The sequence below is a fragment of the Electrophorus electricus genome, chromosome 16 (genome assembly GCF_041902795.1).
Source record: "Electrophorus electricus isolate QZ-2024a chromosome 16, ASM4190279v1, whole genome shotgun sequence".
In the NCBI taxonomy this organism is placed as follows: domain Eukaryota; kingdom Metazoa; phylum Chordata; class Actinopteri; order Gymnotiformes; family Gymnotidae; genus Electrophorus; species Electrophorus electricus.
This window is the reverse complement of record NC_137512.1, coordinates 16,735,744-16,865,000: the sequence shown is the minus strand read 5'-3', so window position 1 is coordinate 16,865,000 and position 129,257 is coordinate 16,735,744. Positions and strand designations below refer to the sequence as shown.

Below are 129,257 nucleotides of genomic sequence, written 5' to 3'. Positions count from 1 at the left end.
TTTCTCTCTCTCTCTCTCTCTCTCTCTCTCTCTCTCTCTCTCTCTCTCTCTCTCTCTCATGCCTCATTTGCAATGATTATGTTATCAGGGCAGCCAGGCAAAAGGGTGGAGCAACCATAATTTCAGTGCTGGATTAGGCTGAAATAACGAGGTCACCAAGTTACTGTTGCCTTGGCAACGGCACATCCAAGAACACAGGATGCCATTGCAAATCCAGGACCTGGGAAAATCTTTTTTTTTTTTTCTCCATTTCTTTTTTTTTTGGTGCTGAGGAGAATGTCACAGTCTCCTACACTACCCAAATCTTTGTCTTTTTTACACTGTCTTTGTCTCAAAAATGAATTATAAATTGTTAGTTGTATAAATACTTTATGTCTCATGTTGTTTTTGTTTAGGGAGCCAGACCTGCATAATAACACATAAATCACACTTGAAATGACTCGGAATGCAGATTTGCATATCTTAATAAATAAGACATTTAAGACCATTTTACAATTAAAAGTTTTTCATCACAGATTAAAGCAAGATAAAAGGAAAATTGTTTAAAAGCAGTTGTACTATTGTTCAACAGGTAAAGTGACAATTAAATAAAAGAATAATTGATTCCCCTGTCTTTGAATGAACTGAAGCCAGTTTATTTCTCTGTGGTCCAGTATGAAAAGAAAATTAAGACTGGAGTGTGTCTCTCCTATATATGACCTATGGCAAGCATTCATCAGTCCTACCAGCATTCACACTGGGAAAGAGAACTGGATGAAGAAATCTGATCTTAGTGCATTCAGTTAACCATCTTTTCCCAATAAACCCTTTATTTAGAATCCACTTTGTTTAAGGAAGCTGCTTCTCCACTCTGCCTCATTGCTTTATAAAATAAGATGCAAAATTATTATGAAATTGGAACGTAGGTGTGTATTTGTAGTGTTTGTCCTACTTATTTTATCATAGAATTGGCTATGTCTCTGAGATTTCATTATGAACTGTTTCGCCAGGCAGCTAAGGCAACAATCTAAAAAAAAAAGTCTGTCTGTCTCTCTCTCTCTCTCTCTCTCTCTCTCTCTCCTTGTTGATTTCAGCTCCCTGATATTTCCTCTCTCTCTCTTTCCTTTTCATCTCTTCATAGTTCCAGAGTTTCCATCTTCAGCAGACATCATCGTTGCCATGAGACGGCAGTGAGTCTCGCCGCTGTGGGGAGACATACCGGAACATTCTGCCCCTCAGGCTTTTCATGAGCATGCCATTCAGGGGGGTGCATATTAAACTTCATATTCATGATCATATTCGATTAGCATTATCAAGTCCTTTGTTCCTAGAATGATTACCATGATGTTTGTTAATAAGGCTTACAAAAAACATGGTGATGTACAGAACTATTAGGTCTCACTTCTGTTTATTTTTGTTTTCTGCTACATTGTAGTCACTGTGGAAGTAGGGGGTTTATCTGAGTCTCTCAAGGTCCTCATTCTGTTTAAAAATTTCAGACCTCTGATTGGGCAAGATAAGTTCTGATTGGCTTGCTGCCGGTTTACCAGCAGGCTCACATCCCCTGCTGTGTAAATGCCCTTAAAATGACCCCTGCCAGTTTGCTGAGGGCATTGTGCCAATTTGGGCCAAGCACAACAGGGCAGGGGAACAGTTCAGGAGAACAGCACAGAAGAACAGTGCAGGAGAACAGTATGGAAGAAAAGTGCAGGAGAACAGTGGAGGAGATCAGTGTGGGAGAACAGTGCAGGAGAACAGTGCAGGAGAATCTGCTGCTTGTATGCTTGGCACAAACAGTAAACCTTTCTCAGTGAATAATATCAGAGGCATGTGGTGTGGAGTGACCGAGAGAGAGACAGAGAGAAGGTATGAGAGAGATCAGAGAGTGTGACCATCAATGAGTGTCAAGTAAAAAACTTTGTTATTGAAAAAAATGTTTTTTAATTTATTTTCTCTTGGATTCATTGTGATTTTCAGTATTATATTCTTGGATATAGTAGCTTTTTAGTGCAAAACTGGCCCTGATGGAAAGTATCTCGAAAAAATATTTTAATTAAAGCTATAACGTTTCAGACACATGATGCTTAAAGTGTGTTTATTTGGACATTGGTTTTATTAAACAGGGACACACATGCAAGTCAAAACAAATGATGACCAGACAGTCAGTGACAGCAGTCAACTGACATGATCGCAGTAACCTAAAGCAATACCAATGTGCTTGATTCTGATATTCCTGATGTTCTGATTCTGATATTTCCAGCACTTAGGGGACAACATACTTACATAACAGGCAATGTTGAGAACTTGCCAAAGATTGAAATACTTTTTAAAATTTGAGACGATCTACCCCAACTTTAAGTGTCTGTCTAACACTGGCAAACTGTCCATCCTATTGGATGAAAAGAAAGAAAGTAGTGCTTTAGCTGAGAAATACATATCTGCCTGCCACAAGATGAGTAACCCACCGAAACAAACACACACACACACACACACGCGCACACACACACACACACACACACTCAGACTATATTAACCAGTTTATAAAAGTTATCTGTTTATTATTTACCATCCTTATTATTTATTTATTTTATTTTATTTTCACTTTCCCTTTCACTTCTTCCAATTATTATTATTTCAGACCAATTACAGTTCTCTTCAAGTTCTATATTATAACAGAATTCTTAATTTCCATAATTGCAAAGGTTGTAATGTTGTGTAATGTTCATGTTGTAATGCTGATTTGGCAATACTATAGTTGTATTTGGTCATGCCAGTAAAGCTTACTGAACTGAACTAAACTGAACTGAACTGAAATAAGAGCTGAAAGAATGAGATATAAGAACTTCCTTTGTGGACAGTGATGGAAAGAGACATATATATATATATATATATATATATATATATATATATATATATATATATATATATATATATATATATATATATATATATATATATATATGAGAGAGAGAGAGAGAGAGAGAGAGATGGACAGTGACAGAGAGAGACAGACAGATACAAAGAGAGAGAAAGTCAGAAGAGAGAGAAGAAGACAGACAGAAGCTGAGAGCTACTGATGCTACTGTGAGGGAGCAGTATTACTATGTCTGCAGAGAAAGTCCCCAAAGGAATTTTCTGAAATCTTAAATCAAGCAGAGGTAGCCTGCTTAAACCAGTGTAGGTGATCTGTTTTAACCAGTGCAGGTAGTCTGTTTAAACCACTGCAGATAGTCTTATTTTCCAGTGCAGGTGGATTGGTTTAACCAGTGCATGTAGTCAGTTTTAATAGGTACACTGCTGGTAGGCTGTTTAAACCAGTGAAGGCATCCTCTTTAGACTAATGCAGGTAGACTAGTGCAGGTAAACTGGTTTAACAAGGTAGACCAGTTTTAATCAGTGCAAGAAGACTGGTTTAACGAGTATAGGTAACCAGAAAGTAGTCAATTTAACCACTGCAGGTAGACTGGTTTAACTGGTGCAGATAGCCTGGTTTAACCAGTATAAGTAGATTTGTTTAACCAGTGCAGGTAGCCTGGTTTAACTGCGGCAGGTAGACTGGTTTAACTGTTAAATAGAAGTGGTTACTGTAACTTAATCCTTACAGCCATTTTCAGCATTTCTAATACATTCTGTTAATCTATACATTCTGCTGTCATCTAATTCACAATCACAAGTCTCATAATATCTCATCCATATATTTCATCCATATACGTCCATGGCAACAGATAACAGAGTCCAGTTTCCCTATGTATGTCCTGTGCAGGTAAGCGTGCTCCAAGATGCAGGGTGTAGTGGAGAGAGTTATTCTGACAGTCTGTCTGCAGTACAGTGGAGGGATGCCATGCTATCTAACAACAACATGAGTTTACAATCTGCGTGAGTAGTAATCTCATGAGGCTTCAAGGGTAATCTCCAGATGTGTGTATGCGTCTGTCTGTCAGTGTCTTCATGTGTGCGTGTGCAGGTGTGTATATGTGTCTGGCTGTGTGTGTGTGTGTGTGTATCTCTGTCTGTGTGTAATCTACTGATAGAGGGTTTTGCTCCTCTCTCTGAGGCTGTAGCCAAACCCTGTGCCTGTAGTCTGTACAACATTCGAGTGAGGCCTGTTCTGTTTGTGTGAATTACATGAATATGCATATGGCAAAAACTACTCAGATATCCATATGCCCATTGCAGCTATACAGTATTACATTATTATTACATACATATTTAGTGCATATGCTCTTGTTTTATGCTAATTTACTTCTGAAGAAGACTTTATATTGATGAATTAACTTCCTCTCCAGAATAAAACCAACTTCCATATAAACTGCTTTTGAACAGCATGATATGTGACCCCCACCCCCCACCAGTGATGAATGTATAGCACATGTGCAGACATGAGTGGCATAACACTTTTCATCCCTGCACAATTGAACGCAGTAGAACGTGCAGCCACCCCTGAAGTTTCGTTGGAGCCGCTGCAGTAGCATCCACCGAGCAAGAGGAAGGGAACGCTCCCTCTTCTCCGGGGTGAAACTCGTATTCACTCTTCAGAAGTGACTCTGAAAGCCCAGGGCTGTGAACTCGCATCAGGATGTCTCCGTCAGAGGCTGTTGTTTGGTAAAGAGCAGCATCCACAAACTAAGCCCGCATGAGGAGATAAGACGGAGAGATCGAGACAGAGAGAGTGAGGGGGAGATGAAAAGAGAGAGGGAGAAAAAGAGAGAATGAGGGAGGGAGAGCGGAAGAGGTAGGTAGAGAGAAAGGGAGAAAGGGAATGCATAAGCAGACGAGAAAGAGAGATGCCATTTATGTGTGAGGAGTGTGTGGGTGTGAGCGTGCGTGTGTGTGAGGGGATGTGGGTTTGTACACATGTGCTTGCGTACGTATGCACGTGTACAGACAGAAAGAGAGCGAAGGAAAGCAAGCAAAAAGAGAGTAAGTGAGAGAAGAGAGAGAGAGAGAGAGAGAGAGAAACAGAGAGCAAGGAGGCTAAGAGCAAATGAGAGACAGAAAAAAAGAGTCTTCAGTGTGTGCGTGTGTGTGTGTGTGTGTGTGTGTGTGTGTGTGTGTGTGTGTGTGTGTGTGTGTGTGTGTGTGTGTCCAGTCTCCTACTGAGGAGGAGTGTGGGTAAAATTCCACTGCCTCGTACCGGCAGTGCTCTGCACCAGCCTGCTCCCCAGAGACTGGACTGTGTGTGCCCTAGACGCAGAGGCTCATACACACATACACAAACCAACACACACACACACACAGTCACACTCACACACACATATACACATCCAAAACCATAAACAAATACACACAGTTACAGAGTGATCATAAATTAACAATGTCTGTATGAGTTTGTCCGTGCTTCTTGGATCTGTTTGTTTTCATGTGTATGGATTTTTCTATTGTCTGTGTGTGCCTATGTGCACATGTGTGTGTGTGTGTGTGTGTGTGTGTGTGTGTGTGTGTGTGTGTGTGTGTGTGTGTATGTGTGTGCGTGTGTGTGTGTGTATCCAACAGAGGTTCAGGCAAGGCTCCTCGCTTATTAACTGACCTGCGGGGGGATGGGAGCTAGCTTGAAGAGTGGAGAGATGGGGGTAGGGGAGCGGTGTGTGTGTGTGTGTGTGTGTGTGCACGTGTGTGTGCGTGTGTGTGTGTGTGTGTGTGTGTGTGTGTGTGTGTGTGTGTGTGTGCGCGCACTTCCACACTCACTTCAGTGTGTTGCTGGTTTTATGGATGTGTGGACTGTATTCGACTCTCTCAGTCCCCATCCCTACCGCTCTACCGCTCCCTTTTCCTCCATCAATAAAACAGTGGGTGTTTCCCCACTACAAAATTATGAAATCAGAGCACATAAGACAGGGATGCTGCCATTCATCATGCCCAGTAAATGTGTTTGTAAAGATTAGCTGGTGCTTTATATTGGGCCAGAATTGAATGGTCAGTGGTCAGAGCGGGAGAGCTGGTCTGCCTGGTTAGTTGATATGGAAGTAAAGGGCCTCAGCCCTATGACTAAAGTGTAAACAGATGTTGAAGAATAGTAGTCAGAGAGAGAGCGAGAGAGAGAGAGAGAGAGAGAGAGAGAGAGAGAGAGAGAGAGAGAAAGACAAAATAGAGAAAGACAACAAGAAAGAAAGAAAGAAAAAGAAAGAGAAAAATCTGCAATGGTTGGAATGACAAATTTTGACTTGGACAGAGCTAATCAGCCTGTACAACTGAAGAATTCAGATTTGTTTGTATTTAAAGTTGTTTAATTCTGCAGTTCAGGTTTAGCGGTAGAGTGCTGCATCCAGTCTCACCTGAACCCCTGAATCTCTTCTCGCTGGGTGTGCCATCACTGCACAGCCTTTCTGTTGCCCTTTTCTCTGATGGTTAGCCCTCATGTTGTTTAAAGCTCGTGGCCTCTTTTGGGGTTATGACCTAATGAGGCAGCAATCAATAATTTGTCATTCTAATATTTTTGTTTAATATTTCTTCATTTAAACTAAATATTGTTGTGTTATAAAGAAATGGATGTTTCTCCACAAATGCTCAACAAGTTCTACTTGTCTCTATTATAAGAAGGGAGAAGTAATTGAAAGGCACCTTTCAATTAGAATTTGTTTAACTTAAATAATGAAATAAAATATTGTGCTTCAAAGTTTTTGCTTTTCTTTTTTCCCCTCTCTCTCTCTCTCCCACTTGCTCGCTCACTCTCTTCTATCCAGTGGAGAAAAAAATTCACTCTTGGCAATATGCAAATGAGGCTGCAAGCTATTACGATGCTAATGAGATTCCCCAGCAAAACGAGCAGTTCCCGTCCACGCGCAAGGGTGGATTTCATCCATATTCACAAAACATTAGTGTGTGTGTGTGTGTGTGTGTGTGTGTGTGTGTGTGTGTGTGTGTGTGTGTGTGTGTGTGTGTGTGTGTGTGAAAGAGAGAGAGAGAGAGAGAGCGAGTACATGTATGACTGTGACTTTGAATGTGAATGAATGTTAATGTATATTAGGCCCTATATAACCATTCTTGATACCAGCTCCATTGCTACTCCAGCATCTATGCCTACACTCAGCAGGTCAGTGTGACGCATCACTCACCCTTCTCAGACCGAAGCTTTTGGAACATGCCAACATTGTGCAACGTGTCTCTCAACATGAAGAAGAGAAAGAGTAGCTGGCCTTGGCTCAGCTGTAGCCAACATCTCTGTTGACCTGTTTGCCTTATCTGGTAATTTACTAGTCTCCAGTGGGCCCTGGCTCATTACTCTGGCCTCTAGTGGCTTTGGTTCATTACACTGGTTTCCAGTGGTACTGGGTCATTATGTTGGTCTCCAGTGGGAACTGGGTCATTACACTGTTCTCCAGTAGGCACTGTCTTTATGCTGGTCTCCAATAGGTCCTGGATTATTAATCTGGGCTCAAGTGGCATTGGGTCATTACACTGGTTTCCAGTGGGTACTGGGTGATTGCACTGGTCACCAGTACATGTTGAAGGCTTTGAAATTCACTGAGTAGTTTGCGATGTAGACCTGCAAGAAGACCTTTGTTTGTAAACAAATGATTCCTAATTAAGCAGAAATTGAATTAATCAGTTAATTATGTCAGAAATTGTAAAATGGCCTTCTCTGTCCATTGTACTGATATGGAGGATAACAAAAATTATTTCCACTAAAGATGAAGATAGCAAATATACAGTCCCTCCAGTGCATAAGAACCTAGGCTAAAAGAAACTTCAGATGCATTACAGAAACAAAGCTAGGGCAGCCTGATACAATATAATTGATACAGAACTATTATCATGGGGGGTAAACTTAAACAGATGTGATTTCCAAAATAATGCATTATGTCTCTGAATAAACTAAGATTCCTGAGGACAAATGTCTATGCAAATGTGTGCGATTGTGCATGTGTGTGCACACGCGTGTTTGGGTTCAAACCTGCCGTGGAGCCGCCATGCACTGCGCACCATAGTAGGTTACCATAGTAACAGCGGGGAGCCTGGCAGAGAAGTGTCTATATGTGTCCTGACCCATTTCGATTTTCCCCTCTCGCACCTCAGTATGCCTATCTCCCCCGCGCGCGCACACACACGCACGCACAAACAATCCCAATTAAAACCCAGGCTAGACCCAGACTCTCGCTCCCTTTCTCCTTACTAGTAACCACTCGGTCTCAGTTGTAGAAAAGTCACATAGTGAGATTTTTTTCCCAGCTGAGCCACTCGTGTAGTGATCATTTCCGAACAAAATGCACACATGGTCACAGACCACCGAAACTCGCTTTTGGCAAACATGCCGGCCCTTCTGGAAATGCCAATTGGAAAGGTCTTGAGATATTAAATAATGTAATTTTTAATTAAGGATTTATTAATAGATTTTTTTCCTTCACTAACTTTCATAATTACCTATTTCTTTGCCTGAGGCATTTGCAGTCGAACTTTCATTTATCTGAGTTGGTTAAACCTTTCATCTCTGATATCCAACAAAACACAAATCTCATCACGCTTAATTAAAATGCTGAAGTTGCGCGAAAGGGTTCGACGTGGGCTCAGTACGGACGCGAAAACGACCGTTAAAACCCCTAGAGATGGATGAGCCATCGACACACTCACCTTTAGCCCAGGACAGTTTCCAAAAGCGCTCGGGGGGTGGGAGTAGCGCTCTGAACACGCTCGCGACTGGCTGAGGCTCACGACGCCACGAGGCATTCGACAGCAAAGATACGGCCCGGGTCACTGGTCTCTAACTTCGCTGCTAATCTATCACACTTCCAGGTTCTCACCACCATGACAGAAACCCGTACTTAAGTTTGTTCCTCAGTAGTGATTTCCATGTTTATTAGGTTTCATACTACTTAACTTTCCATATGCAAATCGTCTGAAAAGGAACCAAGAGGTACCTACACAGGCCTGTGTTACTTTATAGGGGCCGGGCAGTGGCACGGCGTTTATGGATGCACAATGTTGCTCCTGAACTATTGGCTTCAGTAACCCCATGCAATACAATAGAGAGCTATTTTTAATTTTTCCTTGAAACCTATGGGATGTAGCAAGCATCACACATTGATAACAGACACGCATGTGTGTTTGATGAAGAGTGATGATGATTTCAAGGCAAGGCAGCTTTGATTCGCCTCAGGTATCCATCCACTGACATATCTGCTGAGGCAGAGTTATTAAGTTGTCTTTAGTTTTTACCAAAGTTATTTTACTTGAACACTATTAAGAGCATCCAAGTCGTATACGTTTAAAGCATTCTAACGCTGGGTATGCTTATCTAGCTTGCCTTCAACAATGTTCCCGTGCAACCTGCAGCTATCCAATGAGAGCGCGCGCCTCCTCCCTTCTCCCTCTCCTCGCCTCTCCCGCCTCCCCCGGACGCTCGCAGCTATTCGGTACAACGTGCAGGGAGCGGGAGAGAGTGCGCGTGGCGATCTCACTTGCAGTGTTTGGAAGCCTTCCATGTGCGCTGCATGGATGGTGAATTCTTACTGTACATCCTGTAAACGCGGCAAGGAATCAACATGTCCAACCCTCCCCACGACCCGTTCTACTCGTCCCCGTTCGGACCGTTCTACCGGAGACATTCGCCGTATATGGTGCAACCTGAGTACCGAATCTATGAGATGAACAAACGCCTACAGTCCCGGACGGAGGTGAGTTTTCATCCGTATAGATTCGCAGTCACGACAGACTTGTTTTTGGTGAAAGTTCTTTCTGAAAGAACACCACAGTAAGACCTGTTTCTCTTTCTGGGTTGGCACATTTTTTCACAAACGCACAGAAAGCAGATCATTTTGTATTACAGTTTCAACTAGACAGTTTTAAAGTAGCAGTGCATATTCAGGTATAGGTACTGTCGGTGTTACTTTCAGTAATTGTCCTTTGTTATTCACTTGTTTGCATATTCGGGCCACTTAGTTGGTGATTCGAAATTCCACCGCAACTCGGGTGAAAGGTTTGGGATTCCATAAAACGTGCAGTTGTAAAATCTGAAATCGTTTGTGTGTCTGTGTATTTGTTAAATTTTCGCTGAGCGTATATATTAACCCAATATAGCATATTTTACTATGAATATTAACTTTACAAGATATACAGTGAAGTATGAATCTTTGGATAATTTGATTACCAATTAAAACCACGTGGAACATCGCTCAAAAAGTACCCAGACATGACTTTACCAACTCTACGCAGCATAGATCGTCATATTAATCATATGCAGATTTTCTGGAGAGTTTTCTGGCGAGCTACACAGATCCAAAAATTATGTTTTTAATAACAAAAGCAAAATTAGATGAAAATTGCTATCTGACGCTGAATTATGATGTGGAATTTTAGCTCAGAAGCGTATACATTTTAAAAAGGTTCCACCTTACACTTTTTCTCAAAAAGGGAGCGCACTTCACACACACACACACACACACACACACACACACACAGAGAGAGAGAGAGAGTCCTCTGTCAAATATTTAAGCAAAAAAATATTTTAGCACTGTTATATACACTTCAGTTTCTGACATCAGAACCCTTTTTTCCTGTGTCCACTACACCCTTTGTGCTTTTGAACAGTGGGTTTTATTAACAAATTCCTATTTCTCCCAAACTGCTGCTGAAACATAGAAAAGAGTCTTATATTTTCAGGTATTTCTAATTTGCATTACTGTAATGCTATTTGTACATTAGCCCCCCCCCCTCCCCCCACATACACACCTTTCCTCTTTCTCCCCCCCCTCTCTCTCTCTCTCTCTCTCTCTCTCTCTCTCTCTCTGTGTGTGTCTCTCTCTCTCTCTCTCTCTCTCTCTCTCTCTCTCTCTCTCTCACACATACACACACACACACACACACACACACACACACACAGTCTTGTTTTACTACCCTTATAGGTACCTTCCATTGGCATAATGATTACTAGAGCTCATAAATGCCACACCTACAACTAACCTTAACCTGACCTCAGTAACCAAAAGAAAATCTTTTGGTTCTTTTAGTCTCTCCAATGAATCTCCAAACTTTTGTTTTGTTTTGTTAGCTTGTGGGGATATCTGGTCCCCACAGAGTTATATAAACATATATACACACACGCATGCATGCACACATGCAGGCACACAGATGCACATACTCACACACACACATACACACACACACACACACACACACACACACACACACACACACACACACACACACACATAATTACTTAAATCTCTCCACAAATGCAAAGGTCACGTACTTTTTTAAAATACAGACTATAATACACATTTTCCTTCTTGATTTAGAAAACCTCTGGATATGATTATAGACAAGTGTATAATGCCATAACCCAAACAGAATAGCCTGAGATCTTCACTTCTTTTCCTGATGAAATTCTCAATGACATTAGCTATTTAAATTGGTTATACGATATCATATCCATCTTGTTTTTCCAAAAATATGTCAAAGGTTTTTAATACTTTCTCATTTCTTTTTTCACAGTTAAATCAAAGTTTAAGGTTTTTTGATAACTGCTTTCACTGCTGTTACAGTGTATCAGAGATGGAGAATGATCCAATACTGTATATTTGATAAATCTGATGTATCACTCCACACGGATGAAATGTTAAAGTCTCTGTACCCTTAAACAAACAAAACTGCACAGTGTCAGTCGGGTGGCTCACAGAGACAATGTAACTTTAAGGAGATGTGGACCATGTTGCTGGGTTGCAGTGCCACAACATCATGCATAATTCATGAGTGTTGGCCTAAGCCCCAGAAGACTTCCACTCTGAAACGGCACTCACTGAGAAGGCTAACATAAACACAGACTCAATATGTCATTCCAACTGCCTCCACCGCACTTTCTTATTGTAACAGCTTTCTTTTAGATTAAATCTTTTTTGTGTGCTAGATCGTGATAAGGTGTTTCACTGATGGGTGATTAGCCTATGAATCTGTTTGATAAGTGCAGTAGTGTTCCCTTACACAGATACATAACTATCACTTTAGGAAGCATCAGTTTAAAGATTTCAGGGTGAACAAAGAACATAAGCCCAGCGAGTGCCAACAGAAATAAATTAAGTTGCTGAGGTGTTTATGCAAAGCAAATGCCTGGTTCCCGCTCATTGACCATGAGACATCAATGCAACTTCCCTCTCTTCTGAAAAGCAGACCATGCAAGTTTGTATTGTATCAGCAATAATGGACACATCTACAAAGAATGATTTTGAAAGATTCTGGCACTTAGAATGGATTTCTTTTAAAGGTCTGTTGTTTCAAATCGTGGGCACTTTTTGCCAGAAAGCTCCCATCCTGTCACAGAAGACTAGTCAAGTTGTGATAATGCTGAAATTGTGCCAGCAATCCTTGTGATGTTTATTAGTTTAGTGGTGTAGCGTTTGCTAATGTATTGCTGCGACACCTTCACTATGGTCATTCATCACCTCAAATTATATACCTCATGTGATAAACCCAAGTAGACTGTGTCAGGTCTAGCATGGCAAATTATAAGATGCATAATCAATAGGCCTACTACCAATGACTTCCCATATCCACCATTATCCCATTATGGTGACCATCCACAGGTGGTTAATGGATTACCACAGGAGCACCAACAACATACAGCAGACAGCTGAAGTGAAAGAAGAACTGGGCAGAAATGAGACTCAAGGAATCCCTGATAGTGTCTTGACTCTTGACTCAAGAGTGCTCAGACCCATGGCCTGAGGAAGCATTATGAATTGTGTTGTCTGGAGGTTTCCAGCACTCCATTTAGTGCCATTTACCACCTGGAAACTAACAGGGCAGAGCAGCCTCCTCTTAGAGTCAACAAGGAGCACTTCCTGTGGGTCCCTTCAAGACAATAGCATGGTGAATCCCAAATTCTGTTTGTTGTCTTTAGAAACCAATTTTTTGTGAGGCTACTTTTTTGTCTCACAGTGGAAATACCTTTTCAGTTTTTTGCTGATAATGGTATGTCATACAAATGTTAAAATGAAAGAAAATACTTTGACCATTTACCCAGCCTGGATGTAACCCCTCTTATTGCTGGGAGTGACTGCCTTCCATGAGAGTCACCCTTCAAATACATACCTTAACCTAGCCTACAGTTATTCTGTTGATCTGAAACCAGCCTTTAAATTTCACTATAGCATCTCAGCTGTCTTGTTGTACAACAACAGAATCAAACATCTCACCTTTGTATTAATGTTTTCCTTTGAGGGTGGAAGAACACAAAGCCAGTGTTTAACAGTCATGCGGCTTTGTTCTAGTCCATGGTCTATGCAAAACATCTAAGATGACTGCTTCCCACTTTCCCACATTCTTTGTCTAGAAAACCAACCTATCTTTGTAATGAAAACCTGACCTTTTACTACACACCTCTGTATTCATCTCTGACATGTAAACAACCAGTGAGTGTTTAGCTCAGTCATGGTAGACCATTTTCTGCAAAATATACCTCTTTGCTCAATAAGTGTACATCTCTGTGATCAATACTGCTGTCTAATGAACACAAGTAGAGATTTGTAATACTTTGTAGTTTTGTGAAATGTTTTGGTACAGTCTGACAGGTTCAGTCAGTAACTTGCCACACAAGAGTATGCAAATGTGAGAGCCAGTTAACATTCAAAGGAGGAGCCTCATCAACCCCAAGCTAGTGTAAGCTCATTAGCATAGAGCTCCTTAATATTTGCAGGGAGAGATAGAGAAAGAGAGGTAGTGTGTGTGTGTGTGTGTGTGAGAGAGAGAGAGAGAGAGAGAGAGAAACAGAGACTGAGAAAATGAAAGAGGGGGACATAGGTAGTGGATGGCAGAGAGAGAGAGAGAGACCATACAATCCATAAGAGGTCAGGAGGATGAAAACAAATGGAAGTGCAGCTTTATGAATCTCTGCCTAATGGTTGTGGAATGGGATGCGTTTATGTAAAAGAGCAGCGAAGGTTCGCACTGATGCTCTATCCCAATCTGAAGCCAATCGATAATGCATTTTGCTGAGGAGAAACTCCCTCCTAGACTCTCTGAGAGATAAATCAATCAATGCAATTCCTCTATAGTCCTATTATAGCCACTGTTGACTCTGAATGGTAAGCCAGTCGACAGATCATTATCATTTGTAACACCTGATGTTTAATTGATTTTGCAAATGATAGGTAATGGGTAGATTATTTTGAAGTGAAACATGTACATGCCATTAACCAACTCACATTGCCACTTGCTGTGCATAAAGACCATCGCTTGAACTTAGTTAAAATGGTAGTCTAAGGGGCCCAGAATGGGTCATACTCTGTCCCTATAGCGATGGAGTAAACCCTTACAGGATATCAGTACATCTGTTAAGAGCATTTCATATCCACGAGACTGGACTGTACAACTCAGGCATCCAGTTGATTCCATGGGCTGAATGTTGCACAAGGACACATTGACTTCATCCTCGTTATTGCCTAACGGACCATTTACTATTGTATTACTAATAGCAGGTGGTTATTTGGTATGTTTTTAAATCCGCTGCCAAAGCCTGACAAAGGACTGACCTGCTAGGTAACTTGTACCTGATGGAGTGTATATCAAGAGGTGCCATGATAGCAGTTGGAAAAAATAGTATGACAGCATTACAACTGATATTGCATCTTGGATGTCTGTTGTTATGTCATGTTATGTTATGTTATGTTATGTCAAGCACACTGTCATGTTAAAACTACATTGTACAAATGAAAAAAAAAAGTCTTGCAGTACATTTTGCAGTATGAACATAACAGTTTTGTCTTGTCAATAGATTCCTTGATTATTGCACAAAGAGGGGCTACAGAGGCACTGCCTGCTTTGTTATAAATTACACTGAAAGCACAACAGCATTAAAGAAAAATGGAAGTTTTGAAACAATAAGGTGGCGGAGAAGCTGGCAGGATGCTTAGACAATAGTCCCACCTTTTTCCTGCGACTTTCCTTCCAGGCCGCAGTGCTGGACTGATAACAGATAAAGAGGGATCGCCCATTTTCACCAACTTCCTGTTTTCGGTTGTGCTTTTCTCCCACTCACAAGCTCACAATCATATTTTTGATTAGAGCTGGACAGTGTTGAATGTTGTGAGCTTCGATAAGGCTGCAGTGAGAATGAGAGTTTTTGAGGCATTGTTGGATTTGCAGGATGGAGTGTGAATCTTGATTAACAGTGAAAATGTAAAAGCTTATATTTAATTATTATAATACCTATTATTGTTAATATTATGATTATTATTGTTGTTGTTATTTTTGAAATAGCTAATATAATTCATAATAGACTTACATGATTAATCACATATTAATTAAAATCATGACGTTGGTCTCTGTAATTAGCATGTTTTGAAAGGCAGCAATTAATGCATTTCTTCAGTAGTGTGCCCACTGCATCATAATCAAGCATTTAGTGGCTCCAGACAGCACAGCTCACCAAACAAATATGGAAACAAATCCTGTGAATTTTTGCAGCCGTGTCCAGGTCACTAATCTTGCGTATTTCGCTGGAGCACACTATCAGTGCTCTGCCAGGGCGTGGTATGACATGTGCTGAGACGTAACCTGCTGAATGTTGTTAAAAACAGTTATTAACTGCAGTCACGGTAGTGATCAGAATAATCATAATTTGCAGGCATTGAGAATGCAGGTTGTCATACATACTGCACTGTATGTGCATGCTGGTTTGAGGAGGTGGCTTGAGTTTGTGAATGTTGGCACACTTGTTTCAGAAAGTCACGTTCATGTCTGTTTGCAAAATGAGCATCCCAAATACTCTGGATGGATATACTGTATAAATTGGCAGGTAGACCCACATATGCCTCACTTTGACTGCTGTGGGTTTGTATTTGTGTTTGATGTGCATCAAGTGTAGACAATGGCTTCATTTGCAGAGTAAGAGAGCACATAGAGGTTGTGAGAAGAGAGGTGGAGCAGCCTAACTCGGCCTCAGAGAACTTCCTGAAGGACACTCCCTTTCTCCGTTGTCCAGAATTTGCATAATGTCCATTATGGACGCTCAGCCTTCTAACTCACTCGGAACCCATAGACGGTTGCCAAGGCCGCCGAACGAGAGCAGTACGCGGGCGAGCTTGAGTGGAGCGGGTGCTGAAGAGCCACTCCCGGGACTTAAATATTTTTATGCTTTCATTCTGCACAGTGGAATATGGCCTTGCTGCTGCTCTGCTGTAGTCTTTGAGTTCAGTTTCAGGCTTAGAATGCAACAGAGACCTTGGGGAAATTTCAGGAGCCTGCCGCGTAGCGCTGCTCTGAGCTAGCATTGCTTGGTTTGTTTCAGATGATGCGCTTCTAAACGGAATCCACTAATTACATTCTCCAATAGCATACAGAATAAAGATTAGGGTCTGATTTATAGTTTAATTTTGATGCAGTTACATGTATGTGTACGTGTTATGATGATTTAGGTTTGAGAAATGTGCGTGTCTATTTGTTTGATTTTGTTTGTGTGTGTATTTGTGCATGTGTTGTAAAAAAAACAGTGTTATTTACCGAGGATACAGGACGCTGTTGTCTCTCTAAGCCCCCGGATTTCCCACAAATCCCGGCTGCTTGGCCCTAGCAGTGTGGTGACTGGGTCGAGAGGCGCCATTGGCGTGCTGATGATTCCCCCTGGACGGCCCAATCAATACGGCTTTATCTTTGGGCAACCCACGCAGACGCCCGTGTTGGTTCACCTGGGGTCCTGCAGGAGTGATCGCCGCGCCGTACATCAAAGCTCGCTATCAGGCTCGCCTGGGCAGACAGGCGCAATCAGAAGCAGAGGCGTGATCCACTCATCTCTTGCGGCAGCTAAAGACTCGTGATCTATAGCCCACGCGCCACACCGCGCAGCTCTGGAATATGTCATCCTTATCAGCGCTGATCTGTGTTCCCAGAGTTGTAACATCCTGAGCCTTTTTTCACCTGTCAGTCAGGACACAAAGGCTGTAGATGCTGATGTTTATGATACATTACGTTGGAGACGTAAAATACACTCTTGGAGGGCTTCTTAGAGGGTTCTTTATGGAGTTGTGGAATATAAACATTTAAGCCTAAAAGTCCTCTTGTTTTGACTCTAGAATGATGAGTACCCCATACCTCATAAAGTCTAAATGGACAAGAAGGGCTCATTTACTCAAAGTCAACGCAATTCAGTTATTTAATAATAATTGAATAATTTAAACACATATACAGTTGTTTAAGTCAAAAAAGCCCACTGTTACAGTTTTTAGTGTGTATTGGAATTCTAGAAGGTTGTGTAGGAATTCTACTTGTACTGGGGTTGTGGGGTGACTCTCGGGGTTATGCCATTAAACATTAGAGTTCTGAACTCTGTAATGCTCTTGTAATTCAACTGCACTCTGTTACCAAGTACAAAATGGCCCAGAGTTATGATATAAAGATGATCCAACCTGAATGTCCTCACTTGTGAGTTAGATTTTAGAAAAGCCTTTCACATCAAGTAGAGCAAGGCCCTGATGGTAGTTTACAGTGAAAGGGTTCCTACTGACAGCAAAAAGGGGTTCCACTAAAATACCTTTATCTGGAACCCTTTTTTTTTAGGTGTGAGTGCTATTGTTCATACTTTTTATGAGCATAAACCACAGTACAAAGCAGTAGCTTTTAAACAGAAATTGACACTTTTTATACTTTTTTGCAACCTTAAATGTTTTTAATATTAAGAAGTAGTTGCTAATTAGATGACAAAAATAAAGCCAAAATGACTTAATTTGAGTGTTTTAAATGCTGCCCCTGGGAAGTCTGTGTAGAAAGGTATTGATATTGTTTGCAAGGGGCAGTTGAACCATTAAATAGTGTTAACTGGGGCAGATGCCTGATCAGATTGGCCATTGATTGTGACAGTGTAAATTATCTCCAAGATAAATGGAATCCTTTAATTCAGGGCTTCAGCCAGATACTGATCATGCTGTCTGAGGCCATTACAATCCTGCATAGATGAAGTTATAGCAGACTAATTAGCACCAAGACAGAGTAATGTAATTAACATTTGTGCTAACTTTAGGCCTGCAATTATCTCTGTAATAGTTGATTAGAGATAATTATTAAACACATGCACAGACAATTTTCTGTTATTTGTGTTCCATATGGAAAACATATAATATGCTTGCATCCTGAACACTGCAAAATGGCATTGGAGCAGTGCTACTGTTCACCATTAAGGATGGAATGTGTAAAATCTACTGTCACGAATACAGCAACTCACTAAAGATCTGCCTCATCCAGACAAATTGAGAGCAGCACAATCTCCAAGTTTCCCATCAGAGAAATGTTTCTGGAACTTGCTATTAAAATCAGCAAATGTTTGGGAAATGTGACCTGTGTCTCCGCTCAAGGCAGAGAATCATTAGCATATTGAAATCAGAGTATAGACAAAGAGTTGTATTCGTGTATATGTGCATGGGTGTATTCTGCATTTGTGTGTTAACACGTATGTGTGTGCATGTGTACACATGCTTGTGTGGGTGCATACGCTTGTGTGTGTGTGTATGTATGGCCATGTGTGCATGTGTGTGTGTGTGCATGTTGACCCCAGCATTGAGTTGTCTGTTTCGAGGAGATCAATGAGCTCTCCGAGCGTATTCTCTCCACCTGCTGACACTAGCGCTTGGCTGGAGTGCCTCGGCTCAAGTGTTCACGTCAATGGAGCTCGACAGCGATATTGAGCTGTAAAGGCACGACGAAGCACACCACTTCACACAGCAGTGCTGGAGGTGTAGACAGAGCAGGAATTTACTTTTTGCTGGTTAAGGAAGTGTTTGCAAATACATTCTGTGGATGTTTCGCAAAGGGGGCTTTTAATGGTATCATTGTGATGTCATCTGTAAGGACTCCCAAAACAGCAACAGAATTTGGTGATTTGATGGTTTGGACAAGTAAGTGCAGCCTCTGGCTTTACTGTGACATTATTCAGGTATGTAGAATTAGCCAATGGCGGTTTACGTGGGCTAGGATGCAAGATGTGGACAAAAAATGCTACATTGTGATTTTGTTACTACACACTGCGATTGTAATATGCTTTACTGTAAAGTGAAACATACTGGTATGCCTTTGATGTGAAGTGGTTTAGGACTGGACTCTGTTATTCCCATCAAGATGATTTCAGTTTGTGGTATCATGTTGACGCCATGATTCATCAAAACACCCACAAAGCACTCACACTGGAATGTCTGAGATTGGTCAGAATGCACACAGCACAGAAAGCAAATGCTGAACTGTTGGAGGGCTCAATTGCATATTGCAGTCTTTTGTGTTAGTGTGTTAGCAGAATTGCAAAAGCCAATATTGCTATAACAACTAACAAATTATATATTGTGCAGCTTCAATGTGGACACTAGAAAGCCTCTGAGTTACATGCTAAAAACAAGCCAACAACCTCATTATCAAAGTATAACCATATTAACCTTGACAAATGGGGAAGACTGAAAGTCAAGCATGGTCAGAGCAGAGGTGCTAGAAAATAAGCTGAGCGTGCATATATTAAAGTGCTTAGCGTAATCTGGTGGGCTGCAGATGGCGATTTAAAAGCGGAGCTTCAGACAACGTCATGTGTGGGCAGGACTGCCCGACAGGCTACAAGATGAACATCGAGAAAATCATCCAGTAAACAGAGAGACAGAGACCGAGGGAGACAGCCAGAGAGAGAAGGAGGAGTAGAAAGTTGTTGCTGACCCTGAAGCTTTGTCCATCCTCAAGAGGCCATGAGAGAAAGGGGGAGAGGAGGAGAGAGGAAGAGGAAGAGGGATAATCTGATGAGGTCGTATATCCTGCTGAGTCTGACTGTAATATTTAATAATGAACACACACTCGCTCTCGCACATAAACATTACAGATTTCCCATGCATTAGTAACACACACTCTCTCACAGCCTCAAAACATAATGACAATACACACACTGACAGATACAGATGCATGTGTTTGTGTGTATGTGTATGAAGAAATTAAACCACTCACACTCAGATGCTTGGTCCTTGTATTCACATTTGGGGTTATCCAGATGTGGCTGTGTGTTTTTCATATTTGTATGTGTGCATGGTTTTGTGTATATGTGTCTGTGTGTGCATATGCATACTTGTGTTTGTGTGTGTGTGTGTGTGTGTGTGTGTGTTGTCAGTGGTTATCTGATGCTAAGAGCCAGCTGTGTTGACTAGTAACACTCATGTAAAGAGACTGTTGGCCCTGTGACCTCTGCTCCTGCAGGGAGTCATTCACCCCAGTGTGCACAGGACAGGACGTGGCTACCACCTCATAAAACAGCCATGTATCCCAGCATAACTGAAACATCAACATGGAAACTAGTATCAGGCCAGCCGAAGCCACCTTACCCACCTCTTACAGAATCCATTTACTCCCTAAAGTGGCAGCAGATGGGCCAGTTTCCTTGCATGTCCAAAACCAGAGGCTCAGGGGTCCGGAGGCCCCGGGGGTCTCAGGCCCTGGGGGGATGGGGGTCGCCCCTCACGTTACATGGAGCTGACAGCACTAATTGCGGACATCTGTGAGGGCTCGCAATCCGTTGGTGGCGGCGCCAATGAGAGGCCGACAGCCATCAAAACAACGTCAGCTGGAATCAGACTCCTGTCAGTCAGGGTGGGGGTCGTACAACTGTGGCGGGGGGGATGATTATCATCAGAGTGTCAGAACAGCGATTCAGCACATGAGGTTAATCTGCCTGCCTGTGTTAGGGAGGCACTGAATTAATACAGCCACTGGCCGGCAGTCCCTGATATATCTGCGATCTTTTGGTGTTAGTGCTATGAGCCTGAATTTACAGTCGATTAGTACAATGTTATCTCTGAGGCGCTCCCGAGGACACGAGAGCAGCAGCGTTCGGCTCGGACATGCTGCGTCAGATGGGTTTTATGGGCAAAGGCAATGGTCTCTGACTCCATTCCCTCGTAGTCACTGCTCAGTAAAAGTCCTAACAGACCTGGGGTTATGGTGCAACAGGAATGATATAACTGTACTCCACCACCAGCCTCTCAGGTGTGTTTTCATACTCACTGTCATAATCACAGCAATGCTGAACAAGGAAGAACTGCTGCAGCCACAGAAGCTCCAGTGTGCTGTTATGCCCAAGAAAATGTTTCCAATTGCTATTACAAATTAGACTGTAAAGTGGGTTTTGTCTGTAAGTGATTTACCTCTTACTGTCGGGGACGGCTCCCTTAATCCACAGCAGTGACTAATTAGGTCATTCAACCGACCCACAAGCTTCCGCAAAACATTTTAAATTCTGTCTGCTCTTTTTTCACCCTTTTCCTTTTCATTTTTTTAAGCATTTGTTGTTGAAGAGCAGGTCATAATGGGGCTAATTAGCTCTCGTTAATTAACCCTTTTTCCCCTCCCAGGAGAGTGATAATCTGTGGTGGGACGCCTTCGCTACTGAGTTCTTCGAAGAGGATGCCACGTTGACCCTGTCCTTCTGCCTGGAGGATGGACCAAAGAGATACAGTAAGGCGGCGACAGCTTATCGCGTGGAACAGCGCCACCTGCTCTGAAGGACCAAATCACTAAGACACACGCTTTGGCAAAGAGTGTATTCAAAAGGCCCTGTACGATAAGCAGACACTTTGAAATACCTAAATTAAAATACCTAATTTGAACCTACATACACTGGTCAGTTTATTTATGCATACACACTTCTAATTCTACTTTAGACCAATTGTTGGCACGTGAGATTTATCAGTCGCCCTGGTCCCCCACTCATCACTAGTCAGTTTCTGACCATATGCCCACTGCCAGTGTTATTTGTGTGGAAGATAGCTATAACACTCACATTGTCCACTTTGCACAAAAACAGCATGGAGACACATTTAGCTTTTTTTTTATCAGAGTTTAACACAGTTCCCCAAACTCTTTGAAAGACATTTGAGAAAAGTACCAAGGAAACATCCTAATTCGGCTTTTGTAATTCTACCTTGTCCTTTTCCCCATTGTAAAGGCCATTTTCTGGGCATTGATTTCATATGCTAATGACCACACCTCTCATTGGCTAATGCAGTGGAAGATGAGATTGTGTAGTTGTAGAGAGCCTTGCAGTGAATTGAAATGATTCACAGACTAGTTCAAGTGGGATGATATGTATGCTCAAGGTTTGCTCCAAATGAATCACGTTAACCCATAAAAAGGAAAATACACCACAACAGCGGACACTTTACCTTTCACAATTTCTCGCCCAGTAGATGCGACGACAAGTCGTGTTTGTGTGGACTGACAAGAAAAATGCGGGTTAGTTAACTTTCACCTCTCATAGTACTGTGTTATTGGTATGGTTGTAGGATGATATGGTACAAGCATATCAAGCAGTGCTACTGAAGTGTTAACACATGTCAAATCACTGTTGGCCTGGTTGAGAATGAATGGCAGAATATGTAGCCGTCAGCAGTCCTGTGCTCAGACCCTGACCACTGATAAAAAATTAGAGGATGACTAACACCAATTCTGCCATGCAGTATACAAGCTATTGACACTAAGTGCACACCTTCAGGGCAGTTATAAAAAACATTCTAATAAAGTGGCTGCTGAGTGTATATTAGCCTAAGGCTAGCTGCACACTATTCAAATTAACACGCTTGGATAGTTGGCTGCCTCATCCTGAAATACTGCAACCTTGCGTGTTGTAGTTCTAAGCAGTTTCAAGCAGAGCATGTCTATAACAGTGAGCGTATGTCTCCATCCACTGTAGAGATTAGATTCCCTGTTTATATGAGCAAAGAGGCCAGTTGATATAAAAGTCCTTTGGCGACTCACAAGTGGCTTAAGTAACTTTGGTGCCGGTCTGACGTTGCGGTTTCAGGCTGGTCAACCCAAGGTGTGTTCAGTGTTGATAAACGAAGACTCGGATCATTTTGTCCCATTGCCAGGTGGCACCTTTGCAGATCCCCTACAGTGAAATGCAGCATGGGCTTGATGAAGACCAGGTTTTTATTGTTTTTCTGCTTTCTCTCACTTTTATTGTTTTTGGTCTCTCTCTCTCTCTCTCTCTCTCTCTCTCTCTCTCTCTCTCTCTCTCTCTCTCTCTCTCTCTCTCTCCCTCCCTCTCTCTCTCTCTCTCTCTCCCTCTCTCCCTCACTCTCCCTCTCTCTCCCTCACTCTCCCTCTCTCTCCCTCACTCTCCCTCTCTCCCTCTCTCTCCCTCTCCCTCTCTCTCCCCCTCTCTCTCTCTCTCTCTATCTGTCTATCTCCGCACTCTGTTTCCTTCCCTCCCCACCTCTCTGCTGATTTGAGCAGTGTTGTCTCTCCGCTCTGAGTCCTGTGCTTTGCTTAGTCATGCAGATCGGGCTGCTTGTCATGGTAGCGAGAGTGTGACTCAACCCGGTGCTCCTGCTCAAACTCTCTCCCGTCCCTCCCTTTGCTTTTTAGAGTGCTGATGTATCCAGAAATACAGACTTTTATCATGCAAAGTGAAGAAGCCACTTGACTTCCTCAGCTTGCCTTAAAAACTCCCAGAGTGTTAATTGTTTGTTTGAGGATGGACCTGCAGGTTTTGTGAGGAGTAGCAAATATCAGTGCATCACTGCCAAGAAATACAGCAAGTGTTGTTTTATGGGCCATGAATTGGTATGCTTGTTAAGGGTTTACGCTTACACATACCTTGACATTCCTATTTAGCTGCATTCCAACACACTTGTGTATTGTTTTCTCTGACAGAGGACACAGAAGCTGTGTGTTGGTGTGTAATGTGTAGATATTGTGTATGAGCAGATTGATGGGCTTGGCTGTACTCTGTGGTTCAGATCACTCAGTCGAGCTCTGCTATGACTCATCTTTAGTCAAGCTAAACACATTCCTATTAAACTAAACCTTACCTGTAGCATATGCTTTCTCTCTCTCTCTCTCTCTCTCTCTCTCTCTCTCTCTCTCTCTCTCTCTCTCTCTCACTTACACACATAAGCGCATATGCACACAGATGCATACACAAATACATACATATACACACACCCACATATACATTTCTTGCAGTTTTTCTGTTTCATTTGTTATATTCTTCAGAAATATAATTAATTAAAGTTCCACTATTAGTACATTTGTGCAGCTGTTGTTTCCCATTTAGTCCAGCAGTCATTTCAGTCCGTATTATTAAAAAAGGAGCAGCCAAGAAATGTGCATTACCTGTTTATGAAGCATTTATTACTAATACACAACAGCTCATTATATAAACCTGTTACATGCTCATCACACAGTGTGATGTCCTTTCTCTTCCCTGTCTGCTCGCTGGTGTCTCTCTATATTTCTCTCTCTCTCCTCTTCTAAGAGCCCTTTCATCAAGCATATCCCACTTTCCATCCTTTTCCTCCCTAAAATATCACTTACACATGTAGACCAAAAGTGCATATAACATTGAAAAGGCAGCAGGTTCGTGCTCGCCGTATTTGCAGACCTACGGCCTGTCGGTCACTGTGTGGAATTTGATATCTCCCCACCAATGCCGTGTTTTTCCTTTGGAAATGGAAGGGTCATTGCTGGCCTCATCCAACTGAAATTACTTTTCCTACTCTCCCTCCCTCCCTCCCTCCCTCTCTCCGTCACTCTAGCGCTCTCCCTTTTCTCTGTTTTACCCACCCCTTTATTTTCTCTCTTCTGCGCTCTGCTCATTTTGCTCTTAGAGACCCATCCCCCATTGTTTTTGTCCTCCTTTGCTATCCTTACTTTCTCTCTCTCTCTCTCTCTCTGCCTCTGGTCATTTTCCTTTCCTTTGCTCTACTCTGTCTGTTATGCATATACACAATAAATAGCGCAATTACACATTTTTCTTACTTTGCCAAAGTAAGAAGCCTGTTTTGAATACATTAGACCCACATGCCACACATCAGTTCACACTAAGAATTTCAAGGACGTTTCAGTTCATATGTAATAAAATATCACCTCTCACTCTTTAAAGACTGTACCATGCAACATGTTAATTGGTGTCTTTGTGTGTGCGCGCGCGCGTGTGTGTGTGTGCATGCGTGTGTGTGTGTGTCGGTGTGAGTGAGTTTGTGTGTGTGTTTGTATGCGTCTTTTGTAGTGTGTGTAGGGTGTGTGTGTGTGTTCGCCCTTGAAATGAGCTTATTATTTTCAGCATGACTCATATCGCATCTAAAGAGCTTGCCTTGTTTTGGGGGGATAATGTGATGAAAGTTCTTTTTTCGCATGATGCAACGTCCCGGCAACAGTGGCACAGGCCTGAACCATGGGCTACTAACAGCAGAACCATGGGCTACTAACCGCAGAGATCAACATGAAATGGGAAGGCCACTGATCACAGCCACATACTCCTACCAAAATGACCACGCTTATTTCATATACACTCTCAGACCCGTTCACCCACTCCCGATGTAGATCATATCGGCCTTTTTGGTGGCTGTGTCTTTCAAATACATTCAAGGTCGGATCAGTGATAAATTTCAGGCAATAATAATCACTTTTTATCGGTCATGAACATGGTTTAGAGCACATCACAGATGGGTGTAGGGAGTTTATTTGAAGGAGATTACAAGAGAAAGAGGCAGAGAGAGGGAGAGAGAGGGAAAGGAATAACAGAATGTAGAGAGGAGGCAAAGTAGAGAGAGAGTAAAAAGGGTGCGAGACGGAGAGAGTGAGGGATAGAGGAAGAGAGCGAGAAATGCGTAATGAGAAAGGAAGCATGTTAGAGAGGTGATTGGCAGCGTGAGGTAACTCTACAGTGAGTCAGTTCAGCAGTGTGGTGGGTGGGTGTGTATATATAAAAATCTATGCATTTGCTGTCTTTCTGCTGCTATAGTGACATTTAATGGGTTTTACAGATAGTCTAAAATTATGAGTGAGTTTGATGTCCATCCTGTTGATGTTTGTGTGTGTGAGAGAGAAAGAAGAAGAGCAGCTGTGGAAAGATGGGAATGGACCTGTCTCCTCTTTTTTCTCTCATTGTCTTTGAGCACAATAACCAAGCCTGCATCCCTTTTCAGTACCAGCACCATATCAGCTCTAAATGACTTCCTCTGCTAATCACTTTTGTATGTAACAGTGCATATGTGTGTGAGAGTCTCTATGCAAGTCTGTGTCTATATTTACATTTATGGCATTTAGCTGATGCTTTGGATAAACACAGCTTACAATTATGACCTATCCTCAGGGGCCTAACAATGGCAACTTGGCAGTGGTGGGGCTTGAACCAGCAACCTTCCAAATTACAAGTTAAGCACCTTAACCACTGAGCTACCACTGCCCTATCTCTGTACCGGTGCGCATACACAATGCATAGCCTACATAATGCATACACAATTCATAGCATGTCATTCTGCATTTTTTTCACTTTCTAAGCACATGTCAGCATGTATTTCTCATACAGTGAACTTTGCTTGATCTCCAGCATTCGAGCTCATTTGGATTTGGCTGAGCTGTAAAGCATCTGGGCTGTGTGCTTTCCACAAGGTCCTGTATCCTCCCAGAAGGTGCTCTGCGCACCTTGGCAGTTCTCACTCACACTTTAGCCAGGAACATGGCTGTCCAGATTTAGTAAATATGAAGTCTTTAAAAAAGCGGAGCTATGAAGGGCAGTGTGCACTCTGGAGCTGAGAACCTTCCGGAAAGTCAACATTCTCCATGCGTCCGCATTCATACATAATGAAAGAGACACACTTGTGGATTGACTGGAAAAGAGACATGTACACATACACAGATATAGCGTTCTGCGCTTCACCTATGCACAGACACAAACACACACACACCCCTCTGATGGGGGATTAGCTTTGATAACTGACAGAAATGTGTTATATTGGGAACATTAGATGGAAGTGTTGGAGCCATGGTGTGTGCGTGTGTGTGTGTGTTTCCCTGTATTAAAAGTCGATGTCTCTTGTCCCAGTGTATCTCATGTCTGTTGTGATTTGGTGGGTGTGCAGTTCGACTTCACAATTCCACCCATCTCTCCTCTCTGTCCCTGTGGTTTGCTAAATTCATGATCTCTCCCTCCCTCTCTCTGTCTCGCTCTCTCTCTCTCACTCACTCTTTCTCTTTCACTCCCCATGGCAAGGTACTGTCCCCATAGGCCCTGTGTTAGGTGCATGCGGGCCTTGTGAGTGTGAGGTTATCTAAACACACCCAGCAGGAACCCTCCTCTCTGCAGCCCTAATTCACTCAGGAGGAATAAAGGAGGCGCGCCGTGCGGCCCTCTCAATTGATCACGGCACAAAAGGGAGGAATTACCTGGGCGTGTGAGATTTCATGCGCTCCCTCTATCAGTGCCGGGACTGGGGGGGCGGCATATCAATAAACATCATCTAACACCCCGCTGTGAAGTCCCGGCGACTCAAACACCCGACAGCATCATAACGGCAGGTGGCGGGTTGGGGGGGTTGGTGGCACGTCCCTAAAGCTCTTGGAGCAGCACCACCACTCGGAGTTAATGTTCCAGACATGATCTGATTGCATCCACAGACACAGGCAGGGAGTGGGGTTCACGTGGCGAGTGTGTGCAGGGCCTTTGACAGTGGCTGGGGGGTTGTTATGAATGGAAGTGTGGGATCAAAGCTCCTGTGTTCCACAGCGTCAGCCGCACCAGGGCTGCACGACACGGGCAGAAAATGTGCCGTGGTTGTACTGCTACATATTGCATTTGCGATATGCCTCGCAGTTTATGAAAACAGGCTGGTGAAGGCATGGTAGGGGCATGGTTAAAGGGCAGCCTGCGCTATTTTTGTCCAAATGATTTATGTTCGTTGGATCATGCGAATGGCATGGCATGATCAAAACCCACGTAGGACTCTCATGGGGAATGTCTGAGATCGCTTAGGGTGTTGACCAATTATTCCTTTAGAGGGCTCATTTATTTACACGTCCAGTAGTTTGGTCCAGTAGTTTGCTACACGCGACAACGATCAACAAGGGATGTTGTGATGTCATAACCACTGGGTTTGGATGGGAGGTTGCCACTTGTTGTTTGAGTGCGGGGCAGCCTCAGTTTAATGCGGGTTTGGAATAGCTGTGTAAATTAGATGTACTGTATGTTCTGGGTGGGTGGATGTTAAGCTGGGTGGTGCTGAGGTGGATGGTCGTTGTGGCATCAACTTAGTGGCCCAGGGCTGATGCGTCCCCCCATGGGCATAGCTGGAAGAGAGAACGGGTGAGGGCAGCCGCTTCTGAATTATGGATGACGGTGAAGGAGGTGACTGGAGGGGGGCTGTAAAAAACCTGCACACACACACACACACACACACACACACACACACACACACACACACACATACATACATACATACACACACACACACACACAAACATACACACACACACACACACACACACACACATACACACACACACACACATACACACACGCACACACACACACATACATACATACACGCACACACACACACACACACACACATACATACACACACACACACACACACACACATACATATACACGCATGCACGCACACACACACATACACAAATGTACACACACACATACACACACACATACACACACACACACATACACACACACACACACACGCACATACATACACACACACACACACACGCACATACATACACACACACACACACACACACACATACATACACACACACACACACACACGCACACACATACATACTACACATATACACGCGCACACACACACACGCACACACACATACACACATATACACACACACACACACACACATACACACACACACACGCACACACATACACACACACACACACACACGCACACACACACAGAGTTTGAAAGCTCCACAGAAGCTTACACACAAAGTAGCTTTCATATTCAGAGCCCTAAAGAAAATCACCAGAAGGTATTAGTGAATAGACAAAAACGCCATGCTGCCCCCACCACCATAGCACACCCAGCGAGAGGCGCTGGTGTGTGGTCGGGTGTGTCCTGAGGGCGGTTGCAGGTGAGTGAGGCTGCCCGGCTGCGTCTCTCACTGGCTCGGGCTGTCTTCAGGGATTACTGCTGGAGAGAGAGAAGCCTCAAATCTATCAGACAAGCAACTACTCTTTCTCTCTCTCTCTCTCTCTCTCTCTATCTCTCTCTCTTTATTTCTTTCTCACATGCACACATACACTGACTCACACGCTCTTTCACTCTCTGTTGCTTGCTGATTTTTGGTCTCTCTCTCTCTCTCTCTCTCTCTCATCGTTTTCCTTTTCTCTTTTTCTCACATCCTGTAAACACTCAATTAAATTAAATTATGTCCAGTTCAGTTTACTTCAGTCCAAATGAGTTCAGTTCAGTTCAGTTCAGTTCAAATCAGTTAAATTCAGTTCAGTTTGAATAAATTCTATTCAATTCAACTCGGTTAAGTTCAGTTTAGTGCTTAGTGGTTGTGGTTGTATAATTCAGACAGTCTCGTTTCACTACTGTAGTTTTGCTATTGGAGTGTTTATAACTTAGTTGACTTTGATTGATTGGATTTCAGACAGGGTCAGAGGCAGAACCATGTTCGTAGCTGTGTGTCGATTCTTTTTCTGATTTGCAGGTCAGTGTTTTTACATTTTATAGCGCTTTTCTGAATTTTGAACAAATGGCCTAATTCATCTTCATCTCGTTGTCATTTTCCTGTGCGCCCCATATAAAACACTAGTTTGCAAAATGGCATAATTTCAGCTGGGTATTTCTTCCATTCCATGTCTTCCAAATGTGACACTTTCTACACCTCTCTACTGCAGAGGAGAATTGATGGAGTAACCAGTTCAAATAATCTTAGCTAAATTCAAATTGGTATTTGAATGGTAACAATATTGGCATTTGAATGTGAAACAGTAACAGTTTGAACACTGCATGCTCTTCCTTTATTTTTACAATATTCTACATATTAGAATAATTGCCAAGGCATCAAAATGATAAAATAACCCTTGGAATGGGTGTAACCAAAGACGATTCAAGCTATCTTCTATTTTAGATTCTTCAAAGTAGCACCAGGAACTAGCCTTTACTACAACAGCAGCTTTCCGGTCTCTGTGCATCCTCTCACCTGGCATTATGCTGTAGCTGGGATATTTTCTCAAAAGCGCTGAAAAGCCTCCAACATATGCTGAGCATTTGCTAGCTAAGGGGAAAACTTGTAAAATAAATTTTGGATTTAAAATGTTTGTTTTTGGAAATAAATCCATATATAGGCAACATCTTTAAGACTTACTCCCCTGAAACTCATTCCAGTTGACTTTCATTACTGCGCAAAATGTGTTCTACTACTCTGAAACTCTCTCTTTATCAATCAGCTTTCTGAGGAGTAAGGAAACACCAGTGATACTTTTGAAAATCATCTCAGCCTTCACCTTATAACGTCGTTGTTAGTTGGCTGGCATAAATGAATTCTCCTTCATTTCATTTGCTATATGTTGTTCTCGTTATTGCCATGTTTTCTTCTATTAAATATATGTTTATGTGTATATGTATATGTTATATATGTTTCTATTATACATGTTTACTGGCAGAATTCGGATATGGGTTCTCGAAGGGAACAGTCCGTCTATAGAAGCACCACTAAGCCCATCTGACAACACTGATGTCATCATTTTTATCTTGCCACCCCTAGCAATTATTTTTATTTTACGTGGAATATTTTGACTTCATAGATCAGGCTGCTTTGACAAAAGTTTGAGAGGCAAAGAGGGAAAGAGAAAGAGATGGGGAGAGGTACGTGGGGTGATGGAAAGAAAGAAAGAGAGATTGAATTAAAGTTTTATGACTGATGAATATTTCATATTCTGGGTACTGAATTCCACATTCTGGCTACGGGTGTGAGTGTGTTCGTGTGCATATTTTGTTGTTCTAGTTATTTCTGATATGAGGCTATACCTTATAAAAACTTCATATGAAAATAAGCAACAAGTATGGCATATTTAATAATACTGCTACAGCACCACATCTGACACCACAATGTGAAAGTGTGTGTGTTGAGGCCTTCATCTGGTATCAGGCCAGGATTTTACTACATCAGCAGAGAGCACCACCTTTTCACCCATCTCCAAACATACTTAATGCATTTAAATATATTTTAGTGGTCCTGTTAGCGCCTCCATCCCTGTCCTGGTCTAGCTATGACACTGACTTACTGTGTCTTAACTTTAAGAAGGCTTCCTTTACTGGGTGGTGAGATGCCTTAACACGGGTTTCCTGACTTCCATCAGCGACTAATCAACCAATCATCATATTCTTTGTATTTTTTATTTTTCGTTCTTTTTCAACGAAAAGGAAAATGGAATTAAAAACATGAAAGCAGAGAAGACTCTAAAAATTGTTTACATTGGCCACATACGTGAATTCCAGTCTCATGTATTGACATCAAGAGGAACTCTGTGATTCCCTCTGTCATGTCTCTCACCAGTCCACCATTTTTTGTTTGTTTTTTTACATGAACAGAATCATACATTATGTCACCGGATTCCAAGATGGTATTGAATTGGCATTTCTCTTCTATTGTTATTATTAATTGCAGACCAACTGCACATACTCTATATAATCAATGCCTTACATTTCTCCAAACACAATTTAAAAAATCACGTGTGTCTTCTTTGACACCTGGTGAAGCTGATCTTAATTCATTGTTCTTTGTAGTTACTAACCACAGGACTCGACATCATTACCATACTGGACTGGCTACTCAGAGATGCAGTTTTCCTACATTCACTTCCCTGTTTGAAGTGATAGATAATCATCATCATCTGTTTAAAATTCAGTGTTTACCCCTGACCACAGTCCTGCTGGAGGGAGAGTCTAGTCACGGAAGAAGCACTCATCTGCCTTCACGTTTATGGGTCTGTGCGAGATTGTGGGTGTGTGTGCGTGAGTGCATGTGTTACAGTCCCTGGAGAGTTAATTACTGATGAGGAAGAGCAGAGCGCTCTTCTCTGTCTTGTGCTCATGCCTCCGTCTCTCTCTCCTCCTCGTCTGAACTGTGTAAACTTCTGTGCGAATGGAAACAAGACTGCTGCCTCTTGCAGGCCTTCACCATGGTGAAGGAGGTGAGGCTGCACTCCTCAAAGGCTGGGGTCTCCTCCACGCCAGGAACATTGCGGTTGTGGGCCGAGACAGTACAGGGCAGACACAAACACTCGTTTCTGTCTCTCTATGTAACACAGCTGTTGGACAGCCATTAGCAAACCTCACACCTCTCTATGTGAGATCATAAAACTTTTTCTCAACAGCTGGAAGTTTCTTAAATGGAAATACGAGTTACGGAGAGCAACTCCGTGAACTACTCTATTGTACATTTTTAAAATCATGTGATGTTTTCACCATTATTAATAAACTGATGTTTATGAGGCTGCTGTAACGGTGAATTTAGCACAGCCTATACTCACTCACTCCACCACCTCCTCATCACCCACCCACCCTACACGACTCTCCCAGCATGCACTGCGCTACAGAATACTGCATCGACTGCATAATCACACCAAAGTATCGCCAGCTTCTACAGTATTCTCCCCTCCCCCGCTCCTCTTTCTTGCTCAAACACACACGCGTGTGCGTGCGCCTGTTTCTTTTCTATGTGCTTATGTGTACACTCATTACCACCAAGAGTTTTGCTACTGTTATGATACTTCATACTTTTGCTTCCACACACAGGCATTTTGGGTTTTAACGGAACTCCCTCAGTAACTTGGACCAAATACAGTGGAAAGATGTTCCATTCATTCAGATTTTCATTCTTTGTCTTTACTTCTCCTCATTGCTCCTTTTCCTCTCACCTCTCTCCATTTCTCTAATTCTGCTCTCCCCCACCCTGCCTCTCTCTGCCCCTCTCCACACTCTCATCCTCACCACTTCAAGCTGAATTCCTCCCATTCGTCGTTTTGGCTGTGAGTGCTGGCATCCTTCCTGGGGCCCCCGCGCGCCGCCTGAATTAATGTGCCTAATTAACGCCACGTTAATTATTTGTAAATGCCGTGTTTGGGTACACATTACTTGAGAGGCATATGTTGCGCCGCGTGTTTGCCGAAACGAGCCACCGCATAATCCGATCTCCGGAGTACCAGGCTCTGACGCTGGGCCAATCCGCCTGGAAGTGCCTCGGAACGCACGGAAGAGACTTGGAATTCCATGCCGAATGAAACTGCTGTCCTGTGCAGCTGCACTATTGACTGAATGTGCCCCACACAACTGGATTGGAGAGAAGTTTAGACTGCAAGGTGCCCCCTATGGAGAGGGGGGGGAAGTTGCATTAACCACGGCTGTAGCTGCTGTCTTTTTAAGTCTACAGTCCTCAGGCATCACATGTGGAAAGAAACCCTGAAGGACTAAGGAAAGGCTGTTTAATTGAGAGCCTAGTGTCTACAAATATTTGAGCAAACCCTGCAGGGAAGTACCTGATTTGGCTAATTAAGATCTGTTCATGGCTAAAGAGGTGTTTATTGGTGAAAGAGGCAGAGTTCAACTCATTTGACCCTGCAGAAAGATTTTTCATGTAATCATCTTAAATTCTGCCATTGAGGAAAGTTACAAGGATAATTCTGTACCTCCCGAATGCTCCTTTGCCTTTGTTTATACATGAAGGCACATCTGGATGACACTATTCTGCTTGTAGAATGTTCCTATAATCCTTTTGCTCAATATAAACAAACGTATATCGTCATGGGTATCCAAGCCAACAAAGGCTGGATGTTTAGCAGTGGTTGCTAAGAGCTAGTTGTCTGCGTAAGTGATGGGAAGTAATCATTAAGGTTCTAAATCTAGCCCGGTGGTCTTGGCCCACAGCCATGGAGGTTCACAGTACCGTTGGGTATTTTCCCACTTACAGCCCAGTATAGGTCAGCGATGAGTTATAAAGCAGATCTGAGAATACATATGTATATATGGTAAATATATATAAATATATAAAATATATGGTAGTACAGCTGACTACCAGCATTGTTTAAATGGCGCAAGGACTTCATTGTCCATTGTCTATTTCTACAACTGTGCTTAAGGACAGGCTGTCATCAATTGTAACATAAAGCTGTCAACCTGGCTGGTTTTACCATAACTTCAAAATTCTATTTTTGCAAGTCCCTGCAGTAAAAGAAGAAATAGCTGGTGTTTTCACACTGGCAGGCTGGGATTAGGTTTTGGACAGTGTGTGGTCTTTGTTTTTGCTTAACATTTGTGTTTGGAGGCATTAAGATGGAGCAGCCACGGCCAGCTCTGCAGTATTAGCCCTTTTCATTATTACTGAAAGATGCTGTTGCTCCGATACCCATGACTGACACATTACTTCATTTTTTCACGTCTTTAGTAGTATGTATGTGTGTGCGCGCGCGCGCGCGCGCGTGTGTGTGTGTGTGTGTGTGTGTGTGTGTGTGTGTGTGTGTGTGTGCCTTTTTGCTTTATGGATAGGCAAAAGGCTGCCTCGCCACGCTGCTTGGGAACCTAAGAAGGCAGTCAGGTGTGCCACTTATAACAACATCATCTTTCACCAATGCCCCCCCCACCCTCCCCGCAGCACCACCCCGTTGTGCCCTGTCCTCCTTCATTCCTCGCCTCAATATGCCATTTTCTCCTTTATAACCGTTCCATATTTATTTTCACCCCCCCCCCCTCATTAGCAGTCAGCTCCTGTCGTGGGCTCACTTTGTGTCTTAACCGCTGGGGACACCTTCGCTTATGCGGCCCTGCCGGGGCCTGGCCCGGCCCTCCCCCCCACTCCGGGTTTTCTCTCTCCCCTGTTCTCTTTCTCTTCCTGCCAAGTGTTTATATGTTGATTTAGTAATGCCGGGTTTTAGCCAATTTAAGAAACCGGCCCGGTTGCAGGCGTTTGATTTTCTCCGCTCGACAGCACGGTTTTAACCAGCTGCTGGACTGAGAGACGATCTCTAAATGAAGTTCTTTCACTCTCACTCAGTTTGCCTCTCTCTCTCTCTCTCTCTCTCTCTCTCTCTCTCGCCTTCTGCCTGTCTCTCTCTCTCTGTCTCTCTCTCCATCTTTCTCCCTCTCCCCCTCTTTCTCCTTCATCCACACTTTCTCCCTGTCTCCCTGCTCCCCCAGGGCTGATGCCGCAGTTGTAATTTCTCCCAGAGGAGAGTTTGACTGCGAGATGGATTATTTCTGCTTGAACTCAGAAGCAGAGTTGGTTCAGACCACCAGTCCATTCAGTGGCAGTATTAAAATGATAAGTTGACGCAGCAAAGTGTCTCAAAATGGTACACGTTGAGTGCCTGAGCAGAGTGCCTGCACAGATTTGGGGCAGAGCCCTTCTCATGAAAACAGTTGTTCATGCAGTTGTATGTCTTGTTTTGTACATTAAAAGTAAAATCTGTTAAACTTTGCTCAGCTGAATTGTGGGCATAGGTCGTTGTGAGTTTTGCAAGGACATTTGAATAATTTAAATGTGGAAGCAACTGATTGGCTATGCACACCATATGCAAAGGAATAAAACCTGGAATCCTACCTCATTACAATTTGCTAATTGACTGATTGGCCCCAAAACCTGATTATTTAAGTGTTCATGTTTGACCAAATGGTGAGTTTTTGAAGAGCTTTTTCTTAATCTTACGCCCATCTCTTCACAACTGCTTTCATGCATGAGTCATCAGTCAGATTTCTCTCACAACTTAGCCTAAATCACTGAACAAGAGTGATGTTTATTAAAAAGGTGAATGTAGGCCCCATTTTTAACCACAGAGACTCCACAGAGCTTATTATTTAGTTATCAATCTTATGGCACATTATCACTACTGTGAATTATTCAGTAACTACATTGAAATGTAAATAAATGGCATATAATTGCAAAGGTAAGAACTGAGAGACTAAACAGTGGAGCTCTGAAGTGTAAGAGGTCAAGATTAAAAAAAGCTCTTTGCTAGAGGTCCACTCTCAGTCCGACAATAGCAGTAAGGTGCAGTAGACCTCATTTAATCCTGTATTAGAACTACTCTGCTGGCTGCGGTTAGCCTTGGTTGATCTTACCAAACATCTGCACCAACCCTAGCTACTCATAACGTTCTCCACAAATTGCATCATGCAAATTCTTATGATTTTTTGGGGGAAATTGTTATTGTGAGATAACAGTGAGCTTCTTTCAATTAGAATATATCTTGTAAAAAAATAAAATCCAGTGCTTCATTCACTTTTGTCTCTCTCTCTGTCACTCAGGGCACCCCCCTTGTACTGTATATTGTAGTCTTAAAAGAATACATGCACGCCTAACAACTAATCCTCCTGGTGATCTGAGGCCATGCAGTTGAATAACACCCTCTCAGAGTTTCTGCCCAGACCTCAGAAGGCTTCCGTTCCGCTGTTTACCTGACCTCCCGTCTTTCTGATTCGCACAATTTCGGTGAGCAGTCTGTGCCACTCCAGCAGTTTACTGTGGGCATTCAGTCAGCCAGTCCAGCTGAGAAACTAGGAGTGGTGTTCTGTGCAGATTAGCAGGAATACCGTTTTGGAAACAACTTTGGCGGATACGAGGCTCTGGCACTAAACAGAAAAAATAGTAGTCAATTGATATTAATAAAAGGTCTGTATATTGTGTAATTCACAATGTTCTTATATCAGACTGTCCCCAGCCTAAGCAACCCACTGTTGCGATTTTTATTTTTTAAATTGTTTTTCTTATTCAGAAAAAATCTGTTTAGGGCACACTTTGCCGAAGATTTGAATCTTTCTCCGTTCCTTGTGTGTCTTCCTCAGCCATCGGCCGGACCCTCATCCCTCGCTACTTTAGTACGGTGTTTGAAGGAGGAGTAACAGACCTCTACTACATCCTCAAACACTCCAAAGAGTCCTTCCACAACTCCTGCATCACGGTGGACAGTGACCAGTGCACCATGGTCACCCAGCACGGCAAGCCCATGTTTACCAAGGTACAGAGACTGTATGTGTGTTTGTGTTTGTGTGCACGTGTGTGTGTGTGTGTGTGTGTGTGTGTGTGCGCACCTTAGCCAGATAATTATTCAGTGCATCTGTAACGGCATGGGCACATGTGATCGTTAAAAAAATGTAACCATAAAGTTCTATTTTTTACAACTTAACCACAATGAATAAATGAGTGATAGGACATGGCAAGATAGAGAGGTGGCTCGGCATGGCACACGACCATCCGATCATTTGCTTGTGTGCACAGACCAGTGTTTGTTTGCATGTGTCTGTATATTTGTGTTTGCCAATTTGGGTATTTGTTTGTGTCTGCGCGTGTATGCTCAGTTTCCTTCCCTCTGTTTTCTGTGCAGTGAGTGCATTTAAAGACTGGAACTAGCTGCTGTCTGCTACACTCAGCCAGTCAGCACAGCAACACAGTAAACAAACTAACCCATCAAACAAGCACATGAGCATAACACACACAATCGTTCCTTCTCATAATCACTTCCATTACTCTAGATTTGTTTATTGTCAAGATTCAGTAAGAATACCACAAAGAACCGTCTCATGCATGGAGCCTTCGAAGTCTCCGCTCATGTATCTTTATTCTGCCGTTTCATTTCTCTAGAATATGGTGCTTTCTATTGCTGACCTCTCCCCTCTCTTCCTGTGATGAGGGACATGGTTTTCCACCAAACCATTTCAATATTTCAACAGCAAATATGAGGAAAGTGTCTTGTCATAAACTCATCGACTTGCAGTATATAGATGGGAAGATTATTAAACACTGAGAATATAAAATCACATGGAAGAATTAAAAAAACCTCATCTTTTCTGCTTTTTGATCAATGTAAGAATAAAGTTACATTTGTGTATAATAATAATTCTCCCATCATTCTGCAGTTTTTAGGGTTTCTATAGAAATCTACATCTCAGAATCTCAGAAGACAGAAACAAACTAATCATAACACAATGATTACCGACTAATAATGTGTTTACTAATGGTTCACTAAGATGTGTTAGCAGTTGGTCCTTCAGTTGTTGTATGATGTGTAGACTGCACTACCACTCTTGTTCAGGCTGTGGGGTTCCTACTCACTGGCCTTGTAGTTATAGTCATCTCCATCAGGGAGCAGATGGATCTGGTCTGGATCTCAGTGGACCTGAGGTTCTATATCGTAAATCCAGTTCTGTAACGCCGTGTCAAACCTGAGGTCTCCACTTTTGTGCATGGATTACTGGATAATTTACATGCACAGATAATTTAATCTGCACTAATCTGGCGCATAGTGCTGGACTGTCCAATATAGGGATCACAACCTGAATGGAACCCAGTGACAAATGAGATGGTCCCGCCATACCCATTCTAACTTTATTCATCTGACCTAGAAGCAAAATATATCAGGAGTGTTCTCCTTATATCAGGATTATAATTAGAGAACTTTATGCTGTAAGTATATTTGCAAATATATTTGCAGTATATATTTGTAAGTATGTTTTGCAGAGCAGGCCTATGTATTGCAACCTGCATCTGACTTCAGAAATGATTTCATATGTGCTGAACCCAGTATATTCAGAGCACATGCGCTAAAAATGGTTTTGGAATTTTAGAACAATGAGTTAACCGGTATGTTCAGGTGTGAGAGAAAGAGCTGAAGAAGTGGTGTGAGAGGAAGAGGGAGAGCTTTGCCTTTTCTCCTGCATGGTTGGTGTGGAGGCAAAGATAGATAAGTGCAGAAAGTAAGATAGAGGGAGTGAAAAAGAGAAGGACAAAATGAAACGAGAGAGAAGGAGAGAGACACGGAAGAAAGAGAATAAGGAGGGAGAGAGAGACAGAGAGAGAGGAAGAGATGGAAATGGAGAGGGTGAGTCACGTGACAGCACGGCATTCGCCAGCAGCCTCTTTTCTTGTTGATCCTCCAGAGACCATCTGTGCTGGGGGCATTGATTAGAGTGGCTCTGGCGGGATTACATCTTTGCCGTTGCCATGCCAACTAATCAGCTGTTGCCCCCCCCTCCCCATTCCCCCTTCCGTCCTCCTCCCCATGGTTGCCGCAGCAACGGAACATTGGTTCGCCAAGTAGCTCAGCATTAAATTCGGCAAAACAGCAAAATGTTTCTCTTCCTTTTTTTTTTTTTTTTTTTTTTTTTTTTTTTTTTTTGATTGGCAATGGTTTGTGACCCCAAGGCTTCATTCAGCATTTTGTTGTTTTGTTCTGCTGGTGTTTGTAAACTTGGCTGGTGAGTTCACCCGTTCTTGGCTCCCTGGATCAGGGGGCCAAGGGAAAGTAGGGAGTAGCTCCATAATAATAGGCTCCAGTTTTATCCCTAATGCAGCTGGGCCCAAACTGACAGTCAAGACGCTTTTCCTCTTTAACTGTTTTAAAAATGAATCATCAGGCACTGACAGTGGGCATGCCCCTCATGCCCTCTGGATGGAGACACCTGTCCAAAATGTCTAAACATTATTAATACTTTGCTAGGCCATGTAATATAGTCTGTATTCTACGTTGCGAAGATTCTAACAGTCGGACCTTGTGTTTACCCATGCTTGGGCAGGTGTGTACGGAAGGGCGTCTGATCCTCGAGTTCGCCTTCGATGACCTGATGCGGATCAAAACATGGCACTTCACCATCCGGCAGTATCGTGAGCTCATCCCACGCAGTGTCCTCGCCATGCACGTGAGTGGGATGTCATCACACCATGTCACTTGTCTCAGCAGTGATTGTGATCCAGCAGTGTGGAGTGAAGTAAAATGATGCACAGGTGGTTGATTAACTTAGGCTGAGAGCTCCTGCAGTTAGTTTCTAACCACAGACATGTAAAAGTTTCTGATGTTATACCCATCAAATCTTTATAGTCTTTGGGTGTGTGATTGCTGATCCTTGAAACTTTTTGATTCATGAAAAAAGTATTTGAATAAACTGGATTTGCACATATTAACTACCGACAATGTCAAAAGATAATACAAGGTTCCTACAGTGCACTCATTTATGAATACCATAAATAATTTTCATATGAGTGATGTCATTATTCGTGGACCAATAGCCAATAGCACCACACCTATAAAAATAAAAATCTCCCCCACCCCACCCCCCGCTCCCCCTCCCCTGGGTTGTCACTCTGTCATAGACAGTATGACTCTTCGGTTGGCCATGAGAAATGCCTCCACAATGGCACAGAGGGTGTACAGTGTGCTCAGCTTGGAGTATAAGCACTTTACTATCTTACTCTTAGCTAAACTCTGCCTCCAGCTGGACTGAGTCACAGAGGCAGCTCCTGACTCATACCTTGGCCAGCCTGGTTTGCATGCGCCACAGAATTGTGGGAATTTAGCACCAAAGTGCAAAAAAGTTTCTTCATTCCAAGGGATTAAAATAAATACATCAATAAATAAATAATTCTTTTGAGACATCAAAGGCTGCCTCAGATGAAAGAGAGGCTTGTCTGGGTTGAAAAAATAGAATAATAACAAGGTCAAATGAGTAATCTACTTAATTCCGCAGAGTGTAACGAACACTGCCAACATGCTGCAATGAAGGATATGAAGACTGGGCTCCACGAACCTCATTACTTACCATTTTTTTGTGCTGAATTAAACAAGTGATAACTTAGAAATATATTATCTTTAATGTAGCTAGCATAGCATGTTGTAACATTTTTTTACCCCTCTGTAGATTTCAAGATGCACAATGTCGGAATGTTTGCACACACTACAAGCCGACTGTGTTCATGTGGAATTCACGTGGACCTAAATTGGGCCCTTTGGGGACTAGAAGAAGCAGGGAAGAAAGGCAGAGAGAAAGATGAGGGAGAGAGAGAGTGAGAGAGAAAGAAAAAAGAGGAGTAAGAGGAAGATCTTGGGGAGAGAGAGAAAGCGAGAGAGAAAAGAAGAGAAGGATCTTGGGGATAGAGATCTTACGGAGATGGAGCTTAGGGTAAGGAAAGGGTAGGATTGCACTGGCAGAGAAGAGCAGTGTTTACTACAGTGTATTTGATTGTTTCACACTCAACAACACAGGGAAGGGTTGTGCAAAAGTGAAGTTAAACTTGTTTGATCGTTACAAATGAGAGAATTACCAGAATGAGAGTGACCTGTTTGAAGACTAAACTTGAGGTGTTAACATTTTTATACTCTTTCTTGCACTCTGCAGTTAAACATGCACAATGCATAAATAATGTGTATACATTAAAGAGTATTTTTAAATATTGCAAGGTTACTTCTTGTCACTTAAATTCTACAGATTTAGTGGTTTAGTGACTCTCTCTCTCTCTCTCTCTCTCTCTCTCTCTCTCTCTCACACACACACACACAGTCTTGTTCTTTTGAAATAATATATACATATTTGTGTCATTTGTGGTCATGAAGACCACAAGGCGGCACCCACAAGGTCAAAAATGTGAGATGTTCCTGTTGTGGGGACATTTAGTCCCCATGGAGACATATAAACATGTACAAACAGACACACACACACACCTTTCCCTCTCACGGATGGTCTCTAAACTTGTTCCGTTGGAGCATTAGCTTTGTGGGTTTTTCCTTAACCCACTGCATTGGAAGCCACAGTCTGACAGGCAGTGCGATTGCAGCTTATAGGTTTTTGAGGTAATCCCTTGGGCTTCTGCGAAATTCAAATTTCAACCGCCTCTATTAATATTTATTAGAAGTTTGAGTGCACTCCACATACAATGCCCCAAAACCTGAATCAAATACATATTCAGGGTAATTGAAGCATTGGCCTCTAGTCCAACCTTCTGACAGCAGCTTTCCTCAAACTGTTTTTAACTACTTTTCAAATCCAAAAGGAAACATGAAACAACAAAAGAAAACAAGCATATATGCCATTTTGGTTGCATCCACTTTATTTTTATTTCATAAAATCCATATAAAACCATCTGTGGATATGCAGAAGTACAAAAGCCAAAACTATTTTTTTCTCTCTCTTCATTAGGTGTTTGTTAAAGACCAGCCTTTAAGTGTTTTTAATTGTTAGTCCATACAGTCTAAAGAAATAAAAATAAAGACTTGAATGTTTTCAAAGTTCATTGTGGAGTTATATGCACAGTAACCAATATGATTGCCAGTCTTATCTCATATAGTTCAGCTATGAAGTTGATAATAACCTGTTTCACTGGACTTTTTCTATATGGCTTGCATAAGTTTTTTTGTATGTCTGATTCCTAACACTAAAGGAGTGTGAGACATGAGATATGGATCCCACATCTGGTGTGTGTGTGTGTGTGTGTGTGTGTGTATTCACACTGAGGTGTTTTGAGGTTACATAGCCATGCTGGTTCTCCTCTCTGCATACAGGCCCAAGACCCTCAGCTCCTGGAGCAGCTCTCCAAAAACATCACAAGGATGGGTCTCACCAACTTCACCCTCAACTACCTCAGGGTAAGTCTCACACAGACACACACACAGACAATTTCTAGAAAACTCATTGTGGTAGTGTTTTCCAAAAAATAAATAAATAAATAAATAATGCAACAGACTAGACCCTTTAATCATCAGTGGCGTCTGTATGTGTATGTGTGACATGTTCTCAGGCATTTATGCGTATGGCAGATCGTTAAGGCATGCTTGCGTGTACAGCAGGTGTGCGCACGCATAACCCAGCGCAACTGCAGTTGCATATATTACCCTGCTTCATCGTAGCGTTGTTTATTTGGGCGATTTTAGCGTGAGTGACAGTTCCGATTTGCAAACGGGCGAACAAGAGGGGCAGAGAAAATTAATTGGATGGAGGAAATTAGCATAACATTAATGAGCGTTCCCTGTTGAGGCACGGCATTAGGGGTCGCCGTACTCGGCACCCACTCACCCAATACATCGATGTGTTTTTTTATACAACCCGGCGTTCTGTCCCCAACAGCTCGACTGCCTTCTCTTGCTCTGCAGGTTAAACGTACAGTCGCGCTTATACAAGCACCGGAGGAGAGAAGCCTAAGCTGAATTGTGCATTAAATGTAGATCAGACACAGCTGTGTAGTACACGTCTCAGCACTCCGGTTCTGGTCCAGCGCGCCTCCTGCAGCTAGCTGTTCAGCGGCTCGGGCCGCTTTGCAAGCGCTCCCTGTTTAACCACTCAGCGGCTTCAGGCGCTAGTCCACCGCTCGCTAGCGATGACGGAGACTTAGCGCTTTATTGTTTCGGGCTTCCTTTTATATTTGCCCAGTTCTAAGATTTGACAGAATTATACATTATGTGAAAAAGATGTAACACGCGAGAGTTATTTAAAAAGCTTCTCAGCTATCTAGTTGATCGGGTTATTTTATCTGTGAGGTAAACGCTAGAGTTTTTGTTTGTGTTTGTTTTCGCGTGTTGATTGTAAGGAAAGTTTCTCACGATTTCTATGAGTTCTACCGGAGTAAAAATATCTCCTAAGAGTAACTTATTAGCGTAGCCAAAGACAGCGTTGTGGTGTGTGGGAGGTTATCAGTGCCTCCACGCGGGGCTGGTTTCCTGTGTTCGGGCGGATGAGGTGCGCCGAACGGCGTGGTGGCTGAGGAAGCCTGAAGGGTTTCCTCGCATTCAGGCTTGAAATAGACCTGCCTGGGCCCGCATCCAGAGATTGTTCCCCTGGACCTGTGGAAGTGCGAGGGGATACAGCAGCGTCAGAAATGCGCGGCTGTCAGAGCGGATGACGTGCGTGCGCGCGTCTGTGTTTTCACCTACTGCTTAAAAAAAAAAAGTCCAAACAAAAATCTTAAAAATGATCTTTTGTTGTTATGGCATCATTTATCCTGAATAAATCACATAATAACATGATGCGAGCCAAGTTCCTTTTTTCTCACTGTGGGCTGTCATGTTTCCACCCTGTAGTTGTGTGTCATCCTCGAGCCCATGCAGGAGCTCATGTCCAGACACAAGACCTACAGCCTCAGCCCCAGAGACTGCCTAAAGACCTGCCTGTTTCAGAAATGGCAGCGGATGGTCGCACCTCCAGGTAAACCACCTGCCCCAGCTTCCCCTTTCAGAACACTGACAAGTCGCCTAGCTCGCTTGGAACCTCTGTACATGTGTATGTGTGAAGTGAGGTTACCGGAGCTGGTTTGGGTGCCTCAGAGCATGGCAGAGGAGAGTAGGGTGTAGTGGAGCTGCACTTAGGAAACCTACAGACTGGACTTTGGATGCATTCCACTGCAATGCTCAGTGCTGGTGTGATGCACTGAAATACAGAAACCTGAAAATGCCTTGTGTACTGTGATTAAAACAGCCTTATTATAATTCCAGTTAAGTATTTGCAGGTTGTTTTTCAAAAAAATGATTAAGAAATGAAACTTGTCAAATCATTATGCATAGCCTACTTTCATTAAATATTGGTAGGCAGTTCAGTAGTTCTATTCAGGTGGGAAAACTATTAGTTCCCAAAAGTTAAAAGTCATGCCAATGCAAATGATACAGGAGTAGCATTTTTGAAGAGGGCACTAATTTGGGGAAGATTTGTCATCTTCTTTCGATGGCAGGGACCGTTTCAGCTCTTGGGCATGCCTGCCTCTCTGTCAGAGGTGTTCTATTGAGTAGGTCTATTGTGGCTGCTCTGTGGTCGTGGGCCACATGTGAGCCTGAGCTCCTGCTGTCCTCCTCCTCAGCCCCGGTGAGGGGAGCTCCCACATTCAGACCAGGAAGGAAGGCCAGCTGCTTTTTAACACTGATAAGTCTTTTTTTCTGGTGTGTGTGGAAATGAGGTGGTTTCAGTGCGTCATTCACACACCCTCGCTGATAAACATTCTAGGAGCCAGAAATGTCTTTTTAATTTTTTTGCCTCAAAACAATGCACAGCTTATGTCCCATAAAGAAATGCAATTCACTGTTTCTGTCAGGTTAGTGAAATTGTTTTATTTTGCACTTTGTGTTGTATTTTGTTTTTTTTTTTAGTTGTGTATATGGTAAGGTTATGTGTATATAGTGGGATTTTGTGTTTTTCTACAAGAAGCATTGAATGCAAACCAAAAGGTAAACATCTCTCTGGGTATGGGTAGTAAGAACCTCTGAAAATGGACTTCATTTTCTACCAGTGATATTAGATGATATCACCATTGATATTCAAAATTTCTAGTACTGGTAATAGTAATATTGACATATTTAGCTGTTTTGTGATTTTTATGTGCAATAGTGTTAGAAAAGTGTATGTATGTACATGTTCCAAATTAATGTAAATGTTAATATTCTAAACACAATTCACTGATGTTCAAAGTACCATTCACCAATATTTTCATCTTTAACTATGTAATTTTATGATCTAAGATTTAGGCTACATGACCTGCTAAATAAAACTTCCTCTGACTGTGGTTTTCAGCAGGACACCCACAGAACTTCAAAACGGAGATTTTCCCCACAAATCACAAAAAAGGTACTCCTTCCATTGTCTAAAGTTCTGCTTACAGCATGCCCTAACAGGGAAATTTCATTCTGGTATGAAATAGTCCATGAAATGTATGTTTTGTCTGTTTACACCATAATTACTCAACAGAGGACACCAGCTCCATTTCTTTCTTATATAATTAGTCTAGCATATCTAGCCATGTCCTCATCTTTGGTGGACACCAGCTCCATTTCGTTCTTACACACTTACTTTAGCATATCTGGCAATGTGGACACAGAATAACAGATAGGTTATTAGTTTTTCTTAGGTGATTAAAATGATGTCTGGTCTCATTAGAATTTCATAAATTGAACAACATCAGAAGCATTTTAAATACTGCATTTCTGTAACTGTTCATAGTTTGAATCTGAATTATTTGTGAAATGATAAGTATAAGTAAAATGAGCATATTGCGAGTGCTAGTAGCAGTGGTAAAATAACTTTTTATAAGAACGGTGAGTTTCTACAAATAGTACTATTGTTGAGCATTTACACAAAGCAGGGGTCTCCTCTCACTAGTGCATGTCTTGGGATATGTTAAAATGATTTTTGATTCCACTTCCAAACTAAACAAAGCCTGGGACTTTTAGATTTTTGTTGTTTGTGCCTGTGTGAATGCTAGTGTTTTTATCCTAGATATATTCTTATTCCAACCCTCCTCCTCCCCCCAGAAGTGTATGTACTATTTTGATATTGTGTGAGTGTCTCTATATGAGTTATAAATCCTCATGCCATTCCACACTTTGTGTGTGTGTGTGTGTGTGTGTGTGTGTGTGTGTGTGTGTGTGTGTGTGTGTGTGTGTGTGTGTGTGTGTGTGTGGAGCAGAGCCCACTCGACAGACCACCACAAAGAGGAGAAAGAGAAAGAACTCCGCCAGTAGTGCGTCCAACAGTAGCCTAGGCAACAGCGCAGGCAGCAAGAAACGAAGCCCAGCAAACAGCTTTAACCTGACCAGCCAGGTACCTGTAAGCATCGAATCTCCTCCTTTACACACACACACACAAAATAAATTAATTAATTTAAAAAAAAATTTTTAAATAAAAACTTTTTATTGAATCTTAGCATGTTGGAAGCAAAGCTTTCTCAAAATAAAAGATGTTTAAAACACAAAATCCTCTGCCATGTTACACAAAGCAATACTGTTTATTTAGTTTTTTTTATTTCAAGTAACTTGGCAGTTGCATGAGATCTGAACGTACCCCAGCCGTGTCATCAAAACTGAGTTCATTTAGGATTCATGGGATGTTCTGTTCAGAAAAGAAATATATGACATTGTGCCTCTCCAGTCCTGGTGATATATCAATGCTGGTTTGCAAACTTGGTTGCTTGCTGAGTGCCAGATTAGTTTCATAGATTTAAAAAAAACATCAGCATTGCTGGTAAGCTATAGCTTTGTAATGCACAATACTGACATATTGTTTTCATAAATCCTGATTAGTGAATTTGTGTAAGATTGTGTAAGACGTAATTCAATTTTGGAGCCGCACCATACCTGGACTTTTTCCATGAGGTGAATGTTTGTAATAATACCAGCGCCTTTGGAGGTTGCGTCGTCAAGTTGGATGACGCATGTAGCAACCAGCGCAGTGTAGGAGCAAATGATGAAAAATAAGCAGCACTGTAGCATCGTCAACTCCAGCCTTATAGCATTGTCATAAATGGTGGACTTTATAAACATCACTCATAACCATTATAAATTTAATTGCACGACAACATCGGGTCATCTGGAGTTTTCTGTTCCAGCCACCTGACTCAGAAATCTGGGGCTGTATAAGGCCTCAAATCTGTTTCTGTTTAGCACTGTGAAATCAAACTTCAGCCAATCGGCTGAGGGCAAGTTTCAGCGCCTCTCTCCATCCCAATGAAATTTTGTAGTGTTTAAGCTCTGATTCAGAGGCGTTTATCCTCAAGTGCCTTTTTTATCCTCATGGCCCTTTAACCAGTAAGACTCCCACAGTCACTCAGCCTGAGGTCAAATACACACTTAAACCCACAAGTGTTGCTGCTTTTACCTTGGGAGTCATGGTGGGAGGCAAGGTTGCATTTGTTTGCAGATGGATGATGGGATTTGTAGTGTCTGGCCTCCCCCCGCCTGAGTCCGAGGGCAATGAGGCCTGTGAATGCTGACTGTGAGATTAGAGTAAGGATTTGGAATGTGACCAAGTTTCAAGACACTTTCATACTCACATTTGTTCCTTGACATGGACTGGCCTCGCTTGGTAGTGAAAATGCGACAAAAAATAAAAATAATTATAAAGTCTATGGAAAATAGTCTGTATACACATGCAGTGTTCATTCTTGGTGGATGGGTGGTTTTGTAGGATGACAATGTTGCGTAGTAGCCAACAGCCGATTGTCCTATATACATAGTATTTTCCCCCCTCTCAGCAGGAATAACTTTAATTGCATATATTTTTTTGTTTGTTCAGTACATGTCTGGTCTCTGCACATCACTTAAATGTAAAAGTACATACACACACACACACACTGAGAAGAAACTATTGGTATGAGCTGCTGGCTCTATGCCAACACACATTAACATGTGAGTGTGTGTGTGCGTGCCTGTCACTAAACCTTTTGCCTCTTCCCCCAAAGCAAAAAGGCACATAACGAGTAAAACAGTGCCACACGCTGTGGAAGGGAACATGCTGGTTACATGTGTAGTGTGGTCGCTTGGCTTTGTCTGTGCAGTTGTAGCACGGTGCCTGAGCAGTCGCCTACGTGAGCCTAATCACAATGAGACAGTCACATGACCATGCGTGGCGGGGCACGGGGGTCTCATATCAAGTGCTGTGGCAACAGTGCCCCCTAGTGGAGCCATTGTCAAGGTGCAGTTTGGAGTCGTGCAATTTGTTGCATTAAATACTGACCTGGACTGAGTTTCCCAAAAGCATCATGATACAAATAGAGTAGAGCGAGTATTACACTTAACACTCTCATTTAAGATGACCTTAGCACTATGATGACTTTGGGAAACGATGCCCGGGTCATTAAATAATAAGAAGGTTATTAGCATCACTGTTCCCTGTGTGTTTAGTGTTAAGGCACAATGCTGTTATCATGGTATCAATAAACAAGAATATTTCTGACTGACTCTTGAAAGGGGGGGGGTTGAATGTAGACATTCAGACATTGTCTGGGCCAAACTGCTGTGTTATGCAGGAAAGAAAACAGTAACCCAGGAGCTTAAGTCCTCTTCTGTCTCTTAGTATAAAGCACTCTCCTTATCTAACCCTTCTTTTGAAAAGCTTGGTCACAACTAATCCATTAAATCAAGGTCTTCAGGAACATCTTAATACTTGAGCATGCCGCATTATCTTGAGGTTAGAACTGGCCTCTGTGGATACAGGTGTTACCATAGAGGCATTTTGCTCACTCTTGCCTTAGTTTGCTGATTCTGGACCAGTCTCCAGAGTTGGGTTCTTATGGATCGTAGAAGCCTCAGAGTAGAAGAGGTGCTCCTAAATCAGCTGTGATTCATGGCAGGTGGGCCGAGCTGCTGTTGTTGTGAACGCTGCGTAGCTTTAGCCACAGGCTAAAGCTAATTAGATGAGAACACAGAACACGCTTCCCGTTTGATAGCAATTATAGCTCTCAGTCAGACCACCAGCTGGAACCTGTGGGGTGTGTGTGTGTGTGTATGTGCATGTGTGTGTGTGAGTGAAAGAGTGAGAGAGAGAGATTGGCCCCTGGTTTCATACCCAGAGCAGAGGGTGACAGTTGCCGTTCGAAAACAGATGGTGAATTCAAGGATCGTTGGCAGGCAGCGTCTCTTTTTTTCATAATCGGTAACATTGCTGCTAATTACTTAATTAGCTATGCAAATTGACAAATCAGTGTGTGGATATTGTTATTTAGTCCAAAAGCCCACCTTAATGAATAACTGTAATTATGAAGTGGAGAGGAGGGTGGTAGCACTCTGGCTGTGGAGTTTGAGACCTCATAAGATTTCATGAGGTGCTTTGCTAAAAAGAGCTTCTCAGTGCTGGCCTGCAGGAGGAGAGAATGAAAGCAGTAGGGGAGGTGTGAGAGAGATTGCCAGGAAGAGGGGATATGAGAGAAGGAGGAGGGGCATGGATAGTAACAGGTTTTGGTTACATGTCAGCTGACAGAATTAGCTAAAGGTACTTTTCTCTCTAATGGGCAACACTTCCATGGGGTGCATCTAAATGAAAAAAGTAATGATTGAATTTGTATTTTTCTATCTTGATCTTTTATATCTAGTTTGATCATTTGAGGGGAATTAAGTAAAGTGAGAGTGAGAAAATATATATGTGTCAAAATATCTGCATAAAGGGAGAATGAGAGAGTGAGCTGATACAGCCAAAAGAGGGATGGAAGTAGATTTTTTTTAAAAAGTGTGAAATATTATAAGCGTAAACAGAGAGAAGAAGGGAGTATGTCTTTGATGACTAGGGAGAAAGAGACGGACAGAGAGCGAAGGAACGGTGAGAAACGCAGGTAGTAAAAGAGAACATGCCTTTTCTCTGGTGCGCGGACACACATGACCAGCGATGCGTGTGCTCCAGTTAACTGATCAGTCGAGCCCATGGCATGAGAGAGGGAAGGAAAGGAGAGGAATGGAGGCATAGCACTGTGCTCCATGCATACTCTTCTCTTACTGTGTTGTTTCATCTTTTTTAAAGGAGAGGATTAGCTCTGGTCTAATGTGTGCAGTTAGGTGTGGTTGAAATCACAGCAAACGTCTCAATAAGCTACTGGCAGAATGTGGACATCGTTCCTTTCATAGACACTTTACACACATGCGTTGTTTCGTGCTCACTGTATTGCTGGGAGAAAGCCTCAACTGACAGTCATTGTCCTCGTGAATATGAAACGCTGCTTAGCTAAAAGGTTTTCCTCATTGTGTTGGAGCATTTTATGATTGATCAATACTCCAAACATGACGTGCCTTCTAATCCTGCCCCTCTTGTCTCAATTGGCAGGATGTGATGGTGGTGGGCGAACCCACTCTGATGGGTGGGGAATTCGGCGACGAGGACGAGCGTCTGATCACTCGCCTGGAGAATACACAGTATGACGCAACTAACGGTCTAGATGACGACGATGACTTCACCAGCTCACCAGCGCTCGGCAACAATAGCCCCTGGGCCAGTAAGCCACCCACGGGCCAGGACAGTAAACCCGAGAGCACGGCCTCACAGGCCTCACAGTAAAGAGACACCACTTGCAGTGCTGTCAGTCCTCCACCAGGGCAGCACTCTCTCCTTATCTCTTTAGCTCTGTCTCTTTTCTCTCTTTGACCTCACTTGCTACCCCGATGATATCATTCTCATGCCATGGTGTCAATGAAATTGCCAATTTTCACCAAGAAGATTCCTTCTCCATGCTTAGGGCGAACCTTTGGGAAGCTGAACAGACTTTGCCAGCAAAAGCTCAACAATGGATACTTTTAAAATCAAAAAGTGAAAAAGAAATGTCAGTCTTTAAAAACTCGATTTTACCAGTTCTAAATGCCTTGAAATAAGGGAACCTGCATTTGTGTGTGAGATGGTTTTGGGACAAAATCAGCCCATTTTTCAGCATATAAACTATAGGTGGTCACCAAGGTAGCAATACATCTCCATGGCGACTGCAGTTTTTAATGGAACTGGACAACAGCCAATCACTGAAGAGATGGTTACTGTTGGTGGCCCTCTCATTGGAGAGCTACTGAACTCCAAAGGCAGCCTCTGAGACCAACCTCTGCACATTTAAATAGTTTAAGGTTCACTTGTATTTTTTTTATTCCTCTACATTTTCAGCTTGCATTCCTTCAAAACGTTGCTTCTACAAAGACAGTCCTTATCTTTAGCTTGCATTGAAGCAGAGAAAAGCTTCTACAATTGTGTAATTTACAGTTGTAATTTAACACCCCCAAAACTCACTCCCCCCCCCCCCCCCCCCCCCGCCCCCACAAAATATTTTGTTTTCTGCGTCTAAATGTATTATTTTTAAAGATTTGTGAATATTCTGTGATCATCTTGTACTGCACCAACAAGGTTGGGACTCTGTTTGAAGGCACATATGAAAAGCATATTCATCCACATCATACCTCTTTAACCCTTTAACAACTTTTCCCAAACTGGACTCATGCATGATGTTTTAAAAATATGAACGTTTCTGTTTATTTCCAGCCTTAAGGCCATGTTGGGGTCAGTTCATCACTTTGGAAGCACTGATGGAAGGGTTATGGCTCTGTAAATAAAGGCCCCATCTGTTCTTTTGGGTTCTAATAAAGGCCACTCACCATAATCCATAATGGCAGCTGTTTTAATTGACTTTCAGTTGGCAGTGTTTTTAAACAGATTTTTTTTCTGTATAATGGATAACACTCTTCTGAGAGTGCAGCTAACTGAGAGAAGTAGGCTTTAAGTAGGCTTTGCCTAAAATGTTTAAATCTTGGCCCAGTTTTTCAGTTTGAGACCCGGTAGCCTAATTGATGGATGGGGCACAACTGTAGTTTGCATGTTATTCAAAGAAATATCGAGTGACATCAGAACTTTGAATGTTTAAGAATGACTAAGCAAGACACAGTGACTGTGAATTATACTGCTGATGATGATGACGATGACAATGATGATGAAGATAATTACAATGATGATAATGATGATGATCTTGATAGGAATCGCCATGATGATGAACAAACTAGTATCCTCACAGAAAACCAAAACATGTATTTTGGTTCTGTTTCATTCTGATTCACTTGTTTTTTACTGAAACTTTTATTTTTACTAAATAACTTATTCCCCAATGTAAGACCAATGAAAAGGAAGAGATCAATTTTCAGAGGCCTTCTGTTCAAATCTTGCATTATTAGAGCTCTGCATTGTTTGTATAATATTCAGCAGAGGAGTTTTCGTGTCATATCCAAAGTCTCGTATGTATGCTTTGCCATTTTGTGTGCCAATAAAATGTGCTTACAGGATGCTCATATTTGCTTTTTATTGTCCAAGCCTCTTCAAGTTGCCATGCCTAATCAAATTATTTGTCATTATTTTAGTCATTCGGGCAGCTTTTCCTGTTCTAAATGTGCTACTTTTTTCCTGTGAGACTGGGGCGCTACTATGGCAATATTCTGCATTTCTACATTTGTATAAAATTATTTCTATTATCTATAAACATGTTCAAAAAAAATCCTAAGAGAAACCTGCGAGTTACTTTACTTATTGGCCGCCACGTGTGATCTGGTTTCGCCATCTGGTGGTTATTCTCACCTACTCTAGTAAATTAAAACATTGCGATATGATGACGTAGAACTGAGCCGTTGACAATTCTTGTTGCAGCGACAAAGTGAAGATGGCGGATTTGTTAAGGGCCAATTTGTCAGAGGAGAAACATTCAGAAGATGTCAACAAGGGACAAATAATGCGTTCATGCAATAAGGCATCGAGGAGTGATAAAGCTGCCCCTGTGACAGAAAGGACGGAAACCTTAGGCTTTTATGATCGACCTCCAGGGAAGGGGGAGAAGCAGGAGAACTCAGGTGGGCTTGTTTGTGTGACAGGAAGGTTCGGCCAGCATCTGACAGTTGACCTTTCAGTTCCAGCGTGGCGTTTTACTAAAGTAGGCTACACAGCAGCCAAGTGAGTGAATCTCGGCAAAGTTTGTGCTTGGGCAGCATCGTTTTGTGCTTGGCAAACATGAGCAATGTTTTATTCTAATGCATGTTAGCTAGGTTAACTAGTTAGCTGTCGTAGTCAGCATTAATGGAACTGAACCAGAAGGGTAGGTTAACAGCTAGCTAACGAATGATTGTTAAGGTTGGCGGACTTGGCAGTATCTGCCAGTTCAGGACTTCTTAAATTAAAATCAAAGTAGCTAGCTAACTACCTATATGGTTGAGTAGCAAGCTAAGCCTTACGTTTATTTAGAATATTAACCCAGCTAGCTAAGTAATGTTCCAATCACAGTGACTGCAATGTTAGCTAGCATTGCCAGGTCCTCGTTATTAGCTAACTAGCTATCTTAGCTAGTTAAATGAAAGTATTTTATTAGTATTACACAAACGTAATTATCTGGCAGGTTGGTTATGTGTAGATAGCTAGATATAATCTGTCCTTTCTGTTCTTTACATTGATGCTGATGCTGCCAGAGTTGGCGAGTGACAAATAACGACTGTGGAAATAACCTAACTGTACGTCACGCTAGGGTTAACGCTAGCTAGCCAACTCGTTGATGAACTTTATACAAAAGGACTAGACCAGCTAGAAAGTGTACTGAAGATAAAGCTCATTTCTTTAAGCATATGTAGAGTGCGTCTTATGAACCTAATAATAATTTGCGGTAACCTAACTTTTTAACTATACCTCTCAGAGCAGTAGAGCATTTGTATCAGTTCCAATGAGAAAATGACCTGAAAGGTTGAGCCAAGATGCCCTTTAATAATTACATAATCTAAGTTGCCTTAAAACTCCTTACCTTCATAAAAACCTTAGCTATCATGAACATCTGTGTGTTCCGTGGTAACTCTGTGAATGTGAATGCAGATGTGAAATGAATAACTTACATGCTCTTATTCAGTTTGCACACACAGTTTCTTCATTTTCCCAGTCGGTCTGTAAACCTTTATTTAGGAGAAAGTAGACTTTTGTTGTAGTCCTGTGCTAGAGGGATCATGTCATATCCAAAAGAGTCTGTGGGGCAGAATGGTTCAATTCTGTTAGAAAGTAGCATACCTGGATCACTTGATAGATGTCGCTGTCCACCCCAGGCTGTATAGCCATTAAGGATGCTCTATCTATTGGCTAATGAAGTGAGCCTAAATTAAACTGCCTTTTGTTCTCATTTGTCTGAATAAGCATGTGATCCACACTCAACCTCAAAAAGAGCATCTACCCACTTTTCTTTTTCTGCCCATATACCAAATGTAGGCACTTTGCAGTTGTTGCACACTTTTTCTTTCTCTCACACTCATTTTGATTAAAAATAAATAAATCAAACCAAAAAAAACTGCCTATGATTTTAGGCAGACTTGGGCAAGACCTTTATGCCTTGCTGAAGTGCCTGTTTTTCAGCCTTTTTGAGTAGAGCTGCTAGACTAAACGAAGAGCACTGAATGGTACGTCTGTGTGTGGCACAGGCATAGAGGACACAGGCGAGCCGTCCCTGCTCAGGTTCATGTGCGCCGAGCTGACCAGGGGCTACTTCCTGGAGCACAATGAGGCAAAGTACATGGAGCGCAGAGAGAAGGTCTACACATGCATGAGGGTCCCCAAAGAGCTGGAGAAGGTGACACAAACATACACAATCCTATTCTGTCTCTGATTAAGAATTCCTGTTTAAAAATGTGTTTACATTAGGGATGCAACGAATAGTTGACTGAAATTGATAACAAAATTAGTTAGTATTTTCTTTGTTGATTAGTTGGTGACTTAATCGCTTGTGATGATTTGGAATGCTCTAACATGTAGGCAAACAAAACTGCAAATAAAACCTCCAAAGAGTGGAAACATTTCACTCTTAACATGGCCAAAAAGGTTGTGAACTGCAACATTTGCAAAGCTGACCTTGCCTTTCATGGGAACACATCAGTTATACTGAATTATCTAATGATGGGAAACATTGGCTCGCGGGATGATGACTCGTATTGGTTGTTACCAGTTTACCAATGTTACCAATGTTGATGTTAAAACTAGCTGTTAATTCATATTATGAGCTGTAGCAGACTTTTTTTTTTTTTTTTTTTTTTTTTCAAATACATTTTCTCTTGATCAGTGAATTGTTGAACATACTAGAAAACTGCACAGGAATGTGGATAACTGTAACCTAATCCATGGATATGGAGACCAAACTAAAAATATTCTAAGAATGGGGGATAAACATTTTGGTAATTCTAACAGTAGAGTAGCGATGTAAGTGAAGTCTTCCACATATAGTTTATCAAAAACATTTTCAGCTTCTGTACTGAGAGAGGTTTTTTTCTTTGCATGATGGATAAAGTAGTGTTTAAATTTACAATCTTAAACATTACTTTGTTGTCTTAGCGATTTTTATGGCTGTATAATATGTTGCTCCAAAGTTTATGAATTGGGTGTGCCCCATGTGGATTGCATTCAAATGAATTCAAACAATTTCTGGTTTGATCTTGTTCAAACTTGACTTTTGGAGAAAAGTGACAACCCTAATCACTCACACCTCCATTTATCAGGAACCTGGACTTACTGAGTGACATTTATTAGCATTTCATGAAATTAGCATTTCAGTATCTACGCAGGATTCTAGAATCAAGAACAAACCATATGGCTTGAATGTAGATTTGATTTAATGGTGTATTGGAGTTTAAGAGTAATGTTGCTGTTTTGCCTACCACATGTGTCTTGATATCAAATGCAGGCCGAAGAGGAGCCATGCCAGAAGCACAGAATGCACTTTTTTGTCTTTGCCCTCTTGTTCATTTCTTTAAAATTTAGATTGCTGGTTTGATTTAATTAATTAAGGGAAAACATCTATAGTTTTATTTTTGCTACTACTTATCCTTGGATTTAAATTTTGGCAGGAAAAAATGGATATTGGAATTGTTTCTTTTCTGTTAGCAGGAAAGTTCATTAAAAGGCATATTTTTGATTTAAGTATTAATCTTTATTGTTAGTCTTTAATGTAGTAAGCACATGTGTAAAATGCCCTCAAGCTATATTTAAAAGCTTTATTTAAATTAGATCCAGTGAGTAATTGTGCAATCAATAATCGATAGACTATTCTACTGTCAAAGTAGTCTTTAATTGCAGTCCTAATGCGCATGTAGCCTGAGGTTTTAGTGCTCTCTGCCATATACTCACCTCACTCGTACCCAGCAAAATCTCACATACATTTCACACAAGCTGTGGTATTCTCTGCCTGACTGAGTTAGTGTGCACATGTGCTAAGAGCTGAGGTATATATTCATAAGGGAGACGAGAGATGTAATTTAACACCAGTTCCCCAGAAAATCCAATGTCCCAGAATCAGTTAATCCACCCTCTTATGTGAAAAGCTCCAGCCAGCATCCCTGTGGTCTTCATCTCTACATTTGAGTAAGAAAGAAGTATATAAGAAATATACTATAAGGATATATTGACAGCCATCGGTGGTCAAATTATATCTTCTTTACATCTGACTTAAGTGCAATTGTCTAGTTGAACTAGCTGAAGAGACTAGGTACACCTGGTGCTTTTCATATTTATCCTTTAACAAGCTCTTTGTTTTTTTGCTGTTCATTAAACACTTAATTCTTCACTTGACATTTACTCTTTGAAGATTTTACCTATAGCAGATTTTAGTTTTATTATTCTTATTATTATTCTAAAAGTTAATGAGGCAGTAGCATGCAAAACGGAACCAGTTTTCTATGCATGTGACGCAAGCACCTTAGCACGTTCCTCATGTCCATGATCCACTGCGTAAAGAGACCAGCAGTGGAAGAGGAAAACCACGCCACTGCTCAAGCTAAGATTAATTAACTCAACGGGATGTCCTGAAAGTGCCCTGTTATTTGGTGCTGGGCGTTATGCACATGTAATGCCATGCCCTGTCTTACCATCTTGTAGCAATGAACAGACTGGTCAAATATTCACCTACTCATTCAGAAGTTTCTCAATAGTTTCTGCTAAATGTTTTGATCTGCTACATAGGCAGAACCAGTAATCTGGTTAAATGTCAGTTTTATTAATTTATGTAAATGTATGTAATGGGGTTTTTTTTTTTTTGTTTGTTTTTTGTTTTTTTAATTTAGAAATTGTAAAAGATATTAAAGTATTCGTTTTGACTTGGGGCTATAATTCATGATTTCTTCCACAATGTAGATTAATGTTTGGTTTTTTTTCATCCTCACTAAAACCTGAACTGGAAGAGGATGCCTGTAAGGAATAGTTGGAAATGCCAGTGTGCTCACTCACCCTGCACTGAAACACTAAAGCACAGTGCTGAGTGAGCCTGACCAACATTGGCTGAGCTGCTCACGCTTCTGTTGTGTCATGCAGCTGATGCTCTTCGGCTTCTTCCTGTGCCTGGATGCGTTCCTCTATGTGTTCACCCTACTGCCCCTCCGGACATTGCTCGCTCTCCTCCGGCTGCTCACCGTTCCCTGCTGCGGCCTTGGGTAACGTGTACACCCACACAAAGACACCACTGATTCCTCCACCCACCGATTCTTTATATTTTCATTGTTGATATTTTGATTACTGATTTGTTGACCTAATATTTATACTCGTGTTGTTCACTGTTTGAGAACATGCTTGCCTAAACTTGTGAGATTAATCATTGTTGGCATCTAGCTGCTGTCTTCCCATTCTGTCCTGTCACCTCGTGGGTTTTAAGCATGATCCTGTTCTTCTAAGCTCTAATATCTGGTTTTTCCCCTCGCCTGCCCCCTTCCTCTGTCCTGCTCAGGGCACACATTTGTCCATTCTGCAGAAGGAGCAGGTAGGCTGCCTTCTGGCTCTGTGGTGAACGGTAGCTCCGCCCATTCCGCCACACTCGTTCCTTGTGCATCAGCATGTGCTTCACAGTGAAGTGTTTCTGAAGGTTTTCTTTATTCCTGCATAAGGAATGAGGTGATGAGTTGTTTTTGTGACCTGTCAAAAATATTAGGAATTAATCCTCAGGAGTATTTGGTACTGCATCTTAAAATAGCGTGCCTCACCAATACGATGTAGTACTGGGGTGTATCCCCAGTTGCACTTTTACTGCATGGACAAGAGCAGAATATATGGTCCCTATATTCTGTTAAATTGGTCCAAATGTTGCTTCCAGAATCTTAAAGATAAAAGCTAGTGTTGCTGATTGTTCTGGACATTATAGTCACTTTTTAAACTGCTTTCTTTTATCTTTGCCTTACTCACCTGCTGACATAGATAATGATTTTTTAAACAACAAATAAGCACAGAGCCTATTTCTTTTTCAGTCTGAAGGTCTTTTTTTAATGAATGGGCTTGAATCCATTGTATTATCCTCCCATGCCTAAATCCTCCAAAGTTACTTTAATCCACTTATTACGTGTGTCACCTGAGGGGAGAGTGACAGCCAGGATGAGGTTTTAATTTTCACATACTGCATGCCAGCTGCAAGTTCCTTGCCATGTAATCTTGCCTTCCTGAATGGCAGTGAAACCTATTCATCACTCTGACAAATTGGCTTTGAATTGAGTGAAGCCAAGTCGGCCCTGATACAGATCACATTCTAAGCTCTTTGTTTTCTGTCTGTCTGGGCTTAGTGCTCATCCACTACAGAGGCATTTGATATGTGATTTGCATGAATAATGTGCATTGTGTTAATTTTCATGTATAGTTTTCATGTTCTGAATAACAATTGCTCAAATACTGAGACACACACCCATGCGTGCACGCACGTGTGCGCACACACACACACACACACACACACACACTCATCCATGCTGTGGATTAATTGCATGGTGAAAACTTATTTATGTTTTTACCACAGATATATGTACATTGTTCATGTTCTGCAGTGCTTATTGTGTAATAATTTTACATGCATGTGTGTGCATGTGCCATCCCAGCAGTTCTCGGTTCCTGCAGCCAGCACAGGTGTGTGATCTGCTGAAGGGTCTGATCATGGTGCTGTGTTGCTCCATGATGCACTACATCGACTACGCCATGATGTACCACCTAATCCGGGGCCAGTCCATTATCAAACTCTACATCATTTACAACATGCTGGAGGTATTAGTTAAAACCATTTCAGATATACTCTAGCTAAACCACTATGGCTTTATGATGTCCCTTTCTGTAGAATTAATCTACTTCTATCAAGCTAAATTACTTTTGTGGAGGTGGGGTGGTTTGGGGTATTTTTGGCAAATTTCTTTCAGCACTGTATAGGTTCCTCCAAAGGTGCACTAAACACCTTAATCAGTTCAACATCAAGGATAAACTACTTTCCATTTTACTTGGGGTGACTATCATTAAATGGCAAAAAGATTGCCATAAACAGCTGAAAGTGTAAAATGCATCAAATTGGGTTTAGGGCTAGCCAATATGGATGACACACTTTAATTTAGTTAAAAAGTATTGTGGTATTTTAATCTGATATACATTATTCATTGTAACATAATGATTGAGGTGTTTTGTATTGTTTAAGACACGAAAAGCTTATGTTTTCTCAGAACATTTATAGAGAAGTAATAGTTTTCCCAACATTGGCAAGTTCATTATACGATATCACTTTTGCATTAAATTAAACTGAGGCCATGTACTGCATGTACTCTCAATACTACAGTGAGCTTTTTTTTTTTGTTTGTTTGTTTTTTAGATTACATCAGTAATTCTGATTATATAACCTAAATTGTCTATGGCTAAGAGATTGTCAGTACAGCAGCTACGCCACTACACACCACCCTGAGAGAATATAACAAGTCTGTATTAATGGAGGCTGACAAGCAGTTGTATTGCCTGACCTGAGGTGAAGAGACAAGGCTCAACAGGACCACATCCTTGGCTTTCAGAGAATTTGGAGGGGCAACATATCAGTAAAGCAATCAGTGGCTCTACCATCCCCTGAACAACACTTCAGTGTCAATTTTTGGAGCAGGCAGTTTTTATTAATTTAGCAATACCTAGGAAAAAGCATGCCCCTTGTATGAGTCAGGAGAGCAGTCTTTTCTTTCAGACTCTCTTATCTGCAAGAAGTAGTTACATTGGCTGCATGCCATGAAGTGATAAAGATTTTCTCAGGGAAGATAACTCACTATTTTGCTAAACCGTTTTCCCCCCTTAGGTGGGGAATCTAATATGTAAGTTTATATTTTGATTTCTTTATTCAGTATGAGAGTATTGGTATATGACCAAATCCCTTATACCTTACCAGTAGCAAAAGCATCATTTTATGTAATATTTCTGACTTTCTGGCCATTTTTGCCATCCAGCCTAGAAGAAGCTTTTTCACTGCCTGACTGAGAGACAGACACAGACAGACTGACTGACACATGCATGAGGGGTCTCGATGCAGCTGTGCAGTAGCTAGCTAGTTACGTATATAGCTAACCAATTTAGGACTTCATACAAAGTGGTGTGCAGTGACGACTGCAATAAACACATTGTTGCCTGCTAATTGTTTTTACCTCATTAATCACACAATTAGCTACATACTTATGGGCGGATTACATCCAGGAATGATTTATTTATGTTAATGTTAGCTAGAGGCTTGGGTGGAGTAAATTTAGGTTAGCTAACCTTCAATCTTACTATCTTTTAATTTGGAATTGGGGTGATGAGAATCATTTTTAATCTAGCTAGTATCTCCTGCTTTGCCCACTGAAAAGGTGTGTGTGCGTGTGCGTGCGTGCGTGTGCGTGCGTGCGTGCGTGTGCGTGCGTGCGTGTGCGTGCGTGCGCGCGCGTGCGTGCGTGTGCGTGCGTGCGTGCGTGCGTGCGTGCGTGTGTGTGTGTGTGTGTGTGTGAGAGAGAACATGGAAGATTAGTCAAATTATCATTGACATCATTGATTCATCTCAAGCATAACTATCGTTGTTTTCTTGGACACTGCAGGCAGATCTTTGAGGAAAACATAATTTCATAGTTTTTATATCAGTTTTTAGATTTTGATAAAATATCATGTCTGAAATGCACCAAGGACCTAATTATTAATCATGTTTAATAATTATTTTAGCTGTGGCTATAACAATTAGTAATGCACTGAAATTTCAGGTACAGAAAATGTTTGGCTGAAATGGCCAAAAAACAGCATTTTCAGTTTTGGGCCGAAAGAGAGAAATGGCCGAAAGATTTGACAGAAAATAAATACATTTTAGTTAACTGAAACAAAAACCACCACTTGTTTCCTTTGCTGTCCTATGCCAGTCAGCATGGATGCATTCGAAACATTTGAGCCACATGTCGACCGAGTGAAAACATTTTCATACACAATTTCTGCTAGGGACATTTCACATGATTTGGAATCTCTGTTCATGTATATTTTCAAGCAAAGGTACTGTACCCAAGGATTTCTCAGCTCAGGTCTGTTACACCATTTGAAAATGACATCCTGCTCAGTATGCGGAACACAGCAAAACTACTAAAGAGAAAAGGAAGGTCTTTGCTAGCACACCACTATCATCTGTAGCCATACGTTTTAAAGAAGAAATTACAGACAGTGACAAAACATAGTAGACTATAAATAATTGCTGTGGATGACCAACCATTCTCTGTTGTCAAGGATGTTGGATTTTGAAGGCTAATAGGGTATATTTTTCTTGTTATACATAGCCTATAGATGCTACTTTTCTTTAAAAGGGCATCCTGAATTACAGTGCATCACTAATAACAATTACAAAGTGGACTAATATTTTGGCACTGTAAACTGCAAATTAGCTTGCAAGATATCAGGAACTAGGAACTGGATCCTAGTAAAATCACATAAGACAACTTATTCTGTTTTCCAGTTGCTGATCTCCTTTGATTCTTGTGTAAATATACTTTGCAGATGGTGATCTAGCTTGCCTGGTTGTCTTGTTAAAAAACAAAATCTCAAAAAAAAAAATTGGGGTTTTTGTGTTTTAGGTGGCAGACCGTCTCTTCTCGTCCTTTGGACAGGACATTCTAGATGCTCTTTACTGGACAGCTACTGAGCCGAAGTCCAGGAAAAGAGCTCACATTGGAGTTATTCCCCACTTTATTATGGCCGTGTTCTATGTTTGTATCCTTTTTTATAGCCAGCAGCATTTAGGTTGGGACTCTTGTAAGAACTGCACATTTGTTTTGGCTTTGCTTCAGCAGTACCCTTTGTTGTTGCAAACCTTCCATGAGCATGTTATGCTTCAGTTGCTTGTGTTATCCACGTCAGTGTTAGCCCTGCATTTTTCCTGAGTTCAATATGCCCCAGTCCTGCATGCCATCCTCATCATGGTGCAGGCATCCACACTAAACGTGGCATTCAACTCACACAACAAGTCTCTGCTCACCATTATGATGTCCAACAATGTGAGTACATGTGCATACACACACACACATACACACAAACAATAACATTCAGTTGCAAGTAAATGTAAGAATTTTCACTTTTGCCTTTTGAGTTCCTTTATTTACATGGGGCTCTTCACTGATACAGCAATCACACTGTACTGGTAATGCACTGTCTGTTCTTATTTTTGTCTTTACAGTGATTAATTTGTTACTTGTGTGTATTTTCTTCCACTTGTTACAGTTTGTGGAGATCAAAGGAAGCGTCTTTAAAAAGTTTGAGAAAAATAACCTCTTTCAGATGTCTAATAGTGGTAAGTTATGAAAATGATTAGTTGGACTCTGTAGTGTCTCTTAATGAACTGTAATCAAGTATCAAAGCCAATATCTAGCCTCCAAACTGACCTCAGTAGCAGACAACCTCTTTGATGTCAGGCGAGCTAAAACAGTGCCCTACGCTACGCATAGAGGCCTTTTTTAGAAATGGTAATCTTTAGCTCTCAGGTTCACACTATGGAGGTACCAGCAGGCTACATGTCTGAGTAGCTCTCCTGCCCAGCTTATAGCTCCATATTTGAACCTTTCCAGAACATTTTTTTAAACAAAATGCATATGGGCTCTATAAAGAGCAGTGCATGAGATTGATGTGGGTTTGTTGCACAGTGCTCATTTTGGGATGTTCCTGATCTCTGCCCTGCAGATATTAAGGAGCGCTTCACCAACTATGCACTGCTACTCATTGTGTGTCTCAGGAACATGGAGCAGTTCTCGTGGAACCCAGGTCTGCCTCAACTTGACCAGAATTTTGTCAAAGTTAGGTCAGGATTAGATTTGTTCTCAGTAAGAAGACTTGATCTTGGATTGGCAAGTGAAATAGCAAGCAATCATCTGCATGTTAAAATAGGCTTGACGGTGTGTTCCAAGAAATTCTTTATCATGTTTTTCATGACAAAGGCACTGATGTGGTCACTGTATTGGTTTCAGATCACCTGTGGGTACTGTTGCCAGATGCCTTCATGGTGGTCACCTCCGAGGTCACTGTAGACATCGTAAAACACGCTTTCATCACCAAGTTCAACGACATTACTGCCGACGTGAGCACTGTGACAGAACAATCACAACATTCAAAATCTTATTTACACAATTTTTCCACCAACCCAAATTGAGTCAGTTAGTCAAGATATTGTTTGGTGTCCTAATTTTAGTTACCTCAAACATTGAGTTAAGAAAAAAACAGTGGGCTTGCTTATGCAGTTTCTGACATACTCTTACCATCAAAAAATGGAAAAAGTACTTTGCTTAGTCAAAAACTTTTCTTGACTGATTGACTAAATTTGGAGTAAGGAGAAAGTGTAAATTTAATTTTTGCCCAAAAGTTGCTATAAAATGTCTGGCACAGTGAACAACAGCCTTGTATTTCGTCACCCCAGTAACACAGAGCACAGTATGTTCAGTGAACAGTAACAGGATACAGAACACTGATAGATTGTTCATTGATGGACTGTTTTGAATTGCACTGGGTCCCTGATATAATGACTGTTCTAGAAATAAGATGGTGCTTAATATGCAAGTAACTGTTTTGATTATTAAGAGTAGAGGCTTCCATTACCAGTACAAAGGTGGTTCTTCCTATATCAGATCTCTAGCCAGCAAATATTTTTAATAATGGAATTTAGGTCAATCTTTCAGTTCATGTAAGCTAAATTTAATGGGTCTAACTAAAACATGGATAGAAGAAGGCAGTAGTGCAGCTCTGTGAGAGAACCTTCTATTCTTCAGTTTCAGTTATGAATTCACGCTTAACTGGTAAGAGGACTGGAGTGGCTCCTTTTTCAGAGTCATTGCATTTATCTTAAAAAGTTCTCCTAGTATTGTATTTTTAATCATTTAAAAGCCTCCATAATACTACACAAAGTTCATTAATGAATTTCCTGAACTACTGTAAGTTTCATAACTGGTAGCATTCACTTAGGTAATGCAAAAAACAATAATGGCAAAGAATATAGAAAGACATACTTGGTAAAGACATACTTGGGGCTGCATTGTGGATTCCATTTTAACCAAGGGTCTCAACCTTTCTAACATTATTCTTAAGAATTTAGAAGTCTCTGATCATTTTTGTTTTTCTATGACTATTTGAATACTCAAACTAGCTCTATTTTTGAGAGTACTTGGGAAGTTTGTGAAGGCTATAGCTATGTCACCAAATGCATGCTCTCATGATGTAGCCCTGGATCATTTCAAATTTACATTTACATTTGTTGCTGCACCAGAAAACATTAGGAAACTGCTCAGACAGAGATGCTATGGAGAAACACCATGACAGTAAGAGGTTTTTGTTTTGTTTTTTTTAAAGAGAGTGCAGGAAAGATGAAGGCTGACATGGCAAAAAAAACCAAACAAAATGCACTGCATTTTTCAACAAAACCTTTTATATTTTGAACAGGGCCAGACAACGTCAACATCAGTCACACTGTTTATCAATGATTAGGTAACACCACGAAACAGTTAGTCCCAGAACCTCGCTTCAGAAACAAATGCCTGTTTTGTTTTTTATTATAAAAATAGAAACATTAGACTTGCCATCAATATCTCACGGTCAGGTAATGAGACAGCGCCACTTCTGTCATTACACAAATGCAACCAGGTTATTATGTCACAATCTCTCTTTCCACAGGTTAGTCAAAATGAAGCTGCTAAAATGTTTACCAGAACAAGGAAAAATGACCACATTACTCCAATTCTCAAATTCTTACTGGTTATCAATTCATTTCAGAACTGATTTTAAAGTGTTTTTAATTTTTATATAAATCACAAAACGGACCAGGACTGCATTGCTTGTAGAGTACAAACGCAATACGCCACTCAGATCACTAACAACTGGTCAGCTGGTAGTGTCCAGGATGAAAACCAAATGAAGTGACTCTCCTCATTAGTTTCTGTACTGCCAAAAGCTGGGACAATTTATCATCACAATTATGTTAATATAAATTTACCTAATGAGTGTAAACATAAGCAAATATACATTTTTTTTTTATTGTCCAATCACAGTGAGCAGCAATAATAATTGATAATAGTGATGATATGCATTATCATTGAACACCATATATTTTGGCTTGGCAACTGCACTTCCTTAAAGTTCTGTTCAACTGTGAAATTGTTTTTCATTCCATTGCTGCATGCTTACTGCCATAATGAAATGGTCACTTTTTTGTCCACTCACACTGGACTTTTAAAGGAAATGAGAGAAATTCCGGTTCAAGTTTTATTCATTACAGAAGATGTACAGCATACATTCTTTGCAGCAAAAAGGTTGGCTGCAAGTTTTCTGAGCTACAAACAGCATCACAGCATGCACAACATAGGTGGTTGTGACGATGCTATCACAAATGTCTGACCCAGACAGAGTCAGCGGTAGCAAAATACACAAGCTATAAACACAAGTCAGTGGATTTAATTATTGAGGTAGGGAGAGGGTATGTCTAATTCAAGTAATTTTAAATTTGTGTGTATACTTGAAGTATGCATTTGTATGCATAAAATGCAGAGTATATGCATTTGAAGATGTACTGTACATAAAAGCTTCTATTGGAAAGGAACCGATATAAATGTAATGTGAAAAGTGTTGTCAAGTGCCAGTATAGGTACAGTTATAAATAAATAAAAATGGTTGCATAGAGACTAGTGAGTGTATGCATAATTGTCCATATTTTGATCCGTGTTTAGGAGGGTTTTAAGGTGTGGTGACCATGTTGTTACCCTACTGTTTGCAGAAAGAAGCTTCTTTCTGTATTTACCCTCAAGCTACGGTAGCATCTCCCTGAAAGCAGTAGGGTGAACGGGCTGTGGTGTGGATGGCTGGGGTGTTTGATGATCCTCTTCACTTTCCACAGAAATGGAGCCCTGTATATGACGCACATTGAATTGCCACTGTGTGTGAAATGCTAAATAAATAAACTTGGCTTGTGTTTGACACTGCGGATGATGGAATACTTCTAGACAGGCTGGAAAATTGGGTAAGACAGGAGCAGCCCTCAAAAAGCCAAATTCTACAGAATAAAATTCCTTATCATAGTTATGCAGATGACATGCAAATGTACTTGGCTCTCTCAGCTGCTGAATATAGACACGTACTGTCTGTTTTTGGAGAACATAACTGTATAAGGCAGAATTTCCTTCAGTTTAATAAGGACCAAATGGAGCTTATTGTATTTGGTAGAAAAGAGGAGCGTCTCAGAATTAACGCACATCTTGAATACAGGTCTCACAAAATCAAAGTCAGAAATATTGGCGTGTACTCGGATTTCAACTTCACTAGCCAGATCAAACAGTCACCAATACAGCCTTTTATTATCTTAAAATATAGCTAGGTTCAAAGCTTAATGCCTAAACAACACATGGAGAAGCTCATTGTGGTCTTTTTAAATGGACTTCCCAAAAACACACTACATCTTATTCAGAATGCTGCTGCTTTTAACCAGGATATTACATTATTACATTTAAGCACTTAGCTGACGCTTTTATCCAAAGCGACTTAAAATTCTGAAAGGGCCCAACAGGGCAGCTTGGCATGGTGGGGCTTGAACTGGTAACCTTCTGGTTACTAGTTGAGTACACTGGCTTCCAGTTAGTTATAGAACAGATTTTAAAGCACTACTGTTAATTTATATATCACTGAATGGATAAGGCCCAGAATACACTTTAGATATGCTTAGAGTATAAACATAAGTCTCTTAGATCCATGGATATGGGCCAGCTTTTAGAGCTTAGAATTCAGACTAAACATAATGAAGCAGCATCTGTCTTATATGCTATGCACAACTGCAGTCAACTTCTAAAAGATGGGCCTCAGTTAATTTATAATTTCAATTTTATTTTAGATTATATTTTTTATTTAAATCAGTTGTATTTTAAACTTTTATTTGTAAAAACGTCTTGAGTTGTCTTGTGTATTAAATGTGTTATGGAAATAAACTGCCTTAAGGGTGCAGGGGAGCTTGTATAACAGAGTTCAGTTCCTCACATTGGGCTGTTCTTATGTTGTTCACACAAATTTAATTTCAGCATGTGATAAGGATTAGGTTGTGCTAATATTCCACCTCAGGATAACTGCTGAGATAATATTACTACAAACTGTCACAGGGTTTTTCATTGTTCTGTGTTCATAGGTGTACAGAGAATACAAAGCCAGTTTGGCCTTTGAGCTTGTCAGCAGCCGTCAGCAGAACGTGAGTGAGACACCAAACACTGGTGTTAATACCAAATCTCTTAAAATGCTAGTCATGTTCTTTAGTGGAGATGGCTCACAAATCTGGTTTAACACGGACAGGCATACACAGACTACAGCGACTCTGTAGCCAGAAGAATGGGCTTCATCCCCTTGCCTCTGGCTGTTCTGGTGAGACACTTCATACAGTTTGTTTGTTTGTTTGTTTTTGTTTGATTATCATTGCACCTCACCATGGTGCTCTTGATTTTGGCATTACGGGTAGCAGCTGACTTTGAGATGTCTGCTTATGTCAGGCAGAAATTAATTTTCTCACACTTTTTTTTTTATTTTTCTTCTCTCACTATCTCTCTCTGTATATCTCCCTCTTCTTTCTTGTCTCTTGCCCCTCTCTATCTCAGCTGATTCGTGTGGTGATGAGTTCACTGAAGATCCAGGGTGCTCTCTCCTCTGTCTGTCTGCTGCTCTTCTACCTGGGGTAACTCAGACCACAGCTTCACCGCTCCACCCACACTCACTGAAGATACTGCATGGGATCATACCCACTTAGGGTTTTTTTCTCCTCCAGTACCTTTTATGCAAATTACCGTTAAATGTAAATAATCATCACTCCCACTCCACGTCACAGCTCTAACAAGGCAGATTCAGCTCATCAATTAAATGCTTGTCATGCCCTTCATGAGATGAGTCAGTTTCGGAGTAGAGAGAAGACCTAACTCCACAGTGCAAGAGCAGTTATCAGCCTCTTGATGTTTGCAAATGTGTAGTATACAAAGTGCTAAGTTTATCTCCCTATATCTTTTCTGCTTGCCTGCAGAATGATCACACTTAAAGTGCTCAACAGTATAGTTCTGCTGGGTAAATCCTGTCGCTACGTCAAAGAGGCTAACATGGAGGGCAAACTGTTTGACAGAACCAGCACGACACCAAAAAAGATGCCCAGCAAAACCAAAGATGCCCCGCCCTCAGGTAACACATTACCCTGTGGCATTAACCTCTTAAATGTCTTCAGATGAATAACACCAGAGTCTTCATAATTGGCTTATAAATAGTGTGTTTGAATGTTATGTTTATACAGTGACTAATTAGGCCTGTTTTCCGACACATGGTCAAGCCTAAGAATTGAAAAATGGCATAATTCAGATTGCTTTGAATTAGTTTTTGAATCTGTTATAGCTCAGATTCTGGCAATATTATGCTTCTATAACAAGAATTTGTTTACAACAGTGCTTTAAATTATACAGCAAGCAACAGTAACACAAACTCAATAATGGCTAGGAATGTCAAGCCTGTTGAAAGAGGATTTAACACCAAGGCAGGTGATTCACATGATTATACCTCATATGCACTCTCATCCTGTTCTTAGGTGAGCCGAAGCCATGGTGTCCCTCCCCATCAATCACAAAGCAACCCACCCCACGAGCAACATGGCCACTCCACCCGACTCAGTCCCCTGTACGCAAGGAGAGCAGTGAGCCATCTCTCGAGTGCCCCCCCAAACCACCAGAGGGCAGCAGCGACACACCTCCAGAGCTCAAACACCGAGCCCCAAAGAAAGACCTGCTGGAGATTGACCGCTTCACTATATGTGGTAACCGTATCCTCTGACCACTGTAGTTTTTGCACAGGCACAAGAGCCAGACACTTGGTCGTCAGTGTCAGTGTCTCAGAGTCTGGTGAGAGATACCTGACTACTCTGAGAAATCTGCAGGGGGGAAGATAACGGGAAGCTAGGAGCGGTCCAGTGACATGAGGAGCCTGCCTGCCCATGGCAGACTAGATCACAGCATGTGACGGTACAGAATGAAAAATGGAAGCCTGCTCTGTCTGTTTTTGGATTTGGAGAGCGAGAGGTGCAGCTCATCAATGCAGTGAATCTGCGTTGTCATAAACATTTTTCCATAACTGGAAAAGATGGTTTTGGAGAAGTTAACTTTTGTCATTCCATCAAACATTGAGGGCCAAAATGCACTTTGTAGTAGAATTAAAATTTCACATTAAAATTAGTTTAAAATAAATTATTTCTATAAAGCACTGGTCCAAGTCTTCAGGCATAGGTATGCTATATTATCTGCATAGTTGGTAGAGATAGTGCCTCATTTATTTTCTCACATTTACAGGCTTGTATTTGGGCACAAACATGGCCCAATGCTTTGTCCAGACCACAGCAAAAAAGACTCCAAATAACAGGGAGTCTTCTCTTCACATTATAGTCCACCCTTAACTGTGCAGAGTGACCCTTAACTGTTTTCCTAACATTTCATCAAGTATTACAGGGAATTTGTCTTGTGCATGTCATTTGTCTTGTTCCAAATAGCTTTGGCCATGATATAGTCATTACGCTAGTTTTCACAGATGCTAAAAATTTCAGTCATGGAGTATCAAAGTGCCACACTGTTATGACCATATTTGGAAAGCTATTGATGTAGCACAGCATTAGGGAAGGGGAATGGTGGTGGCTGTCCGTATGCCAAGTTGCCTCTGCGCCCCTATCTCGCTTATTGTGAAGGCTACATGAGCACAGCCAAACCAGCTGACAAACTCGCAATGACTTTTCACATTGTATTAAGTTGCACAATAGAAGGTTCTAGAAATATTTGGGTTTGGTTCGACATGCATGAAATTCTCTCCCATTTTTACATCAGTGTCTGAGACGACTAGAACAAGTTAAATTAGCGTGTTTCATGTGCAGGAATTTTCAGTGATTTGTGGTTTAATATCCATCGTTCATATTATCTTTGAAAAGTAACAGTAAGCTAAAATTATTTGTTTGATCAGATGCTAATTTAGTTCAGCTATATTACAATTCTGTTGTAATACACACCATACAGTTAATGTGGGTAGTGTTTGGGTTTGTTCTTTTCTTTCTTTTTTCTTTTTTTTTTTATTTTGCAATAAAGTGATGTATGAAGGTGCAAATCAAAAATTAATTATCCATAGATCCATATCTAGCTATGAAGTCATTTGTCTTTAATATGTCACGGGTTTGAGGCAGTGTTTGCTTTGGGGCAAGAAATGTGCTTACCTATGGACATTTATTTAAGCATTTAAAACACTTGTACAAGGTTTTACCCATCATAAGCATTCCTACAAGCATCATGTTGATGCATTAGGTGTTGAAATTGGCACGGTTCCGGTTGTGCTGGTCTCACTGAGCATTTTCGTGCTCTAATGCTTCTTTTTGATGTGCCATTTTACTAGAAGTGCAGGGAAATGTCTCACTAATTTCATATGTTCCCAATCGAAGACTTGTTAATTTAAATTTGTATGTAACCACCTCATTTTTTGGAATGGCTAATAAAGTTATTTTGTAATGTATACACATTTGGAGTGTGTGTGTGTCTGTCTGTGTGTGGAGAAAATCTCCTTACTGCAGTGTTCTGGGAAAGGGAAGGAAGGAAGCAAGGTGGCAGAGACGTTGACTAAGCCCATTAGTGTCGAACATTTCAGGATCTGGTTATGGCCATGTATCTGATCTTGTGTGATCATTCTCAGATTATGGTTTTTCCCCCCTTATGACCAATTGGGTAATTTAAACACTGTGTTCCTAATGTTTTTTTCCCCAATTCCTCAGTCTATATGGGTCCATGAAACATCAAGTTTAAGTGGAATTTTTTTACAGCTCTCCCCTTTAGTCCAATACTACAGAAATGACCTAAGGTAATTCCTGATTTCCAGTCGCTGTGTAGTGCAGTCCAGTTGAGTTGTGTAGTGTGTCCCGAAGTCGCATGTTTTTAAAGCAGTGTTATTTACTACGGGTTTAGTATACCAATGGGAATTTTAACCAACTGTTTGCGAATGGGAGTAAGCCTAGTAAATTTTATTTCATATATGGTTTGCTTACTCCAGTATTGACAAAATGACAAAATTAGACCTTAAATAAAACCATATACTCTCGCTCTCTGTCTTCGTCCAGCACGACAGCTTATGTAGTTGCGCATCTGGGTTCCGCAGGTGTCAGCGCTGGACGACTCACTGTAACTGCGGCATAGCTGTCTTGTATGGAAAGCTTTGGCAAATGGCTAATGACGGATATTCCTTGGTATGTCATTTGATGCACTAATTTGGTTTACACTGACACTCTTTAATGAGAGTTTTTCGTCGTCAAATGTAATTTAATGAATGTTACAACTCGAAATCGTTTTTCTTCTTGGCACACCTTGATACTGAATAAAGCAATCTAAAAATAATCAAAGTTGTCGTTTCGTACATCTCCCGCAAGGCGGAGCGCTATCAGTCCATCTATCCACTGCTTCGATTGCGAAACAGCTGCGCTCGGAGGCGAGGAGATGTGCATGCAGGCAACCTAGCAACCACTTCTTCGCCTCTTGAGCACGACGTTAATTCCCAGCTCGAAGAACCAGACCAGCGGAAAGACAGACGGGGCATACCGAGAGCCTGTGCTGTCAAGGGGCCGCTGAATGCGGGACGGTGGTCGTCATGACTCGTTGGCCCGAAAAAAGGACTTGAGCCCTACGTTGTTTTTTTGTTTTTTGTTTTTTCTTGTGTGCTTAAACCGTCGGATTGTCTTTGCTGCGACTGTAGTTAGTCTTAAGAAGCGATTTTTTTTATCTTTCCCGCGTCTTTCCTTACGTGACTATCCTTTTCCCACTTTATTTATTATCTATCCTATTCGTAGTCATGCTGTGGAAAATAGGACTGGTGCTCCTTTGTTGGGGCTTGGCGCACGGGAAACTCCAGGAGACAGAGCCGATTTCATCTCCTGCCACGGGCAACTTAGATTTCGGCTTCGTACCTGCCGGTGTTTACGACACTGTAGCCTATTATGAGCCCGGCCCTATCGGGATTTTATTTAACATGATGCACGCATTCTTGCAGGTGGTTCAGCCTAACCAGTTCCCAAAAGGTAAGCTCTCCTCTAAGAACATACGTGTGGGTTGTTGTCAGGTAGCCCAGCCGTGTGCGCCTTTGCCTGTGTATGTTTAGAAATGTTGGAGTTATAGGTGACTAACATTAGTTGATTTGAAATTTTACATTTATCCGCATATAGGCTTAGCGCTGCCTTTGTGGTAGACTTTACGATTGAACTAGCTATCTCGTCCATCGTACGACTTCTGCCAGCAATTATGCCATCTATTATCAACAGGTGGATAGGAAATGCCTGAGGTTTGTGAGCTAAAGGCTTTCACTGCCACCGCGGTGTTGTGCTTTACATGCGGCGTTGCTTTCAGTTGTTTTAAAATGAAACATGACATATATTTGAGTACAGGCTGAGGTGAATGTTCTTCTTTAGGCTTTATTGTGTTTTTTCAGACACTTCATTGTGTACCAACAGTACTTAAAAATGATCAAGCTGGTCACGTTGAACATCTGTTGAACATCTGTTGGCCTGTATCTTCTGCTGATGGCTGAAGCACATTAGAAATAGGGTCCTGACATGTAGCCTGGCGCTCCGTTGCCTACACTGGGCTCATCGAATTATCGATAGGAAATCTGGAGATTAAGGCACGTCACTCGTCCTGTAATGAGCATATCCGATAATCTGGATCGCCATATGCTGCGTCGTTTTTGTTGTGCATCCTGTTACAGGTGAACTCCACTCTGATCATGCTTGTGTTTTGTCTTTGTTTTTTGTTTTTTTGTTCTATCTACCAGCCTTAGACGACAGAAACATCAGTTTTATCGGCAAATTAGCACCTATGATAACTCCCTGACTATATTATCTTGAGGTTTGTTGAGACATGTTGGCCGTCATGTCTTTTACCTGTTTCATCACACATACACAATTGTCTGTGCGCCCAATCACTGACTGCTGTCCCAGCCACCCTATACCCCCCCCCCCCCCCCACCAACCAACCAAGCCGTGCGCTGGAATTTACACTGGCCGCCCGCTTAATGCAATCCGCACTGCTCTGTTTGTCATTTTTCTAGCCTTTCTCAGTCCTCAACTCTAAACACGACCACAGACACAGCTGCAAGCTTTTGGCAAACGAATGGGGAGAGTAAAGCTCTCAGAATGTAGTTTTTGCTAATCCAGTTTCCTGACTTTCACAAGAGGTCCAGTCAGATTTACGCGTCACTTTCGTCATCTTACTTTTCATATTACATTTGTTGCTCTTTAATTGCATTAATGACCTTTGATGCCACTGTTATTTTCCAACAATTTTGTTAACACTCTTCCGAATACAGCCTGCACTGCCATGCCGTATGACAGCGGCGCCCTTAAAGCAGGGAGGAGCTAGGGAGTGGCCCTTATCGCCAATGACTCCCGTTGTCGTCTCTATCCATCGACTACTCGGCACCTTCGTTCGCGAAGGGGGCTATGCCGCTTCATTTCGTTTTTCTGCGTTTCGGTCTCGGTTTCACTCATTCCTCGCATTCACTAACTCAGACTTTTCATAAGCTTGTTCCAAATAATAGCGCGCAGCCAAACAAATAATGCAAAGCAGCACTTTCAATAAGCGGTTACCAGGGCAACGGAACAATATCATAGCAAATGCGTTCGGTTTTCTCCTGCTGGCCTACATACATACGAACGCTATATCATTAGACGAGGTGCCAGTCGCGAAGAGCCTTCTGATAGATGACTCAGGAGTTTTAAAACCTTGAAAACATCTAAATGACTCCAAATGTGTATCAGACTACCAAAGGTAAGTTTGGTAACGCAAGATTACTGCACTTGTGGACACTGGAGGATTTTTGTTGTTGGTGGTGGGTTTTTTTGGGTTTTTTTACTTCAGCGGGTACACAAATGGGGTTATGGGGTTCTCTGTAGTGCAGGACTCATCTACCACAATACTGAAAGCCCATTTTGAAATCCTGCCAGGATGCTAATGGGGGGGGGCTTCAGGCTCGTCCTGGATGCCTCTAAGGCAGGGGAATGGCGGGCCAGCTGGCAGCTTTGCCTGGCAAGGAGATCACGATGACTGCTCACAGATGGCAGACATGCGTGGCATATCTGGGCATTTACTGCACCCTGACCCTGTCTGCTCTTCACAATGCTACACAGCTGGGCTGCTTGTCTGTCTGTTTGTCTCTCTCTTTCTCTGTCACTCCCACTCCCTTCTTCTCAGAAACACTCCTAGATTTACATTAACTTGTTGTGACTGACACTTGGTTAAACATCACTGAGAGAGAGGCAAGTGAGGTTCCAGAAGGGAAACTCTTCTTTATGTCTGCACTCTCAGCTAAGCCCTGTCACTGGGGTTCATGTCCCATATCCTTCAGTGGTACATTTTTCCTATTCGTAACCATTTCAAAAGTGACCTTCTAAACATATCACCAGTAAAAGACCCAGACATGTGGCTTACTTACTGTTTCCTTCCATTGGGAGGGATGAAATCTCCAAGCTACTGACTTTTGTGAAAGTCTTAACACTATAATGGCTAAGACAGTCATTTTGGCTATTTTTGAAATTTAGAGATTTAATAGCTTTGACAAAATATACCTTCCATGTCTATCGATCTGTGATTTTTTATGATGTTAATATATACTTTAGTATGACATGACAGGTTATGAAATTAATATTACAAAGCACAAATAAGTCATTTGGACCGTATGCATTATGAAGGGTGTCTTGTCACCCTACACCAGCTGTTTTTATGACTGAAAATAGTCCCTATAATATATGCAGGTTTGTGCTCTGATAATGAATTTTACCAATATCAACCTAAATCCAACCCTACTGTTAGCACTTAACCCCAATCTGTCTTTCAAAAAAGCCCTGATATGCTTTATGTTGAAATTACAATATGCGGTGACGACACTTTTATGCCACATATGCTGTGTGCGTTAAATCTGTGTCCATACATATGACTGCATTCCATCTGTTCTGCTTCCCTGTACGTGCTGTGGTATGCTCTCATGTCTTTTTCGTGACTGCGATGCCCTGCAGCTTCCGCACACGGGCCTGCACCCCTGCTGCATCGTCTTCAGCTCGACATGACGCCAGCTGAGAGCCCACAGGCCAGCCGCCCCCCCCTCCCCATCCACCCGCACTCGGTGACAGCCCCCGCTGAACGATCTCTCCCCTTACCTTATATACTCATGGATGAGCAATATTCCCTACGTAGTTGTTTCAGTGCATCCAGATCACATATATATTGTAATTTAAATGGCTTTGCAGTATATAATATTGGTGACTTGATGTAACACGCATGGTTAGGTTTTTTATGTACACTGAGCTATGGACATCCAAAGGCTGTAGTAGTGCCAATTAACTAAGGGAATGTTATTTCTATACTGGCATGTAGCTGTGTTTGTGGCTTTGCTGTAAAATTAAGTTTGATTGGTTGTGCATACTAGACAGATAGAAAGAAGGCTATAAATCCTCTATAGTCCCGTTACATATAGTGATTCTTTAATTCACTAAAGGGAAATGATCCTTTTCCTTCCCAAATCCTATTTCTGCGTCTTTATACATTATTTCCTGACAATATGTTCACATGGATGCCAAGGCTAATGGTTTAAAACCATGACTAACAGAGGTTGAGTTTTTTGCTACTCCAGATTCAGTTCTAGTACATGTGAGCACTCTTGTCTGAAATGGACATTGCAGTCCACTTGTTTCTTTCTGGATATGATGAAGCACTCTTCTGAATTTCACCACACACACACACACACTTTTAATATACATTAGCTCTCATCCTTGTGGCAGCCAAACAGCAACACCACTTTTAAGAAATGACCAATAGGAGTGCTGTCCAGTAGGAATGCTGTCCAGTAGGAGTCGTTGAGAAACAGTGGAAGCTCTGATCAGGGCAAGAAAGGCAACTGATGTGTGTTGATATCACATTATCACTTTAGCTTTGCTTATTTTGCTTATATAGTTTACATAGTCTGCCAAACAACAAATCAAATCAAATATTTTATTAGCATATTTCCAAGCCATGCATGACAAATGTGCTTGTTCATCTAAGTTTGATTTGTTGGGTGTCTGTGCTTATGAGCATGTGCACTGGTGCACCCAGTCACTGAAACCCAGTGTCCTACACCTCAGTAAGCAGACTAAAACCTAAATATGTAGTGACAAATGATCAATCTTTTTGTTTTAGACACACAACACAGCACAGAATACAAAAAGCTGGTAAAGCCTCTGGTGTTCAACCTTCTGGGTGTTGAGCACTGCAGCTTTAACGCCTACCACAAATGATTCATCAGCCACGTCAGGCAATATGGTGTTCAAGCCTGTGATAGCTCGATGAACCATCCATTTCAGGATATGTCAAATCCGAAACTTTTTTCTTTCCTCCCACACCTGACAAGGCTTTACATCTTGCAACTTCTGCAAGCTGGTTGGCATGACGACCACCCCTTCATTGCTTTTGAGGAATGTGGTTCTCAAGTCTGAGACACTTCAGTATTTGATCCATCAATAGATATGACAAATCTGGAGATTTGCCTTCTAATAGCACTATAATACTCCTTTCCTGAGTTCATTCTAAAATGGCTTCAATGAGCTGTACTTTCCCTGCCGTCAGAGCCTGCCAAGGCACTTAAGCCTCTTCTGGAGAGGGGCACAGATTTAGACTTCCATTAATGAAGCACTGTGCTCACTATTGTGACACGATTGTGACACGTTTACCTCTCAAGCATTGTCAAATGTTCCTCTAGCTCCCTCACTTCAGTGAGGCATTATGGGCCATCAGACGGAAGAGCCTTCAGGTATTTAGTGTGGTGGAGGGGGTTCCATTTCTCTGAATGAAATACTTGTTTTTCGAGGAGCTAATCACTCTGTCCCTCTCACACACACACACACACACACACACACACACACACACACACACACATATATTTTCCCTGACCCTTATGTTGTGGGGGTTGGCCTTCACCCAAGAAGGAAACAAAGGCCTGAACTCAGTGAGCAAGTGAGTGAGGACCCAGTGGAAAAACGACCACTGCTCCCGCCCTCTCCAGCCCGTTATGCAAGTGGACCTTTCTTGCAGTGAAAGTGAACTGCTTCAGGGCATTCTGGCTCTGCTCGCAGCGATGTATTCACTCCCCTCAGTCGCCTCCACATTTTTGAAAGGGCTCCTCTTTTGCATCAAACTGCTGCAGTAAATCCACCTAACAGGGATTAATCCAAAAGTCATGTACCAGCAGCACCACAAATTAGCCATGAGATAACGGCCTGGCATTTTGATGGAGTGTGTTCAGCTGGCTCCAGGTAACTCGGTAATGCCACAGGACTGAGGGCGGGGGGCATGTTGCAGGGCAAGAGATGGAGGCCCGAGGATTCTCCACACTCCGGTGCTTCGTCTGGGTCGGCTGGGTGTAGCAAGTGGGGGTCGGAGGGCGAGGGATGATGGGGAGCCTGAGCAGGAGAGACTGTGGAGATGCTCTGAGTAGCTGGGCTGCCGAGCCGCAAGCTTCTACTGCAGAGCTCTCTCCCACTCTCTGGCCTTTCCGCCTCTGCTCGAAAGGCACGCGTTGTGTTGGCTGCCGCTAACAAGCCACAGCTGGTCAGCCACAGCTGCGTTTGCCTATATGGCCCGGGTCAGGTTTGAATGCAGATTTACAGCTTCCCCCTCTCCATTGAAACATATACACACACGCAGAAACAAACACACTCACAGTCATTCTCCATAAACTACTCATCATTCTCCATGAACTACTTTGTCATTTGATTCCACACAGTAGCTTTTCATGTTTTGTTGAGCAACATGGTTGTTGCAGATGTCAGATTTCCAGTAAAAATGGTTGCATATGTTCCCATGATCAGAAGTCAATGAGATATCAGTCCTTTCGCAGTCCAACTGGCATTCTGTCCTCTTTAAATCTGTATATCCTGTGGCAAATTGCAATTTGACAGTCACATTATGGCTCACCATCATTCCCCACTAGAATTTGGTTTGTTTATAGCATCAGCCATGAGGCACAAAGAGGTCATTAAGATCCATGCAGTGGTCCACTGGAGAATCAGTATCCCTTCACAGTACACTCACCTCTACACCCAAACTGCACTGTCTGAAGTTCACACAGCTACAATCTTAGGGACAGAGATTTCAGGCAGCACTGCTGATGCACATGCTATGGTGTTCATTGTGAAGTAGATTACAGGACCACAGAGACGAATGTACCCATGTCATGACAAATGTAAATCCTTCCACCCTAAATGGTTTAAAATAGCCAAACGTGTTTGCATTCACATGCTGATGGCCATTAGTAAGGACTGAATGAAGATTGCTATGTGCCATTCTTGCTACCTAGTCATTTTTACAGCAGGTTTCTGACACTTACTTCGACAGCTTTGCTGACATCGGTCATTTATTAGTTTTTTAAGGTAATTTGAGTCATTAATGCAAGGTATTTTGTGTTTGAGTTAGTTTTCTTTGTTGATATAATTTTATTCATAAAGTAACAATGATTTCGTTATCTTCAACAGTCCTTCCCTAGTTCCTGTCACTATAAACAGCACTGGAGGATGAAACAAATTCTGTGGAGTTCTTCATGCTGCTCCAGTGAGTGGCACTGTTGGTGTCTCTGGTGTTTCCCTCTCCTGGTACCTCAGTTGCATCTCTGCCAGCCATTTTGACCAGTTATCAGTAACAGCAAGCTCTCTTCTTAGAAGCATGTAAGTCAAACCTGAGAAAGGTTGTGGGAGTGTGTGTGTGTGAGAGAGAGAGAGAGAGAGAGAGAGAGAGAGAGAGAGAGAGAGAGAGAGAGAGAATCAGCCATGTTTCAACTCCCCTTCTTAAAGGATTAGACACTTATGCTTCTGTCTGCAGTTCTTCCTCACATTCAGAACACAAGAGACAAACCTGCTCTACATCTACGTCAACCACATGCAACATCTACCCCACAACTTCCACAATGACATCAAATGTAATTAACATGCCATTAGTATACCAAAATAACCAGATCTGATAACTGCCACAGTGTTTTGCCAGCTACTTCATTAACCTTGAACAGTGACCTAAAAGTAAAGCGCATACTTAATTTGTATGCAGTAGCTATGTAGGCCACATACTGTAGTTTATAGTTGTTCAACATATACATTATAATAATCGTTTTTACTTATTTACGGGAAAGCATACAAAAAAGCATGGTCTGTATTATTTAGTAAGCAAATCCATTTTAGTGTGCTTTGATGGCCATAAATGTCAGTCTGATATTCACGTCTTATACCTTTTATGTGTAACAGCACAATTACGCACTTTATGGACCAACTTTGTGTTTGTAAGCAAAGCCTGGGAGTGTGTTTGGAATGTTGGAGCGCAACATCCTGGTACATCCTGCCCGTAAGACGAGGAATGCCGTGCAGCAGCTGTGTGTGTCATCATCTCGCTGGGAATTTCTCTCGGTAGACTCTGGTACTATACAGCCCTGTGGGAAAATCAGTAAGAACCAGTGATCTGTGAATATATCCAGCTTACTGTGAAAGGTGAATATTGTCTTTTTCCATATAGAAATAGAATTGCTGGCAACAAAAGGTCAGATCATTCAGTGAATGGTCTGGTCACACTCTCTGACTCTGGCAATGAAGGATTTGATCACTTTCTGCATAACATTTCATTTCATGAGCATAATGAAGAGGCTCTCATGACCCAGTGACCCAATCATCTTGCTTGTGGTCCTCTGAGGCCAAAACGCTGCCTGTTCACTGGCTGTCTCATTCGCAGAGGCTCCTTTCAACTCACACTGACCTCTTGGTTTGAGTTTTGCAGTGTATGCTCCACAAGAACGCATCATTACTGTGTGAAATCAAGAGACCTTACTGCAATTGCAGTGTACAAAGGCTGCCTTCCATGTGTACACACACTCACATGCACGCATGAAAGCAACTTCACAAAAGACTCCAACCAAAGTTTCAGTTTCAGGATCCAAATATTAAGCTTTGGGTTGTACTTTTAAGTAGCCTGCCACTTCTTTGAATAGACTATCTCTAACTGTGGGCTAAAGTTACTCAAGCACTTAATGCCTTTTTTATTAGTTCTTTCCCCATGAAAGGGAAGATTTCAGTTCTCTTCTTACATCATCTTCCTCTCCATTCTGGTTCTCTCTCCCTCTCTCTCTCCCTATGTTTGTGTGTAGAGGGAAGAGCATTCACTTTACCTTGGTAACTGGTTCCATGGTTACAGAAGAGCTGCCATTTGCTTTGTGTGTGCTTGAGTAGGTTGTTATTGTCATGTTCTGCGGCACATCGCTTCCCTCTGGTCAGCAATTCAGCTCCCTTGACTGATGAATCACAAGTGGTAATCTCTGCACAGTAGGATGGCTGTTCATCTTTGAGAATCTTCAGGTGTTGCTGCACAAGAAAATGACACAAATTAAAAAATTGTAGTAGTGGATGAATAACTGTAATATGGGCACAGTTTGGTTCCATTCAACACTGTAGATGAAGCTGAAACCCCTACTTACTGCTCTTCCAGTCATTTCACAGTGTTTACACTTAAGAGTTCATGCAGGGAACTCAAAGAAGAACCCTCAAAGAGCCCAGTTCCATTCTGAAGAAGTTAATCCAGTCACCCCACCTTCACCGATCACCCATGTGTTCCTCATCTCCATCAGTCGCTGGGTGCAGGTACCGTTGTTTTGGGGGAGACAGCTGGCAGGCTTCTCGGCACAGCAGTGAGGATACACATACTAGAGTGATGTCAAATACTGCCATAGAAACGGAGCTCTCTGAGAGTTGCTGCTGCCGACGAGAATCACCGCTATTTGTGCATGACTCTTGGATGTGTGCAGCCTTTCTGGAAGCATTTGCAGTAATAATTATGCCTGTTTTGACCACACTGCAGTTTTGCCATGACTCTTTGGCTCACTGTCCCAGGCTCCTCATGTCCCAGGTTGCTCCATCTGGCCAATCACTGCACAAGGTGGGGTTCAGTGGCGTCCAGATGAATCAGTAGTAGCCCAGGCTTAGTCGTGAATTCAGCCATCAAGTGTGGGAGAGCATTAATTTGAACCACACAAAGTGGTCTTTTTTCTGTAATAAGATCAGAATTTTTCCGTGCTTTATGGAATGAAAAACAACTTCAAAAAAAGCACTATAACATTTGAAATAATTTTTTTAAGTATTAATGACTTCCAGACATATGGGGCCAAATTTATAAAACCTACAATTTAATGAGATCTTAACACTAAATTGTGCTGTGGTAAAACGTTTGATTTCATAAATGTGGATTGCCCACATATTTGCATGATATATGGTGCTACCGCATTAGTAGTTTATTACACTGCACCGCAAAAAATACCACCTGAACATGTCTATCAGTAAATGTCCCAGTAAGAATCCAATGTGGATTGGATGATATTTGTGTGACATTTGTTCACACATTGTGAAAATTCTGCACATGCACCCATTTAGCTAATTGACAAATTTATCCAACAGTCTGGAATGAGCCTGATGGTAAACTTTGCATCTACAATAGCAGGAGTACACAAAGAGGAAAGTGACTTGCTTGAGCAACAACTCAGAATGCCACAAAATATTGCCGTAAGAAATGCAAATTTAGGTGTTAGAGAGGAATAAACTATAAACAGGTATAGACTGAGGAAGGATACGAGAGATTTTGCTGCTCTGCCATGACTGAAGCACTGAAGTAGTGGAGTCATCAACTCAGCACATCAATACAGTTCCCATCTTTGTGAAAGTTACACATGCATTACATTTTTATGTAACTGGCAGTTTTCAGCATACCATGGTCTCACGATGGGTTAGTCGGTCATCTGTACCTTGGCATGCATCTTAAATATGCATGGGCTCATGTTCATTTTGATTAGCTTCCACATAGGGCACAGGTGAATTTAGCATACTGGGAAATGAATAGGAATTGAATACTGTGTAACACAATTTGCATGGCATAGTGCTGTTACGATCAAGTTTTATTAATCTGGCCCATGATGTCTTTGGGAATGTGTTTGGGAATTGAAAATTTATGATCAGTTTAGTTCTTATACTGATAAAACATGAATACGATTCTGTAAATATGCTTTTAGATGGGCCACATTATAAGCTTTGACCTTCTGACATGCATAACGTCTATACATTGTAACTGGTTATGAAATGAGAAACTACTGAAGATATTGAAAAGGAGATGGGGGGAGGGTGTCTCTCTATTAAGGTCAAAGCAAAGTACAATTAATCCTGAATATGACAGAAGACCAATTCATTCTCGTATCCTGTCGCATGATTTCCCTTGAAACGATGCTTGTTCACCAAGCTTGTTCACCTCATCCTTTTGGAGATAAACAGCAGTAGACAATAGTCCCCGTCTCTATTCAGTTCTCTGAGCTGAGTTCAGGATAAGGTATTAGGGTAAGCCTCTGGTCCCTCCTCTCACACTTCCTTCATTCCTTCATTCTCCCCAGTGGCTCTTGTGTCTCCTGTGTTTATGATGCATTTATCCTTTCTCCATCTACATGGCTCTGTGTAGACTACTTGATGTCCTCCTTTTTATTGGTGTTTGTGTTTTCCTGAACTTCGAGGGGAGGTTGAGCCATTTTTTCTTTAGAGGAATTGAAATTGTATGCAGAAATGTCAGGAGTATATTGACTTATGTGGCAAATTGAGAGACATTGAAGTATTCAGGGGTGAGTTCTTGTGTAAATAAACCAGGGGTGAGTGCATATGTTAATGTTTCTAGTTTATGTGGTAAACTACAGTTAGGTAACACCAATTTCACTGGTTTTGCGCAGTGATCTATAAATAATTCTACCCCAATGTATATGATCCAATATGCATGTACCAATTTATTTCGTTCTGTGAGAGTTTAAAAATTTTCTGAAAAAAATCAGAAAGTAGAGGGTGCAGCTGAACTAATGATCTACTGTGACATATGAGTTTTTACTCTTTTTTAACTCGTTTTTTTTTCCCCCTCTACTCTTTTCTACATGTAACTATACACAGGATGAGATATCAAATGTCCTGTGCCAAACAATTAGGAATTCACATAGGACCCACCCTACTAACTTCATAATATCCTGTAGGAAACCCACTCCTCAAAACTCTTCATGGGGTAGGTACCACACTTCAACCGTGTTTCGCTGAATTAAGCCCGTGAAACATCAACAGCGAGGTCTGGCCGCCCAGCTCCAAGCTCAATTTTTAAACCACCAGCCTGCCCCAGTGCAGCTCATCACTCCTTAAATCAGGCTGTACCCTGCCCCACTGGCACCATTAATGCCTACTGCATTACAGCCACCAGTTCTATATGCATTTTACCCACTACACCACCACACAGTCAATAACACAGCAGATCCATACTGGCCTCCCTGGTGATGAAGGCCATACCCAACCCCACCATTAATGCATGTTCAGTGCCACTGGTTCCATCTGAATTTACCATTCCAGACATGACAATGACATGACAGTCTACTCACCTGTTAAGTCCTCTGTGTACCTGAGAGACTGAAAATCTCTTTATGCTGCATTTTCCAAACTCGCCTGTGCTGTCCTCATCCACAGCCCCTTTTTAGCAACTTCTGAAAACTCAGAAGCTGCCCTTACCATACAACCTCTAAAACAAAATTCCCCAAAAAGAAGAGGCAGACGCTGGTTTTACATTCAGAAATACACTGTATAACACTGCATAAATATCTGCCATGCTCTGCGTTACCCTGTTCCAGACATTCGTTCAAATCAATTACACAGCAAGGCTAATGGCCCAGCTGCTCAGCCCAATCAATTAAGCAGCACTGCTAATTGCTGTGTTCTACACCAATGGCCAGCGGACAGCTTGCTGCTTCTGTGGCAGAGATAGTGAGGGAGTGAAACAGAGGGAGAGGGATTTATGTTGCCCAAATCATGCAGCCATCCGATAATTCAAACACCAGGAATGAACTCTGTCCCTTATTATAGTCTGTTAGATGGAACAACGAGTCAATTGTTAGAAGTGAACTGGCATCACTGCTCTCTCAGTGCATTTGTATGATCAGCAACCTACCTAGGTGACAGCCTTTTCTTCTGCTAATAACAGCCTCCCAGATGGGGTTGGGGTCCAGTACAACAGGTAGCTGGGAGTCTGCAGACTGGACCAGTCAGATAAGCACGCTGAACTGGAGAAGAAAGAGAAGAGCAGATCGTTCCAAGCAGCCTACTTTGGTTTCAGCCGGCTGCCTCTAAGCGTCTGTGCTGCGGTCTGCTAGGGGAGTGGGAGAGGCCAACTCCTAAAGTAGCTGAGAGTTTTTCTACCAGTTGCCAAATGGCTCCACAATGCCACCAGACACTAGGCTCTGAGAATGCCTGAGGTTTAATGGGACAGAATGTGTACAGACATTATCCACACACTGAGAACAGTAATGGCATACATTCCCCCCCACACACACCCCCAATGTCTTGGTGCAAGGCCAAATTGCCTCACGAGGTAGTGCTGGTGGAAGTCCTTTGCTTGAGGCTTTGATCATTTCAGTGACTTATCACAGTGACTACTTAATGTCCATGTCAGGCAGCTGTTTGGACCCGTGGTGTCGTTCTTTTCCTTCTCGCTGATATTATGCATGCATAAAGCATTTTTATGTAGAAGTCAAGTAATATGTCCCTGGTGAGCTACGGCAATGTGAGATAATGTAGCTTACAAATTCATTCAAGCTAGTGCATCTCCATAGCCATCTCTGAGAGATCATGTAATGAAATATTAATTATGGTTGCAGGTTTGTTTTGCAGGGGAAGGGGAGGCTGCAGCAAAAATAAATATTTTTTCTCATTATTTCTTGATATATTACTCTTGTTTTCTCTCTATTTCTCTTTCTCTCTCTCTTTCTGGAAGACCTATAGTTGCACAGGCTGACAGTAGCTGTGTGGGTGGGAGAAGGCACCCTGTGGGGAGTATGGGGGAAGAGGATGAGGAGATGATGGGAGGATGAATGCAGTTGGGTTCGGCAGGAATTAGGTTTGCAGGGGTGGGAGGCTATGAAATGGGCTGAAACAAGGCTCCTCCCTGTGCAGTGCCACCAATAGCAGCCTGCTGGGGCATAATGGACGAATGGTGTGATGCGTTACTAGCCCACAGCGCTTTGATCATGGACTGATGAAGAGAGCCGACAGCTCTGGGATATCGCACTGAGCATGACGGTGACCTGCATGGCTTCGTACCACAATAACACAGGGCTGTCACAGCATGCAACAAACAAACGTGTATACACACACATACACACTCCTGTCAAATCAATCACACAGCTCACATGAAACAATGTAGGATATGCACATCAGCCTACCCTAGACTATCTGCCTGCACCATCCTCCACAAGAATGCACACACACACACATCTAGCTGTGTATCTCCTAGAGATGGCACACACCCCACCCACAGAGCTTTAGCATGGCACACAGTGTCAGAGCATACATCATCTATCCACCTGAGGCTTACAGTGGAAAACCTCAACATCACAACTCAGCACCTCATCATTCTAGACAAAGCTCTAGACAAAGACCCAGTTGCTAATACGCAAATGTTATCTCAATTGTCCAAATGTGATCTAAGTATTGAGTTCGACATAATAATATATCGATTACAATTTCATTTTTTTTTGTTCACAAAACCCAGTAGTTCATCTATTATGTCAATCCTGAAAACAACCATCTTAAAATGCAGAGGAAACTGAAACTTCAGGAAGCTGTATATACATGATGGAAACTAAAGTTACAAAATTTATTTTGACGATGTTGGCTGATAAAATATCCATTGATAAAACTTCTGTAGGATAGATATGTGTTCCCATAGCCTTTCAAATTTTAATTTGTTATCACATCATTCATGATTATTGTTGTGTATTTGTCATACTGTTTTGATAGTGATAATTAATATTTTATTGACAAATTGAATTTGCCTCTGTGCAATAATGTGTTGTTAATCCTTGAAAAAGATTTTTTGGATCTAAGGCCAAATGCATTTTACAACAGTAAATTCTGAGAAAACCTTGTTTTTAGCCACACCATCTGTGATAGCACTTTAAGTGTGGATTTGCACTTTAGGTTTGGGTTCTGTCATAACAGCCAACCTCCAGTCAGTGAGATCTTCAGCCTCTCCTGTGTTTTTTACCACTGAGCCCCTGGGTCTGTTTGCTTCCTGCTTGATGAATAGATACCTACGCAATCAAACCATGTTAGAGAGAGAGAATGACGTGTTTATGCTTGTGTGTGTGTGTGTGTGTGTGTGTGTGTGTGTGTGTGTGTGTGTGTGTAAGAGTGTATATAAGAGTGTGGCAGTACATGAGGAAAGAGAACAAGGTTAAGTTACAGTCAGCAGAGAGTTGCTTGGGCTTCATGAAAGTCTGATACCAGGTCATTACAACATGAGCATTAAAAGTTTTTTTTAAAAGAGTCAGATTTATTTATATATTATTTTTACAACAGCCCTGTGATTACTTGTGGGATGGATGGACCACTGAGTTGTTATAGATGTAGATAGCATAGCATGTTTTAGACAGGTATAGTATGTTATGCGTGTGTGTATGGAGCTATATCGGTAAGCCAGGAAAGCAGAGGCAAATTTCTCACTTCTTTCTTCTAATCAGCTCTTCTCGCAGCCTACCTTCTGCTAAGTTTTTCACTCCTCTTCTCTCACGTCTGCATATCTCTCCTCTCACCATGCTGAGAAATGGAGTTTTAAAAAGGAGACTCCTTGGAAAATAGAGAGCAAGAGAGCATTGCACTGTGGTAGGATGAAATGAATGACCAGTGCAGTTAGGTTCATATAAAATGCCCTGATCCTACCTTAATCCTCCTCTTTTACCTGTTTGGATAGAGGACACCTTACTTTAAATGATCTCATACTATGAGCACCTAATTTCACATTTATTGAGCATACATGTTTCATACTATGTTTATGTTTTGCAAGCCATTTTGAAGATCATCTCTCGTCAAACACAGGTTTATTACAGAGCACGAGCAGCTGTCCTTTCTATGCCAGCCTTTCGATCGCATTACCTCTTTTTTCCTTGTTCAGAATGATGTAAAGAACGTGCAATCCCCTGGTACGATCCTGAAGACTGCTTAATGTTAATTAACTAGCAAAGATTATGGAAATCTGTAGCAATCTACATCCTTACACTAATGATTCATAACTTCTAAATCATATTTATATATGATTTATAATTTACTAATAATTCTAGACATTAATCATTACCATTATCAGCAGTCATTACTCTTTCAGACCTGTTTTAAAAGGTAAAAACATAAGAAGAAAAAGCAGAGGACGTGGGGAATTTGCTTTAGGAGCTTAGCTGAGGACGTGATGTGGACTACCCCTGGCAGGACTTTAGGCTTATTTGGAGCATAGATGGAAAAAAAAAGCACATTTTCTTCCCAAAGTATACAGGCTCAGTTTTAGAAGAATGCCTAATAGGCCGAAAGCAGAGCCTTGTGCAGCTTCTTTTCAAAGGCCGTGTTATTGTTGAATAATGAAGCAATCACCTCTGAAAGAGAAGAATGGAGGCTCGAGCAAGAACATGTGCCTGTCGAGAGTGCACTTGTTAGTGGCATTGCGCATTAGCATTTCCCCTTCCAGCGCTGCCCGTTTTGGAAGTCCTGCACTGCACCAAGAGGAAGGTTAACGTGTGCCATCTTTCAGTTTCTCCATGCCTATAAACATGGTGAACAGAGATGCGTTCTGCTGATTATTAGGATCCTGTCTTCCATAGTCCCCATTGCAAACAGAGCAGTTACTTTGTTGTGGTGTTACTTCATGACTTGAAGAAACGATCTTGCATCATGGTTATGACCTTGATTGAGAAACAGTGATGGAAGCGTCGTAGCAATGAATGTTGTCAGTACAACCTTTAGGAAAATCAAAATGCTTTCAGTGTCTTTTCCTTGTGCTATCTGCCTGTTTGTACAGTGAAACAGACACTGGACCAGCAGCAAAAGGAGCTACACTTTCCCTGATCCAGATATGTATACGTGAACCCAGCATGTGGAGACAATGAACTGGACTGTACTGGAACGTGAGCCAGTGAGCCATAGCATGCTGGACATGAAGTTCCTCCGCATCACTCATGAAACTGAACACTCGCAGGTCCTGTGAGCCTCAGTGGATGCATCACCTTGCTGCAGCTCCAGTGGCAATGTAGTTTCATGTGGCTTCATCAGCCTATTGAAACCAAGTGTTTCTTAGTTCAAAGTCCAAAGCAACAATGGTGAAACATTTGGCCAGTGCACCTAGAGCCTCTTAGTATGAAAACAATGACATGCTTCCTGTGAGGTCAGGTTCGGCAACACAACAGGAGCAGCTGGGATCTCGTGCGGCAGGAAAGTGAGCAGGGAGCAGACCCAGATGCCGTGGGTGTGCCGCTGCTCTTTTCACTCTAGATGCCAAACGTCGTTACCTTGCGGCCCACAGCTGCCCGCCCCCCCGCACGGCCTCTCCTCACACTGACTCATCCTTTGCTGTCATTGCAGATCTTGTCGTCCGGTTGGCGAAGGATAAATTCAGGAGCATCCAGTCTGAGTACCAGAAGGTAAGAGGGTGCGAGCGGGCCTCTGATATATAAGCGTCTCCCTGTGGAGCTTAGTCCAGCTCCAGGGACGTTATCTCACTGCATCTGTCCTCCAGCAGGCTGGTAATTGTTTATGAACAGCGAGGAGAGAACCTTTCCTCTCCTGTTATCCGACTGGAGAAGGAGAGCTGCTAATTGCTTTTGGCACCAGCTCTAGTGGCAAGCAAGGGGCATTTGTTGTTTTTGAGTAGCAGAGTTTAATTAAACAGCATCTCGTTTCCAAGGGAACGAGAGATGCTGCAGAAAGCCCTTGACAACAGTCCTTGGTTTCAGACGTAGGCTTTTCGGGGCCGGTAGTGGGACCAAGTGACGAAAGCTAGCTTGAATATGTGCAGCCCTGTCTAGATGCCTCCATTCTATGCGCTCTGATTCCTCTGCAACCATGTTCACTTGCTCTCTTTGCTTATATTTACATTGCCTTGATACAGTTAAGAAAGAAGTGTGCTCCAGACAGTTCTCTCCAGCAGCCAAGTTAACACAAGTTTAATCAGACTGTCCCATACCGTTGGGTCAGACCCTGACAGCGAGGCATTACACCTAGTTCCTAATTCTTAAGTGCTTTGTATGGCTTTTATTTACCTGGTTTTGCTTTTTTATGATCATCTGTTGTGCTCTTTTCCCCTGTGTTCTTTTTGCTTTTTTGGTTTGTTTGTTTTGTTTGCGTTTCTGCACACTTTTCATCATTTGGCTGCCCCCAGCCAGAGAACGTTGTTCTGACCCTGCAGGTAAAGTGGGTCCAGAGTCGGCCCATCACCACCCCTCAGCTAACGCTAGTTTCATAACCTTACCCCACGCCACCGGGTCCATTCTCTAACTCCTTATCCATGTGATTTTGTCCCAGTAATGCAGATGTGTTCTTTCTTCTTTTCATTTACCCTGTATATGTTGTTAACATTCTATGTTGCAGTAGTGGTGTTCACATAGTTCCAATTCCATATAGTCATAAACATCTAAGCCATTAGGAATGCTGTAACTGTGCATTACTGGAGGAATGTGTAGATAACATGTAGGATCTTGTTATAAAAAGTTGTCATGTTTTACAGGGTAAAGAAGTATTTGTAATTTAGCCATTGCTTTAGGCATGTAGTGCTAAAAACCACAACAAATCCCAGAAATGACCATTCTTACCTCAATCATTCCAACATCCCTGACCCAAAAATTCAGAGGCAGTAGCTCAGTCTGAGTTTCCTCAGCATTTCTGGCATAAAATCCCAGGCATAAAATCCCAAGACTCTCGCCCCTCACCACCCCCACGCCCCCTGACTAAAGCCTGTGCATGCTGATGTGAGCTGAATACTGACGTAACGCCCCCTGGCTACAGGCTGGAGTGTCAGGATCCGAATGCTTCAGGTTTATGGTTAGGGATGATTCTGAATTTTAAGAACATCCCTAGATTTGGAATTTTAAGATCTAGATCTAAATGTTGTTTACGTTTGAATAATCAGTTATAAGAAAGTTGGAGGCAACTGAAGTGTTTCCTTTTCCTGATGGATTGCCTCCAGAAAAATCAGGGAGTAAGCTCAAGCTGTTCACCATGGTCCATGACTTCAGAAACAAAAGTGGTAGGATGTAGCATTTAGCGAGGTTTTTACGCAGCGGATGCACAGAAAAACAAAAGTGATGCATGCTCCTGAACTGCTGTTTTTAAAAATGTCTTTTAAAAACCCCATATTTGCTGTTCAGTATCAAATTCATTTACTCCGATTGACTCCAAATAGGGATGACCACGACCTCTGGAGTCTGCAGCTACTAATGGTCCATGATAATTATAACCCTTTACAGATGGGGTGAGCTGAGAATCAGGGCGGCACCATGACTTACCAAGAGCTTTATTATCCAGACAGAAGTGAGTCCCGCCCAGAGACAGGCTGCCCCCTTTCCACTATCAAACTGTGCTGCAGGCTGAACAGCTAGCTCTAATCACACTGAGGAACCATTGCATATGAATAACTCTGGCATGATGTATTACTCACACAGTGAGGCAATTGTTTTTAGCTCCCAATTAATTTGCTTCATTTTTCAGAGTCCTCATATTGAGCATATTTACAATATGGTGATTAAGACAATCGTCTTGCATGAGAAGGGGAGGGACTTGTTGGACAAATGGTGGCAGCCATTTTGAGAATTCAAAATAGCAAATAGCAAATGATATTCGAAGTCTTCTTGGCACATGTTTTAGAATGACTTTGTCGTGTTTTACTCTTTGCCTGTCCCTCCCAAGAGACACCATCCCTTCCTCTTCTGTCACTAGTTAGCTCAGTACCATGTCTAACAAAGTCTCCCATGGCCCTTATTCCTCTCCGTTACTTATAGTTCTGGGTAATGTTTCCTGATATTTTCTCTAAACATAGTCGTAAACTGTCACGGCAGACGGTTGATCGGGGTCTAACGTGTTGCGGTGGGGCACGGTGGGCTGTGTGGTTTGTGCAGGTGATCTACTACGAGATTGGCTTTGTGGTGTGCGCTGCTCTGGGGCTGCTGTTTGCCGTACTGCTGCCGCTGGTCGGCCTGTTCTTCTGCATGTGCCGCTGCTGCGACAACTGCGGCGGTGAGATGCACCAGAGACAGAGGAAGAATGCTGACTGCCAGAGAGGCCTACTTACCACACTGCTCCTCACCACCACCTTCATCATCACGTAAGAGAGAGTGTGTGTGGCTGTGTACGTGCGTGCGCGTGTGTGTGTGTGGGGGGGGCTGTTTATGCTTGCCACCGGACAAACTGATTACAAAGTGACCGATTCAGTTCAAATAATTCAGCTATCAAATGTGCCATATCTCAACGACAAGTCAGCTAATATCAGCTGTAATGGAGCTTCAGATAACCATACTTCTGATTCGATACTCCAGCTTATGGACCCGACGGCATGGACTGTGCTAGAGTATATTCCAGTGTAGCTGAGAGCCAACAGGCTGCAGGTAGAGAGTTTTTCAGTGCAGCAGCACCAAACCAAACAGTGTGCGTGTGTGTGCGTGTGCGTGTGTGTTTGTGTGTGTGTGTGTGTGTGTGTGTGTGTGTGTGTGTGTGTGTGTGCGCGTGTTATTTTTACTATATGGCTTCATCAGGCTGCCTCTTTATTAGAGATTCCTCAGGACAGGGACCGCTGCCTGGATATGAGAGGCTCCATCGCCTCACACACATATTAAATCTCCAGGAGTCACCACGGCACAGCAGTTCAAATGAAGTCATTCCAGTGGAGAGGACAGAGACTTACAGTCCCCCTTTGGGGCTGCATTACAGAGGGAAGGGCGGGAGGCTCGACAACAGTTGAGCACCTGCTGGTCACTCAGCATTTGAGCTCAAAAGACCAAGCATACTCCATTTACACAGTCATGGATGAGCTCTTGGCTTCAAGCTGCCCTCAGAATAAACTCGCTGGGTCTGGTGCACTGGAGTGGTTCTTAAGGGGCACTGATTTCGAGTTTGAGGGAATTATCTTCCTGAGCTGAGCTGAGCTGTGGGTGAAGGGGAAAGTCCAAAATGTGGGAAATGTGCAAAATGTTTATTTTGCTGAGCAAGGTCTGCTCAGCTCTGCCTAGCATTCTCTGTCTGGCTTTTATGCGTTACCTTGACTGTCTGTCTGTTCATCTCATGGGTACTCTTTTCTTTCTTGGCTGTGTCCTCATTCTGTTTCCCATGCCTATTTTCGAGGCTCTAGGGCCACATAGACTACGCCACTCTCCTTCAAAATAATGGGAACAATTCTTATGAGTGGAATTCTTAACGATGTGGCCCAGATAACAATGCAGACATGATTTCTTGTTAGTGCCACCATGCTTAGGAAGGAACATTTCACAGGGCTGATGTCAGAAAACAGTGACACACCATGGTCTGCCGGTCCAACCCCTCGGCCGCTACTCCACCAGCCCTGGAGCTCAGCTGGAAACTCCAGCCTATCAATCCATGTGTACTACCGAGGACATTAACTAACGCAACATCCAGAGTGAAGCACGGGGCTGCTGTTCATTTATTAAATCAAATTGCATAAACACAAAAAGATTTTTATAGTGATTTCTGCGCACTGAACGTTTAAGTTGATCATCTTCAAACGTTGTTCAGAAGTGTTTGTTAAAATGCTTGACAGAGCTTTAAGGATGGCTTGTTTGTTATGCTCTGGATTATGACTGGTTGAGGTTGGTATATCAGTTTATGCATATTAAGACATGTATACTTCAGTGAATACATGCATATATTTGTTTGGTGGAATACACTCCCCTTGATATCGTGTTCATCACATATGTGTATCTGTAGTAGAGTGAGCTGATCTGAGCATACTCTCTTTGCTCTTCACCTCTGGTTAGACTCCAGTACATTTTTGTAGCTTGTACATTTTCCCACACCGAATGTCTGTGCATTCCCTCATGGCAGTCACTGTGAGTCTTATCATGACCTATATCTATGCAATTGGAGATAAGCAGGTCACAGTAGCTTAGCTAGTTGACATGCATTGTTCATGCATGGAAATAGCCTAGTGCCTGAGGTTTCTCCATACATGGAGAGGAAGTGTGTGTGTGTGTGTGTGTGTGTGTGTGTGTGTGTGTGTGTGTGTGTGTGCGCGTGTATGTGTGTGTGTGTGTGTGTGCGCGTGTATGTGTGTGTGTGCGCGTGCGTGCGTGCATGCGTGTCTTCTCAAGTGGCAGGACATGCAAGCATCAGCAATATCATTACATTACATGTCAGCTAAGAATTTAATCTTTCAACTATAAAATCATTATTCACGAGAGAAAACTGTGTGTGTGTGTGTGTGTGTGTGTGTGTGTGTGTGTGTGTGTGTGTGTGTGTGTGTGTGTGTGTGTGTACATACGCATGTGTGAGTGTGTTTGATAAGACATGTTGTGTCCTTGATCTGTCTAGTATGTGAATGGAGAAGGGGGGTTTTTGTCTTGCTCTTTGCTTGCCAACCTGCTCTGGCCTACTTTCTCACCACACACATGGGGTTTGATGTTCCAACGTCCCCAAACACATCCCACATGTAGCTACCCATGGAACAAATGCATGTTTCCTTTGGAGTAAAAAAACCTATTCATTCCCATCTACTGACTTCATCCTGTTATACACATGCAAACAATTGACAAAAGCCAGATATGTATTGGTATAACTGGCTCAGTGATGCCGTCCAAGCTGATGTCCCCTGTTCGGTAGGTATCACTGCCCACAGTCTGTGCCTCCCCGAGCCCCAGCCACAGTGGCTGCCTTTGTCTTGGCCATTCTGTTGTGGCAGGCCGATCATATTTCAAGCTGCAGGATCAGGAACACCGGCGGGCGGGTCCCAAGCAGAGCCATTGTTGGGCGAAACCAGACCCGGTGGGTCAGGCCCCATGTTTGTAGAGGCACTTAATGGGGTTCTCACCCCCACCCAGAGCTCAAAGCCCCAGGAGAGGATTGGGGAAACGGAGGCTATGGAGCTGGCCGTGTGAACACAGCAGGAGCATTGTGCAGGGGGAACGCTTTCTCCAGGGTACTAGATGGCCCAAATGAAGAAGCTTAATTTCACTGGGATGCTTTATTATCCTAGGGGTTACTTGAGCTAGCCTTGCTTCAACAAATGAGATATAATACCAAAATATCCGCAAATCAGGATATCCCAAAATATCAGCAGTTTTTTTTTCCTGCCCTGACAGTATCTTATTAAAATATCACCTCTCGTTTACACATTTATTTTGGTTTTGTCATGCCGTGCAATCTCAAGTCCTCACAATCATCTGCTTCAGTTCTGATGCATTCACACTTGCAATTCCTTTACCAGCAAAGTAGCAAAGATGTTTCCCATGTTGCCTCTGCAGCCTAATTTTGTGACAGACCTGTGGAATACACTCCATCTACAGGGTCACATCGTTCCTGATCTGGGGTGCTTCTCCAGACCCTCTAGGGCCAAGTGGATAGTGTGTTCACAGGGAGGAGGAGGGAGAGAGACTTACAAAGCCTCTTTGTGGTGAGGCCATTTTTGGACTTGTGCCATGTCGTTTTGCAGATAGACAAGCTGGTACACCAGGGATCATCTCTCTGAACTCTAAAGAGTAGTTTAGGCTTCCCTTAGTGTTCTTTCCTATGTTTGGTACCTGTGGACACAACATTCACTCATGGGATTTTTGCCTTCAGGGGACAGTCTGCGTGTATGCAAGTTCATGTTGAGGAAAGATGTTGCCTAAATATCTGAGGTAATTCATAGGGAGTCATTGTTATAGCCATGTAACCTAACATGGTGGAGTTAGCTCTGTACCTGAAACAAGTAAAGGTAATCCTTTTACTGGAATGGTATTTCTCAGAGATTGTTTTTGTAAGTTTATCCTTAGACAGGAAATGGCCCATTTCACATATTGTTCTGTCAAAGATATGGGTGATGTGGTCATATTATAGTCACACTAGTCGTACTGGACCTCCTGATTTCTTTGACTTCATGCTGCATGATTCCTCTGAGAAAGAGGCAGTCGTAGAACTAGCGTTTCATGCAGTGAATGATTCATGCAGCGAAGACAGTCCTCAGCGATCTCTGTGGCTATTCCAACTGTTACATAAGACATCAGGCCCTTTATTTTCATCTCAGTCCACAGCAAGGATAATCCAGTGTGATGAGAAGAGCATCTGATTATGTTTGTATGGCTTCTCTTCTTCATGCCTCCCACTGAAGCCTAGAGCAGCAGTAAGTTTTCCCCTCTTACTCAGGGGGTCGAATTAAGATGAAGCACTGTAACTCAGTTATACAAGGCTGCACTTCTCTTAAACGTTCTCTAATCTAATTAGTAAATATAGCCACTTTTGAATGCTTTTGAGGATCGGCCGACACTGTAAAATGAGGATTCCCCTTGAGTTAAGCGACATGTTTTGGTGCAAAAGGATCTGTGTCTTGGTTCCCCATCTGGGCAAGTTCTGCAGTGTCAGGATGACAACCTTCAGTCCTCAATGGTGAATTGTTAGTAATGAGGATTCACTTTCACTTTCACCACAAAAATATCAAGAATTTACATGGGAAAATGTAAAATTGATTGTTATAGCAAACAAAACATTTGTTAGTTATTTTTATGTAAGTGCTGCCCCCTATTGGTTCTATATGTTTCTACACTTGATAGATTCATTGTAAATTATATTTTTAGATATATGTTACTAGATAGATAGATAGATAGATAGATAGATAGATAGATAGATAGATAGAGTGTGTGTGTATGTATGTATGTATGTATGTATGTATGTATGTATATATATATATATATATATATATATATATATATATATATATATACACACACACATATATATATATATATATATACATATATACACACACACATATATATATATATATATATACATATATACACACACACACACACACACACACACACACACACACACACACATATACACATACACAATAATAGATATACTGTAATCAAAAGTTGTAATCAAAAGTACTGGTTCAAGGCCCTCCACTGCCAATTTGCCACTGTTGGGCCCCTGAGCAAGGCCCTCAACCCAAATTTTTCAAGTTGTACTCAGTCATAATTGTAAGTTGCTTTGTATAAAAGCATCTGCTGTAAATGTATATATTTTGTCTATCTGATATTGTGCATTCAGGGCTGGGGTTCTGTGTGCATATGCAGCCAGTCAGAACCTAAGTTCTGAGTTGAAGACCATGAGGAGGCTGGTCAACAGTAATCTGAGAGATTTATACACCTTCGTCAATGTCACACCAGTGGTAAACGCTAACACTTTCATCATAAAGCACTAATGAACTATTGAAGGGCACATGTATTAAGTTGTGCTTAGTAAGTTCATATGACAGATGCACTTGCATAAACCTTATAGCAATGACCCAACTTAGTGTTCATCTCTGAACTGTAGTCGATTCAGTTAGATTTTTTTCAAGTCTAATTTAATTAAGTATTTTCAGTTTGTCAGTGACAAAACGTTTAGATAAACATGGATGGAGAAATGATGTAAGACGAGAAAATAGGTTGTAAAAAATGGCATGAGTTGCGTTAATTGTGTATTTATCTTCCTTCTTATAGCAAATCGATTACCTGATAGCTCAGTATGGAACTGCCAAGAACCAAGTACTCTGGGACCTAGATAGTAAGTATATAATGTTTTTTGCATTACCAACAAGGTATAAGGTTGTACATATTCTGACGCTGTCTTCATGTCTCTGTAGATGTGGGTCTATTGTTGGGCGGAAGGATACATGAGGAGCTAGGGAAAGAGGTGCGACCTGCCCTGGATGGGGTGCTACACATGGCTGGAGGTAGGTCTGAAGGAGTTCTCCAGTGGTTCTTGTGTCCCTCTCTTTTGTTTTTGGGTTGTTGTTGTTGTTGTTGTTTTAACTTTCTCTTCTGTTTTTCACAACGCGGTTCCAACAATGAACTAAATTAAACTGTCAGCTATGATAAGTGGCTCAATACTTGTTAGCTTGCCTGTGCCTCAGACTTTTCTCTTGTCTTCAATCAACAAGTCAAAGTAGCAAATGCCATTAAAGGTAACCATGACTAGATCCAGACTAGTTTTCCCCCTTCGATTTCATCATGGTGAGAGCCCAGTCATTGGTCCCTTTCACTTCTGTCCGGGCTGTTGTCCTCCCTGAGTGAAGCCTTATCCCAGTGGAACCTGCTTGACCTTCTTGTGTTCACGAAACAGCTGAAAGAGTACTTAATGTAATAATTAAGGAATACCAGTAGGAACTGGTTAGAATTATGCAAATTAGGTCATGCTATTGGTCCACAGTACTTTTGATCCATTCTTGGCCTTGTTCCTATTTTGAGTGAAGTATTTTTCTTAAGTTAAAATGAAAGGAGCAATAGCCTCAGATCTCAGTTGGAGACTAACTCAGACCCTCCACCCCAACCTCAAGCCCTCCCCCACCACACCTCATCACATTTTTTGTGATCACATATGTTCCTAAAAAAAAGATTGGTAGGTTTTTTTTTCTCTCCCATGATACTATCAGCCCGCAAACATAAACCAATGAATGTGTGGTGTGTGTGTGTGTGTGTGTGTGTGTGTGTGTGTGTGTGCGTGCACGCAGTGATGCGGGACACGAGGGAGGCTCTGGAGAATGTGAGCGTGTCATTGGGGGTCTTGCAGGAGGGCACAGCCCAGCTGCAGTTCAACCTAAGCGTGGTGCGAACAAGCCTCCGGAACATGCTCGACGACCCTGCATGTGCCAACGCGTTCTTGCCCACGCCACCCCTTTGCCACAACATCCGTGACTCGCTCGGCCAGCTCGACATCAGCACTAACTACTCGAGGGTGATGAGGCCTTGTCTCTCTCTTTTACACTTGACTTTACACATATCCGCCTTGTTTGCTGTTGATGGAAAAGGCTGAACAAGGGCTTTTGTCTTTCAGCCACCTAATGTGACCCGGCAGCTGGTCAAGGTGAATGACGTTCTAAAGACGGACCTCAATCGCTTTGTTCAGAAAGTGAGTCTCAGCTACGAATCCCCAGTGTTATGTCTGCAGTTAGAATGAAAAATAATACCTTGCTATGGGTCAGGTTCTTAGGGTCATGTTCTGTCTCTAGGGGCTTTCAGACTCATGGGCGTAACTGAGGGTCAGGTTCTTTGTCTCATGCTGTTCCCTCTCAACCTCTAGGGGCTTTCTGCTTTCAATAACACCCCTGCCATGGTAACCGAGCAGACCACGAAGGAAGCGGCAGGTGAGGCGTGTGACTGCATATGCCCTGCCTTTCTCAGCTGACATATTCTGAAGTACGTGGCAAGAGATATCTTTCTTTTGCCCTCCTCTGTGGACATTTCTAGGTGTCCGAGGCTTGCTGGATGGCATCGGCAGTAACATCACCAGCTTCTCCAGGCTGTTCCCCATCCAGAGCTCTCTGAACAACCTCACCATTTCCATCAGTCATATGCACTCCAGCATTGAAGACCTCTATCCAGAGATTGATCTGTTGGACTTTTACAGGTTTTTTCCCTATGCCATGGCCTCTGTGTCACAATGAAGCACAATGGAATGCATCTTATTAGGAACATTTTTTATTGTGTGTTTTCTTAAAAAAGAACATCATATAAGAAAACAATATAAACTAACAGGGCAATCAAACTAAGCACAAACCACAGAAACTGAAACATGATGAAAATAGGATAAACAATGAAAAATTAAATAATCAGTAATACTACTACTATTACTACTACTACTACTACTAATAATAATAATAATAATAATAATAATAATAAGTGCCAGTAGGATGCATCTTAATCAACAAGAACCACATAGTGTCCTGTGCAATGAATGTTTAAAAAATGAATGTAAATTCTTTACTGCGATTGTAATGCTTAGTTTACTTGTGTCTTTCCTTTCCTTCCGTTCTTTCTGTTTAACACGTGCCAACTGCAGGTGGGTCGGCTGTGTCACCCTGTGTTGCCTGGTAGTGCTCATCTTAGCCTTCAACTTCCTGGGTCTGCTATGTGGAATTCTGGGATATGACCGACATGCCTCTCCGACAACACGCGGCTGTGTGTCCAACACTGGAGGGAATCTGCTCATGGCGTGAGTGCCACTGCTGGGTTCAGAATGATTTTAGAAGTGTGCTCTATTAGAGGCATTCGAACAACAGGAAAGACTCACTGTATCCACTCACCCTCTGTCACCCTCTTCCTGCGTCTGTCAGCGGCGTGGGCTTCAGCTTCCTGTTCTCCTGGGTGCTCATGGGAGTGGTGACAGCCACGTTTGTGTTAGGGGGGAACGTGGAGAAGCTGATGTGTGAACCTTTCCACTCCAGACAGCTGTTCAAGGTGAGAAAGCGAAACCTGAGCAATACCTTGTCCTATATTATATCCTCATTCTGTTTAAGATATCTTTGAACTATAAATCCGGAAGATAAGTTATTACAACAGTGCACTTCATGGAACCAAGCAGACTATAATGATCTTGTAACTTCAGAATGAGGGGCAGCTCATTCCTAAGGGCCCTCACTGAAGCTGGCTTGTTTACTCTTTGGTTTAGGTGTTGGACACTCCATATCTGGTCAACCCTGAATGGAGAAACTTCATCCCTGGCTACCTGTACCATGATCCTGATGTGGACCTCACAGCAGAAAACCTTTATAGGTGTAAACCTGAGCACATGCTCATGAAGATGAGCATTCAGTTAAAAGATTAATGATTTTTGGGGGGTGTGGGGGCATTAAGTTCAAATTTAAATGTAAACCAGGCCAGTGAGTCATTCTGTTTATATGAGAACCAGGCAATAGAAAACATTGTACATGTAACTGATATGTGTGTTGCATTGTGTCCTCACATGAGAAAACTTCAGGTCTTCCATTCCAGAAATCACACTCAGAGTGTTTGTAGGTTAACTGGGCACTTGTATAAGGAGTGTTGAAGTCTGGAACACTAAGCTCATTGTGCAGCACTGTGACTAAGAAGCAAAGCGGCATGCTTCCCAGTGACAATCCCAGTGACAGATTCTTATGTACATCTCTCCAGACAGGCAGATTTTAATGTAGACCTCACAGCGCAAAACCTTTATAGGTGTAAACCTGAGCACATGCTCATGAAGATGAGCATTCAATTAAAAGATGAATGTTTTTTGGGGGGTGGGGGGGCATTAAGTTCAAATTTAAAGGTAAACCAGGGCATTGAGTCATTCTGTTTATATGAGAACCAGGCAATAGAAAACATTGTACATGTAACTGATATGTGTTGCATTGTGTCTTCACATGAGATTATACACCATTTCAGTGGTGTCAGTCCAGTGTGCCACCTGATGCTCCTGTGTGAATTCAGAAACGAAATGAAAGTGAGTGCTCTATCAGTGATATCTAACACCATGAAAAGCAGAGGCCAGCAAAGACTGAAAAAAAATCTGTTGAAGTGTACAAACAATGCAGCCGTTGCAAAGACAAACAGCGAAGGTTTAGAAGACAAGCAGATAATTGAATTGTAGGTGTTAATTATGCATTAACTCTATTCTTTCTCCACCTTTAAACACTCCCTGTTTCTCTCACTTTCTCTCTTTCTCTCTCTCTCTCTCTCTCTCTCTCTCTCTCTCTCTCTCTCTCTCTCTCAGTAACTGTAAGAAGAACAGAGGCATTTATTTGACTCTTCACCTGGATAGGATATTCAATATCTTACCCTTACTCAACACCAGTAGGGTATGTAGATTAAAAGCTTAGAACACCTAAGTGGTGTTAGACCTTATATGAGAATCATTAATCAGCACATATACTCCATTTCTTGAGTGGTTCTTTCCAAACATGCTTTTCAAAAGCCTTGTCCAAGTTTCCAACTTGAATGCTGGATCTGTTCATCTCTGTCAACATGTGGCTGTAATGATTAATTTGAAAGCTGTGATTGTGCTCTTTCATGAACAGAGTGAATTTTTTATTTTTTTTAACCTCACCATATGCATGTTCCAATAACCCTGGGAAACACTGTTAGCAAACATATAAACCTCTTCATACCTCAGCTGCTATTTATAGAAATGGAATAAGAAGCAAATAACAAAACAGTGCCCCACTATCAAAAACATTCTTAATCTAATTCAAGTGCTCGATCAGCCTTAGACCATATGGAATACTGTCACCATAAGAAAACATCTCTGACACTGAGCAAGACCAGAGCTGTGAGGAGGAGAATTAGCCTCTGTTTCACCCCACCAGCTCACTCCGCAGCATATTCCTACATTTACATTTACAAATGTAAATTCCTCAACTGATCCCAGATCAATGAAACCCTGCCCTGTTCTCCATCCTGAAAACTACAGTCAGCTGGAAAGCTGCAGGGTACTCCAGAAAGCAGCTTTAGCAACTGACCCAGATCTGTTAACCTGGAGTTTGCAGAAAACCTCAGGTCTTCCATTCCAGAAATCACACTCAGAGTGATTGTAGGTTAGCTGGGCACTTGTATCAGGAGTGTTGAAGTCTGGAATGCTAAGCTCATTGTGCAGCACTGTGACTAAGAAGCAGAGTGGCACGTTTCCCGGTGACGATCCCAGTGACAGATTCTTATTGTGTACATCTGTCCAGACAGGCAGATTTTCATGTAGGATTTTCTCTTCCACCACTAGTACACTAAGGATGTGTCACACAAGTTTGAGGGCATGAAGATCGATCTGAGGTCAATCATTCTACTAGACTCCGAGGGCAAACAGAATCTCCTCAGCTTCACCGAGACTGGGATTGAAGAGATCAACTTTGCTGCATATCTGGAGGAGGTATAGTCTCACATATGCATGCATGCTGACTCACACACAGACACACTGGCAAACACACTCACACACATACTTTTAGATGAATGACATCTCTCATCTTCTGCATAAACTCACATCTTCATACTGCACTTCATACTGTAAAATAATTTTTTAGCAGTGGTTTTCTCCCTTATCATTCTGCCCCAAGTATGTTTTGAAAAGGAATTTTATACCCTAACTGAGAGACAATGTATTAGGGAGCTTTGCAATGTCATTTTGATAATGTTGAACATTTATCTATAGGAAGTTACCACTGTGCAAACACACACACACACACACACACACACACACACAGAGAGAGAGAGAGCAAAAAGTGACAATTAGTGAGACCTTAAATCAGATTCCTCATACTTGCTTGCTTCCTGCAGATCAATAAAGGAGTGACCCATATTGATTTGCTGTCATTTTCCAATGACCTGGATACTGAAGCCCACAATATGGTGAGTTCCACTTTATGCAAATGCTAAAAAAAACGCTTCAGCAAAGTCAGCTGCTTCTCGCTGGTATTCCATCCCACAGTCCTGCTGTGCAAGAGCATCGCATTACACAAGGCCAACGATCAGTCTTCCATTTAATTTGCTGAACATTTACAGATCATTATAATGCTCTTTATTCAGATCTGCTCTGACATTTAAGCCAGCCACTGGAAGCATTTCTAGAACATTCCATCGCAGCTTTAGGGGTCCAGTACTCCAATCTGCATTTGTGATGTAAGGTCTGAGTCCAGGGGCTATTAGTACAGTAGTGTAGCTGGTGAAGTCTATACTTCCTGCAGGTGTGCACACCCTCAGAGGCTCTGGGTCAAGCTCTGGCTCAGACCTCAATTACCAGCCAAGCCATCCATCATGTGGTAATGGAGCAGCCCCTTTTCTTTCTGCAGGAACACTAACATCGCATAGTACTGCTGCTTTCGGTTTCTGTATTTTCTTCCACTCTTCTGTAAATATGGAAAGAAGGTTCAGCAATGCAAATATGTAGCCCAAGAAAATAAAAAGTTTCTTATTCTGCCCATTATTAACCCTGCATTGCATGGCTGTCTGTGACTGTGTTTCCCAGGATGAAGGATCTTTAAAGACTTCAGTAATGGATCACACCAGGACTCTTCATCAAATCTACACCAAGCAGGTCATCCCCATTCAACAGTTCATGGTAACCATTCTTATGTTTCAAATCTTATCTTAGATGAACACAGATACTTTCATACTCTGTGATAAAATGTTCTGGGCTTTTTTGTTTGACCGTATGTAGTACTTCACTAGATATAAATCCATTGCAGAATATCATTTGTCATTGTAAAATGTGGTTAATTGTCATTGGCAAGGTACTTAATTAGTAATCAGAAAGTTGCCAATTCAAGCCCCACCACTGCCAGGTTGCCACTGCTGGGCCCCTGAGCAAGGCCCTTAACTCTCAGTTGATCAAGTTGTGTTCACTCAGAATTGTAAGTCACTTTGGATAAAAGCGTCAGCTAAATGTCGTAAATTTAAATGTTAAGGATAATTCAGGTAATAGTTATCTGAATGTAAGTTGATGAAGGCTCAATATTTATATGCAAAAATAAGGAGACTGGCAGGATTTGTTTCACCATTAATGTGTTTTTAATATCACCAAAGTGGAAATTAGTGAATATTATTTAATATTATTATATGATGTCTCTGCTTTGTTCCTTATCCAAGGACACTCTGAACCAGAGCATCAGATTTCTGGAAAGAACAGCATCAGATCTACAGGTGAGTCACTTCTCCCTCACTGTTCTCCACTTAATAGAGTTTTAGTACAACCACGTTGTGACTAAAGTGCCTCTTTCAGAACAAAGTCTCAGATGTACTTACAGCCATCGACGCTGCCCAGTTCCTTGTCTCCCAGAATGCAACATTTGTTGTCAATCAGGTACTGGTGAAAGCAAATTCAACTGTCTTTAAGGAAGTGTTAACTGTGTACAAGGTGATTAATTGGTGGGATATACCATCTGCAGGAAACAGAGAAGTACATGCAGACCATCATTAGCTACTTCCAACAGTATATAGATTGGGTCAAGACATCTGTGAGTATTGCAATATAATAATGAGGTGACATGACTGAGCACATCTATAGTCTTGAAATACAAACCTTCCTTATTCTTCTTTACGGCAGCCAAACGCCCTGTGCATGTTGGTACTAGTGACTTGTTTACAAGCATTTCAAGTATTTTTGTGCTCTCCCATAGCTGGAAATGGATGTGGCCACCTGTAAACCTCTGAGTAACATCGTGGACACTGCCGAGATCCTGGCCTGCAGTTTCCTCATGGACTCCATGGTGAGCACTTTCTTTCAAACTCAGCCTCCAAATCAAACATAGAAAGGACAGACAAGTTGTTGACCACTTGGAAGGATTACAGGGCTATGGAACTATGGAAAGACATGCATTCACATTTGTACTTGTTTAGCACAGAACTGTTCAATCCCACCCCGGGGTCCTCTCACCAGGCCGCGTATCGTATCGACTGCGTTCCAGCTCATAGTACAATTGAACTGGTTAGTCTAGGACTACAGTGCCCCCAGGTCTGGACTGAGAACCTTAGTGCATTACACATTTATCTGAAGCATTAACATTAGCCTTAGCGCGACCTAGGCCTAGGTACCTGATTTGTTGGCAATAGCCAATAAATGTGATCAGACTCTTGACTTATTAAACTATAAGTCCATGACCACTGTAACCTCTGCACAACTGATGCTCATGTGCACAGCCCACATGGATAGAGTAGGATCACATGACAACTTCTGAGCAAAAAAGAGACCATCCAGGAGTTACTACATATGTGTGGATGACAGTAGCCCCCTCCCCCCCAGTGGCCATCGCAGGAAAGCTTAGGGAGGAATGACTTCTGTGTTTGTGGATGAGTCTGTGGTTTGGCTCTTTGTCAGCAGTGTACATGTGTGAGATGGGATGACTAGAAGTATTTGACCTTTCAGGAGATGGCATATACAAATGGCTAATTGTTCTTTATGCTACATACCTATACACACCACTGCTACACATTTATAAAAAATAAATAAATAAAAAAGATGTAACATTTAAAATTTTTGTAGTTTGACTCTAGAAGCCAAATGCAGTACAGCACTTTTATGCCATTTTGAGCGTATGATCACCAGATACCTTCCACAGGCCCCACAAGTTTGTCCTGTGTGCTCTTGACATGGAACATCTTACATGATACAGCACAACATTCAAACAGCATGAAGCACTGTGGCCCTCTAACTAACAGGAGTAATTAGCTAATACTCTCACTCCAGAAAGCCAATAAAGGGTCACAGCTCTCTCTCTCTTTGGCTTCTGTTTAAGGCCCTGTGAATCTCTGGATGTCTACATCTTTTTAAAGTTGAAGTGTCTCATTTCAGATTTCAAACAGCTCATGGGTTATATGGTTATGGATTACACCTCACAGATCTAAAGAGACTCAGGATATGCCTGACTGAACTAGTACCAAATCTATGAGAATCTATTCTCCAAGGACCGTTCCTCCTTTAATCTTATATGCAGCTCCTTTAATGGGTTGATCATGATAATGTGGACAGCCTTCTCCTCACCTTTATCTGTGCATTGTCATTTAGTGCAAGGCTTTGATCTGTCGTATCTACTTGAACAATGGAAGCTTGTTCTTTGTTTGTGTGTCTCAGAACACCTTCTGGTTCGGCCTGGGCTGCTCTACACTCTTCCTTCTCCCCAGTATTATCCTGTCTGTTAGGCTGGCCAAGTTCTACCGCCGTATGGATACGGAGGATGTCTATGATGAGTGAGCATCCCCCCACCCAGCGCATTACACCACCCACACATTCTCATAGCTTTATGCCATCTTCAGTGGCTGCATGGTGGTACACAGTATGGGGGACATAATTATCAATCTGTTGGCAAAGTAGGTCATTTATAATGCCAAACCACTGACTAGTTTGCAGATGGTCAAAATGAGCAGTAGATGCCTGTTTCTGTTGTACTGAAGATAAAATATCTCATCACTATTCTTTGTTTTCACTATTTCATAGAAATAGTAACCTTTTATCCCTGTCTCTTTGTCTTTCTTCTCCCTCTGCTAACTCTCTCCAGTTCCTCTGTCTCAGGGACTTGGCATTTCACATTATGATAACCAGTTTTTGCTATTTCCATCTTTCACCATGTTTTCCATTTCTCTCTGTCACGCACTTTGCACTTTAAAAATTGTACATATTAAATGTTCTCCTTTTGGTGTTTTTCGATCATTTGCATACACTTACAGTAATGACACATTGCTATAGAGAAGTCACTAAGTGTCTTGACTGGAGACTTTTATTTTGACATCTAAGCTATGTCACTGTTCTTCTCTCTCCAGTGCAATTTCATCTTCATCCCGATAATTAATTTTTTTGCTTGTCTTATATCTTTTTAGCATTGAGACAATTCCCATGAAAACGTAAGCTGTTTTTTCCCATTCTTCTCCTATGCTCCTTTTTGAGAAACTCATTAATCAGATATTTATACCTGTTTTGTACAGAAATCACTCTGCTAATTTTGTGGTGCTGGTTTAAGCTTTTAGTCTTGGAATGCTTCTCCGGTGAAGGGTGTTGCTTGTCTTTGTATGTTGTCTTTAAAAAAGAAAAAAGAAAAAATCCCTTTTGTAAAATAAAGGGCTGCTAAAACCATCCTATAAAAACATACTGAATACAATTTCCTCTACATTTTACACTGTTACATTTGTTGAGAAAGTTATACCTAAACTATTTTACACTCACCTGCATATGCCCACATTGATCACACTAAGCCCAGCCCATGCTGCCCAGCTGCATGTCATCTGTCTCATGCCATATTTTGTTTATGATTTGTTTGTATTTAATATTTTGTTTCAGTATGGAAATTGGTAATAATGGTTATTATAATGAACGTTTACAAGGTATCCAAAACCCTGTAATGACAAGGTAAAAACAACCAAAGCCCCCTGCACTGACTGGATGGAACTCTAATGACTTGCATGCAAGACTGTGGTGTAAGAAAGACAAGGCATGCTGGGTGCAAACCTGCTCTTTCTGTGAGCAGCCCTGCAGAAAGTCAACCATTAAGACCTTCTTGTTTTTCTCTTCCTGCGCTGTATTAGCGTAAGGGCTGGGGCTCACTGCTACCTCACTGGGTCATCTGACACCTGCACGGCAACGATGGTGCTGACAGGGGTCGTGCTGGCACACACCGCATGCTCAAAACTGCACCATCTCAACATGCTGCAGTGATAAACCTTCGCTAATCACTTTGATTTAATTCTTTGTCATTTGTGTGTGTGTGTGTATGTGTCTTATGCAGCATGTTCCTTGCATGTGTGTCCAATGAAACTAACATGCCCATTTTACTTGCAGTGGGCACATCACCTGCCCATTCACCACCACTAACCGCATGCTTGTCAGAATGGTCTCTGTCCAGGACGGCCTGAGACACAGTTGTGTAAAGGGGCTCAGGATGCACAGTCTGACAGACTCACACAGCACAAGCCCCACAGAGCTCAGTCTGAAAAAGTCCTCAGCCTAGATCCAGCAAGCATTCTACTACCAAAGTAGACATTCAAACTGTTAATCCATTTTTATACATGCTTTGATTTTTTTTAGATGAAACAAGCTAGAGGTAAAATCACAATGATTCACTGTAATCCTCCTCAGTAATGTGTTTTAGGTAGCTAGCTCAAACTTTAGAGTTAAATCATGCATGGAAAGCGAGTCTCTGGGGAGGTGTGTGTGTGCCCATGTTGGGCTGCTGTGTGCAGCATGTGAAAGCTGACACCTTGCTTTCCTGGTACACTGGGCTATGAGAGGGCTATGAAGGGGAAGAAGGGTCTCTTAGAGGAACAGACTCTGAACAGACTCTGGCCTGATGTTGACTGTCTCCGTTTGTGTCCCAAGCCTTCCCACCTATGACACCACGAACCGCTTCCCACGGGCGTCAGCACCCCCCCGCCACGCCGACTGGTGACGCACACTAGGAGTGGGTGATTTTGTTGTTGTTGTTGTTGTTGTTGTTGTTTGTTTTTCCCCCAATACTCCAGAAATGTACTGGCTGAAAGTCTAAAATGAGATGGACTCATTTTGTCTGTCCACCTAGCATGATTAGTTTTTTTAGTGGTAATATTGCATGTTTTGTACATGTGACCACTGTCAGCTCATTTTTATTATTGACTGCGTGTTGGTTTACCCACTTTGCACAGCATTAACCACTGCCATTAACACTAACCATAAATCCTCTCCTTCATATCTGTCTTTTTTGTTTGTTTTCTGTCATTATTTGCAACTAAAAGCATGTCACACTGTCATTTACATGTGTCACAATTTGTGCACCTGTGAAGATCTGTACTGTGTGAATCCAGAGGCAATAATGAACTACTGGCCTGTTTCACCCTGGCCTATCAATGTTTGACCTCAAACATCTTTAACAGCTCTGTAAACAGACATTGCCACCATGCTTTCTGTTTGTCATGTTGCTGTCAACTTTCAAAGTTCTTTCACAATTTATCTGATCTTTCACACTCTCTCACCTATCAGATTATTCATCTATCCTGTTCTTCTTCTAGTACTATTGGACAGTGGAACTGAAATGGCCTCAAACCTCTCTGGCCTGTGAGTTTTAGTCTTGTTTTAAAACAGAATGCATTTTTTTTTCTTCTGTCATCTTAACTCCTTGTTATACCTTTCTGTTGTATTTTTCATTCCAGACCCCCCACCCCACCAGTTTTGTCACCATCAGATGGGTCTGGAGTCTGGAGTCACCATCTGAACTCAACATTCCGAACCGTTCCACCTCCTGCTGCTTTACAATGCCTCATGGATGTTTTTCAGAGAACTTTTCACCAAGAAATTGCTGAATCATTATAGCAATGTTACACAAGTTACAGCGTCAGGGAGGCCTCCTGACCCTTATCTACTGTATGTCTGGGGCTTTGTTTACAGCCATTGACAGATCAACTGCAGCAGCTTTCATAACAACTTTGTTCCTGACTTTGGGTTTGGGGTTATTTTTGAGGGGAAGGGGGTTGATGTGGTCATAATACCTTTTCTGGATTTCAAGTCTCAACATTTCTCAACTTCATTCATTCTTGTTTAAAGAGACCATGTTATCAAAGGCCAATTGCCAGTGAGCCACTAACATTACACAAAATATACATATAAGTAATTTGCTCTAAGTGATCATATATGCACTAGTGCTATCATCATAATGCAGAAGCCCATTCCTGGACTGAAGAAACTGTTGCCGTTATTGTTTTGCATTTTATTTCATGCTATTTATCACAGTGACTGAGGTCAACCAACCAGTTTTCCTCCCATGGAAGACTGGGTGGACTGTGTGATCTCTGGTTAGCAGCAAAAGAAAATTGGATTGCCATTGTCGGATCACCACTGTGATTCTGAAATTCTGCAAAATATGAATTGAAATGCTAGCCGTAACCTCTGTAACTCTTTGGGGAAACAGGAATGTGGCAGTGGTGGTGTAATTTAGTTTACATTAATGAATAGTGAGTTTATCAATACTGCCATCATTGTGATACTAACAGGAAGAATTTGTCAGCTTGAGGCTGAACTACTATAGTTATAGTTATGTAGTTCTCATAAAAGAAATTGCTCTTTGACACCAAAACCTGTTTTTAATGTAGATCTCAGGACTTAAGTCTTTTTTTGCATCAATATTGTGGTTACAGAGTTTTGGATTTTGAAATTACTGTCACTGACAAACTATCAAATGTTTGAATGTAATGTATCTCAAAAATGTTTGTATGTTTTTGAACAAGTGATAACCAGGAGGAAATTTACAAAAGATTATGATTCACTTTCTATGAACACCTTACTTGAAGGTTATTATAATGGCTATTTTGTCATAGTATATTATCAGCAATTATCACCAACCATTTCTATATTATTGCTAGTTCTGTTGATAATAATAATGTCAGGTGCTTGATATTTTTTGCTCACAATGGTTTACCGTGTGTTAAAACATGTGAAATGTACATGCCAGTGTTATGCAAGTCTCTTGAAAAAAAAAGTGTTTTCCCTAATTCTTACCCCCCATTTAATTCCTACTGCCCATTTAAGTCCTGCATTGTTCTTCTTTGCCAGGTGCAGCTGTAGCTTGCCTGGTGGGGTTTAGCAGCCATGGGTGCTGATCATCAACATGGCTGGTCTTCAAGTCCAAGCAGACAGGTTGCCCAAACTGTAAAATATTGTGAATAAAATTCTAAATTGAAATAATGTCCTGGGTGCTTTCAATTTTCCGGGTCGCAACTCAAGTGCCGTGTTTGCCGATTTGTGTGTCTAAGGTATGAAATCCTGCAGCTTAGCCAGAAGTAAAGTGAAAGTCAATGTCACTGCTCTTACCCACATTAATAAACAATGAGAAGCAACAGATTGTGTATTATTGATAATGGAGTGCTAATTACCAATAAGTGTACAGGACTAACACTACTCAGAAAGTTGGTAAACAAACTTTAACATGAACTTTCAGCTTTTTTAACATGATTAATTCATGATTAATTCATGAAGAACTACTATTGTGACACTTGATTACATACCAAGAGGTAATAACGTCTTACACATAGTTACACTTCATACATTTTCTGTTTAATAAAATTAGTATACATGACGTAAGATGATCCAACTGCTGTATTAATCAGATCAGCTGCATTTTACTACATATGTAATCACAAATATCAGGTATTAAATAAGGATAAATTAATTTACAAATTAACCAGGTTTGTGACAGATTTTATTTGAATGATTATGAATTGACACAAAATCTCTATAATAGCTCAACATATTGCTGATATACATGTCTGCAGACATTATGCTGACATTATTGATGTAAATGCAAAATAGCAATCATTCAGTGCTGTCAGTTACCACAGTCTTTCTATATTCAATTGTAACCAGTACTTCATGCATTTTGGCAACAATATATTTTTAAAGTCTGTAACGTTTGGTTATTATTAATTCACAGAAGGAAATCCAACTCATTTGACCTATAACAATGCATTTCTAATATGATGTCCTGACCTCTTGAAGCCAGTGAAGGTAAAAGCCAAGAAGGAGTGTATAAACACAACTCCAGTAGTTGCCATGCGTTGTTCCAGTTGCATAGCGTGCCATTAGAGTTTCAGATTTGAATGAATGCCATCAATGTTTTGCCCTTACATGCATACATGCTTCTGAAGGCTTGCTCCTGCGCCTTTCTTTATATAAAAACTTAATTGCCCCCCGCTCCACCCTCCCAGTGACTGATAGTTCTAAATAATGGTGGAAGGTCACAGTGCCTACAAAGGGACAGGTAGTGTACAGCTGCTCCTGCTTTGTGTCTCCACCTGCCACTGTGTGGGTCTGTGCCAGTGCACTCTTTTTCATGTGGGTGGCCCTCGCCCTGGGTTGCACACACACCGTCCCTGGAGCAACAACCTGCACCACGTCCTCACGCAGATCATGTGAAGCAAGCTGAAATGCTGGCTGTGATAACTTGTTGGTTTGTAGCATTTCACTGCAAGGCCTGTGTTTGCCTGAATGGTGATATGGTTTAGCTTTTGACAAGTGCATAAACGCCCCCAAATTAAATTTACTGTCTGCTGTCTTGTACATTATGAAAAAGAGCAAATGCATCATCTCAGGTTTATCTATACTACACAGAGTATGTGCTTTGGTATGGAGGCTGTTAAAATCTCTGATTTTAAGTATGTACAGTTAAATACTTAAGGGGAAGTAGGGTACTCCTGGATAGGTAGTGTCGTGTCCGTTGATGCAGGAAAGAAGAGACAGGAACCAGTGCGTTACCCTGTGGCCTTTTATTAATGCAGAGCTCTGGAGATGAGTGAGATCTAAAGCATAACTTTGCAACAGACAGACTTATAGTTTTTTCACCTTCAGCCACTTCTGCTTTTCTGTTTTTCCATCTCAGCCGTCACCTCTGTCTGACCGTTCCCGTAACATGTCTTTTTCCATAATCACACATATGCACGTCTAGGGCATTTCCTGTTATGTCTGGACATACAGTAATTATTTTATTAATTCAAGCATTAGTCCTATTCCATTCTGGGCATTATTCTCTCTTAGTGTAAGATTAGCATTCATTTAATTTATGAAACCCCACAGTAGTCAGATTTAATTTGTTATGTACTTTAATTAGTACAAACTATATTAATATTAGCGATATAAATATCTGATTCACTTAATATTCAGCGGAAATGACTGGATTACATTTCATAGTAAGCACAAGATCATAAAATGACCTATAGCCAGTAACGTCAACACCTAGCACCAAATGTATATGTCAGACGTTGTGAGTGGACACTGCTGACGCAACTAAAAAAATGTATCTGGTTCTCAAGCGCATTATTCAATAAAAATAGTCCAAATCCATGATTTGCTCTTGTCACGCTTTTATTTTCAAGATATTGTTTTTAAAAATCAACAAAATCATTAAGAATGTACACACAGCGAGAACGTAGGATGTAGAACGCAGGATTACGACTTCCAGTATTCAACGGTTTAATATGTCTAAAATGTTCGATCAGACAACAGCTGGTGTGTTTAAAACAAATGACTGCAATGGCGCATTTCAATTTAATGGAATTATCTGTCCTCTTGGTCACTAATATAAGTGATATTTCAATGTCGTAATATGAGTGTATTTTGACACAGCGTGCATATAAATAATCTTTGACGAAATCACTTTAAAAGCGAAACATTTTCACTACGGCCTTTAAAATAACACGTAGCCATATGTCCCTTCTAGGAAAAATAAGAATACAAGGCAAAACGAACAACAGCTCGTTGTTCTTCAACAGTGTGGACAAGCCAAATCAAGTTTCTGGCCTATGAAATTAACATTCCTGCAGGAGATTATCCTACAAGCGTGTGTGTGTGTGTGTGTGTGTGTGTGTGTGTGTGTGTGTGTGTGTGTGTGTGTGTGTGTGTGTGTGTGTGTGTGCGCGCGCGCGCGCGCGCGAAATTGTGAAAGTTAGAAGGTTTAGATAGAAGCGTGTGGCCCGGAAGGAGCGCTATAAAGACCACGAACGAGAAGTTCAGGTGTCAAGAAACACAACTGCATTCTACTCCATGCGTTCCAAGGTAGGCATGCTTTCTTATAAGTGTTTTAAAATGCCATATATTTACATGAATACCATAAATAAGCTGCAATAGGGGTACTTGTTTTCTTCTAAATCGATGTGGCAAATAGGATACGTATTTTGGGTTTTTTTTTTTCTTCCCGTTTGATTTGAGTCATATTCTCGGCAGGTTTTCCAGAGTTAATCCTAAAGAATGATGTGCGTAAAAGGCATCGCTCTGGTATTGATCTTCGTCTGCATTGCGCAACAGTTCCTGCAGGTGGACAGTCAGGCGATCAACACGAAAAGGGGAGAAAATAGGAAGGGGAAAAGAAGAGAAAAGCAGGGCAGCTCGGCTGCCAAGGCAACGCTGCCTCCCCGCGATCGGAATGAGAGTGGGTCTAAAGACTCGAGTGACGGCACGTTCACAGGCCGGTTTTCAACTCCAGACAAGACGCGATGCACGTGGGTAGCCACGGGTATTGATGTATTTGTCCTGGACATCAGCTGTAAAAAGAGGACCAAGACGTTCGACTGCGAGTATACAGCGAAACCAAGATCATGTCCAGAGTACGCGTCCAGAGCCAAAGTGTATTGGAAGCAGATCGTGCGGTCGTTGAAAAGGCTAAAGAAGCCGTGTCATAACAGTAAAGAGCTTGTCCAAACTAGTGTGTGTCGAAATGCCCCTAAGGACGCACACTTCAAGCTCAGCACCGCACCTCAGATACCGCTTCAGCCACAGCCAAGAAACAAGTCGTGTGCGGATCTTGCTGACAGACAGAAATTGGCCGAAGACTATTGTGGAGGCGCTTGGTCTTCGCTGTGCACCTTTTTCTTTGCTATGGTCGAGACTGAAAATTGCTGAATGGTAGCCTAAATGGCTTTAATTTACAAACAGGCTCATAAGCTCCTAAGGAAGACTGAAGGGGACCTTTTAGTTTTATAATCTACTTTTGCAGTTTTATAATCTAAGAAACTTGTGTTCCTTTCTAAGTTTCTGTTCCTCTTTTGTTCTGACTAATAAAATTTACATTTTTACATTACATTTTTGCACTTAATGATTTTCTTGTATTCTTGGGTAGATGACATGATCTCAGTGACAAACACACAAAAAACATGCACTGTAAAAAGCTTTTGGCACTGTCTACTGTAAAGTTGAGTCTGGGCATGGTTAATGGGTGACAGTCCTTAAGGATAAAATTGCAGTGTAGATCTGACAAAAAGAAAGCTTCCTCTTCCAGCCAACATGCCTCCTATTGTGTATCATGGGTGCATGTCTTCACAGCTCAAACAAGTGCATACTAGCAACAGTCCTTATAACTGTTCAGTAGCAAGGGATCTTTTAATAGATTTAAAGTATCGGCATGTCTTAAATGCAGTATTACAGATGTAAACCAGTTTACACTGCTGATTAATTAGTGTAAAATTGTCATTCAGTATATTTCAACTGTGTGCAAGGCAGTTGGTTTATTTCCAAAGTTTTGGATTAACTATTCATGATCAGACACAACAAAATGTTAAATACTGAACTAGTGAAGCAGTTTTAACTTGGTAGATACTGACATTATAGCCTAAAAGATATTGACCCAATTTCAGTTTGGAACATATAATAATCAGGAGTTCACTCTCATGATACTTCAGGCCAGAGCCGTCTATAAGACATGAGCGCAGCTTAAACTGTAAGAGATGTCAAAGTTTGCCAGTAGCCGAATATAACATTTCGGCGCAGGAGCGTGATGAGCGTGGTGGCGAAAAAAGGCAGGATTTATTAATATCACAAAAGCCATGAGAAAAAGCATAAAAAGCAAGTCTGGGGAAGGTGTGGAAGATGAGCTGTAGGCTTGAGCAGAAGCAGCGATGAGGAAGCAGCAACTTTGCTAAATGCAGAGTGCTGGAGTTTGGCACCTGTGCGATTTAAATATAGTGAACATGATGATCAATAAGTAGAAAATTTGGAACTGGGGAGAAGGGAGTAGTTTCGGAAGCTGAATGGTGCAAGGCAATTGTTGTGAAAGCTGACTGGAGCGTGTGTGTGTGTGTGTGTGTGTGTGTGTGTGTGTGTGTGTGTGTGTGTGTGTGTGTGTGTGTGTGTGTGTTTTCTGGCTGGGTGCCATGCTTACATACTTTCTGTAATATGGCCAGAACTTTCAGAACAACATAGAGGTTTCAATATGCTGTCATAATGCAGTAAATTATTGTTTTGAACATTGTAAAATAACGTTCATTGAAGTGTAGCTAACTAAAGTGACACAAACTCCTAAAATGCATTCTACTGGTTGGATTTGGGGAGCATGCAAACACATGAATATCATACACACACACATACACAGACACACACACACACACACACAGCTGAAGGTGAAATCATTTTTGCAGTGTTACCGCAAAAAGGTAATGGCATTTTATAATTCTGCAGCACAGATGGAGACTGAAAAAATGCATCAGCATGGTGCTAAGCCTTAATGGCCCTATGTACAGTCATTATATCACGACTGCAGGGTGCAAACTTTACTTTGGAATGTGGATCATGTTGGCAAAGAAAGGCATGTTCCCTCAGGCTCATAACTATCCTGCACGTGTAGGACCCAACCTGTTAGGACCAAACATAAGGTTCAAACTGCTGCCAATGCTGTACTGCCTGCTTCTCCACCATTACACTCATATAATGCTGTTCTTCTTCAGTGGGTTAGTAGCGCTGGTTTAGTTTGTTGATATATGTAAAATAGTGTATAAAACAAATGTATAATGCTCAGTCAAGGATTTAAACCAGCAACTCTTCATTTTCCATAAGGAACCTTGCACTATTCTTCAGAGCGTTTATTTCTGCAGCTTTTCTGTTAGTCTCCAACTGTGATCAATTTATGTTGGTCCCAAGTGTGGTCTCACCAGATATGTGGAAGTCTGCCACAAACTTGTGCATTCTTAATTTTTTCCACAGAATAAGATTAGCCTAGAACTCTGCAGTCCAACTATTCAAACACACCCACCTGTAAAACAGACAACAACAGGGTTTGATATGAACTGTGAAAGTGAAGTGAATGTAATAGGTTGATAGAGTACAGTAGTGATTAATTCCAGCATGTTATAAGTGTAGTCGGTACTGCATAACTCTGCCCAGTATAAGAATGCGGTGAATCTTCTGCTGACCGTGGCAAGGCTGGCCACATACTGCATGTGAATCGTTTTAAAGGTCCCGAACATGTACCTCACGTGAGCTCTCCATGCACCTTACATTTAATTCACTGATCAAACTGTGCATTCATTCAATCACAAGCTACACACCTATTTATGAAAGTACCTCAGTTTCAAAATATTGACATGCTTTTCTATAATGACACACATCTCCATAATCACTCCATTAGAGGTGATAATTACACATATTCAGTCTTCATCCTCCTTTAAGGCTTTTGTTTGTGGTTTATAGGTCAGTCATTGAATTATACTGAAAACCTTAGATACTCTTTGCTCACTGTCACAACAGTGGGCTTTTCGGGATTAAACCAGAATTGAAATCAGATAGTGAAGTGTTTTACAAAATGTTCCTTACACTGGCACAACAAAGTGATAACCTATAGGCAGTGATTTCTGTGAATGAGTGCTTTTGGGTGCAATCAGTGCCACATACTGTTCTCTTCTGACTTTAACTTCTAAGTATAATTCAAACGCTTTCTGCACGCACATGTTGCTCCGCGGGAATCTTTTAGTTCCTATATTTTAGTTCCAGGTGGAAGGAACCTGTTGATCTTTTTTCATGTGGACTGAGGTGGTCTGATATTCCACCTTGCTACCCTGCCTTTTGATTGGCAGAAGAATTGAAAAGATATTAGACGATATAATATTGGGGGTTTTCTACAGATTTTACACTAAGAATGCCGTGATAAAGGTTTAGCGAGCAGATTTAGGGTTTGAAAGTGCACATGCCTGCACAAGTAGTAATGCACTCAGAACATGAAATAAGTGCATTCAGATCAAACTGTAGCAGAATCTCATTCTCAGATTAGGACTTGTTAGGACCAGTCTGGTCACATGGTCATGATGAATATGTTTGATTAAACCATTTTTAGTCTGTTAGTTTGTAGCCCATGGAATTAATAAAGACATTAAATGACTTTAGATGTTCAGAATCATGATATTCATAGAAACAAAGATTTGTAATGACTCTTTTCATTAAGACTACTGTGCATTCTTTTATATTTACTATGCTCAAACTGCAATTGCTTGTTTTCAGGATCGGAAACATTGACTATAAAAAGTCCTAAATGTCTAGTCAACCCAGCTAGTGTGTTTGCAAAGACCATTGAAGAGTCTCATCAAATAACTAGTAATATTAGGATTCAAGATTGTAATGTTTGTAATGGGGCTTTCGTTGAAACAGGTGGAAAAAATATTTTTATTATAGGTTTAGTCTGGTTTAGGTCCTCCCTTCACCAGGTCTGCAAACAGGACTGAGCTGCTACAATTACACCATCTACTGGTAAACAAATGCCTTAGCAAAGTGGCCCTTCTGACATCGGGAGTAAAAAAAGTAATGACAGAAATGTTTATTTCAAATAAATACACAAAACATCACACATAATACATTTATAAACCTTGCTGAAGATGTTACAGAAGCCTCTGCAGGCTTCCTTAGTTGCTGATAATCATAAACACATAAAAGTAAAACTGAAAGAAAACTCTTCTGCAGTTTGAGTGAAACTTACTCATGTAGCTAATATAAAACATATAAAATAACTTTCCTGTAAGAAAGAATGTTCATCAGGGTATGAATAAATAGCAATAGCAATCAGGAGTTGATATAACCAAACCAATAAGTGAATAAACAGCACAGTTAATCATCTCCACCACAGAGATACAGCAGAGCCTTCCCATAATCTCCATCAGTGTCCTCCTAAACACAAAGAGAAAAGTACACAGTCAGACACACAACTACATGCATAGGTATGTAAGTCTGTGTCATCAGACTTCTCTGCTGCAGAGACTCCTCTGCAGACCTCCATAGTAGAGAGTCAGGGATCATATGTGCAGTTGTAGGTTGAGGTGGCTGTTTCTGGGTGAGTTTTATATTTACTCCATAGTGCTGAATGGATGGTACAAAATCAGTTAAACTGACCCTACAACAGAATTCCTGCTCTGAGATGCTTACTGAGTTTCCCACATTAATTCTCACTCGTGTGTGTGTGTGTGTGTGTGTGTGTGTGTGTGTGTGTGTGTGTGTGTGTGTGTGTGTGTGTGTGTGTGTGTGTGTGTGTGTGTGTGCGTGTGTGTGTGTGTGTGTTTTACACCTGCCTGTATATTACGGTACAGCGATTCTCCATACATTTTCTTGTAGCTGGCTCTGATGTCCAGCATGTCCTCCTCACTCCTGGACACCATGATCCTTATCAGTGTTTCATCATCAGTGCCAGCACGCTGAGAACGCAAGCAGTCAAATCAAACATGAAAGTAATTATTAAATAGCTAATAGTAATGTTCAGCACTGTGCCAGTGTCTTTTATTCAGTTGTTTTTCATACCCTGGTGGATTCACGGAGACATTCAGCAAAATAGCCTGGTACGCTCTTGGCACATTTCACTGGGGACACAAATAATTTCACATCTCCCACTATTAATTTCACATTTCCCACAATTCATTTGAGTTTCATACAGAGTGAACTAAAGTGACTGAAGTGTTGAAACCCAATGCAGTTTAAATGTATCATGCCATTAGATTCTGACACCAAAGTGAATAAATATTCTGATTCATTCATTCAAGTCTACTTTTTGAAAAAGATTATTTGTATTATTTCCTTTCTCTTTTTGGACTTACCCACTGCTAAAAGTGCTACCTCAAGGTTCCCGGTACACTCCCCACAAATGCTCTCTTCAATGTCATTGCCAGCTATTTTTTTATATGCATCAAACACTAAGAGGAAGTTTAGAAATAATTTTATAAGAAACAAAATTTGTACAGTGCTTCAACCATTTAAACAATACTAGTGCTTACACCTTTTAAACAACATAAATGTGATAGCACAGTAATCAAACACATGCATATGCACACGCACACATTAACCTTTCTTCAGGTGCTCATGGCTCCTATTGCCGAGGATGTTGATGAACTTGTCTTCGTCCGTGCCAAACTTCTCCGCACCAGCAGCATACAACTCCTGCAATGTGATCAACAAACACACACACAAACAGGCCTATGGTCTGCAACTCACACCTGAACATCACACTACCTCTGTGTACTTTAAACTGGTCATGTCCACATTCTATGACAAACTAAAGCAATAATTGAAGGGATTTCCCACCCCCACTCCCTATTCAGTTCATGACCTTTGCACATCTCATACACTTAGGAACTGATGTTTGTCTTGGAGGCTTATCACAGCTCATCTGAACCTCAACCTCTTTCTTCTGCAAACCGTCCAGGACCTTTTTACATCTGCATGATAGTGTGCCAATGCTGGTTTAAATAACCAGTACAGAAACCAGTAAAACCTAAAAGAAGAGTCTCATTATCTATCTGCAGGTGATATGGATTACAAAAGGTTTACACTTACTCAGGAACCCTGGCCAAGTTGAGCATGCTTTGTAAAATGATTATGACTGATTAATCCCCACACATGTGCACACAGAAGCCTGGCAGTTATGGAGAACAACCAATAATAATGTAAACCTGACTTTTACACTTTTCCTTTTTAGCAGAGGAAATCTAACCTACCATGTAAATGTGAATAATACCAGTAGCCATAAACAGTTAGAGCAGCAAAAGGCAAAATTGCAGATTGTGATAATGTGTAGGCTAGATTTGGACATAATGTTGAAGATAATGAATACACATGTAATTTAACATGTATAATGCACTGGCTCTAACTGAGGTTTATAGCATGCATCTTTTCAAAATGATTCTTAAGTTGCAACCCCAATAGCATGAAGACTGTCACGGGTCCGCCTCAGCACCCCCAATACCAGCAACGTAAACTGTCATGGGTCTGCCCATCAGTACCAGCTCCAAAGCTCTGCCTCCCCTGAGTACTGACACCTGCTGTTTATTCCCCATCTCATCATCAGCACATTTAGTAAATCCCAGACTCATTACATCATTGTGTTGTGTAGACTTGCCCATGTTCATTGTTGCCTAGCCTGTGTTTCCCAGGCAGTGTTTTCTGCAATTTCCTAGTGTTTATTAACCCAGAGCACAGCTTCTTTCACTTTAGTCCCCTGACAAAGACTAAATAAACTTATTAGTGTAAATGGTAAAAAATAATATCCAACTATAAAATTATTTACCCACTTGTGAGTGGAAAAAAAAGCCTAAAATTGACAGCAGAGGGCCAACCTTTGCCAAAATATTTGGCATTCTCTGAAGACCTCGGCAAAGTGCCGATAACACTATTTGTACTCCTATAAATGCAGAGTTTCAAGGAATAGTGAGGCAATTTCCACAGTATACTGCTAAATGTGGGACACCAGGAAATCTGACAGATGATTGGTCCAAGGACTGTTTACGATTCAGCTTGCTCTGGAGCACTTCAGGCGTGCAGCATAAGTTGTCATGGTGATGTAACCCGATAAAAAGTGATCCACCAGACAGAAAATCCAGTGTTAGATAGCGCTATGCTTTAAGCTGGCTAAGAAATAAATCCTGCATATTGAATTAGGCCCCTAATCTAGGATTGAGTCCCTCATGCCCATGCACTTGTATTCTAGGTGAAAAAAATAACAAAAACAGATGTAAATGTGGGTATAAGCATGGGGTCTGATCATTTACCTTGGCATCTTTATCCACTCTGCTCTCGTCCACACCCTCCTCCCTCTCACCCTGTATGGAGGAACACAAACACATTATATCTGATATCAGCCTACCATTTCCTGAGACAGAGCTGATGAGTTTTCCCTACCCCATCGACCTCAGGTATCGGGTTATCGGCTGCACATGCCCCAGGTGCATTTAATCCTCACTCTACCTCCACTTTAAGACCAGTTTTAATCACGTAGGAGTGACATCACAGATGCTCAGGTTATCACTCCAAGAAGATGGCTCTCATTGTTTTAGAAGGTCACCTTTCATCACCCATCTTTCCATTTGGACTGTCTTTCTACATGACCTCACTGCAAATCCCACTCTTTAACTTCACATTCCACTTATTTTTTCAGAAATTCTTTCTATGTTTTTGAACACCATTTTTATTTACAGCCATTTTTAATTGCTTTTGATGCTTCTCCCTGAGTCAAAGTGTTAACCAACTGGGGGATAGATGGTCAGCCTTTGGACACAATGAACAGCTAGGATCAGATGAATGACCTTTTAGATATGGACAAATTGTAAGTGCTTGGCAGCCACCACACAAAACACAGCCCAGTCCTATCTTTTACCTGGAGAAGGATAATCAGCAGCCTCTGGTAATGTCCAGAGGTGTCTCCCATGATGTCTTTCTCCAGCTTAGATCCGTGTTCTAGTTCAGGAACATGAGAACAGAACAGATTATTGCTGACACTTTGCACAGACTATAGCTTTAATGACTTCAGACAATGGCTAAAAGGAACCAGTTAGCCAAATTGCAAGGATTCAGTTCTAAGAGTGTTTCCTGTCATATATACCATTGTCTTATATGAAGGATGGGTTCTCCTTCTCCAGTGTCTGGCTTAGATGAAACATAAGGACCAGATTGCAATGCATACGGCTAGTGCCTACATTTGCTATATGCCACAAACATCCACAGCCATACGCAAAAGTCATACATACAAAGGTCATAGTGTGTATTTGAAAACAGCAACTTCCAACTAAGGTCACTGTATCAGCTTATGATAACATTCGTCATCACATCTCTGAGAGGCCATAATGATTAACACATTCTCAAACATTCATCTTCAATTGAGTAAACTTGGCATTATAGTTCTTAGGTCATTAATTAACAAGCTAAAGCCTTTTGCACTTCTCAGTTTCATTTAGAAGAAATACGAGCTGCAGGAGCAACAGGATCAGCCATTATTTTCCACAGACAGAGTAGTGATTACCTTTCTTGTATGTTTTGATTATCTCCTTTATCTGATCAGGTGTCCTGGAGGCCAGGATCTCAATCAGAACTTTATCATCAGTACCAGCTCCCTGTATTACATGACAAAATATATTTTTAAAAAATAGTAAATCGTGTTATCAAAAGTTATCCAGGCATCATAGCAGGAGTCAGGGAGCTGTAATGGAACCTTGATGGCCTTATGGAGTTCATATGCATCGTATACATGAGGGGGAGACATCAGAGCCACAACAAGGTCCTCAAACTTCCCACCCAGCTCTGACTTTAGCTCCTTCACCAGGTCCTATAGAGATAGGAAGAGAGAAAGAAAGGCAGAGAGAGACAGACACAGAGAGAGGTGTAGAGGTATAAAGGTATGTTGAGATAATATATAGTTATTAACAGAATTGTTTGAATAGAGCCTTGGTCCAGGAGCTGTGTGGATGGAGCACCCTTCCCCTGGATTCACCAGTCACTAGTGTGGACAGAGCAGGAGGACTGAAATTGACTTAATCTGCAAATTCTTATTTTATCTGGCAATCTCAAGCATGTGTAATACATACAATACAAATAATGTCTGTAAATGTGTGCAAGCACACACACTAATGGGGTATAACATTCAACAGTCATCATCCTGCACCATAAGCAACACTTAAACACTGTAAATGCGACCCAGAAGTTAAAACTTAGGGTGATGTTTTACTTACAGGGAAAATCATACATTTCAGAGCCCATAGCTGAGATGTAAATTGCATCTAACAACCTAAAGTCTCCAGACACTGAGAGGAGCAGAGCACTGTGACTGTGTCTCACCTTCCCATGGGCTTTCTTATAGGCTGCTTTGATCTCTTGTCTTTGCTCGTTGTTGCGAGCAGTTAAGAGCATGAGGATGGCATCTTCATCAGTGCCTGCACATTAAAACCATACACAGCACTTCACACCTTTAGAAAAGGCAGTGGAGTAATGAATTGTGTACTGATAAGCCATTAGCTCCTGTCAGCATGACACACTTGTAACTATGCACTTCAACTATCCATCTACACATTGTTACACTTTATTTAGGGAGTTGTAATGCCAACAATTAATCCCCAAGTAGCAAGCAGTACATATTTTTGAAAATGTGAAAACTCTCTAGACCTGCCTTAGAATCAACCATTTTTAGGTTTTACTGTGTCATTAAGGAAATGTGCAAAGCTGTGCAATTAGCAATTAGCCTGTCACTTTATCTCCACAATGTTATTAATTACCACACCCTGCAGATAGAGATCATGATTACATCTTCAGTTTCCATCTGGCCTCTTTTGCTCTTAGTTGTGTAAGGTAATATACACATATAATAAACTATACTTTCACATTTCACATTCACTGCGTTTTTCTCATCTCACATATTCACTAGCAAAAATGACAAAAAGGCATATGAGACAGAGAGAAGGTCAAGTAAAAACAATATACTTTCATGATTAAATGTTCTGTCCAAGCTAATCAGAATGCAGAATTGAAGAATCAGCCCGACAGAACAAGTTAGCCAGGTGACCGGCCAAAACAATGCTGACTCACCTAAGCCTTTCATGGCTTTGCGTAAGATGTCAGCATCCTTCTTTGCATTGAAGTGCACAAAGGGTTTCACACTCCCTCTGTAAGCCTGTAGGACCAAACATACCTTGATTACTACAACAGTAGAAAATGTATGGGCAGCAGTGCAGTTCAGCCCATTTTAGACCCATCTGTTCTCTCCATGACCATAGAGCATGCATTACAGCAGCTCTTCTCAGTTTACTTTTTTTTTTTTATCTTTATCATATAATAATACAGTACATCTTTGCATTGTTTTGCTTGTTACAAACTTATTTCTTTTGTTAAGCATTTTGCACTGGCAAGAGAGGTGGGAGTGTTCATAAATCTAGCCATACTTTTAAATAAATAAACAGGCCCCAGGTGTATTCCTAGCCTGTTTCTAGGATGTCAGTACTGAAATTACTTCTTTTTTTCTCTGACTTCATAATGTAGGAGGGAGCGTGTAATAAAGTTGAGCTTATCTGAATGCATCCACTGTACAACCAATGTACGCGTTGCTTATGAGACATTTCAACACTCAAGTAAAATAATCTTTACTAATACACCCTGTGTTGTCATGGAATCCAATTCTTCTTTAAAACACTTGTAAAAAAAAGCGTTTGTTAAAATAATATATTTAGAAAATATAGTTATATTTCACAGGTTTGCGACTCGGCATACTAGTCTTGGAGCATTAAAGAACGGTAAGGCACAGCATAACCGACCTAGTATGGCTAATCCTTGCAGACACGCATATTAAAAGATAGATGTGTTCCGCCAGCTCCACGAGTCTGATGCCAAGCCGCTAACCGAATCTGTGTTGTACCAGAGTCTAATTACATGTCTAATATACCGTAATCCAATCAACCATAACACGGACAACTCCATGACAACTGTAACTATGCCAAAAGAGACCTGTAACATTTGTGAGATTGGGAGCATTAGCTAAATCTCAAACAATCTGCGGACAGTTTAAAATAAAACCTTTGAAAGTTCAAGATCACTGAATGTGGCAGCAGCACGTTTTTCTCTAATATTGCTGATCTCTGTCATATGTCAAAATCATAACGGATGCGCTTTCACGGAATAATCGTTCATCCAGTTAACAGATCCCCTCACTGCTGCATCTCTCTCTCTCTCTCTCTCTCTCTCTCTCTCTCTCTCTCTCTCTCTCTCTCTCTCTAGTGGTTTTATCATGTGAAAACGTTTAACTTGAAAACCGATACAACTGAGGCTGTCTGCCATGCTCTTACCATGTGTGCTGATGCGCTAACGTCAAATACAATCCAACAACAGGTCAAATCTAGAATTTAAAACAATGGTTAATCTCGCAATTAAATTGTTTAAATTAATCAAACAGTATGGACCTACTTATGCATTTGTATTTCGTTTGAATGAAGTATTTCAGTATTTATTAACCTAATGAAGAAAACATAGGTTACCTGTTGATGCAGCTTTTCTCTCACCAGTGAGCGAGGGGACAGCTCTGAACGCAGAAGATGATCTGAGGAAAGTTTTAAATTACAACTCCGATCCACGCCCACCAGCACCACTATCCCACACCCCTAAGGGTTATCAATAACGAATTAGTGGAATATTTCATCTAAAGGCTGCAAATAGATTAATTCCTGTCGATAGGATATAAGACTCATATTACAATATAACATAAAATACCCTTTTATCTCCATCTTTGACAAACTGGATTCCTTCACTATTTGTAAAGTCTTTTCCTAACCATGGAATATGATAACTAACTTCACAGTGTGGTGTTAAGTTTTATTGTTAAATATTGACTATATACGTAATAGCTAAATAACACATTACCACCTCACCCCACCCCCCACCCCCAAACACACACACACACATTAATCTTTTGGACAAAGAGGATATGGCACCACTCCTTGTTCACATACTAACTAACAGAATTCCTAAGCATTCCACTTACTTTGAACATTACATCATAAAACACATCTGAATGTACATACACAAAGTGTCACATAAATTCACAGACTGACAGGAGGAGGCTAAGCAGGATGCGGGGACGAGTCATGTTGAACAGAAACATACGTTTATTCACATATAACATGCATGACGTAGCACACAGGCTAATGGGATCAAACACCAACAACACAGACACGTAAACGATAGACATTTATACACGTATACTAATAACACAATGAAGAGCAGGTGTGAGACACAGGGAGGGCGTGGCCACATTGACGAACACACACACTAGGAGACGTTCGGGGGGAGGGGCCGTACCGTGACAGAGCCCCTCCCCAACTGCGCAACGCCAGCTTATCGGGCTGCGGCCCTGAGACCAACGCCACAGGGCGAGGCCAGAGGACCGAACGACCCGACATGGGTCAGCGCGAGCAGGACAGAGGGGGGAAGGACAGGGACCAAGATGACGGACGGACACACTAACCGGCACAGGCACAGACACCAAAAGGGACAAAACAACTGGCACGATTAATGTGACATGGACAAACACAGTGACTGGGACGGGGACAACATTATTTAACAAATTAACGAGTCCAGGTATGTCGGCAAGAGCCCCGGGCTGTTCCCCAGTTGTCAGTTGGGCTGAAGTCCAACCTGCATGTGGGGAATCGCCCCTCATCGATTTGGGGGGGTGGCCACCTCAGCAGACGCCCCAGCCACCTAGCCCGTCTCTGGGGTGGGCACTGGTGCCGCCTCTTTATCCCTTTGTGAGGCTTCGGGACGGGCGCACGAGTTCCAGGGCTGTGTGCCCTAGTGAAGGGAGTTTCCTCCTCGGACGAAGTCGCCTCTAGGCATTTCGCACAGGATGGCTTTCTTGCACCTAATCGATACCTCCTGGGCAGAACCTTGGGCGGTATCTTAGGTGCTGGAGGCTCGTCGTTCTTTGAGACGGTAGACTGAATGTCACTGTCATTGGGAGGATCCCCATAAAGGACCTCCTCCACCTCCAGTGGCGGATCCTCCGTATAGTTGGAGTCCAAGTCCAACCACAGACTGATGTCACCACACTCCCCTCTATCTCCATAGTCCCCGTAACCCTTGTAGCAGTCCATGCTGAGGTCGTAGGACATACCTCCGAGTGCCGAGCCTTGTAGTCTGGCTGGGGTCTGTGAGACTCTGGAGAGTCTGACCATGGACCATACTCAGGGCCCCCATCATCCAGTGGCCTCCTCCCCTGTTGTGGGAGTGTGGAGAGAGGCCAGGATGACTGAAGGTCTCTCGGGGTAGTAGGACCCCGCGGAGTCCGGCTCAGAGTAATGGATATCATTGCACCAGTCCCGGACGTCCGACGTGATTCTGTATGACTCTGCCGAGTACGTACCTGGACCACAATCAGGGCCCCCCCAAAGTCCCCCAGTGGCCTCCTCCCCTGCTGTGGGAGTCAGGAGTGTGCCCATGAGTACAGAGGGCTTCCCTGCGGGGGCTGTGGGAGGGCATTCACATCTTTTCTTACTCTTCCTTTTTTTGCCTTTCATCCCAGGCATCCTTCGGCAGTCTGTGTTTCTGTGACAGGAGGAGGCTAAGCAGGATGTGGGGACGAGTCACGTTGAACAGAAACATACGTTTATTCACATATAACATGCATGAAGTAGCATGCAGGCTAATGGGATCAAACACCAACAACACAGACACATAAACGATAGACATTTATACACGTATACTAATAACACAATGAGGAGCAGGTGTGAGACACAGGGAGGGCGTGGCCACATTGACAAACACACACACACACACACACAAGGAGACGTTCGGGGGGGCTGTATCGTGACACAGACACATGAAAAGATAAAGAAATAAGCTATTCACCTTTAAAAATTCAATAATCTTTGACCTCTTGAAACAGACAATTGATCCCTCTCATAGGAACATCTGCCTTTGTCAGGTATGCATGAATGGCTTTCAGGGCTCTTTAACTTAATTAGGCAAGAAGAAATCAAGTTTAGATGTTTTGTTGCTGCAGACTACTAAATACTACTAAATATGCAATAGACAAGAAGAGAGCATGTAGCCACAACAATTCTGTTATACAATAGTTATACTCAACAATTCTGATATACACTAGTTTTATTTGTTAGCCTATGTTACAGTATAAATTCTGTGTTAAACCCTATCAAGTCATTTAATTAAGTTTGAAAATCATATGATTCATTACAAGCAAAATCATTATGACAATATATACTAGCAATAAGGTTGGTATGATAAATTAAATAAATAATTAAAATAATGCCTTATGTAGGGAGAAACCCCTGAAGAATGTTGCTTTACTTTGAGGCTGCTGACTATGTGGTTTACAAAAGACATATTGAGTATAATGACAACAAAAATGGTTCTGTGTTGTTTAGGTTAATAGTCAAGTTATATTTATTTAACACAGTTTTAAACATATTTATTTAACAACAACAAAAAGTTACTGACTAAAATGCTGTCCAGGACAATAAAATTTTATTGGATTCAAAACTAATAACTAATAATTACTAAAACAATGATGGAAAAGTAAATGTAAATGTACAAACATTTAGATAGGTAACAAGAATAGCAGAAAAAGACACTATTATTAACATGTTACAGCCAAGCACTTCAGAAGCTGAAAAATTATGATGAAAATATTACTAGTAATAAAACTTGTGTGGTAAAAAATAATGTTAAATACAGACAAACCTAGTGAGAGAATCTTTCATTTACGCCTGTCTGCCATCTGGAATAATTCATTCTTGTTTCATACTCTAACATTTATACTTCCTCTATATCCACATTTCATTAATTGATATACATAACAGGTAATATGGCAGACTGTGTACTGCAAAATCTGTACAGATCTAGATACATGTCCTGTGAAGTCTGAAAATAATGCATATAGCTGTCAAGGCCTATGAAGGATATTATGTAGAAAGAACACATAACCAAACTTCTTATAAATGATAATATTACTGTTTATGGAACTACACTTAAAAGGCAAAAGTATCATTTCAATTTAAAGCCATGTTCATTTGGATATATACTGTAATCATCTCATAAAATTAGGCTTTTCCTTAATTTAATTAAATATATCATGTAAAACTATGAATTCTTAGACCACTTCCTTCATAAATTAAATTAAATTCAGTATTCCGTATTCATCAGACACTCATACAGAATTCATCATGCCCAGTCACTCTTGTCCAGAGCAAATTATAATAGTGCTTGGGGATCTTCATGGAAGAAATCCTAGTACATTAGGCCAGAGTCTAAGAGATCACTGTGACAGAAAATGCACACAATGAAATGCACATTTTTAAAAAGTCAAATTCAAAATCTTGCCCATGTTAGACTTGCTATCTGGTTTACAGTTGGAAGTAATCACAGAACCTTACCCAATTTTTCCAGTCCCTCCAAATAATTAAAGAGTCCAGTGAGAGTTCCACTTTTGTCAAGTGCCTCTCTTGGCAATGACAGCAATCTATGGAATTCTCTGTGTGTCTCATTCACTGCCATCCTCACAACTCCTGACTCCTGCAGGATCCGAAGTGAGGATCTCTTAAAGAGCGGCAAAGCTGGAAGGAGCTGCCGCCCACCGGGTTTCTCGACTGCTTGAGTAAGGCCCACAGCAAAACCCCCCATCAGAAGCAGGAGAAGTGCAAGAAGCCCCAGACACACAGTCAAGTTCCAGCCCCATCCCACTTGAAGGAGCATAGAGGTGGAGGCCAGCAGGAACCGCTTTGGGCCAGGCATTTTCATGGGGTTCTCCAGGCATGCAATTTGATATGTAACATTCTAGGTTTTAGCATTTGGAACTGTCTCGGACAGTCATGACAGCCTTCAGTGAATTTCACCTTGAAACCTATTGAATTCTTATCCTCGAGGACCCTGGTCTTGTGTCGTTTATG

At 41.7% G+C, this 129,257-nt stretch overlaps 6 protein-coding genes across 27 annotated transcripts in view; 5 read left to right on the top strand and 1 right to left on the bottom strand.

Moving 5' to 3' along the window:
- Nucleotides 1-2,032, top strand: part of qdpra (quinoid dihydropteridine reductase a) — a 14,867-nt gene extending 12,835 nt beyond the window's left edge. Inside the window, exon 7 of one of the 2 annotated variants that reach the window (XM_035532447.2) lies at nt 1,121-2,032. In XM_035532447.2, coding sequence (XP_035388340.1) covers nt 1,121-1,229 — 109 coding nt within the window. In that variant the 3' untranslated portion in view covers nt 1,230-2,032. Of the gene's footprint in view, nt 1-88; nt 583-1,120 lie in introns of those variants that run through there. The other variant, XM_035532449.2, reaches the window with a different exon arrangement.
- A 7,288-nt stretch (nt 2,033-9,320) lies between these two features.
- Nucleotides 9,321-51,994, top strand: ldb2a (LIM domain binding 2a). 3 transcript variants are annotated; one of them, XM_026999409.3, is made up of 9 exons: nt 9,321-9,587; nt 21,264-21,366; nt 36,522-36,694; nt 39,249-39,371; nt 42,005-42,088; nt 43,517-43,640; nt 44,997-45,047; nt 45,886-46,025; nt 50,007-51,994. In XM_026999409.3, the coding sequence occupies exons 1-9, from the start codon at nt 9,456-9,458 to the stop codon at nt 50,235-50,237; spliced, it is 1,161 nt and encodes a 386-aa protein (XP_026855210.1). In that variant the 5' UTR covers nt 9,321-9,455; the 3' UTR covers nt 50,238-51,994. The 3 variants fall into 3 exon arrangements, with proteins under 3 accessions (XP_026855210.1, XP_026855211.1, XP_026855209.1); XM_026999410.3 differs by having other exon boundaries at nt 44,994-45,047; nt 45,886-46,019; XM_026999408.3 differs by having other exon boundaries at nt 44,994-45,047.
- A 348-nt stretch (nt 51,995-52,342) lies between these two features.
- Nucleotides 52,343-70,498, top strand: tapt1a (transmembrane anterior posterior transformation 1a). Of its 5 annotated transcripts, none has more exons than XM_026999398.3 (15): nt 52,343-52,546; nt 54,143-54,291; nt 57,018-57,136; nt 57,427-57,459; nt 58,559-58,718; nt 61,553-61,688; nt 61,875-61,972; nt 62,196-62,265; nt 62,652-62,732; nt 62,936-63,045; nt 67,120-67,179; nt 67,281-67,349; nt 67,580-67,656; nt 67,996-68,147; nt 68,545-70,498. In XM_026999398.3, the coding sequence occupies exons 1-15, from the start codon at nt 52,360-52,362 to the stop codon at nt 68,784-68,786; spliced, it is 1,743 nt and encodes a 580-aa protein (XP_026855199.1). In that variant the 5' UTR covers nt 52,343-52,359; the 3' UTR covers nt 68,787-70,498. The 5 variants fall into 5 exon arrangements, with proteins under 5 accessions (XP_026855199.1, XP_026855198.1, XP_026855201.1 ...); XM_026999397.3 differs by having other exon boundaries at nt 58,556-58,718; XM_026999401.3 differs by having other exon boundaries at nt 52,404-52,646; nt 58,556-58,718.
- Nucleotides 70,499-71,462: 964 nt separating this feature from the next.
- prom1a (prominin 1a) lies at nt 71,463-109,998 on the top strand. 14 transcript variants are annotated; one of them, XM_081698822.1, is made up of 28 exons: nt 71,463-72,045; nt 88,477-88,535; nt 89,273-89,299; nt 91,005-91,210; nt 96,145-96,265; nt 96,579-96,642; nt 96,722-96,811; nt 97,589-97,812; nt 97,912-97,986; nt 98,158-98,221; nt 98,325-98,484; nt 98,917-99,069; nt 99,191-99,314; nt 99,526-99,629; nt 100,591-100,675; nt 101,590-101,736; nt 102,141-102,212; nt 102,829-102,921; nt 103,449-103,502; nt 103,582-103,662; nt 103,748-103,816; nt 103,979-104,068; nt 105,430-105,545; nt 106,173-106,196; nt 106,630-106,698; nt 107,665-107,746; nt 108,330-108,375; nt 108,471-108,565. In XM_081698822.1, the coding sequence occupies exons 1-26, from the start codon at nt 71,820-71,822 to the stop codon at nt 107,732-107,734; spliced, it is 2,667 nt and encodes an 888-aa protein (XP_081554948.1). In that variant the 5' UTR covers nt 71,463-71,819; the 3' UTR covers nt 107,735-107,746; nt 108,330-108,375; nt 108,471-108,565. The 14 variants fall into 14 exon arrangements, with proteins under 14 accessions (XP_081554948.1, XP_081554949.1, XP_035388151.1 ...); XM_081698823.1 differs by having other exon boundaries at nt 108,301-108,375; nt 108,471-108,534; XM_035532258.2 differs by lacking the exon at nt 106,630-106,698 and having other exon boundaries at nt 71,464-72,045.
- Nucleotides 109,999-112,724: 2,726 nt separating this feature from the next.
- On the top strand, nt 112,725-113,881 carry fgfbp1a (fibroblast growth factor binding protein 1a). Of its 2 annotated transcripts, none has more exons than XM_026999418.3 (2): nt 112,725-112,860; nt 113,110-113,881. In XM_026999418.3, exons 1-2 carry the CDS (start codon nt 112,849-112,851, stop codon nt 113,701-113,703), a joined length of 606 nt encoding a protein of 201 aa, XP_026855219.2. In that variant the 5' UTR covers nt 112,725-112,848; the 3' UTR covers nt 113,704-113,881. The 2 variants fall into 2 exon arrangements, with proteins under 2 accessions (XP_026855219.2, XP_026855217.2); XM_026999416.3 differs by having other exon boundaries at nt 112,727-112,860; nt 113,029-113,881.
- A 3,483-nt stretch (nt 113,882-117,364) lies between these two features.
- Nucleotides 117,365-124,866, bottom strand: anxa5a (annexin A5a). The gene is made up of 13 exons (XM_026999395.3): nt 124,833-124,866; nt 124,644-124,693; nt 123,394-123,478; nt 122,650-122,744; nt 122,027-122,140; nt 121,838-121,928; nt 121,196-121,275; nt 120,591-120,641; nt 118,890-118,983; nt 118,644-118,739; nt 118,351-118,409; nt 118,125-118,247; nt 117,365-117,726 (listed from the first exon to the last, which is right to left on the bottom strand). Exons 2-13 carry the CDS (start codon nt 124,644-124,646, stop codon nt 117,667-117,669), a joined length of 951 nt encoding a protein of 316 aa, XP_026855196.1. The 5' UTR covers nt 124,647-124,693; nt 124,833-124,866; the 3' UTR covers nt 117,365-117,666.
- Between the last annotated feature and the right edge of the window lie 4,391 nt (nt 124,867-129,257).

Bases quoted from the DNA above. Each gene is read 5' to 3' on its own strand.
- ldb2a (XM_026999408.3), top strand. From the start codon at position 9,456: ATGTCCAACCCTCCCCACGACCCGTTCTACTCGTCCCCGTTCGGACCG. The intron at 39,372-42,004 runs GTGAGTGGGATG...CTCTGCATACAG, and splicing joins GCAGTGTCCTCGCCATGCAC to GCCCAAGACCCTCAGCTCCT. The intron at 45,048-45,885 runs GTACTCCTTCCA...TGTGTGGAGCAG, and splicing joins CCCCACAAATCACAAAAAAG to AGCCCACTCGACAGACCACC.
- tapt1a (XM_026999397.3), top strand. From the start codon at position 52,360: ATGGCGGATTTGTTAAGGGCCAATTTGTCAGAGGAGAAACATTCAGAA. The intron at 62,733-62,935 runs GTCTGCCTCAAC...TATTGGTTTCAG, and splicing joins GCAGTTCTCGTGGAACCCAG to ATCACCTGTGGGTACTGTTG. The intron at 67,657-67,995 runs GTAACTCAGACC...GCTTGCCTGCAG, and splicing joins CTGCTGCTCTTCTACCTGGG to AATGATCACACTTAAAGTGC.
- prom1a (XM_081698820.1), top strand. From the start codon at position 71,820: ATGCTGTGGAAAATAGGACTGGTGCTCCTTTGTTGGGGCTTGGCGCAC. The intron at 103,663-103,747 runs GTACTGGTGAAA...TACCATCTGCAG, and splicing joins CAACATTTGTTGTCAATCAG to GAAACAGAGAAGTACATGCA. The intron at 104,069-105,429 runs GTGAGCACTTTC...TGTGTGTCTCAG, and splicing joins GTTTCCTCATGGACTCCATG to AACACCTTCTGGTTCGGCCT.
- fgfbp1a (XM_026999416.3), top strand. From the start codon at position 113,053: ATGATGTGCGTAAAAGGCATCGCTCTGGTATTGATCTTCGTCTGCATT.
- anxa5a (XM_026999395.3), bottom strand. The intron at 122,745-123,393 runs GTGAGTCAGCAT...TTTAATGTGCAG, and splicing joins CAAAGCCATGAAAGGCTTAG to GCACTGATGAAGATGCCATC. The intron at 118,248-118,350 runs GTATGAAAAACA...TTGCGTTCTCAG, and splicing joins GTCTCCGTGAATCCACCAGG to CGTGCTGGCACTGATGATGA.